General features: G+C 42.4%; 6 protein-coding genes across 6 annotated transcripts in view; 3 read left to right on the forward strand and 3 right to left on the reverse strand.

Annotated features, from left to right (window-relative positions):
• Nucleotides 1-12,065, forward strand: part of LOC149432279 (alpha-tectorin-like) — a 15,580-nt gene extending 3,515 nt beyond the window's left edge. The window contains exons 2-8 of the mRNA XM_089665279.1: nucleotides 143-197; nucleotides 3,211-3,249; nucleotides 3,360-3,490; nucleotides 5,990-6,277; nucleotides 8,914-9,054; nucleotides 10,751-10,904; nucleotides 11,388-12,065. Coding sequence (XP_089521405.1) covers nucleotides 161-197; nucleotides 3,211-3,249; nucleotides 3,360-3,490; nucleotides 5,990-6,277; nucleotides 8,914-9,054; nucleotides 10,751-10,904; nucleotides 11,388-11,560 — 963 coding nt within the window. The 5' untranslated portion in view covers nucleotides 143-160 and the 3' untranslated portion in view covers nucleotides 11,561-12,065. The remainder of the gene's footprint in view (nucleotides 1-142; nucleotides 198-3,210; nucleotides 3,250-3,359; nucleotides 3,491-5,989; nucleotides 6,278-8,913; nucleotides 9,055-10,750; nucleotides 10,905-11,387) is intronic.
• A 10,391-nt stretch (nucleotides 12,066-22,456) lies between these two features.
• Nucleotides 22,457-44,794, reverse strand: LOC149432280 (alpha-tectorin-like). The gene is made up of 11 exons (XM_089665297.1): nucleotides 44,780-44,794; nucleotides 43,123-43,165; nucleotides 42,995-43,033; nucleotides 42,013-42,054; nucleotides 40,801-40,833; nucleotides 37,898-37,939; nucleotides 35,576-35,706; nucleotides 32,186-32,467; nucleotides 26,895-27,032; nucleotides 24,353-24,512; nucleotides 22,457-22,979 (listed from the first exon to the last, which is right to left on the reverse strand). The coding sequence occupies exons 2-11, from the start codon at nucleotides 43,148-43,150 to the stop codon at nucleotides 22,777-22,779; spliced, it is 1,098 nt and encodes a 365-aa protein (XP_089521423.1). The 5' UTR covers nucleotides 43,151-43,165; nucleotides 44,780-44,794; the 3' UTR covers nucleotides 22,457-22,776.
• Nucleotides 44,795-55,164: 10,370 nt separating this feature from the next.
• On the forward strand, nucleotides 55,165-60,115 carry LOC149432281 (cationic trypsin-3-like). The gene is made up of 4 exons (XM_089665296.1): nucleotides 55,165-55,289; nucleotides 57,092-57,345; nucleotides 57,890-58,029; nucleotides 59,756-60,115. Exons 1-4 carry the CDS (start codon nucleotides 55,285-55,287, stop codon nucleotides 59,936-59,938), a joined length of 582 nt encoding a protein of 193 aa, XP_089521422.1. The 5' UTR covers nucleotides 55,165-55,284; the 3' UTR covers nucleotides 59,939-60,115.
• A 5,058-nt stretch (nucleotides 60,116-65,173) lies between these two features.
• LOC149432282 (trypsin-like) lies at nucleotides 65,174-74,694 on the forward strand. The gene is made up of 5 exons (XM_089665295.1): nucleotides 65,174-65,290; nucleotides 68,762-68,918; nucleotides 69,399-69,652; nucleotides 71,014-71,153; nucleotides 74,167-74,694. The coding sequence occupies exons 1-5, from the start codon at nucleotides 65,251-65,253 to the stop codon at nucleotides 74,329-74,331; spliced, it is 756 nt and encodes a 251-aa protein (XP_089521421.1). The 5' UTR covers nucleotides 65,174-65,250; the 3' UTR covers nucleotides 74,332-74,694.
• Nucleotides 74,695-76,415: 1,721 nt separating this feature from the next.
• On the reverse strand, nucleotides 76,416-87,308 carry LOC149432283 (sushi, nidogen and EGF-like domain-containing protein 1). The gene is made up of 7 exons (XM_089665286.1): nucleotides 87,251-87,308; nucleotides 85,317-85,352; nucleotides 85,023-85,150; nucleotides 83,068-83,358; nucleotides 81,236-81,370; nucleotides 80,171-80,361; nucleotides 76,416-76,566 (listed from the first exon to the last, which is right to left on the reverse strand). Exons 1-7 carry the CDS (start codon nucleotides 87,306-87,308, stop codon nucleotides 76,416-76,418), a joined length of 990 nt encoding a protein of 329 aa, XP_089521412.1.
• Nucleotides 87,309-104,938: 17,630 nt separating this feature from the next.
• LOC149432284 (sushi, nidogen and EGF-like domain-containing protein 1) lies at nucleotides 104,939-125,831 on the reverse strand. The gene is made up of 7 exons (XM_089665287.1): nucleotides 125,771-125,831; nucleotides 120,877-120,915; nucleotides 115,758-115,885; nucleotides 113,832-114,116; nucleotides 109,668-109,778; nucleotides 108,471-108,662; nucleotides 104,939-105,151 (listed from the first exon to the last, which is right to left on the reverse strand). Exons 1-7 carry the CDS (start codon nucleotides 125,829-125,831, stop codon nucleotides 104,939-104,941), a joined length of 1,029 nt encoding a protein of 342 aa, XP_089521413.1.
• Between the last annotated feature and the right edge of the window lie 18,348 nt (nucleotides 125,832-144,179).

Consider the following 144,179-nt stretch of genomic DNA (forward strand, 5'->3'; position numbering starts at 1 on the left):
CAAGACATTTTGGACAATTTCATGCTCCCAACTTTGTGCTTCTGTATACAGGGATGTGTCACAGTGGTTTGCCTGAAATGTTTGTCACTAAAGAAGTCCATTTTTACTTTTGTAAAGCACTAATAATACTGTCATGTCTCAGGGAGGAGAGAGAACAGTCATGAAGATGTGGATTGGATCAACACTCCTGCTCCTGGGTAGGTGAATAAGACCAACTCCTACCTTGTATGATACTATGTATACTAATGATTGCACGTTACTGCTGAGATCAGTTCAAAGTAGAACTAAAGACAAAACTTTTTTTTTTTCATTCTGGATAAATAAGGGAGAACTATAACCCCTGTCAGATTTTTTTTCACCATCTGTGTCCCATAACCAAACAGATAGTGAGAGGGAATCTCTGTAATGAGATGGTGTACATCATATGGATAAAGTGTTACTAAACCCGGACCTTGCATTCACTATATCCGCTCTCCCCGGACCCTGCATTCACTATATCCGCTCTCCCCGGACCCTGCATTCACTATATCCGCTCTCCCCGGACCCTGCATTCACTATATTCGCTCTCCCCGGACCCCGCATTCACTATATCCGCTCTCCCCGGATCCCGCATTCACTATATCCGGTCTCCCCGGACCCTGCATTCACTATATCCGCTCTCCCTGGACCCCGCATTCACTATATCCGCTCTCCCCGGACCCCGCATTCACTATATCTGCTCTCCCCGGACCCCGCATTCACTATATCCGCTCTCCCCAGACCCTGCATTCACTATATCCGCTCTCCCCGGACCCTGCATTCACTATATCCGCTCTCCCCGGACCCTGCATTCACTATATTCGCTCTCCCCGGACCCCGCATTCACTATATCCGCTCTCCCCGGATCCCGCATTCACTATATCCGGTCTCCCCGGACCCTGCATTCACTATATCCGCTCTCCCCGGACCCCGCATTCACTATATCCGCTCTCCCCGGACCCCGCATTCACTATATCTGCTCTCCCCGGACCCCGCATTCACTATATCCGCTCTCCCCAGACCCCGCATTCACTATATCCGCTCTCCCCGGACCCTGCATTCACTATATCCGCTCTCCTCGGACCCTGCATTCACTATATCCGCTCTCCCCGGACCCTGCATTCACTATATCCGCTCTCCCCGGACCCTGCATTCACTATATCCGCTCTCCCCGGACCCCGCATTCACTATATCCGCTCTCCCCGGACCCTGCATTCACTATATCCGCTATCCCCGCACCCTGCATTCACTATATCCGCTCTCCCCGGACCCTGCATTCACTATATCTGCTCTCCCCGGACCCCGCATTCACTATATCTGCTCTCCCCGGACCCCGCATTCACTATATCCGCTCTCCCCGGACCCTGCATTTAATATATCCGCTCTCCCCGGACCCTGCATTCACTATGTCTGGCCTCCCCAGACCCTGCATTCACTATATCCACTCTCCCCAAATCCTGCATTCACTATGTCTGGCCTCCCCAGACCCTGCATTCACTATATCCACTCTCCCCGAATCCTGCATTCACTATATCTGCTCTCCACGGACCCCGCATTCACTATATCTGGTCTCCCCAGACCCTGCATTCACTATATCCGGTCTCCCAGGACCCTGCATTCACTATATCCTCTCTCCCCGGACCCTGCATTCACTATATCTGCTCTCCCCGGACCCCGCATTCACTATATCCGCTCTCACCAGACCCCGCATTCACTATATCCGGTCTCCCAGGACCCTGCATTTACTATATCCACTCTCCCCGGACCCCGCATTCACTATATCCGCTCTCCCCGGACCCCGCATTCACTATATCTGGTCTCCCCGGACCCTGCATTCACTATATCCGCTCTCCCCGGACCCTGCATTCACTATATCCGCTCTCTCACAGTACAAACAACATGGAAATGCAGTTATTTTAGTATATATAAACTGCTAAAACCCTTTTCTCATCAGCAGTGTAGAGCAGTCTTGTGACTTCTATCAGTGTCCAGCAGAGTGCTGGTTACAGCTTGTAGGAGGAGTTTTCATTCTCCCCTGATTGTCCTATGAGTCTGCAAGACCCCTGACCCTCTGTGTGGACAGTGCTGACTGGCCCTGTGCTGATCACATGCACCCTCCCAAGAAAAAAAAAAAACCTCTCTAGCAATACACACTAAACTGAGCATGTACAGCTTGTCCCCAAGGCTTTGTACTATCAACAGATGGATTGGGGACAGTAGAAGAAGGGGAGGATCAGAGAAGAAAGGATCAAACAGCCTTTTTGTACACAATACAGAGAATTAACCCCTTAGGTTCCACAGTGAGTATAACAAGCATGCTTTACTGCATCTACAGACTGATTGTACTGTTGTGGGTTTAATAACACTTTACATTTTAACCTCTTCATGCCGGCTGAACGCAAATGTGTGGCCTCCCGGCGTCTGGGCCTAGACGCCGAGCGGCCGCACATTTGCATTCTATTAAAAAAAGACATATGTGCCAAGAGCGCTCCCAGCACACATGTCCGGTACTCACGGAAAGGTCCCGATCTCCTCTTTCGATCGGGACCTTTCCCGATCATGTGACCGCCATGACGGCGTGTCACAGCGATCACATGACTCTAAACCCCGCCCAACCTCCCGGCTTCTGAAACTCTTAAAGGGTTGGGAGGCGCCGGTGTGAAGCGGTCAAAAAGAAGGCCGGTCATACATGGTTTGAAAATGGACCGATTTTTCGTCCGAAAATCGAACCTAAGAATAATCGGACGATTTTCGCTCTGTTAGTGGGGTCAATGGCACCGGCCGATTTCCATGGTTCCTCCCCTTTTAGGTGATCGGGCATGTTGGAATATTCATGAAAAACGACCGATTCGATGGTCAAATCGAACGATCGTTTTTCCGAAAACAATATGCGCATGAGCCGTGACCTGGAAGGAACAGAAGTTTCACCTGTTATATGGGGTGAACTTTATGACGCGGTCGGCCGATTTTCGAAATCAATGATGGCGCCATTGGATTACCGAGCTGACGACGTATCTGACTTTCGGACAAAAAATCGTTCTGAATTCGAACCGTGTATGGCCTGCATTAGTTGCTATTTTTTATTTTTAGTAGCAGTAGGAGAAATGGTAGAAGTTGCAGGAGGAGCTCAGGAATTTATAGCATTTATTTTATGTGCAAATAAGTAATTCTTCTCCTTTTTCTCTTTATCAGCGTTGCCGTCCGTGTTCTCCTCCGTGTGTAAGAAAGAAGGTATGGACGATTTCCTCAGCTGTCACCATCTATGATGGAGCGCACCGATCTTCCCCCGAATTCGTACGCAATGTCGCGCCTTACTGACGCGTTTGATCTTCTCTCCGCAGGCACGAATCTGTTTAATTACGGCCCGGCGTTTAATGACCTCACAACTCCGGAGGAAGATGACGGCGCCACGGATGAAATTGCCTTTCTCCATTCGTTCAACTTCTTTGGGGAGACCCACCGATCTGGTTACGTAGGTTATGTCTTACTGAATCCACCACAACCAGGGGTGGACTGACAACTCATGGGGCCCCCGGGCAATAGGAAATCATGGGGCCCCCGTGTCCTTGCCCACACTCAAACCACACCCAAAAAAGCCTAGGAAAGGTACCAGGGGCATCTCATGGGGCCTCCTACTGACCCCGGGCCCTCGGGCAGTGCCCAAGTGCCTAAATGGTCAGCCGGCCCCTGACCACAACTATAAGAAATACTAAAGTGGGAACTTCAGGCAAAACTTTTTACTTTAGATCTAGATGGGGGGTAGGGTTGCATCACATCCATCGGCGGACTGACAACTCATGGGGCTCCCGGGCAATAGGAAATCATGGGGCCCCGTGTCCTTGCCCACACTTAAACCACATCCAAAAAAGCCTTTGAATGGTACCAGGGGGACCTCATGGAGCCCCCTACTGACCCAGGGCCCTCGGGCAATAGGAAATCATAGGTCCCCTGTGTCCTTGCCCAAACTCAAACCACACCCAAAAAAGCCTATGAATGGTACCAGGGGGACCTCATGGAGCCCCCTAATGACCCCGGGCACTAGGGCAATAGGAAATCATAGGTTCCCTGTGTCCTTGCCCAAACTCAAACCACACCCAAAAAAGCCTATGAAAGGTACCGGGGGCATCTCATGGGGCCCCCTACTGACTCCGGGCCCTCGGGCAGTGCCCAGGTGCTCGAATGGTCAGTCCGCCCCTGATCACATCTGTCTGTGCTGTATACTGTGTGGGACTGAAAAGTCAACGGTGATCTTGAGGAGTTCAGCTCACTTGTTGAAGCCTTTGTAGTGACTTCACGCTAGTCCAAACTTTTTGATGTGGTTGTCAAGCTCAGATGTGAAAGATGAGCAAAGCACATCCCTCTATAGCAGGGGTCTCCAAACTTTCTAAACGAAGGGCCAGTTTACTGTCCTTCATATTTTACGAGGGTCGGATTGTAGCCGGAGGGAGTAGAAAAGGTCCCAACGTCAGTGGGAAAAAAATACTGCCCCATTTGGTGTCAGTGGAAGGAGTTCTGCCCCATCGTTGATGTCATTGGACCCTATCAAATGTGTCACTGGGAGGAATTGTGCCCCATCATTGGTGTCATTGGACCCTATCAATTGTGTCCGCGGGAGGAATTTTGTTCCCCCAACGTTGATGTCATTGGACCCTATCAGTTGTGTCACTGGGAGGAATTGTGTTCCCCCAACGTTGATGTCATTGGACCCTACCGATTGTGCCACTTGAAGGAATTGTGTTCCCCCAACGTTGATGTCATTGGACCCTATCAGTTGTGTCACTGGGAAGAATTGTGTTCCCCCCACATTGATGTCATTGGACCCTACCAATTGTGTCACTGGGAGGAATTGTGTTCCCCCAATGTTGATGTCATTGGACCCTATCAATTGTGTCACTGGGAGGAATTGTGCCCCATGGTTGATGTCATTGGACTCTACCAATTGTTTCACTGGGAGGAGTTTTGCCCCATCATTGATGTCATTGGACCATATCAGTTGTGTCACTGGGAGGAATTGTGTTCCCCCCACATTGATGTCATTGGACCCTACCAATTGTGTCACTGGGAGGAATTGTGCCCCATCATTGATGTCATTGGACCCTACCAATTGTATCACTGGGGGGAGTTGTGCCCCATCATTGATGTCATTGGACCATATCAATTGTGTCACTGGGAGGAATTGTGCCCCATCGTTGGTGTCATTGGAAGGAGTTGTGCCCCCATCATTGGTGTCAGTGGGGGAAAATTATACCCAATTGTTATCAATACATGAAATAGTGCCTCAAGGGCCAGATAAAAGCAAGCAAAGGGCCGCCGAAACGCTGCAAAAAACGCAGAAGACCTCCCCCCCCCATGTCTTCTCTGAACTTCATGCAATGTACTGCAATGCAGATCGCTAGCCCGGGGGGGAGGGGGGGTGGTAAAGTAACAGGTGACCCAGAAGTGACATCATACACGTCATGTTCCAGGTCAGAGGAAGAAGGGGGGAGAACGGTCACACATCCCCCTCCACCCACCGGTACTCGCCATGTTGTCCCTGGGGCCTGCAGACGGACAGTCCTGGCAGCGAAAGGGTTAACGAATAAATTCTACCCATGAGCCCGGGTTCACATTCATGCATGTGATTGGCACAGGAACCGCCAATGGCATGCGATTTGTGTGCGGTGCGATCGGAGCTGTACATTCTGGCTCTAATCGCACCAAAAACATGCAGGACCCTTTTTTTGGGTCCGCACTAGAATCGGATCACGTGGGTATTCGCACCTATGCGATCCAATTCCGGATTTTGCGGACCGCTTTCAGGGGTGTCGTTAGCCCCGTTCATGCGGTTTGCATGAACGGGGTGCGATTGTGATGCGGTGCGGAATTCGCACTGAAAACGCTGCATCAGTGTGAATGTCAAAGTTCTACAATGTATCCAGGTGACAGTATACGGCTACAAAGTTTCTTTTGTTTCTTTCTTTGTATCCTTTAGGTAAACAACAATGGCGCCATCTCCTTCAAACAACCGGTCCCTGATTACACCCCCGATTCCTTCCCCCTGGAAAAATTCTGCATGATCTGTCCTTTTTGGGGGGACGTAGATAATGAAGACCATAAAAATGCGAGCATTTACTACAGGCAGACCACTGACGAAGGTTTCCTGGAGTGCTTAGGTCAAGAGATCGACAAGCATTTTGAAGATATGAGGAATTACAAACCCGTCTGGTCGTTTCTTGCAACCTGGGATAACGTGCCTTATCATGGAAGCGAATCGAACAGGGTAAGATACTACGTCGTCCGTAGACATGTGCGTTTAGTTGTGAATCGACTTTTGGACGAATTTTCGTTTCGTTCTTTGGATGTCTCAGAATTCCGGATGACAAAAATAACTCTGAAATCCGAAATAACGAAACGAAATTCGAATTCGAAAAAAGAAACATTCAAAAACCAATTTAAAGCGAAGCGCCACCCAAAAGGGGAAGTTCCGCTTTAAGGACTGGCCCCCCCCACTCCCCGGTAAGGATTACGAAACGAAATTCAACCAAAATTCAAACACAAAATCGAAAGAATCATTCTAAAACCAATTTAAAGCGGAGCTCCACCCAAAAGGGGAAGTTCCACTTTAAGGACTGGTCCCCTAGGTTTACGAAATTTGGAGGAAGTTCGAATTCGAACACAAAATCGAAAGAAATATTCGAAAACCAATTTAAAGGGGAAGTTCCGTGTTACGGTCTGGTCCCCCCCGCACCCCAGTAAGGATTACGAAACGAAATAAGCTGAAATTCGAACAAAAAATGGAAAGAAACATTCGAAAAACAATTGAAAGCGGAGCTCCACCCAAAAGGGGAAGTTCCGCTTTAAGGATCGGATCCCCCGCTCCCCAGTAATGTTTACGAAGTGAAATTCGGCCAAAATTCGAACACAAAATCGAAAGAAACATTTGAAAACCAATTTAAAGGGGAGCTCCACCCAAAAGGGGAAGTTACGCTTTAAGGACTGGGTCCCCCTGCTCCCCGGTAAGGATTACGAAATGCGGCCAAAATTTGAACACAAACTCGAAAGAAACATTTGAAAACCAATTTAAAGCGGAGCTCCACCAAAAAGGGGAAGTTCCACTTTAAAGACCGGTCCCCCCAGTCGGTAAGGATTACGAAATGAAATTCGGCCGAAATTCAAATACAAAATCGAAAGAAACATTCAAAACCAATTTAAAGCTAAGAGCTCCACCCAAAAGAGGAAGTTCCTCTTTAAGGACCGGCCCCCAGCTCCCCCGGTAATGTTTACGAAACAAAATTCGGCCAAAATTCAAACACAAAATCGAAAGAAACATTTGAAAACCAATTGAAAGTGGAGCTCCACCCAAAAGGGGAAGTTCCGCTTTAAGGACTGGGTCCCCCTGCTCCCCGGTAAGGATTACGAAATGCGGCTAAAATTCGAACACAAAATCGAAAGAAACATTGGAAAACCAATTTGAAGCGGAGCTCCACCCAAAAGGAGAAGTTCCACTTTAAAGACTGGGTCCCCCCACTCCTCAGTAAGGATTACGAAACGAAATTCGGCCGAAATTCAAACACAAAATCGAAAGAAACATTTGAAAACCAATTGAAAGTGGAGCTCCACCCAAAAGGGGAAGTTCCGCTTTAAGGACTGGGTCCCCCCGCTCCCCGGTAAGGATTACGAAATGTGGCCAAAATTCGAACACAAAATCGAAAGAAACATTGGAAAACCAATTTAAAGCGGAGCTCCACCCAAAAGGGGAAGTTCCGCTTTAAAGACTGGGCCCCCCCACTCCTCAGTAAGGAAGTTTGAATTCGAACACAAAATCGCAAGAAACATTTGAAAACCAATTTAAAGGGGAAGTTCCGCGTTACGGTCTGGTCCCCCCCGCTCCCCGGTAAGGATTACAAAACAAAATTCGGCCGAAATTCAAACACAAAATCGAAAGAAACATTCAAAAACCAATTTAAAGCTAAGCTCCACCCAAATGAGGAAGTTCCTCTTTAAGGCCCGGTCCCCCCTGCTCCCCCGGTAAGGATAAAGAAATGAAATTTGGCTGAAATTTGAACACAAAATCGAAAGAAACATTTAAAAACCAATTTAAAAGTGGAGCTCCACCCAAAAGGGGAAGTTCCGCTTTAAAGACCGCTCCCCCCGCTCCCCGGTAAGGTTTACGAAATGAAATTCGTCTGAAATTCGAACACAAAATCAAAAGAAACATTTGAAAACCACTTGAAACCGTAGCTCCACCCAAAAGGGGAAGTTCCGCTTTAAAGACTGGTCCCCAGCTCCCGGGTAATGATCTCAAAACGAAATTCGGACGAAATTCGAACATTTTTTTTTCTCAAATTTTCAAATCTGCACATCTATGACCAGCTTAACTCTTCGAATTCGGTCGAACGTTTTTGAATTCGGTTGGAATCTTTTCGACTTTTTTTTTTTTTTTTGAATTTTGTTGAATCTATCTCGATTTGGGTTGAACCGATTTCGAAATGCGAACGACTTTTTTTTTTTAATTTGGTGAAAATGTTTTCAAATGGAATTCAAATACGGATTACCGAAGCGAATCCTGAAAACGAACTGCACGAAATTGGTTAGATTTCGAATCGAAATGAAACAAATTCCCGGTGGGATTCTAGTTACATAGTTAGTCTGGCTGAGAAAAGACAAAAGTCCATCCAGTTCAACCATAAAAGAAAAAAATAAAAAGTTATAATCCTACATCCACAGTTGATCCAGAGGAAGGCAAAAAAAAACAGCAAAGCATGATCCAATTCGCTCCTGTAGGGGAAAAAATTCCTCCCTGATCCCCCGAGAGGCAATCGGATATTCCCTGGATCGACTTTCCCTATAAATGTTATATCCAGTTATATTCTGTGTTGAGAGGTTCCTAATCCCTGCTCTTGTTTTATGTTCCAGAGAAACACCTTCCAGTGTCTGTTGGCCTCCGACAAGTACCAGAGGTCTATTGTTGTGTTTCTGTATGAAAACATTGTGTGGACAACAGGCACGGCCAGTGGTGGACATCCTAAGACCGGTCTTGGGGGAACCCCTGCTCAGGTATGACAACCCCTGCTCAAGTATGGCAAACCCTGCTCAGATATGGCAAACCCTGCTCGTGTATGGGAACCCCTGCTCAAGTATGGCAACCCCTGCTCAGGTATGGCAACCCCTGCTCAGATATGGCAACCCCTCCCCAGTATGGCAGCCCATGCTCAGGTATGGGAACCCATGCTCAGGTATGGGAACCCATGCTCAGGTATGGCTACCCCTACTCAGGTATGGGAACCTGTGCTCAGGTATGGGAACCCCTGCTCAGGTATGGCAACTCCTGCTCAGGTATGGGAACTCCTGCTCAGGTATGGGAACCCCTGCTCAGGTATGGGAACTCCTGCTCAGGTATAGGAACCCCTTCTGAGGTTTGGCAACTCCTGCTCATGTATGGGAAACCCTGCTCAGGTATGGCATCCCCTGCTCAGGTATGGCAACTCCTGCTCAGGTATGGCAACCCATGCTCAGGTATGGGAACCCATGCTCAGGTATGGGAACCCATGCTCAGGTATGGCAACCCCTGCTCAGGTATGGGAACCCGTGCTCAGGTATCGGAACCCCTGCTCAGGTATGGCAACCCATGCTCAGGTATGGGAACTCCTGCTCAGGTATGGGAACTCCTGCTCATGTATGGCAACCCCTTCTCAGGTATAGCAACCCCTGCTCATTTATGGGAACCCCTGCTCAGGTATGGCAACCCCTGCTCAGGTTTGGCAACCTCTGCTTAGGTATGGCAACCCCTGCTCAGGTATGGTAACCCCTGCTCATGTATAACAACCACTGCTCATGTATGGCAACCCCTGCTCAGGTATGGCAACCCCTGCTCATGTATGGGGCCCCTGGGCAATAGGGGATCATGGAGCCCCTGTGTCCTCGCCCACACTCATACCACACCCAAAAAAGCCTATGAAAGGTACCAGGGGCATCTCATGGGGCCCCCTACTGACCCCGGGCCCTCGGGCAGTGCCCGAGTTCCCGAATGGTCAGTCCGCCCCTGGTGACAGGTATTTTTATGGAGAGATCTGGGATCTATGAAACCCCAAATCCCTCTTCTGCACTTGATAGCTTTCAAAACACCAAGATTGGTGTTCTTGAATGCTTGCAGATTTTTAAAAATGGCGGAAAAAGTCAACCGGAAGTGATGTCAGGTCATTTCTTGCAGTTCACTATAACAAAGAGCCGGTCAAAGCCGGCTAGTTGCTCTGCACTCCCGGTGGGACAGTAGATCCAGAGATAGCCATGGAAGGTGGCGGGAGAGTTGGGGGCGTCCCCTCCCGCTACTTGTACAAGCAATTGAGAGGCTAGTTAGCTGTTCCGATTGCTTGTACAAGACAGCTGGCTGCCAGTTCTAAAAAACGGCAACGGCAACTGTAGGCATCACTCCGGCAGCAGTCAAAGTGACCCCATAGTGCGGAAAGGACTTCTCTTCCAGAGTCCACTTCCCCGTACAGTCCTCTTGTGGAATTTAACCAAAGATATCCAATGGTGGCCAGATTAAGGAAACAAAAAAAAAAAAGAAACCAGTTTGTACCTTTGGAGACTTGGTATTGGTCTCTTCCCCCAGCTTCCCTAGGCACTAGCCCAAAGGTGTGACTATTGTAGATCCTCCCTCTTCCTAAGTATGAGAATATTGTCCTCCTATAAAAAATGATCGGGTTTTCTCATTACGATGGACACTTTCTTTACAACGATCTCTCACCTACAGGCTGGCTTCAATACAGGGAAGGAATACTTCAACATGCCGTCATCCAGAACAGAGCACATAGTGAACATCGGATCCACCAGCAACGTCGGATGTCCAGGAGTGTGGATCTTTCGTGTCGATGACTTCAGGGTGCCGGGTGGCTGCGTATACAAAGGTATGAAAGTTCTTTTTTTCGTCCTTTCAGTGAGAATTCCAGATGGCGGTTCCATGATCAATTTAAGAGCAAAATACTCTCCGATTGGTCAGCGGTTACAGAAGCGCACCACTGATTCGATTACAGCGAAGCCATGCTGGACATGTCCCGGGGACAATCAAAGCTAGGAATTTAAATGTTTCCCTACCAGGGGCGGACTGACAACTCATGGGGCCCCCGGGCAATAGGGGATCATGGGGCCCCTGTGTCCTTGCCCAAACTCAAAAAAGCCTATGAAAAAGGTACCAGGGGCATCTCATGGGGCCCCCTACTGACCCCAGGCCCGAGTTTCCAAATGGTCAGTCCGCCCCTGTTCCCTACTCTATCCAAAGCCCCCCCCCCAAAAAAAATTGTTTGATGAGCAAAATTTGGACTTTGTCAGCAGGATAGTGATTCTGATTCTTGCATTTACTCTGATTTTCATTGCGGTTGTTATGTTTTTAGACAGTTTCTTGAGTCGGGGCCAGACTGTGTGGATGGACGACGCCTGCTCAACGAAATGCTCTTGCAGGAATAATGGGAAGGTTGAGTGTGAAGAAAAAGGATGTGATGAAAGTTTCGTCTGTCTGCCCGCTGGACGCAACTTCTTATGTCAGATCAATGAAGAAGATTGTTAGGTCTCCTGGGTGTCTATAGGCAGGGACCCCTCTCAAGGCCGGAGACCTTCCTTTCCTCTCCTCTCTAATCATCTTTCTTAGACAGCATCGTAAACTTAGAAGAGAGACTCAATCATGTCACTGCACTCTAGTCCGCTATTTCATGCAAACGTTTCGATGGAATTAGGGTTTCCACTGAAGGTGATTTTCATCTTTTGGCTTCTGCTTGTCCTCCTGCAATTTTTTTACCCAAAAATTCCACATTTCTTTGGTAGTGACCTTCTCGTTTTTTCTTTGAATCGCATTTCTGCTAATCTGAGAAGTGGTTTGGCTCTGTCATTTCTGAACTTCGGGACAGATTTATGTTCTATTCCACTGCAAGGGCAATCATTATGGAGGGTAGAAAGGAAATGGCTGAGGAACACAGAAGGGTGCTAGAATGGAAATGCAATGCCTAGAATTAACGTTAGGAAAATTCATGTCATCTGAAGATCTGGGATCATCAAGTGACATCTGAAGATCTGGGTTCTTCAGGTGGCATCTGAAGATCAGGATTCTTCAGGTGACATCTGAAGATTTGGATTCTTCAGGTGACATCTGAAGATCTGGGTTCTTCAGGTGACATCTGAAGATCTGGGATCTTCAAGTGACAACTGAAGATCTGGGTTCTTCAGGTGGCATCTGAAGATCTGGGTTCTTCAGGTGACATCTGAAGATTTCGGATCTTCAGATGATATCTGAAGATCCCAGATCTTCAGGTGACATCTGAAAATCTGGGATCTTCAGGTGACATCTGAAGATATGGATTCTTCAGGTGACATCTGAAGATCTGGATTCTTCAGGTGACATCTGAAGATCTGGAATCATCAAGTGACATCTGAAGATCTGGGTTCTTCAGGTGACATCTGAAGATCTGGGGTCTTCAGGTGACATCTGAAGATTTGGGTTCTTCAGGTGACATCTGAAGATCTGGGTTCTTAAGGTGGCATCTGAAGATCTGGGTTCTTCAGGTGGCATCTGAAGATCTGGATTCTTCAGGTGACATCTGAAGATCTGGATTCATCAGGTGACATCTGAAGATCTGGGTTCTTCAGGTGACATCTGAAGATCTGGGATCTCTTTTAACTGAGGTTCTAAGACAAAGCATGTCTCTAGGAAAGTAGTCAGAAATGTTAATAAAGGGTCAAGCCTCCAAAAAGTAATATTTTATTTATAGGTGCAGCCAGGTGATTTAGTCTCTAACTCTTTATATGTCTTGGATACTCAGACTACAAAGTCTTCCTGAAGCAATTCTGGGTTCAGATCTTGGATCTTCAGGTGACATCTGAAGATGTGGGATCTTCAGATGACTTCTTAAGATCTGGGTTCTTCAGAAGACATCTGAAGATCTGGGTTCTTCAGAAGACATCTGAAGATCTGGGTTCTTCAGAAGACATCTGAAGATCTGGGTTCTTCAAATGACATCTGAAGATCTGGGTTCTTCACATGACATCTGAAGATCTGGGATCTTCAGGTGACATCTGAAGATCTGGGATCTTGCTTTGATCTTAGAACAGGTGATTTAGTCTCTGACTTGTTATATGTCTTGGATACTCAGACAACAAAATCTTCCTGAAGCAATTCCTGACTTTCCCCTGGTTCACGTATCCGCGTTCCATTTGAATGGACTCCCGTGCCCCAAGACACGCAGGGAAGAAGTCCCTGCACTTCTTCTGAAAACGCATCCCGCACAGGAACCTCAGTTCCCAGTACGGTTGGGATTTCCAGTGTGGGCGGTGTGACATTATAATTAATGGCACCCGCCCACGAGTTCAAGTTCCTCAGTGTGGGTGGTGCGGCTACACGGATTTTTGTGCAGGATAAGTGTTCTTATCCGGCTTTGTGTGGTACAGCTCCTCCTGTTAAATTATTATTATTATACAGGATTTATATCGCGCCAGCGGTTTGCTCAGCACTTTACATTATAGTGGGAGATAATACAGTAACAATACAGTTCAATACAAGAGGGATAGGAGGGCCTGATCCTGGGAGCTTACAATCTAGAAGGGAGGGGTGAGTGGTACAATAGGTAAAACTGTGGGGGATGGAGTGGTTGGAAGCGTAGAGGATACCAGTATTAGCAGAGGGCAGGATAGGCTTCCCTGAAGAGGTTTTCAATGATCACCTAAAGGTAAGTAGAGTAGATGATAGTCTGATAGAATGGGGTAGGGAGTTCCAGAGGATGGGTGACGCCCTGGAGAAGTCTTGGAGACCAGCATGGGAGGAGGAGATAAGGGAGCTAGAGAGTAGGAGGTCTTGCGAGGAGCGGAGTGTATGGTTTGGGTGATATTTGGGTAAATTCTGCAAGAACCCAACATTGGCGATGGTAGACCCAAGTAAGCACTGGAGGTATGCAGATTCGGGAACTGTGCAGACATCTTAGGTTTCCCAACGATTTCATAAAATGTCACGTTCAACACTCCAGGAATCACTAAACACAAAGTAGAACTATAGACAAAACATTTTTTTTCCCTAAGGAAGGGTTAGAACGCCCGTCAGTTTATTTTTTTGTGTCCCGTTGGGGAGATTTCCCTTCCCATAGACAAAACAGGAAATGAGAGGAAATCCCTTTCGAATGCTGTCGTCATTTCCTGTCATTTGATTGGCTGGAATCTACTGTTGTGGCCACCCTAAACCCACCAGCGCTTCCATTTTGAAGCCACTTTCCGTTCCTTGATCATTTTTCTTTCCAGCTCCTTCTTCAAATTCTGCAGTGACATTTTTTTTTTTTTGAGGATCTCTTAAAGTTCTTGTTAGAGCTACTTGTAGAAGACACAAATATAATATGTAGCAGTTTGAAGATCTTGGTAAAAAAAAAATCAATAAAGTTAAAGCATGCTAGTTACTGGTGAAGGAACCATTTCTTTTTCTTTTTTTACTCTTGTTTTGGCGGTTTTGCTACGGCGCTTATTCACTTGATTCTAAATGTCATAAGTGATTCCATCCTTTTGTCTCGACGTGAATCTAGCCGATCCTGATGCGGCTGATACCAATAAAGTTAATACCGAATGATAACAACTGTGCAAAAAAATAAAGATCTAATTTATTTACACAGAAAAGAAGCTTGCTATTCATCAAATATAACAAAATACAATGTAGCAATATTAGCAATAAAATAAAAGTAGTAATAATTACAATGCAAATACAGAATGTTACCGATGCAAAGAGATGACTACAGGAAAGAAAGTTACAGAAGAGAAACACAGAATAATACGTTACACCAGGGGCAGACTGACAACTCATGGGGCCCCCGGGCAATTGGGGATCATGGGGCCCCCGGGCAATAGGGGATCATGAGGCCCCTGTGTCCTTGCCCAAACTCAAAAAAGCCTATGAAAAAGGTACCAGGGGCATCTCATGGGGCCACCTAATGACCCCGGGCCCTCGGGCAGTGCCGAGTTTCCAAATGGTCAGTCCGCCCCTGCCCTGTAGTGATATTTAACATGAAGACCAGATAATTCCAAGGCTGGCTTATACTTAGAACCCCATCCAGGGGAGGACTGACAACTCATGGGGCCCCCAGGCAATAGGGGATCATGGGGCCCCTGTGTCCTTGCCAAATGGTCAGTCCGCCCCCTGCATTGCGCAGAAATCCTGATGACTGGGCTTCCAAAGAGAGAGGGGGGGTGCGAGTCTTGTTTTGGTGTTATTTACTCTTTGCAAAGACCACTCCTAGACCTACCCACCCAGGTAAGTTCACACCCTTCCACATATCTTAACCTCCAATGGGTGGGCTCAGTGGCATCCCGAGGTAGGTGCGGGGGATGCGCGCCGCACCGGGTGACAACTACCGCACGGGGTGACACCGGACTCGCTCCACGAAAAGGTAAGCTGTAAAACTTGGGATCGTCGGCTTGCTTTACAAATTACCTTTTCGTGGAGTGGGTCCGGTGTCACCCCGTATAGGTTGCATGCTGACGATCCCCGCAGGATGGATTGGATCTGCAGATTGGGCAGCATAATGTGGGCAGCACAGCGGCTAAATGGTTAGCACTTCTGCCTGGCAGTACTAGGGGTCGTTGGTTCGGATCCCAACCAGAGCACCACCTGCCTGGAGTTTGCATGTTCTCCCTGTGCCTGCGTGGGTTTCCTCCGGGTACTCCGGTTTCCTCCCACGCTCCAAAGACATGCTGGTAGGTGAAATCGCTCCTGTCTAATTTGGCCCTAGTATGTGTATGTATGAATGTGACTTAGGGACCTTAGATTGTACGCCCCTTGAGGGTTAGGGACTGATGTGAATGTACAATATCTATGTGACGGCGATATCTAAGTACCCGAAATAAATAAATAATGGAGCATAAAAGTGTGTGTGGGGGGGGGGTGCGCGCTGCACTGGGTGACACCTACCACAAGGGGTGACACGGACCCGCTCCACAAAAAGGTAAGCTGTAAAAACGGGGATCGTCAGCTTTCCTTACAACTTACCTTTACGGTGTCACCCCGTATAAGTTGCATGCCGACGATCCCCGCAGGATGGATCGGATCTGCGGATTGGGGAGCATAATAGATCGGAGTCCCATCCATTATGCTCAATCCGCAGATCCGATCCATTCCGCGGGGATCGTCGGAGGGGGTGTCACCAAGTGTTACCGCACCGGGTGACACCAACCCTAGGGACGCCCCTGGGTGGGCTCAGGACACTGGTCAGTTTAGTTCACCAGCTGTTAAAAAAAAGAGAGGAAGTTCTAGCTGCCTTCCATCCCCCTCACCTCAATCCAGTCTTTTGAAGTGGCGCCCCCCCACAGAGCTATTTGTCACATTCCCCTGTAGCAGGGGCGGACTGACAACTTATGGGGCCCCCGGGCAATAGGGGATCATGGGGCCCCTGTGTCCTTGCCCAAACACAAAAAAGTCTATGAAAAAGGTACCAGGGGCACCTCATGGGGCCCCCTACTGACCCCGGGCCCTTGGGCAGTGCCCGAGTTTCCCAATGGTCAGTCCGCCCCTGCCCTGTAGTGATATTTAACATGAAGGCCAGATAATTCCAAGGCTGGCTTATACTTAGACCCCCATCCAGGGGAGGACTGACAACTCATGGGGCCCCCGGGCAATAGGGGATCATGGGGCCCCTGTGTCCTTGCCAACACTCAAGAAAGCCTATAAAAAAGTAACCAGGGGCATGTCATGGGGCCCCCTACTGACCCTGGGCCCTCGTGCTCGAATGGTCAGTCCGCCCCTGCCCCCATCAAAAGTTCACAATAATGTTCATGAAGGCAAAAATTATTATAGGCACAAAATAGCCATTACTCTCTGCGTCCAACGAGAATCCTTTTGGACAACGTTTTGAAACTTAAAAGTTCGATCTCAGCTTCATGCAATATATTACTGGAACGAATTCTTGCTCCGGTAGAATGTATATGGATTCCATCCTTCATGACTGCTGCTTGGTTTAGGATAGAAGAGGTATTGTTACAACTGACACCCATTGAGAAAGTGGATCTTTTTTTTTAGTTGTAGATTAAACTGCTGTCAACAATTGCTGTATAAAGCACCCGTATGAGCATTCACTTGGTGTCACTGACAAATTTTTTTTTAATTTTTTGGTTACATAAAAAAAAAACTGTCAAGAGCATAAACTGTTGAACCATCATGGCTGCTGTCACAGGGGTGAAAGCAGACCTTAATGATTGATATATCATGGCCCCTCCCCTATTATTAAAAAAAAAAAAAAACAGCTTAAAAGTTAACCACTTCCCGTCGGGCCCATTTTTGAAATATATTGAATACAGCCAAAATTGTAGCAAATATACGTCAATACATTTGGGAAGAATATTTTTCAAATATTTTTCAAATATATATTTCTTCCATGTGGGTTTAAAGCAATAAAATCCCGAATATGGCCAAAATTGTAGCATTTCAGATATATGTCAATATATTTGGGAAGAATGTTTTAAAAATACATTTCAAATATATTTTTCTTCCATGTGGGTAGATTCATTCCTATGGTCTCAGCTCCATCTAGTGGTTGAACTACAGTATGTTTATTCTGCGGTGTTTCAGAAAAAGATACCGCATTTTGCCTGCTAGGTGGAATGAAAGATCCCAAACCCCAATGACCTTTATAGAGAGTTCATGCTGTTAGCGCCTTAATTATGTTTTTCTTTTTTTTAATAGTTCTGAGTACTTCTAAAACCTGAATCTGATTTACCTATCAGTCCACCATTATGGAACATGCTGATCAGAGGAGAGAGCAGAGTGAGAGAGAGAAGAGCCGATCAAACTGCTGCTTCTCCTTTCACTGTCCAATCACAGCCACGTGGAAGAAAAATATATTTTAAATATATTTAAAAAATATTCTTCCCAAACATATTGACATATATTTGAAATGCTACAATCTTGGCCGTATTCAATATATATATATTATGTGCTAAAAACGCGGCTTAAGTGAGCATTTTTACCGCCTCCCCAACTGTGCGTCTAAGGCTACCTTCACACTGATCACACATCCCACATGGAAGAAAAATATATTTTTAAAATATTTTTTACATTTCCTTCTGAAATATATTGACATATATTTGAAATACTACAATTTTGACCGTATTCATTATCTATCTATCTATCTATCTATCTATCTATTATCTATCTATTATCTATTATCTATCTATCTATCTATCTATCTATTATCTATCTATCTATTATCTATCTATCTATCTATTATCTATCTATCTATTATCTATCTATCTATTATCTATCTATCTATCTATCTATCTATTATCTATCTATCTATCATCTATCTATCTATTATCTATCTATCTATCTATTATCTATCTATCTATCTATCTATCTATCTATCTATTATCTATCTATCTATCTATCTATCTATTATCTATTATCTATCTATCTATCTATCTATCTATTATCTATCTATCTATCTATCTATCTATCTATTATCTATCTATCTATCTATCTATCTATCTATCTATCTATCTATCTATCTATCTATCTATCTATTATCTATCTATCTATCTATCTATCTATCTATCTATCTATCTATCTATTATCTATCTATCTATCTATCTATCTATCTATTATCTATTATCTATCTATCTACAGTTGTGGCCAAAATTATTCAACCCCCAATGCTGTAAAGGGGTTTAGGGACTATAGTGTACATTTGGAATTGTATTCAGAATCAAATCCTACAAGGACGTTGTAACTACCCAAATGCAACTAAAATGACATCAATTGTTTATGTAATACAGTAGTAAATGGTTCTTATGTGGTTTCTTCATTGCCACAATTATTCAACCCCTTAAAGACTACCACTCTGAAGAACAGAGGTTCATACAGGTGCTTTCCATCAGGTATTGAAAACACCTGTGGATGTCACCGAGCAGCAATCAAGCATAATAAGCACCAATTAGGCAGCTTTAAAATGACTGTGATACTCAGCTCCTTCTAGACATTTACTGGTGTGGTTACAAACATGGTGAAGGCAAGAGAATGGTCCAGGAAGACAAGAGAAGAGGTGATTTCTCTTCACAGGAAGGGCAATGGCTATAAGAAGATTGCAAAGATGTTAAACATACCAAGAGACACCTTAGGAAGCATCATTCGCAAATTCAAGGCAAAGGGCACTGTTGAAACGCTACCTGGTCGTGGCAGAAAGAAGATGCTGACTTCGACTGCTGTGCGCTACCTGAAGCGTAGAGTGGAGAGAAGTCCCCGTGTGACTGCTGAGGAACTGAGAAAAGATTTGTCAGATGTGGGTACAGAAGTTTCAGCCCAGACAATAAGACGCACACTGCGTAATGAAGGCCTCCGTGCCAGAACTCCCAGGCGTACCCCCTTGCTGTCTCCAAAGAATAAGAAGAGTCGACTGCAGTATGCCAAAAGCCATGTGGACAAACCACAAAAGTTGTGGGATAGTGTTCTGTGGACTGATGAAACAAAATTAGAACTGTTTGGGCCCATGGATCAACGCTATGTTTGGAGGAGGAAGAACAAGGCCTATGATGAAAAGAACACCTTGCCTACTGTGAAGCATGGTGGAGGGTCAATCATGCTTTGGGGCTGTTTTGCTTCTGCAGGTACAGGGAAGCTTCAGCGTGTGCAAGGTACCATGAATTCTCTTCAGTACCAGGAGATATTGGATGGAAACGTGATGCAGTCCGTCACACACCTGAGGCTTGGGAGACGTTGGACCTTTCAACAGGACAATGATCCCAAGCATACCTCCAAGTCCACTAGAGCATGGTTGCAGAGGAAAGGCTGGAACATTTTGGAGTGGCCATCGCAGTCACCAGACTTAAATCCGATTGAGAACCTCTGGTGGGACTTAAAGAAAGCAGTTGCAGTGCGCAAGCCTAAGAATGTGACTGAACTGGAGGCCTTTGCCCATGAAGAATGGGCGAAGATACCCGTAGATCGCTGCAAGACACTTGTGTCAAGCTATGCTTCACGTTTAAAAGCTGTTATAACTGTAAAAGGATGCTGTACTAAGTACTAAGATTGAATGTCACTTGGGGGTTGAATAAAACTGATAATGCTGTGAGCACAGAAAAGACATTTGTGGTTATTTCATTATAACTGTTATGTTATATTTGTCTGACCTACAAGTGCCTCTTTAATGTAAATGTAAGCAAGATGACTGAATGATCAAAAGCAATGTCAAACTGGCCAAAACACTCAATTTCAGTGGGGGTTGAATAATTTTGGCCACAACTGTATCTATCTATCTATCTATCTATTATCTATCTATCTATCTATCTATCTATCTATCTATCTATCTATCTATCTATTATCTATCTATTATCTATCTATCTATCTATCTATCTATCTATCTATCTATCTATCTATCTATTATCTATTATCTATCTATCTATCTATCTATCTATCTATCTATCTATTATCTATCTATCTATCTATCTATCTATTATCTATCTATCTATCTATCTATCTATCTATCTATCTATCTATCTATCTATCTATCTATCTATCTATCTATCTATCTATCTATCTATCTATCTATCTATCTATCTATCTATCTATCTATCTATCTATCTATCTATCTATCTATCTATCTATCTATCTATCTATCTATCTATCTATCTATCTATCTATCTATCTATCTATCTATCTATCTATCTATCTATCTATCTATCTATCTATCTATCTATCTATTATCTATCTATCTATCTATCTATCTATCTATCTATCTATCTATCTATCTATTATCTATCTATCTATCTATCTATCTATCTATCTATCTATCTATCTATCTATCTATTATCTATCTATCTATCTATCTATCTATCTATTATCTATCTATCTATTATCTATTATCTATCTATCTATCTATCTATCTATCTATCTATCTATCTATCTATCTATCTATCTATCTATCTATCTATCTATTATCTATCTATCTATTATCTATTATCTATCTATCTATCTATCTATTATCTATCTATCTATCTATCTATCTATCTATCTATCTATCTATTATCTATCTATCTATCTATCTATCTATCTATCTATCTATCTATCTTTCTTTCTATCCAGGGGCGGACTGACAACTCATGGGGCCCCTGGGTAATAGGGGATCATGGGGCCCCTGTGTCCTTGCCCAAACTCAAAAAAGCCTATGAAAAAGGTACCAGGGGCATCTCATGGGGCCCCCTACTGACCCCGGGCCCTTGGGCAGTGCCTGAGTTTCCAAATGGTCAGTCCGCCCCTGCTGCTGACCCCCTTTTATTTATTTATTTCAGGTACTTCTATAGCGCCGTCAATTTACCCAGCACTTTACATACATATATCGTACATTCACATCAGTCCCCGCCCCCGAGGTGTGTACAATCTAAAGTCCCTAACTCACATTCATACGTACACATACTAGGGACAATTTACACAGAATCCAATTAACCTCCTAGCATGTCTTTGGAGTGTGGGAGCAACCCGGTGTACCCAAAGGAAACCCACGCAGTCACAGGGAGAACATGCAAACTCCAGGCAGGTGGTGCCGTGGTTGGGATTCGCACCAGCGACCCGATTACTTTAGAACCCTAAATGTTTTATCTGATAAAGGATTTGGATTATTGTCCATTCAGTCCTGGGATTTACACAGCTGTTTGACAGCACGGTCCTGTCTTTCAGAGCAGGAGACCTGATTTTAGTCTGCTGCAGTACAGTAACACTTACAGGTCTTCTCCTTTACTCAGCCTGCCCACATGGAAAAGAAATATATATCCAATATATTTAGAAAGAAAATGATATATGTGACATATATTTTAACATGTATTCTAAAAAAAATTAAAATTTTAAATATATTTTCTAAAGACATATATTTAAAAATATACTTTTTTAAATATATTCTTCAGAGTTTTTTTAACATATAAAAAAGTCATTTTAACATATATTTTTACGAACATTTGTAAATGCATTCCAAAAATGTAGATTTAGTCCAGGTTCACTCTGATGTGGTATAGAATTTTAGAGTTGTTAGTCCGCCCCTGGTCAGCAGTAATCCCCGTAATGTGTCTAATATGCGTTTTCGCCAGGGGCGGACTGACCATTTGGAAACTCGAGCACTGCTCGAGGGCCCGGGGTCAGTAGGGGGCCTTTTTCATAGGCTTTTTTTGAGTTTGGGCAAGGACACAGGGACCCCATGATCCCCTATTACCCGGGGGCCCCATGAGTTGTCAGTTCGCCCCTGATTTTCGCTATGATCTCCGGATCCATCTAGTGGCACGTTGCGGCACTTTCCTGAACCCACAGAATTACGGCCACTAGATGGAGCTGACGATCGTACGAAAAACACATTTTCAGTTTGAAGTGATTTAAAACATCTTATTCAATAAATTTCAGTGAGACCCGTTTCTTTATTTCACTTCTCCTAAGCCTGGCCGTGTGAAGAACGAATGACATCTCAACAGTTGATCTCAATTTATCGATTTATTGCATTTAATGAAAGCAAAGCAAGAAATTCTGATCAAATTATTCAGAGACAATGACAATTTTTTGATAGAATCGGTCGCAAGGCAGGAGAAGGCTCAGGTGGAAGCTCCACCACAGGGACTTGGGATCCCGCAGCTTGGATCAGAGGCTTCTCCTAAAAAAGCGCGGCGCTTTGTGACTGGTCGCCTTCAGGTTGGGCGTTTCCTTTTTCCAGAAGCTCGATTTAGGACCTTCTGTATTGCGCAAGTGATGATTGGATCAAGTTGAGATTTTAGGCCGAGATCCAGGAGACACGGGTTTTCTCAGACGCAGGTCTTCTCCGGTTCTGGTTCTGGTTCTGGTTCCTTTACTTGGATTTTGCAGGTGTAGAAGGATCCCAACAACTCGCAGGTGCTGGGTGGAGGGCAGACCTGGGCCACACAGGTCACTTTGTTGTCCTGGCAGAGACACTTGCTGCTGCAGGTGGAGTCTTTCCAGAACGGCACTCCTTCGCTGGCAAACTTTGCTGCAAAAATGAATAAAACAGACATGTTGATGGAGAGCAATGTGTACTGTGTGTAATCTGAAATCATTCAGGTCTATACAGGCTATGTAGGCAATTCACAGCATAGTACTAAATGAGGTTCCAGAAATCCTAAATCCTTTCCTTACTGTAAGTGGTGTAATCTGAAATCCCCCTATTCAGGTCTATACAGGCTATGTTGGCAATTCACAGCATAGTACTAAATGAGGTTCCAGAAATCCTAAATCCTTGCCTTACTGCAAGTGGTCTAATCTGAAATATGTTTCATGTAATTTAATGAAAAGGAAAACAAATCTGACTGAAGCAAAACAAGTTTGTATTAATGGGTGGCATCCATCATATCCCATTTGCAGAACAATGTTGGGTTTTTCCCGTTACCACGGAGGGTAGTGAGTACCTGCTCTGAGTCATTCATCTGTAAGTGTGTAATCTGATATCCTGCTATTATGGTCTATTCATGCTAGAGGTTGTTTAGGCTATTCACAGCATAGTACTGGAGAGGTCCAAGGAACCTGGAGGAGTAGCCTTACATTCCCAACTTATTAACTGCAAACGGTCAGTTTGAAATGTAATTTTACTAAGGAATAAAAAATAATCTAACTGAAATAAAATCAACATTTGTTAGCCCCGAACAAATAATAATATATAAAAAAAAAATAAATAAACACAATTAAATGAAATCAATCAAAATGATCCATCATGCCCCAAATTACCACATGGTCAGTTATGCCGGCCATAGACGGGTCGAAAATCGGCCGATTTTTCGGCCCAAAAAAAAAAAATCGGTCGATTTTCGCACTGTTAATGGGTTAATTGGTCGGCCATTTTTCAGGGTTTTGGCACTTTTTTTTATTGGTGAAGTTGGAAAAAAATCGGCTGATTTTGCCGATCAGACGATTTTCCTGGCAATGATGGGCAAATCGGCCGATTTTTTTACTGATAAAAAATCTGCGCATGAGCCGTGACCTGCAAGAAGAAGAAGAAGAAAAAGAAGAAGAAGAAAAAGAAGAATTTCATTCCGCCATTATATTTGACATGAAAAAGTCTTGCGGTTGCAACAATGTATCTATTTGTATCCGAATAAAAACATCTGTTTCCAAAATGGATACAAATGGATACATTGTTGCAACCGCAAGACTTTTTCATGTCAAATATAATAGCGGAGCTCTCTGCAGGGACAGAAGTAATTAAATGCCGGCCGTAGACGGGACGAAAATCGGCCGATTTTTTTTACCGTTGGTGGTAACGTCGACCTATTGAACGACCGTTTTTTTTTTTTTTTTTTATAAAACGGACAGTTTTCGACCCGTCTATGGCCTGCATTATTCTCTATTTTGCTACATTTCCCAAAATACCTTGAAAGATGCAGCCTCCTGGAGCCTTAAATTCATCTACTTGGAATACCCAGCGTCCACGGCGGTTGACATTGGACGTGGAAGCGATTTTCAGCACCTCGTTGGTTCTGGATCCAGGAATGTTGAAGTAGTTGGTGTTATCGCCGCTGTTAAATCCAGCCTGGGAAACGACATGCGGTAATGAACTGTCATTGGCTCTCGGGACACATTTACATTGAGATGCAACCAAGTTAAAGAGTAATTAAAATGACTTCAAATTCGTTTCATCGAATGTTTTTAAAGGAATGTTCCACATGTGTGCGCACACATGTATACAGTATATATATATATATATATATATATATAGTGACAGTATGAGGTTCTGTCACGGCGTAAGTGGTCAGCAAAAGGACACAGGGTTTGCAGAACTAGAGAACTAGGGATGTTCTGAATGGAGAAGACTTCTTTTGCAGCTTTCTCCAGGTTTTGGTAGTCTTGGATGGGGCTCCCTAGTCTGGAGATTCCATAGGTCAAGGGTGTCAAATTGGCGGCCCTCCAGCTGTTGCGAAATGAAGTCCCATCATGCCTCTGCCTTTGGGAGTCACGCTTGTAACTGTCAATCTTGCAATGTCTTGTGGGACTTGTAGTTTGGCAACAGCTGGAGGGCCGCCAGTTTGAGACCTGTGCCATAGTGTCTTGGACTCCCTAGGGGCTCTCTAGTCTGGAGATTCCATAGGTCAGGGGTGTCAAACTGGTGGCCCTCCAGCTGTTGCGAAATGAAGTCCCATCATGCCTCTGCCTTTGGGAGTCATGCTTGTAACTGTCAATCTTGCAATGCCTCATGGGACTTGTAGTTTGGCAACAGCTGGAGGGCCGCCTGTTTGAGACCTGTGCCATAGTGTCTTGGACTCCCTAGGGTCTCCCTAGTCTGGAGATTCCATAGGTCAGGGGTCTCAAACTGGCGGCCCTCCAGCTGTTGCAAAATGAAGTCCCATCATGCCTCTGCCTTTGGAAGTCATGCTTGTAACTGTCAATCTTGCAATGCCTCATGGGACTTGTAGTTTGGCAACAGCTGGAGGGCCGCCAGTTTGAGATCTGTGCCATAGTGTCTTGGACTCCCTAGGAGCTCTCTAGTCTGGAGATTCCATAGGTCAAGGGTGTCAAACTGATGGCCCTCCAGCTGTTGCGAAATTAAGTCCCATCATGCCTCCGCCTTTGGGAGTCATGCTTGTAACTGTCAATCTTGCAATGCCTCGTGGGACTTGTAGTTTGGCAACAGCTGGAGGGCCGCCAGTTTGAGACCTGTGCCATAGTGTCTTGGATTCTCTAGTGGCTCTCTAGTCTGGAGATTCCATAGGTCAAGGATGTCAAACTGGTGGCCCACCAGCTGTTGCGAAATTAAGCCCCATCATGCCTCTGCCTTTGGGAGTCATGCTTGTAACTGTCAATCTTGCAATGCCTCGTGGGACTTGTAGTTTGGCAACAGCTGGAGGACCGCCAGTTTGACACCTGTGCCATAGTGTCTTGGATGAAATCTCCAACCCAGGGGCAGACTGACCATTTGGAAACTCGGTCAGTAGGGGGCCCCATGAGATGCCCCTGGTACTTTTTTCATAGGCTTTTTTGAGTTTGGGCAAGGACACAGGGGCCCCATGATCCCCTATTGCCTGGGGAGCCCCATGAGATGTCAGTCCGCCCCTGCTCCAACCCAGGTTTTGTAGTTTGTAGTCAACCAGCAGGGTGTGGGCCCAGGTGCTCACATCCCTTATAATGATGGTCTGCGGAGAGTCGCAGGGGGAAGTGGAGTGCAGTTGGAGCTATGGCTGCCATTATGAGTCTCTGTGTCAGACAGACACTGTGGGCATCAGAAGGGCTAAAAGCTGTGTGCGTTCTGTTTAACCCCCGGTTCACATGTATGAGGCCGTATGGACCAGGTTTTGCACGGGCATGAGAGCTCATTCATTTGAATGGTCTTCCATGCCCCGTGACATGCAGGGAAGAAGTCCCTGCACTTCTTCCGAAAATGCAGCCCGCACGGGAACCTCGTTTCCCAGTACGGTTGCGTTTTCCAGTGCGGGCGGCGTGCCATTAGAATTAATGGCACCCAACCTTGGGTCCGCATTCCTCTGTGCAGGTGGTGCGGCTGCATGGATTTTCGTGCACCACCCGTACAGATGTGAACCTAGCCTAAAAGAGTCCAACGCTGTGTGCTGGGAATAGCCAATGGTCTGGGAGACCCATACCGGCAGAGGTACAGCTGACCCGCAGTGCTAATGAGAAGTAGCCAGGAGGCTTGGTATTTTTCATTTGGCTTTACAACTGGAGAAGAACCCCCACGTGGGAGAGCTGATGTTGGACTTTTGTTTTTGTCTTTTGCCTTTCCTTTTAATAAAAGTGGGCTACCAAGCCCTGAAATATATTTCCTGACTGGCATGAACTCACTTGAAACTGCATCTACCACAGAGCTAAACATCTTCAAATATTACTATATATAAATATTTGAAAATTCTGTCTTGAATTTTTTTTTTAATTTGTACTGATATAGTAACTGAATAAGTGGTACCTGAGCTGGGGTGCCACCCAAACCGGTGTTAGGGTCTCCTTCACTGGCCGTTCCGGTTGTCCACTGGATTTTTTGGTAATTCAGGATGACAAAAAACTGGAATCCATCGCTGGTAAGGGCAGCCTGGAATGTGTTTCTCTGGATGACAAGAACAACAACATATACTGTATATAGATGATATAATTCTATTCTACAGCCTTTAAACCTTCTTACCACAGAGGATCCCTAAAAATAATTCAAGGATCCCCTACTAAAAATTATGATATCTACAGCTCATGGTACATGACAATAATTAGTAAGCTATAGATAAAATATAATAGTATATTTGACACCTAGTATGGATAGGATTATAGCCAAACAATTATCAGTAATAAATAATATAAATATCGAAAATGAAAAAGTAGCAACTGCGAAGTCCTGGTGAAGGCACCTGAAACGTGTCAACTTTTGTTTTCTTCGAATGCAACTCAATGAAGTTCTTCTATCTTACTAACAGTTATTTTCACACCGACTGACCTTGGTTTTCTGACACCTAGGAGAGTTTATCATGAACCCTCTTCCATTTTTATGCAATAAGCTCATGAACAAACCCTGTTAGCATGTTGACCAGTAGGATCCCTGGAGGTATTTACTCTCCACACCTGTTCAGTATTGTAGCAGACCTTCTCGGGCAAACTCATTCTGGATATAGTTTTATCGGGGGTGGTTATTTGCACAAAAACCTATATCAGCCTGTTTTGCCATCTTCAGAAATTAAAAGCCAAATGCCAGGGGTGACAGACAGTGATGAGCTTGACATGCCCTGTTAGAGAAGTCCTCAGTAATCTCACAAGCATGGACACAATTTGCTGGGACCCACCAAATGGGAATCTTCCAAGATTCAACAGAAGGTTCTAGTGTATGTTTGTATGTGGCCTCATGCATACCAGACATTTAGCCCCCATACAAAAACTTATATCAGCCTGTTTTGCTATCTTCAGAAATTAAAGGCCACATGCCAGGGGTGAAGGACAGTGATGAGCTTGGCATGCCCTGTTAGAGAAGTCCTCAGAAATCCCACAAGCATGGTGCAATTTGCTGGGACCCACCAAATGCAATAAGCTCATGAACAAACCCTGTTAGCATGTTGACCAGTAGGATCCCCGGAGGTATTTACTCTCCACACCTGTTCAGTATTGTAGCAGACCTTCTTGGGCAAACTCATTCTGGATATAGTTTTATCTGGGGTGGTTATTTGCACAAAAACCTATATCAGCCTGTTTTGCCATCTTCAGAAATTAAAGGCCACATGCCAGGGGTGAAGGACAATGATGAGCTTGACATGCCCTGTTAGAGAAGTCCTCAGTAATCTCACAAGCATGGACACAATTTGCAGGGACCCACCAAATGGGAATCTTCCAAGATTCAACAGAAGGTTCTAGTGTATGTTTGTATGTGGCCTCATGCATACCAGACGTTTAGCCCCCATACAAAAACCTATATCAGCCTGTTTTGCTATCTTCAGAAATTAAAGGCCACATGCCAGGGGTGAAGGACAGTGATGAGCTTGGCATGCCCTGTTAGAGAAGTCCTCAGAAATCCCACAAGCATGGTGCAATTTGCTGGGACCCACCAAATGCAATAAGCTCATGAACAAACCCTGTTAGCATGTTGACCAGTAGGATCCCTGGAGGTATTTACTCTCCACACCTGTTCAATATTGTAGCAGACCTTCTCGGGCAAACTCATTCTGGATATAGTTTTTTCTGGGGTGGTTATTTGCACAAAACCTATATCAGCCTGTTTTGCCATCTTCATAAATTAAAAGCCAAATGCCAGGGGTGAAGGACAGTGATGAGCTTGGCATGCCCTGTTAGAGAAGTCCTCAGAAATCCCCAAAACATGGATGCAATTTGCTGGGACCCACCAAATGGGAATGTTCCTAGTTTCAGCAGAAGGTTCTGGTATTTGTTTGTAGATGGCCTCATGCATACCAGATGTTTAGCCCCCATACAAAAACCTATATCAGCCTGTTTTGCTATCTTCAGAAATTAAAGGCCACATGCCAGGGGTGAAGGACAGTGATGAGCTTGGCATGCCCTGTTAGAGAAGTCCTCAGTAATCCCACAAGAATGGATGCAATTTACTGGGACCCACCAAATGGGAATGTTCCAAGATTCAACAGAAGGTTCTAGTGTATGTTTGTATGTGGCCTCATGCATACCAGATGTTTAGCCCACGTAAAAAAACCTATATCAGCCTGTTTTGCTATCTTCATAAATTAAAAGCCAAATGCCAGGGGTGACAGACAGTGATGAGCTTGACATGCCCTGTTAGAGAAGTCCTCAGTAATCTCACAAGCATGGACACAATTTGCTGGGACCCACCAAATGGGAATGTTCCTAGTTTCAACAGGAGGTTCTGGTGTTTGTTTGTAGATGGCCTCATGCATACCAGACGTTTAGCCCACGTACAAAAACCTATATCAGCTTGTTTTGCTATCTTCAGAAATTAAAGGCCACATGCCAGGGGTGAAGGACAGTGATGAGCTTGTCATGCCCTGTTAGAGAATGTTTCAGAAATCCCACAAGCATGGATGCAATTTGCTGGGACCCACCAAATGCAATAAGCTCATGAACAAACCCTGTTAGCATGTTGACCAGTAGGATCCCTGGAGGTGTTTACTCTCCACACCTGTTCAGTATTGTAGCAGACCTTCTCGGGCAAACTCATTCTGGATATACTTTTATCTGGGGTGGTTATTTGCACAAAAACCTATTTCAGCCTGTTTTGCCATCTTCATGAATTAAAAGCCAAATGCCAGGGGTGACAGACAGGGATGAGCTTGGCATGCCCTGTTAGAGAAGTCCTCAGTAATCTCACAAGCATGGACACAATTTGCTGGGACCCACCAAATGGGAATCTTCCAAGATTCAACAGAAGGTTCTAGTGTATGTTTGTATGTGGCCTCATGCATACCAGACGTTTAGCCCCCATACAAAAACCTATATCAGCCTGTTTTGCTATCTTCAGAAATTAAAGGCCACATGCCAGGGGTGAAGTACAGTGATGAGCTTGGCATGCCCTGTTAGAGAAGTCCTCAGAAATCCCACAAGCATGGTGCAATTTGCTGGGACCCACCAAATGCAATAAGCTCATGAACAAACCCTGTTAGCATGTTGACCAGTAGGATCCCTGGAGGTATTTACTCTCCACACCTGTTCAGTATTGTAGCAGACCTTCTTGGGCAAACTCATTCTGGATATAGTTTTATCTGGGGTGGTTATTTGCACAAAAACCTATATCAGCCTGTTTTGCCATCTTCAGAAATTAAAAGCCAAATGCCAGGGGTGAAGGACAATGATGAGCTTAGCATGCCCTGTTAGAGAAGTCCTCAGAAATCCCACAAACATGGATGCAATTTGTAGGGACCCACCAAATGGGAATGTTCCAAGATTCAACAGAAGGTTCTAGTGTATGTTTGTATGTGGCCTCATGCATACCACATGTTTAGCCCACGTATTAAAACCTATATCAGCCTGTTTTGCCATCTTCAGAGACTAAAGGCCACATGCCAGGGGTGAAGGACAGTGATGAGCTTGGCATGCCCTGTTAGAGAAGACCTCAGAAATCCCACAAGCATGAGTGCAATTTGCTGGGACCCACCAAATGCAATAAGCTCATGAACAAACCCTGTTAGCATGTTAACCAGTAGGATCCCCGGAGGTATTTACTCTCCACACCTGTTCAGTATTGTAGCAGACCTTCTCGGGCAAACTCATTCTGGATATAGTTTTATCTGGGGTGGTTATTTGCACAAAAACCTATATCAGCCTGTTTTGCCATCTTCAGAAATTAAAAGCCAAATGCCAGGGGTGAAGGACAATGATGAGCTTGGCATGCCCTGTTAGAGAAGTCCTCAGTAATCTCACAAGCATGGACACAATTTGCTGGGACCCACCAAACGGGAATGTTCCTAGTTTCAACAGAAGGTTCTGGTGTTTGTTTGTAGATGGCCTCAAGCATACCAGACGTTTAGCCCCCATACAAAAACCTATATCAGCCTGTTTTGCCACCTTCAGAAATTAAAGGCCACATGCCAGGGGCAAAGGACAATGATGAGCTTGACATGCACTGTTAGAGAAGTCCTCAGTAATCTCACAAGCATTGACACAATTTGCTGGGACCCACCAAACGGGAATGTTCCTAGTTTCAACAGAAGGTTCTGGTGTATGTTTGTAGATGGCCTCATGCATACCAGACGTTTAGCCCCCATACAAAAACCTATATCAGCCTGTTTTGCCATCTTCAGAAATTAAAGGCCACATGCCAGGGGTGAAGGACAGTGATGAGCTTGGCATGCCCTGTTAGAGAAGTCCTCAGAAATCCCACAAGCATGGACGCAATTTACTGGGACCCACCAAATGGGAATGTTCCTAGATTCAACAGAATGTTCTGGTATTTGTTTGTAAATGGCCTCATGCATACCAGATGTTTATCCCCCGTACAGAAACCTACAGTATATCAGCCTGTTTTGCCACCTTCAGAGATTAAAGGCCACATGCCAGGGGCGAAGGACAGTGATGAGCTTGACATGCCCTGTTAGAGAAGTCCTCAGTAATCCCACAAGCATGGACGCAATTTACTGGGACCCACCAAATGGGAATGTTCCTAGATTCAACAGAATGTTCTGGTATTTGTTTGTAGATGGCCTCATGCATACCAGATGTTTAGCCCCCTGTGCATTAGGCTCCAGTGCCTATAAAACTCTATAAGAGGTCCAAGGAGGAATGCTCAGAACACAGTCTGCTTGCATTCTAGGCACTTGTTGATGGGCACATACTGCTCTAAAAATTTGTACCATGAGGCGCACCATCCAACCCTGTCCAGCTGCCAGCAGTGTGCCTTCTGCTTGCACCTAAATGCCAGAGCCTCATGCACAGGGGCTATACGCCCAATGAGAATGATGGTGTGATAGCATGGAGAAGACCACCTTGCTAATCTCGCCTGCTACCCTACCATATCCCCATTTTAATTTCCCAATTATAAGTTGGACCATACAGTCTGTATACCCCTATTTGATTTGTAATTTGATTCTATGGCTATCCATTTGTAAATGAGCCTAACCCAACCCAAGTCAACCTTCATTTTAAGATCCAGTTGTCCGTCTTTAGAATCAAGGCATCCCAAAGAGATCACATTGTGTACAAGTCGACGTTGAAACATTTAATAGACAAGGTTAAGATATAGTTTTAGGACCTCTCTCTTCCACTGATGGCAGCCCTTCAGTGCCCCATTAGGGGACCACTTACCTTTTTAACAGCTGCCCCGTAAAAGACCACGTCATGCCAGGTGACGATGTAGGCCCATTTTGCTGCATAATGAAGGTGTGGGAGATGTATGGCCATATCAGATGTGATCTTTTGCAGAGTGCGGGGGTCTTTGGTCTCTCTGTAGTACACCGTTCCTCCCAACTCATTGTCTACGTCCCCCCAGAGTGGTGTGATAAAGGCCTGCCCATCTGTCAAGGGGAATGCATCGGGTGTGTATTGTGACACTGCGCTATTGAAGGAGATCACACCATTGTTGCACACCTGTAAAGAAAAAGATAATCAATTAAATGTGCTCCAGGGAGGAACGTGCATAGATAGAGAATGCTTGTCATGGCAGAATTCCAGCATGGAGGTAGGCCTAGACCAGCTTGCTGAGTGTGACCACCTACCTTGAGGGACTGCCAGGTAACTCCAAAGGAAAAGGAATATGTCAAAAGCTGAACTGAACTCAGCTAAACAGCTTAATATACAGATGAAATACATATAAAAAATTATATTTTATCTGCCAATGGATTTGCATTTCTGTCCAACCAGCCATGAAATTCACCAGCACATGGCACAACCGGGGCAATTATACCACTCCCCTGATACAGATAAGTGGAACTAAAGGCAGAAATGCTCATCTATTCCCCAATGGTCCATTGCCTGCAAGGTGCTTCACTGGTATCTTCTCCCCAGCTTCTTCCGTGCGCTAGTCTTCAGCTGTCTTGATTCACTTGTGTGGGATGACGTCACTCTTGTGCATGTGCAGAAGTCATCCATCCTTGTGCTCTGACACTAGATGGAGCAGGGCATGTGCTGCTACATGTACTTTCCTCAGAGGCAGTGGAACTAAAGGCAGAAATCCTCATCTATTCCCCAATGGTCCATTGCCTGCGAGGTGCTTCACTGGTATCTTCTCCCCAGCTTCTTCCATGTGCCAGTCTTCAGCTGTCTTGATTCCCCGGTGCGGGATGACATCACTCTTGCACATGTGCAGAAGTCATCCATTCTTGTGCTCTGGCACTAGATGGAGCAGGGCATGTGCAGCTCCATGTACTTTCCTCAGAGGCAGTGGAACGAAAGGCAGAAATACTCATCTATTCCCCAATGGTCCATTGCCTCCGAGTTGCCTCACTGGTATCTTCTCCCCAGCTTCTTCCATGCGCTAGTCTTCAGCTGTCTTGATTCACCTGTGCGGGATGACGTCACTCTTGCACATGTGCAGAAGTCATCCATCCTTGTGCTCTGGCACTAGATGGAGCAGGGCATGTGCAGCTCCATGTACGTTCCTCAGAGGCAGTGCTGGTGCTACCACTAGGCAAATCAAGCGGCCACAGCTGCTGGTTTCCCTACTAGCCTGGCTGGGGAACACAAGGGGTTGAAGGCCACCACCCTACATAAGGGTGGGGTGCTGACTAACTCTCTGCTGGCCAATCTGGAGAAAGCAGCAGCTGCGAAGGAGGTCAGCAGCAGTTCCCGTGTGAGGAGTGTGACCCTGAGCCGGGAGTCTGAGGAAAGGAGGAGAAGACATGCACCATGTCCCCTCCCAGGTACACAGCTCCCGCTCATTTACCGAGAATGCAATTCCCTACATCTGTACATATTTGAAATATATTTTAAAAATATTCTTCCCCAATATATTGACATATATTTGAAATACTACAATTTTGCCCGTATTCAATATTGTTCAAAATATATTTCAATATACAGTTGCAAGAAAAAGTATGTGAACCCCTTGGGATTACGTGGAGTTTTGCATGAATTGGGCATAAAATGTGCTCTGAATGTCATCTAAGTCACAACAATAGAAGAACACAGTCTGCTGAACATAATACTACACAAACATTAGATGTTGCCATGGTTTAATTGCACATACCATGTAAACATTCACAGTGCAGGGAGGAAAAAGTATGTAAACCTTTGGACTTAATAACTGGTTGATCCTCCTTTGGCAGCAATAACCTCAACCAAACGTTTCCTGTAGTTGCAGATCAGACCTGCACAACAATCTGGAGCCATTTTGGACCACTCCTCTTCACAAAACTGTTTCAGTGTAGCAATATTCTTGGGATGTCTGGTGTGAATCGCTCTCTTAAGGTCATGCCACAGCATTTCAATCGGGTTGAGGTCAGGACTCTGACTGGGCCACTCCAGAAGGCGTATTCTGTGCTGTTGCAGCCATTGTTTTGTTGAATGACTTGTATGCTTTGGGTCATTGTCCTGTTGCATCATCCATCCTCTGCGGACCTTCAGTTGGCGGACAGATGGTCGTACGTTTTCCTGCAAAATGTCTTAATAAACTCTGGAATTCATTTTCCCATCAATGACAACAATCCGTCCAGCCCTGAGGCAGCCAAGCAGCCCCAAACCATGATGCTCCCTCCGCCATGTTTTACAGTGGGGATGAGGTTTTGATGTTGGTGTGCTGTGCCTTTTTTTCTCCACACATAGTGTTGTGTGTTCTTCCCAAACAACTCAATCTTGGTTTCATCTGTCCACAGTATATTTTGCCAGTAGTGCTGTGGAACATCCAGGTGCTCTTTTGCAAACTTCAAACGTGCTGCAATATTATTTTTGGACAGCAATGGCTTCCTCCTTGGTGTCCTCCCATGTACTCCATTGTTGTTTAATGTTTTCCTTATTATAGACGTGTCAACAAAAATGTTAGCATGTGCCAGAGATTTCTGTAGGTCTTTAGCTGACACTCTGGGATTCTTCTTTACCTCATGCAGCATTCTGCGCTGTGCTCTTGCAGTCATTTTTACAGGACGACCTCGCCTAGGGAGAGTAGCAACAGTGCTAAACTTTCTCCATTTGTAGACAGTCTGTCTTACCGTGGACACATGAACATCAAGGCTTTTGGAGATACTTTTGTAACCCTTTCCAGCTTCATGCAAGTCAACAATTCTTGATCGTAGGTCTTCTGAGAGCTCTTTTCTGCGAGGCATGGTTCACATCAGACAGTGCTTCTTGAAACCAGTAAACCCAAAACAGGTGTGTGTTATTTAAGGGCAGGACAGCTGTCAGCAACACATCCAATATCATCACACTGATTGGAGTCAAGGATGGCTCACTCCTGGCTCCAATTAGCTCTGGGAGAAGTCATTAAGCTCGGGCCTCACATACTTTTTCCTCCCTGCACTGTGAATGTTTACATGTTATGTGCAATTAAACCATGGCAACATCTAATGTTTGTGTAGTATTATATTCAGCAGACTGTGTTCTTCTATTGTTGTGACTTAGATGACGTTCAGAGCACATTTTATGCCCAATTCATGCAAAACTCCACGTAATCCCAAGGGGTTCACATACTTTTTCTTGCAACTGTATATCTGCCTGGAAATCAGTCTTACGAAAGAGTTCCACCTTAAATAAAGTTGTACTTACATACAGACACTTGTAAGATTTCCCAAAGAATTTATACTCTTCTTGGAGATGTTCTTGTTCGGAGCAGCCATCATCTCCTACCGGGGTTATCTTGTCACCTTGTTCTTCCCCAAATGCATAAAGAATATCGTCTGGGGAAAAAAAAAACACAAAAAGGACAAAAAAACAAATCAGTCAGTATTAATAAAATTCTTGATATTGCATCCATTCAGCCATAAAGCTGAACATGGAAAAGTATTTGAATCGTGATTATGTTGCTTATAAGAAAAAAAATGAAATTGAGAGTTTTAATTTCCTTGAAACTTCATTAAAAAAGTTAGAATTTTTGCCAAAATTTTGGCATCTCAGAGAATGCATTGTAGTCAATAGGAAAACACGAGTGGTTGGAGCAATGGATTTAAATAACTCCTGAGCAGGGGCGGACTGACCATTTGGAAACTCGGGCACTGCCTAAGGGCCTGGGGTCAGTAGGGGGCCCCATGAGATGCCCCTGGTACCTTTTTCATAGGCTTTTTTGAGTGTGGGCAAGGACACAGGGGCCCCATGATCCCCTATTGCCCGGGGGCCCCATGAGTTGTCAGTCCGCCCCTGGTCCTGAGAGCTACAGAGGCTCTATTAAACCAAACCAATTCTTGTGTCTAAATCCCATTCCTCATTAGCTCCATTATTTCACAGAAAAAAAAGAAAAAAAAAAAATTAAAAAAATTTTTTTTTCCAAATTATAGCACACAAGTAACAATTAAATACCCCCCAAAAAAAGAAACAAAATATTATTTATTTGCACTGATTATTTTGTGCACATATGGTATTTGGTGGTTTTATTTTCGTATAAACAAGCGGTAAAAAAGCGCTGCACAGAAAATTTTAAAATAAATTGATATTTTACAGTAGTAACACCAGAGATTGTTGATACAGGAAATATCCATTTGCCTTCTGGGGTATCAGGAAATAATTTATTTTTCCCTCACTGGTTCAAATTAGACCATGCTTTGTAGGTTTTTCTTTTGTCTTCCTCTGAATCAACTGTGTGTATAGGATACTGTATATGAAGGTTTTATATGGTATTTGTTTTTTATTTATTTACTTTCTATTGGTTGAACCTCTATGTAAAAAACAAAAGTTTGGGATTTAAATGTACTTTCAAATAATGATATTTTTTTCTTTGCTACAAAGATGTATAATTCAACTCAAGAAAATAAGAACATTTCAAGACCCATTTAGTATTTTGCTTTAATAGCAAAAAAAACCCCTAAAAAAACTCAGTAATTAAAGTCTAACAGCCATTACTGAAAAAGAACAAAAAAAAAAACCCCACTAACATAACATACTTAGATATGTGATCATTTTCCACTTACCTTAATTTTTCTAATAAATTCCAATGTACAAAAATAACTAAAAAAATATACTTAATATATCAATATTTATTTATTTTTCACCTACCATCATTTTCATATGAAATCTGCTGGTCCATTTGGGAGGATCATTTCCCACTTACCTTCATTTTTAAAATAAATTCCAATGTACCAAAAAAAACCTCTAAAAATATACTTATTATTATGTATCAATACTTATTAATTTTTCACCTACCAGCATTTTCATATAAAATCTGCTGGTCCTTTTGGGAGAATCATTTCCCACTTACTTTAATTTTGAAAATAAATTCCAATGTACAAAAAACTCCCCTTAAAAAAATATACTTATTATTATGTATCAATACTTATGAATTTTTCACATACCATCATTTTCATATGAAATCTGCTGGTCCTTTTGGGAGAATCATTTCCCATTTACTTTAATTTTTAAAATAAATTCCAATGTACCAAATAAAACCCCTAAAAATATACTTATTATTATGTATCAATACTTATTTATTTTTCTCGTACCATAATTTTCATATGAAATCTGCTGGTCCTTTTTGGAGGATCGTTTTTCATTTACCTTAATTTTTAAAATAAATTCCAATGTACCAAAAAAACTCCCTAAAAAATATACTTATTATTATGTATCAATACTTATTTATTTTTCACGTACCATAATTTTCATATGAAATCTGCTGGTCCTTTTTGGAGGATCGTTTTTCACTTACCTTAATTTTTAAAATAAATTCCAATGTACAAAAATAACTAAAAAAAAAATATACTTAATATATATCAATAATTATTTATTTTTCACCTACCATCATTTTCATATGGAATCTGCTGGTCCCTTTGGGAGGATAATTTTCCACTTACCTTAATTTTGAAAAAAAATTCCAATGTACAAAAAAACCCCTAAAAAATATACTTATTATTATGTATCAATACTTATTAATTTTGCACGTACCATCATTTTCATATGAAATCTGCTCTTCCTGTTGGGAGGATTCTACAAAAAAAAAAGAAATTCATCAGTTTGGTACGACAGTAATTAGAATTTCACATGATACACAATACATACTATGAAATGGTTGGGATATCTGTTAATAATGATTAAATATTATTCACAAAATAAAATAATCAGAGGACACCTAACATTCCTATACATATAACAGGGTGTATAAATTTTGCAGCCTTTCATTATTTACCTACATACTACGTTTAATTTGTTTCCCACTACCAAGGACCTCTCAGTAGCAAAAAAAAAAGTACCTGCCACCCAAGACTCTGTGTTGACCAGGGGCGGACTGACCATTTGGAAACTCGGGCACTGCCCGAGGGCCCGGGGTCAGTAGGGGGCCCCATGAGATGCCCCTGGTACCTTTTTTCATAGGCTTTTTTGAGTTTGGGCAAGGACACAGGGGCCCCATGATCCCCTATTGCCCGGGGGCCCCATGAGTTGTCAGTCCGCCCCCGGTGTTGATTTGATTAATATTGATGAAAAAATTGTCTATCGTATACTTATTCGTAATTATAAAAGGTTCCCCAACCCCATCATAATCCTTCTGTACATCAAGTCAAGTGGGCATTTATTTTACAAACCAAGACCTTTGACCTTAGGAATTCATGATCCCTTGACATAGGTTGGCCCATGGATGTCTGAATAGGTTAGCATCCTAGTGGAGGAGATCTCTCTACTCTTCCCGTTCTGTCTGACAACTTCCCCCTGGACAGGAGGCAAGGGGAAATCTCTTTCATGGTAATTAAAACTGTCTATCGCATGTTTATTCATAATCGTCAAAGGTCCCCCATCATAATTCTGTAGATCAAGCCAAGTGTTTATTAGAATTATATTAGTGTATATTAGAATTACTATTATTAATAATAATATTATATTAGCCGTAGTATATATTATAGTGTATATTATAATTATTATTAATAATAATGATAATAACAATAATTATAATAATATTGTATTAGTAGTAGTATATATTATAGTGTATATTATAATTAACATTATTAATAATAATAATAATAATAATAATAATTATAATATACACTATAATATATACTACGGCTAATATAATATTATTATTATTGTTATTATTATTATTATTATTATTAATAATGTTAATTATAACATACACTATAATATATACTACTACTAATACAATATTATTATTATTATCATTATTATTAATAATAATTATAATATACACTATAATATATACTATGTCTAATATAATATTATTATTAATAATAATAATGATAATAACTGAGCTGAGTCTTGTATTTGCAGCGCCATACTTTTTTTTTTCTTTAGTAGCTTTATGTATTGATACCTGCGATACTGCGCTGGCTACTTTTTTTTGTAATTTTTAATGACATTTAAACCTATATAGCGCGGAAGTGTCAAATTATTAATCCTATGATAGAGGGACCTTAGATTGTACGTTCCTCGTGGGCATGAACTGATGCGAATGTCTAGTATGTAAAGCACTGTAGAAATACCAACAATAATATTAATAATTATAATATACACTATAATATATACTACGGCTAATATAATATTATTATTATTATTATTATTATTATTATTATTATTATTATTAATAATAATGATAATAACAATAATAATAATAATAATATTATATTAGCCGTAGTATATATTATAGTGTATATTATAATTATTATTACTAATAATAATGATAATAACAATAATAATAATATTATATTAGTAGTAGTATATATTATAGTGTATATTATATTTAACATTATTAATAATAATAATAATAATAATAATAATAATAATAATAATAATAATATTATATTACATTATTGGACATTATCATTTGTTATTTTCATTTATTATATATATATATTTTTTTGTTTAGTTGAGTCTTGTATTTGCAGCGCCGTACTTTTTTTTCTTTAGTAGCTTTATGTACTGATAACTGCGATACTGCGCTGGCTGCTTTTTTTTGTAATTTTTAATGACATTTAAACCTATATAGCGCAAAAGTGTTGAATTAATAATCTTATGATAGAGGGACCTTAGATTGTACGTTCCTCGAGGGCATGAACTGATGCGAATGTCTAGTCTGTAAAGCACTGTAGAAATACCGACAATAAATAATTAAATCTGAACCCTAGCCTAAAAGGGAAACCAACAAACCTATATGGTAGATAGGCAAATAAAGGGGTCCACCTCGCTAGTACCGGGTTGGACCCCCTCTTCCCTTCAGAACCGCCTTAATTCTTTGTGGCATAGATTCAACAAGGTGTTGGAAACATTCCTCAGAGGCATGGGCGGACTGTCCATTTGGGTATTTGGGCACTGCATGAGGGCCCGGGGTCAGTAGGGGGCCCCATGAGATGTCCCTGGTACCTTTAATAGGCTTTTTTGGGTGTGGTTTGTATGTGGGCGAGGACACAGGGTCCCCATGATCCCCTATTGCCCAGGGGCCCCATGAATTGTCAGTCTGCCCCTGCTCAGAGGTCTGCCCATTTTTCTCTGACATCAACAAGGCATTTTCCTCCACACAACTGCCACTCACTGGATATTTTCTCTTTTTCGGCCCATTCTCTGTAAACCCTAGAGATGGTCAGTAGATCAGCAGGTTTTGAAATCCTCAGACCAGCCCGCCTGAAACCAACAACCATGTCAGGTTCAAAGTCACTTAAATCCCTTTTCTTCCCCATTCTGGTGCTCGGTTTGAACTTCAGCAAGTTGTCTTCACCACGTCTAGATGCCTAAATGCATTGAGTTGCTGCCATGTGATTGGCTGATTAGCAACAATATTGAACAGGTGGACCTACTATAGTGGCCGGTGAGCGTACATGTTCTATATATAATTATTTTTTACTTACCGTATGAATTCTGTTGTTGCTCTTGGGCCGAATCTACAGGAAAAGTGGAAGAGATCCGTCTTGTAATTTTTTTTGCCACATATTTGCACTTTATTTGGTGGCAGTTTTATTTTAATTTATTTATTATTTATTGTTTATATTTTTTAATAATTTTTTATATATGTCATTTATATTTACTTATATACCTAGATATTGATTTTATTAATTTTGGTATATTAGAAGGTCGAGAGCGCTGTTTGCGGGATTTTCTATTTCACTTTTTTTTATATACATTTTAAAAGCTTGACAAAACCATAGGTAGATGGTGCTGGACCTCCAGGTAAAGTCTAACTCTGTGGGATAGATTACGGTTGGAAGCTAGGAGTGCATTAATACTGGACAGGCGGGCCTAGAAGGGCCTAGAAGGGTCTTCAGCAGCTTTTCTCAACCTTTTTACTCAGAGAAACCCCTGAAATATTTTTCAAGTCTCGGGGAACCATTACTAAAACCAATTCATCATTGATGGTCAGAAGGAAGAATACAACCCTCACGGTGATCTCCAGAATGCCACATTTAAAGACAGTTAAACAAAATCATTGGTGCCATACTGTTGGCTTTGCCAAGGTCATTGGTTCTGGATTTAAGCAGGCACCACCAGATGGGAGGTCAATCAACCGCAGCTCAAAGAACTCCTAGCAACCTCTGGAGGAACCCGTAGGGTTCCACTGAAATCTGTTGGAGGATTGCTGGTCTACAGAATATTTCAGAATGAACCAATAGACAAGTAGGAACACCATACTCAAATGTTACGTTTGTTCCATTAGGATGAACCAAAAAAAAGTGCAGCCAATGTGCAGCTAATAACTGTAGCCAATACGTGTCAGGGGTTCAAGGAGGATACCTTGAAGTATTACTAGAGGCCAAAAGGTGGATCTGCTGAGGAGCATTCCGGACAGCAATACGTTCCTTTCTGATGATCCCCCAAACCCCGAAGTCCAACGTTTTGAATTCTACTAATATTTGAATCCTTGATGAAGGGGGGTATCCTTGATGAAGGGGGGTATCCTTGAACCCCCCAAAATACATTGAATCCACTTATAATGGATGATTTTAGATTATTCTAATGGATAAAACATATTTTTAGACTGTAAAATGTAGGCGTGGCAATCTGGCTTCATCTTTTAGGTTGTCACTCTCAAACTCTATATTCTGTATTTACAGTATGTCACCTACCATCAAATCTATTAGGAACCTGCTGGTCCGGGAAGAAGGGAACTACAGAAAAAGACAAAGAGAGAGAGTTCAGTTTGATAGCACATTTACATTTTATGCAAATCCTGTAAAAAAAATGTCTTTTGATCCTGAGCGAAATCCAGTGTCCTTGATATTCTGACTAATGTGATCATCTTCTGTGAACTACAAAACACCTCCTTCTTTATGTAATGTAAATGAGATTTTTTTTTTATTAGCATCATTCAACCAATTCTTATCATATTAATATTCATAAAATAACATTAATACAATGCTACTACAACTAATAATAATAATAATATAAATATCTTAACTAATCTGGCAACTACTACTGATTTATTATTATTATTATTATTTATTATTAATAATAATAATAATAATAATAATAATATTATATTAGTAGTAGTATATTTTATAGTGTATATTATAATTAATAATAATAATAATAATAACAATAATAATAATATTATATTAGTAGTAGTATATTTTATAGTGTATATTATAATTATTAATAATAATAATAATAATAATAATAATAATAATAATAATAATAATAATAATAATAATAATATTATATTAGTAGTATATATTAAAGTGTACATTATAATTATTATTATTAATAATAATAATAATATTAATAATAATAATAATAATATATTAGTAGTAGTATATATTATAGCATATATTATTATTATTAATAATAATAACAACAATAGTAAATCAGTAGTAGTTAACAGACATGCAATAGTTGTCAGGCAATAATTATTTGATGTTGCTAGATATATAAATATATATCTATAGATGGATATCTTTTCTTAGAGTTTCCCCCACAGCTTCTACAGAAAGACTACTCAACAGGCTCACCAAACAATTATATGTTATACAATAATAAATGTTATATAAATATTATATATTTTCTATAATATTTATTTCTTACAGGTATTTATATGCTCTTGTATGTTACCTGAAAATGTAGATCCTTTGCCAAATATGGCAAATAAAACTGAAAAAAAAAAAAGAAAACAGAGGAATTTGTTCAGGTCTTCCAGCCTCATTTATTTTGTGACATGTAAGAAACTGTACAGAACTCACCAGCTAGCAGCAAAGGAATTGTCTTCATGTTGTCACCGGAACTCTGAGAAACAATTGAAATATGTATTCGGTTATTGCTCACATGTGACTCATGGAACTTTCTAAGCAATGGGCCAGTTTACTGTCCTTCAGGCTTTAGGCGGGGCTGGACTGTAGCCAATGGGAGTACATAATGCCCGGGCATTAGTGCCCCATCACTGGTTCTAATGGGAGGAATAGTGCCCCATTGTTGCTATCAATGAGAAGAATAGTGGCCCATTGATGGTGTCAGTAGAGGCAATGGTGCCCAATCATTGGTGTCAGTTGGTGAATTAGTGCCCCAAGGGCCAGATAAAGGTAAACAAAGGGCCAAGCCCCAGTTTGGGACCACTGGGATAGATAAAGGGCAGTTGGTGGAGCTCAGCCATGAAGTCAAAGAAAATAAGGCTGGTAGGGTTGGGGATCACAGAAGCAGTTTAATAGCCAGCCAGATTGGGCAATGTCTAATGTCTGGTAGGATATCCAACACAGGGGCGGACTGACCATTCGAGCACTGCCTGAGGGCCCGGGGTCAGTAGGGGGCTTCATAAAATGCCCCTGGTACCTTTTATAGGCTTTTTTGGCTGTACTTTGAGTGTGGGCAAGGACACAGGGGCCCCATGATCCAATATTGCCCGGGGGCCCCATGAGTTGTCAGTCCGCCCCTGATCCAACAGTTTAAAATCGAGTACATGTTCATTTTTAGGAACTTGTACCAATGTGAGGAAACTAGATAGGCCCAATGTAGCAGAGTAGATAGTCCACTCAGGCACTGAATCCATACTAGCCCTGGGGGGGGGGGGGCAGGTTCCTATAGTCATCGACTACTATCACAGTCTGTGGAAGGTTCCAAAAGAAGACGGGGGGACCACTCACCATCTAAAAGGCTCAGAAAGTTTAGTGAGTCCTCCAACACAGACTAATCCATCCGATATACAGACCCTCATAAAACTCATGAGTGAAATGCGTTTGATGGTCTGTATATCGGAAGGATCGGTCTGTGTGTTGGAGGACTCAATAAACCTTCTGAGGCTTTTATATGGTGGGTGGTCTCCTTGACCTTTTTTTTTGGAGTCTTCCATAGAGTCTTCCATAGATGGCTCCAATGTCTTGTTCCCAGAGAGAAATCTCTGGTCTGGAGATAGAAGCGTCGCACCATCAAGGCATATTCAGAAAGAAGTTTATCGGCTGAGTGTAGCGGCCAACACGCTTCAGGGGACAAATCACCGCCTTCATCAGGGCTTAAAATGTGTAGGGTTGACAATCTGGAAATCCCGGGGAATCTGGTCATTTAGATGCTCTTCAACTGCTGCTTGGAGGCCTGATGAAGGGTGCAATTTCAGCCCCTAAAATGCATTGACTACTAAACCCAATCAGTAAGCTTCCTATCGAATATAACTTTTTTGGTGTGTTGCTTCAATCTCCGAATGAAAGTTTATCTACGCAACCCAGGGTGACCATGGTGAACCCCCAGTTGGCAGAAGAGGCCTCCCTACCAATCAGAGGCTCCATGGTGACCATGGTGGGAACAATCTGAACATGGGACTATCATCTACCTCTTTCTCCATCTTCCCATCTACTTCATTTCCAGAGCATATTCCCAGATTCCCAGACAGGATCAATGTAATCTTTGACTTACCTCTTTGTAGTCTGATGCTCCTCAGATGTACTTCAGCATGGACCAGCGGAATTTTATACTCTTCATGAAAGGGGCGGGGCCTCTCTCTGTTTAAACAGATCTTAAATTTCATTGAATGTTTATCCTTGTGTTAAGTGCTGGGAAAAACGTCGATGGCTTATAAAAATATTTATGTACGGCTTGTGTATTAAAATGCTTTATTTGGCCTCGAACACTTAAAGGTGCACCTTTATTAAACATTTATTCATGATATTTTTGCAGCCATGATGGCACCACTTACATCTTTGTAACTGATCTTGCTTAATCTTCATTTAAATTTGATCTTCAGCCAGATTTAAAAAAAAACCCCCATAATTTGAACCACATTACTGTCCCTCCTTCCCACGTGGAAGAAAAATATATTTGAAATATATTTTAAAAATATTCTTCCCAAATATATTGACATATAATTGAAATGCTACAATTTTGGCCATATATATATATATATATATATATATATATATATATATATATATATATATGTGTGTGTGTGTATTGAAATATATTTTAAAATATATAGAATATGGCCAAAATTGTAGCATTTCTTATAGATGTCAATATATTTGGGAAGAATATATATATATATATATATATATATCTGTGTGTGTGTGTGTATTGAAATATATTTTAAAATATATAGAATATGGCCAAAATTGTAGCATTTTAAATATATGTCAGTATATTTGGGAAGAATGTATATATATATATATGTGTATTGAAATATATTTTAAAATATATAGAATATGGCCAAAATTGTAGCATTTTAAATATATGTCAATATATTTGGGAAGAATATATATATATATATATATATATATATATATATATATATATATATATATATGTGTGTATTGAAATATATTTTAAAATATATTGAATATGGCCAAAATTGTAGCATTTCAAATATTTGGGAAGAATATTTTTAAAATGCATTTCAAATATATTTTTCTTCCATATGAGAATATATATATATAATATAAAATATACTGTATGTCTTTAAAAATACAAATCTACATTTTTGGAATGTATTTACAAATATATGTAACAATATATGTTGAAATGACTTTTTTATATGTTAAAAAAATCTGAAGAATGTATTTAAAAAATATATAATTTAAAAAAAATATATATATATATTTTTAAATATATTCTTCCGATTTTTTTTAACATATAACAAAGTCAGGAAGTGGATGCAGTTCCAGTTGTCTAACCATACAGAGATTATTTCAGGCATCATCTAGAGCTGTCCATTCCACTTCAATCCCATAATCATTATTTGGACAGCTAACATCTAAAATTACTGTTTACCTACTTCTGGGTATAACAACAAAGCTTAATAAAATATTTGAGAACAGTGATGGGATTTGGTTGTTTGAATATCAATGTCTGTATAGCTTAATTCTTTTTTTTTTTTTTTCGGCTACAGCAATTTGAGGAAGTAAATTAATTTAAAAAAATATCTTCCCAGGGTCATACATTTAAAGTATCTCTAAACAAAATAGCAACAATGTAATATATTGCAGTTTACCTTTCGTTAGATGTGGTGGCTGCATTCGTTTTCTTTTTAAAATGTATTTTTAACCAGATTTCCTGCTACTAAGACACTTCATGAGGTATAGTATACATCAAGAAAAAGGCAAATAAGTAATAAACAGTATTATAAAACAAAATCATAGAAAAATAAAGTTCAAGTACGTGAATGAGGTAGGCAGTAAGATAGGCAGAACAACCACACAACCAATAAAGATTTAATACCAATCAATCTATAATAGTCCATCAGTCGAACATTGTTTTTTTTTTGTTTTTTTTTTAAAAGCGGTTAAAAATATTGTATAATTATTATTATGAATTTATACTTGTTATCCTTCGCTGCTGTCCCTGGAGTGCGGCATGCCTTTTAAGCAGTAAAACCAAAAAAAATATTGTATAATTATTATTATTATTATACAGGATTTATTTGGCACCAACAGTTTACGCAGCGCTTTACACCATATGGGCAGACAGTACAATTAAAATACAAATGAATACAGAAGAAATCAGAGGGCCCTCATTAGAGCTTACAATCTAAGACAAATAAATAAAAATATAATTAATAAAAAATTTTTTATTATAGGCTTTTATACTTGTCATCCTTTACTGCTGTCCCTGGAGGGCAGCGTACCTTTTATGCAGTAAAACCAAAAAAAAAAAAATATTGTATAATTATTATTATTATTATTATGCATGATTTATATGGCACCAACAGTTTACGCAGCGCTGTACACCATAAGGGCAGACAGTAGAATTAAAATATAAATGAATACAGGAGGAATCAGAGGGCTTACAATCTAAGACAAATAAATAAAAATATAATTAATAAAAATTGTTATTATAGGCTTTTATATGTGTCATCCTTCACTGCTGTCCCTGGAGGGCAGCGTACCTTTTAAGCAGTAAAAAAAAAAAAAAAAAAAATATTGTATAATTATTATTATTATTATTATTATGCATGATTTATATGGCACCAACAGTTTACGCAGCACTGTACAACATAAGGGTAGACAGTAGAATTAAAATATAAATTAATACAGGAGGAATCAGAGAGCTTACAATCTAAGACAAATAAATACAAATATAATTAATAAAAATTGTTATTATATTCTTTTATACTTGTCATCCTTCACTGCTGTCCCTGGAGGGCGGCGTGCCTTTTAAGCAGTAAAAAAAAAATATTGTATAATTATTATTATTATACAGGATTTATTTGGCACCAACAGTTTACGCAGCGCTTTACACCATATGGGCAGACAGTACAATTAAAATACAAATTAATACAGGAGGAATCAGAGGACCCTCGTTAGAGCTTATAATCTAAGACAAATAAATAAAAATATAATTTAAATTTTTTTTTATTATAGGCTTTTATACTTGTCATCCTTCACTGCTGTCCCTGGAGGGCAGCGTACCTTTTAAGCAGTAAAAAAAAAAAAAAAAAAAAAATTGTATAATTATTATTATTATTATGCATGATTTATATGGCACCAACAGTTTACACAGCGCTGTACAACATAAGGGTAGAAAGTAGAATTAGAATACAAATTAATACAGAAGAAACCAGAGGACCCTGTTTAGAGCTTACAATCTAAGACAAATAAATAAAAATATAATTAATACATTTTTTTTTATTATAGGCTTTTATACTTGTCATCCTTCGCTGCTGTCCCTGGAGGGCAGCGTACCTTTTATGCAGCAAAACAAAACAAAAAAAATATTGTATAATTATTATTATTATTATGCATGATTTATATGGAACCAACAGTTGACGCAGCGCTGTACACCATAAGGGCAGACAGTAGAATTAAAATACAAATTAATACAGGAGGAATCAGAGGACCCTCGTTAGAGCTTACAATCTAAGACAAATAAATAAAAATATAATCAATAAAAATGATTATAGGCTTTTATACTTGTCATCCTTCGCTGCTGTCCCTGGAGGGCGGCGTGCCTTTTAAGCAGTAAAACAAATAAAAACAAAAAAAAATTGTATAATTATTATTATTATTATGCAGGATTTATATGGCACCAACAGTTTACTCAGCTCTTTACAACATAAGGGTAGACAGTAGAATTAAAATATAAATGAATACAAGAGGAATCAGAGGGCTTACAATCTAAGACAAATAAATACAAATATAATTAATAAAAATTGTTATTATATTCTTTTATACTTGTCATCCTTCACTGCTGTCCCTGGAGGGCGGCGTGCCTTTTAAGCAGTAAAAAAAAAAAAAAAAAAAAAAATATTGTATAATTATTATTATTATTATGCAGGATTTATATGGCACCAACAGTTACGCAGCTCTTTACACCATAAGGGTAGACAGTATAATTAAAATATTAATGAATACAGGAGGAATCAGAGGGCTTACAATCTAAGACAAATAAATAAAAATATAATTAATAAAAATTGTTATTATAGGCTTTTATATTTGTCATCCTTCACTGCTGTCCCTGGAGGGCGGCGTACCTTTTAAGCAGTAAAACAAAAAAAAAAAATATTGTATAATTATTATTATGAAGGATTTATATGGCACCAACGGTTTACGCAGCTCTTTGCAACATAAGGGTAGACAGTAGAATTAAAATATAAATGAATACAGGAGGAATCAGAGGACCCTCATTAGAGTTTACAAACTAAGACAAATAAATAAAAATATAATTAATAAACATTTTTTTTTTAATAGGCTTTTATACTTGTCATCCTTCACAGTTGTCCCTGGAGGGCAGCGTACCTTTTAAGCAGTAAAACAAAAAACCCCCCAAAATATTGTATAATTATTATTATTATTATTATGCAGGATTTATATGGCACCAACAGTTTACGCAGCACTGTACACCATAAGGGTAGACAGTAGAATTAAAATACAAATTAATACAGGAGGAATCAGAGGGCTTACAATCTAAGACAAATAAATAAAAGTATAATTAAAAATGTTTTTTATTTTAGGCTTTTATACTTGTTATCCTTCGCTGCTGTCCCTTTTAAGCAGTAAAACAAAAAAAAAATTGTATAATTATTATTATTATTATTATGCAGGATTTATATGGCACCAACAGTTTACGCAGCGGTGTACACCATAAGGGCAGAAAGTACAATTAAAATACAAATTACTACAGGAGGAATCAGAGGGCCCTCGTTAGAGCTTACAATCTAACACAAATAAATAAAAATATAATTACATTTTTTTTTTATTATAGGATTTTATACTTGTCATCCTTCGCTGCTATCCCTGGAGGGCGATGTGCCTTTTAAGCAGTAAAAAAAAATAAAATAAATTAAATAAAAAAAAAATAAAAATTTAACTACCCAAGGCCAGATCTGTAGGAAGCAAGATCAGCACCGGACAGCTCAGTAAATACTGCCGCTTATTTTTCATTTGAAGTCTGGAGTAAACTCGGATGCAGTAAAGGCGCTGCTTTCATTTATCTCTCTGTACTGCATGCAATTTCCTTATTATGTTTTTATATAGCGTGCGATGCACACAGATAAATATAAAAAGGGATAACGCATCGTAAAATTACCCTTTCGTAAATCAAGACTTTTAAAAGCTGTTAAAATACAATATACAATAAAAAATAAATTTGTTCTTTTTTTTTTTTTTTTACCAATGAATTAATTTTTTTATTTTTATTTTTTTTTTTACAATGAATTAAATTGTTTTTTTTTTTTATTAATCAAGTTGCAATCCAAGTTTCTTTCTTGGTTCACACCAAACTGCTGATCCAAGGTTAGGAAACTCTAAAAAATATTTATTGTCTCTTTAATGGTGCCTGTGTTGTGTACGCAAGCACCGCGATGTTGGCGGGAGTTCCTATTTATCCAAATATCGTACTTATCCTTTAATTCCATGGTGTTTGACTTTCTTCTTTCCTCACTGAGAACTTTGACAGATCGGCGTGTTACATTCAGAGTCGCATTGATACACAAGAGCTTACGGAATCCGTTATAGACTTAGTAATGAGTCAGATCTATTTCACGGTATAAATAAATATTCTCCTGTCCTTAGCTGAGTAAACACGATACATCCAACTCTCAAGTGGCTGGTGTGAATCAGAACAATTGTGTCCGGGTCCTACACAAAATAAAGAGAAAAAAATTCCATTTTCATTTTGTTTTTCTCAGAGGCTCCTGCAGCTACAGATGGAATACTTTTTTTTTTTAATTTTTTTAAAATTTTTAATCTTTTTCTTGGGGCCTATTAAGGGACACAGGATTGTAAAATAGTCTGCCTAACACACTTGTTATAAAGTATTTTACAATTCTGTGCCCCTCTATAGGCTCCAAGAAAATTATTTTACGGCGGGTATGACATTTTTTTTTTTTTTTACTTTCAATATATTTATTATCATTTAAATAAAAAAAGGTAGCAGCAATGCAGTATGTGATCCATCTAGATCAGCGGTCTCCAGACTCCAAACTGGGGAAACTCTGTGTACCTCTATAGGCTCCAAGAAAATGATTTTTGTGGCTGGTATGAATTTTGATTTTTTTTACTTTCAATATATTTATTCTCATTTAAATAAAAAAGGTAGCAGCAATGCAATATGTGATCCATCTAGATCAGCGGTCTCCAGACTCCAAACTGGGGCAATTCTGTGCCTCTCTATAGGCTCCAAGAAAATTATTTTACGGCGGGTATGACTTTTTTTTTTTTTTTTTTACTTTCAATATTTTTATTATCATTTAAATAAAAAAAGGTAGCAACAACGCAGTATGTGATCCATCTAGATCAGCGGTCTCCAGACTCCAAACTGGGGCAATTCTGTGCTCCTCTATAGGCTCCAAGAAAATGATTTTACGGTGAGTATGAAAGCCATCCCTTCTCCCTCCTTTGAGGTAAGACAGGGCACCCCTACACCCCCCATGAAGGGCAGACCAGGCACCACTCCTCGGAGGTCAAACAGGGCACCCTTCCTCCCTCCCCAGAGGTTGGAGAAGCCATCCCTTCTCCCTCCTTGGAGGTTGGACAGGGCACCCCTCCTCCCTTCTCAGAGTTTGAACAGGGAACTCCTCCTCCCTGCATGAAAGTCAGACCAGGCACCCCTCCTCACTCTTTGGAGGTCAGACAGGTAGCCTTCCTCCCTCCTATGAGGTTGGATAGGATATCACTCCTCCTACCTTGGAGGTCAGACAGGGTCCCCCTCCTCGGAAGTTGGACAGGGTCCCCTCCTTCCTGTACAAAGATTAGAAAGAACACCCTTCCTCCCTCCTTGAAGGTAGGTTGGACAGGGCACCCCTCCTCCCTGAATGAAGGTCAGTTAGGGCACCCCTCTCCCTCCCCTGAGGTCAGACAGGGTGCCCTTCCTCCCTCCTTGCAGGTTGGGCAGGGCACCACTCCTCCCTGCATAAAGATCAGAAAGGACACTCCTCTTCCCTCCTTGAAGACTGGACAGCACACAGCTCCTCCCTCCTAGCATGTTAAACAGGGAACCCCTCCTCCCTGCATGAAGGTCAGTTAGGGCACCCCTCTCCCTCCCCTGAGGTGAGACAGGGTTCCCTTCCTCCTTCCTTGGAGGTCAGACAGGGTACCACTCCTCCTTCCTTAGAGGTCAGACAGGGTCCCCCTCCTCAGAAGTTGGACACGGCACTCCTCCTCCCTGCATGAAGGTCAGTTAGGGCACCCCTCTCCCTCCCCTGAGGTCTGACAAGGTGCTCTTCCTCCCTCCTTGGAGGTTGGACAGGGCACCACTCATACTTCCTTGAAGGTCAGACAGGGCACCCCTCCTCCCTGCACGAAGATCAGAAAGGACACTCCTCTTCCCTCCTCGAAGGCTGGACAGCGCACCCCTCCTCCCTCCTAGCATGTTAAACAGGGAACCCCTTCTCCCTGCATGAAGGCCAGTTAGGGCACCCCTCTCCCTCCCCTGAGGTCAGACAGGGTGCCCTTGCTCCCTTCTTGAGGGTTGGATAGGGTACCACTCCTCCTTCCTTGGAGGTCAGACAGGGTCCCCCTCCACGGAAGTTGGGCAGGGCCCTCCTCCTCCCTGCATGAAGGTCAGATAGGGCTCCCCTCTCCCTCCCCTGAGGTCAGACAGGGCACCCCTCCTCCCTGCATGAAGGTCAGAAACGACACTCCTCTTCCCTCCTCAAAGACTGGACAGCGCATCCCTTCTCCCTCCTAGCATGTTAAACAGGGAACCCCTTCTCCCTGCATGAAGGTCAGTTAGGGCACCCCTCTCCCTCCCCTGAGGTCAGACAGGGTGCCCTTCCTCCCTCTTTGGAGGTTGGACAGGGTACCACTCCTCCTTCCTTGAAGGTCAGACAGGGCACCCCTCCTCCCTGCACGAAGGTCAGAAAGGACACTCCTCTTCCCTCCTCGAAGGCTGGACAGCGCACCCCTCTTCCCTTCTAGCATGTTCAACAGGGAACACCTTCTCCCAGCATGAAGATCGAACTTTATCCTTGTGAGCAAACCTATTGGAGTGATACAGGTTCCTGTATGTTGTGCCATGGCAGGAACGTCTTCATGAAGACTTGTAAAGTGAATGGTAGGGCCACTTAATGACAGCGTTGTGATAGGTGGACTGTTGACGTGTATGAAGTGCTGTTTGCTTGAGCAATTGTTTCCTGTTAAGAGGAAGAAGTCCCAGATTATGTAATGTGGGAGGTTGAGGAATTGAGTGTTTATTTCATGGATCTCGTGTACATTATATCACTGACACCCTCTTCCATCCCACCTGTATATATCTCGGCTGGGTTCTGTGTACACTGAGCCTTATTCTTGTGCCAACTCTCTATCCTGGGACCTTGAACGTGGTCACACTCGTGTTTAACAGACCCTGGGAAAGCAGCAGGTGGGAAAACCTGTCCGGCTGAGCCAGTAATTCCCCAGGTGTGTGTTCAAGACTTAGTGATAGAGTGAGAGGTGCAGTCTCTAGATTTGTGGTTTGCAGAAATTAAAAGGCAACTCCACCTGAAAACTGTATTTTATCTAGGTGTGTATACTGGTGGCAGGTCAAAGGCCAACTTCTTGTATTGCTCAGGGACTCTAGATTGCATAACTCCCCTCACATTTTATGATGTAGATTTGTCTTAGGGACTGATGGGTTTTGGCACATTCCCGCTTCCAGTGCATGCATCCAAAGCTCAAGTTCTATCATGTTAATAATTCATGGAGTAATCAAAGCTCTGGTTAAGTAGCATGGTCTGTGCAGAATTGCTGTAAACATCTGGAGAGAGAGAGATGATCATGCTTCTGGTGGCTGCATTGCTGGGGATGGCAGGTGAGGAGGGATGAGATGTGCAGGAGTCAGACTAAAGGGCTTCCAACCTGACCGATGAAGGTGCCCTCTATAGGTAGATCGGGTATACTAACTGACACATGACTGCTAAGATGGAGGGAAGAAAATAAAGGCATGAAAGAGAAGAAGGGAGGAAAGGAAAGGAAAGGAAAAGAAAGGAAAGGTGGATGAAAGTAAGAGGACTGAAAAGGAAGGGGAAAGGAAGGGGAAGGGGAAGGAAAACTTGACCGAGGAAGGTGCCCTTTATAGGTAGACCAGGTATACTAACTGACACATGACTGCTAAGATGGAAGGAAGAAAAGAAAAGAATAAAAGAGAAGAAGAGAAGGGAAAGGAAAGAAAGGAAAGGAAAGGGAGGAAAGAAGGAAGAAATGAAGGAGGAAGGAAGGAAGAAAAGAAAGGTGAGTGGTAAAGGAAAGTAGGAAGAAAGGAAAGATGGATGAAAGTAAGAGACCTGAAAAGGAAGGGAGGGAGGGAAAGGGGAAGGAAAAGGAAATGAAAGGAGAAAGAAAGGAAGAAGATGGGAAAAAAGATGACTGAAAAGCAAGAAAGCAAGGAAGGAAGGTAGGAAGGAAGGAAGGAAGGAAGGAAGGAAGGAAGGAAGGAAGGAAGGAAGGAAGGAAGGAAAGAAAGGTAATGAAAAGGAAAGAAAAGAAAAAAAATGAGGAGGAAGAATGAGGAATGAAAAAAAGGAAGGAAGGGAAAGAAGAGAAGGAGGAATAAAGGAAGGAAGGGAAGGAAAGGAAAAGGAAAAGGGACAGGGAAAGGGAAAAGGAAAGGAAAAAGGAAAGGAAAAAGGAAAGGAAAGCATGCTTCTGGTGGCTGCATTGCTGGGGTGGCAGGTGAGGAGGGATGAGATGTACAGGAGTCAGAGTAACTGGCTTCCAACCTGACCAATGAAGGTGCCATCTATAGGTAGACCAGGTATACTAATGGACACATGACTGCTAATATGGAAGGAAGAAAAGAAAAGAATAAAAGAGAAGAAAGGATAAAGGAAAGGAAAGGAAAGGAAAGGAAAGGAAGGAAGGAAGGAAGGAAGGAAGGAAGGAAGGAAGGAAGGAAGGAAGGAAGGAAGGAAAGAAAGAAAGAAAGAAAGAAAGAAAGAAAGAAAGAAAGAAAGGTGGGTGGTAAAGGAGGAAGAAAGGAAAGATGGATGATAGTAAGAAGAGTGAAAAGTAAGGAAGGTAGGAAGGGAAGGGTGAAGGAGAAGGGAAAGAAAGAAAAAAGAAAGGAAGAGGATGCAAAAAAAAGATGACTGAAAAGGAAGAAAGGAAGAAGGAAAGGTAATGAAAAGGAAAGAAAAGAACATGAGGAGGAAGAATGAGGAATGAAATAAAAGGAAGGACGGGAAAGAAGAGAAGGAAGAATAAGGAAGGAAAGGAAAAGAAAGGAAAGGAGAGGAGAAAGTGGGGAGGAAGGAGGAGGAATGAAAGTCATAGAATTCTTGGGCCCCTTTAGTTGCGGTAAATTCCCAATTAGTTGTCCAGCATTGTTTTGAGCTTTTCCCTTTTATAGTTCTATTTCCGCCAGTTGAATCCTCCTCCATTGGACGGATCATAGGGGGAGAAGAATGTATCCTGTATTCCCAGCCATGGCAGGTGGCTCTGTATTACTTTGACAAGTTTATCTGTGGTGGGATCCTTATAAATGAGAGTTGGGTACTGACGGCGGCTCACTGCAAAATGTCGTAAGTATTCAATGCCCTTCTCTTTGTATAAAATGTAAATTAGTAATCAGCTCAAACAATTTTCTAGTTTTAAATAGAGTGGAGAAGGATTAGAACCTCTTCTAGGTTTTTATTTTTGCCTGAGTCTTTGGGTGAAATGCAGGAAGAGGTGGTGTCAGGTAGGGCATCATGTTTTTCTAGACCAGCCAATCACTGAATGGTGGACTGCAGTCCAGATCTGGACAGGGTGATTGTCCTATATGAACTGCCAGCCAGCCAGCCAGCCAGCCAGTTCCCCCATTGTCTGCAGTCATTTATTGCTAGAACCAGTGGCATCCTAACAACCAATGACATGATGTACAGCATGAGGGCACTCTGTTAGGGACACCTAATTTAAGGAGACACTTCAATGGGGAGACCTGATGTAAGAGGGAATTATGATGGGGACACATGATGTAAGAGGGCATCATTGTGGGGCTCCTGATGTAAGGTGGCATGATGATGGAGACACCTGATATAAGGGGATTTCTGATGGGAATACCTAATGTAAGAGGGCATCATGATGAGGATACCTGATGTAAGGGGGCATCATAGTGGGACACCTGATGTAAGGTGGCATCATGGTGGAGTACCTGATGTAAGGGGATCTCTGATGGGGACACTTAGTGTAAGAGGGCATCATTGTAGGGACACCTGATGTAAAGGGGACCTCTGACTGGGACACCTAATGTAAGGGGTCTCTGATTGGGATACCTAATGTAAGAGGGCATCATGATGGGGCACCTTATGTAAGGGGGCACTGTGATTGGGACCCATGATTTAAGGGGGAACTCTGATAGGAACTCCTGTTGTAAGGAGGAACTCTAATTGGGACACCTGATGTAAGGAGCACTCTGATGGGGAGACCGTGTGTAAATGGGCACTCTAATGGGGATATCTAGTGTAGGGGGACATTTTGATGGGGGCACCTAACTTAAATAGGCACTCTGATGGGGACATCTGGTGTAGGTGGGGGGGGGGTTCACTCTGATGGGGTCACCTAATCTAAGGGGACACTGTGATGGGGACCCATGATTTAAGGGGGAACTCTGATAGGGACACCTGTTGTAAGGAGGAACTCTATTTGGGACACCTGATGTAAGGGGCCACTCTGATGGGGAGACCGTGTGTAAATGGGCACTCTGATGGGGATACCTATTGTAGGGGGACATTCTGATGGCGGCACCTAAAGTAAAGAGGCACTCTGATGGGGACATCTGGTGTAGGTAGGGCACTCTGATGGGGTCACCTAATCTACTGTGATGGGGGTCCATTTTTGGCATAAATATACAATTACTACATATATGAGTTACAGCAAAAACATGAGATTCTGATCTCTTCTGGAAGAAAATTTAACTGACCAGACCTCTTGAAATGTAATTCACACCCCTTGTCTAGACTAATAAAGCTTTTCACCATGAATTTCAACCAGCAGTTGCCACTGGCACTTTTGTTTAGCCTTGAAATTTGAGGCATAGGGTGAGTCCTTGCTTGGCATCAGCACCCAGCCCTCAGGAGAGGGGACCTAGGAGTAAGGACTTGGGAGCAGCGTATATCTGTTTGTCACAGAATCAACATTTTTCGGAGATGGCAGATTGAGGAAAATAGGAAAAGTACAAAATTTTAGTGAAAATAATGAACTTTCCAGTAACAAAAGAAAGGTGGGTCTATCATACTACGCTTCTAAGTCTATAGATGGAAAACGTCTACTTATTACTCAGAGTCAATACTTTCTAACATGATTTCAGACATGACTTGACTCACATATGACTTCGGCTTTTTAGGAATATTCAAATAATTCTGGGAGATCATGATCGCCAGGTCTATGAAGGAACCGAACAGTACCGACATGCCGTTAAGATGTGTTCCCACTCCAGCTATGACCCCAGCACGTATGACAATGATATCATGCTCCTGAAACTGAACTCCCCAGCCGAGGTTAATGACTACGTGAAAACTATCACCTTACCCACCGAGGCAGTGGCAGATAACTCCAGTTGTATCATTTCAGGATGGGGGACCACCATTTCTCCAGGAGGTAATCTGTTTAATAGAGTGAAAAGTTACTCCATCTAAATGGGATCTGTTGGGTGTGGGCCTTCTATTGTCCCTAGGAAGTAAAATAAGTTCCCCTCGCCATATGGTCTGCTCCAGCTGACCTTGGGATTTTTCGTAAAGTGAGACTTTAAAATAAAGTAGATAATATTGGTTACATAATTGTAGATACTGAGGTCAGATATTTCCGAATCCATTTTTTTAATTTTGCTTCAAGGATTCCTTCATTGTCATCAAGTAATTCTGGCCAATCCCTTGTATTCAGGTTGAGTCATTGTTACTTATTGCAATAATCTCTTATAGACAAAGGTAGGAAAGGGGGGTACAGTGATTCCGGGGCCAAACCACTGAAGGGTCCAATTATTTGGACTAAGATGATGAATGGTAGTTCCATATTCAGTTGGTCAAGAAGCAGACCTAGAAGTATCCCTGTGACTTTTTCCGTGCAACTTAGTCAAGAATATGTCCATGGCCTTGGCCCTGAGCCTAAAAGTACTCTACAAATACATGAATTCTATGTTTCTCAGAGACATATTCGGATGTCCTTATGTGCCTGAACGTCACCACAGTGCTTGCAAGTGACTGCAAAGGATTTTATGACAATGATTCACTGACGGACAACATGCTGTGTGCCGGAAACCTTGAAGGCGGAGAAGACTCTTGCCAGGTTTTTACATTTAAAGAGTGTGGCCCATCTCCTAAAGATACAAGCTCAGCACACCAGGAATATGGGTTACATGGTATCTGAGCCAGGGGTGTATTTACCACAAGGCAAAAATGGCATTTGCCTAGGGCATTATTTTTCAGGGGGGGGGGGGGGCGGGCAGCACTAACCCTCAGAAGAAGGGATGGAAGAAGGGACACACACGACATGGGAACCTGGTGGGTTCCAAGCAGGGGTGGACTGACAACTCATGAGGCCCCCGGGCAATAGGGGATCATGGGGCCCCTGTGTCCTTGCCAAAACTCAAAAAGCCTATGAAAAAGGTACCAGGGGCATCTCATGGGGCCTCCTACTGACCCCGGGCCCTCGGGCAGTGCCCGAGTTTCCAAATGGTCAGTCCGCCCCTGGTTCCAAGAGAGGTTGCGGGTTTCATGACGGTGCATGCACAGCCCAACTCTCGTTCCCGGGGATGTCCGGAGCTGTGAAGGTGTCTTTCTCTCTCTTGCCATGGGGGATGGTGGCTGGTGTATGGGAGGCAGTGGTAGTGGAAGGCTGTCTCGGGTGGGAGTCAAGGGTGTTGTTGGTCAATGTCAAGCTCTCTCTGCAGGGGGCGCTGATTTTTGTGTTGCCTAGGGCAGCACAAAACCTATATACACCACTGATCTGAGCCATAAGATGGCCATGAGTCAACTGCTTCTCTGCCGTGTTTTTTTTAGCCCAGGAGTTCTTTAGCCTTGGGTGGAGGCCAAATGATGGTCACAAAAAGGGCTCACTTGGAAAACCTAAGACTACCACTAATGCCACTAATGTCACTAATGCCACAAATTTTATCTGTACTTGGGAATATTGGGATTTATATGCAACTAGTTGCAAAAAGTTGTTACTGCAGTCATGTGCATTGCTAAAGGTGTTTATTAAATTGATTGAGGGCATCATTGTGAGAGAAGGTCTCCACGACTGTTGCTCTCATGCTATGGGAATATCAGCATCACTCCTGGTGTGCAGAACTTGCCTCTTTCTAGGGTTGGGGCACCTGTTTTTTAATTAAAAAAAATATGAAAAAAATGTTCTAAACCGTGAAAAAGAAGTGTCTGAAGAAAAATCTGAAGAATATATTTAAAAAAATACATTTAAAAAAAAAATATATATTTTTTTAAAATATATTCTTCAGATTTTTTTAACATATGAAAAAGTGATTTTAACATATATTTTTTTACATATATTTGTAAATGCATTCCAAAAATGTATTGTATTTTTAAAGACATACAGTATATTTGAAATGTATTTTTAAAAATATTTTTCATATATTTTGCAATTAAAAAGCATTTCAAAATGCAATATATATACATACATATATATATATATATATATATATATATATATATATATGTATACATACATATGTATACATAAGTATGTATACATATATATATATATATGTATACATATGTATGTATACGTATATATATGTATACATACACATATATATATATATATATATGTATATATATATGTGTGTGTGTGTATATATATATATATATATATATTTATTGAATATGGCCAAAATTGTAGCATTTCAAATATGTGGCAATATATTTGGGAAGAATATTTTTTAAATATATTTCAGATATAGTTTTCTTCCATATGGGAAAGAGATTCCATATTATCTCAGAAGATCCTTTATCATCTAATTTTGCTGTTGTTCCTCATGTGCTCTATTTCTTTGTAGGGTGACTCCGGAGGCCCCCTGATATGTGACTTATTCCTACAAGGAATCACATCTTGGGGAGACCCTGTATGTGGACAGCCAAACAAGCCAGGAGTCTACACCAAAGTGTCTATTTACATCGACTGGATTATTGATATAATCAAGAACGAGCCCCCGCAGATCTGCCTGAAAGTCGCTCGCTAGCATGGAAGGCCATTGACGGGAGTTTGCTGATAATAGATTGCAAAGTCTAATGGGAAAGAAAAACCTCATTAAACATCTTATGTTCTCTATTTGGTCCTCGTCTGGTGAACTACCAAATGTAAATCGCTAAAAAGAGATGATGGTATAAATAAAGAAAGTAAATATAAAAACAAAAAACGAGTGGGTGCCCCAATGTTGTGTGACCTGCACTTCCTCCTTAACATCATCAATGCCACTAACCAGGTTAAACTTAAAGCTGAACTCCAGGAAAAAAATAATTTATATGTTATATATGTATTTATTTCAGGTACTTATATAGTGTTGTCAGTTTATGCAGCACTTTACATATATATTGTACATTCACATCAGTCCCTAACCCTCAAGGGGTGTACAATCTAAGGTCCCTAACCCTCAAGGGGCGTACAATCTAAGGTCCCTAACTCACATTCATACATACACATACTAGGGCCACTTACAATCACACACATTCATACATACACATACTAGGGCCACTTACAATCACACACGTGCATACATACACATACTAGGGCCACTTACAATCACACACGTGCATACATACACATACTAGGGCCACTTACAATCACACACTTTCATACCAACATACACATACTAGGGCCACTTACAATCACACACTTTCATACATACACATACTAGGGCCACTTACAATCACACACATTCTCACATACGCATACTAGGGCCACTTCCAATCACACACATTCATACATACACATACTAGGGCCACTTCCAATCACACACATTCATACATACGCATACTAGGGCCACTTCCAATCACACACATTCATACATACACATACTAGGGCCACTTACAATCACACACATTCATACATACACATACTAGGGCCACTTACAATCTAAGGTCCCTTACTCACATTCATACGTACACATACTAGGGCCACTTTAGAAAGGAGCCAATTCACCTACCAGCATATCTATGGAGGAATCCCACGTAGGCACAGGGAGAACATGCAAACTCCAGGCAGGTGGTGCTGTGGTTGGGGTTCAAATCAACAACTCTAGTACGGCCAGGTGGAAGTGCTAACCGCTAACCCACTGTTCTGCCCATTTGTATAAAATAAAAATAATATATCAAATATGAGAACACTTTTCATTGACTGAAAAAATTGTTTCCTCAACGGCACCCATGAGGCCGTGGCACATTGGTCCAGTGGAGGAATTGGCAGAGAGGGGTGGAAGACACTGAGTGGAGGCCAGTGGAGGGATTGGTAGAGAGGGGTGGAGGATACTGAGTGGAGACCAGTGGAGGGATTGGCAGAGAGGGGTGGAGGACATTGAGTGGAGACCAGTGGAGGGATTGGCAGAGAGGGGTAGCAGACACTGAACGGTTGGTAAGGTGGATAACCCTGGCAGCAGTATTCATGATGGACTGGAGGGGGGATCGCCTATGTAAAGGTAAGCCAATGAGGAGGGAGTTACAGTAGTCGAGCCGAGAGATTACCAGGGAGTGAATTAAAAGCTTTATGGTGTCATTGGTTAAAAAGAGGCGTATTCTGGAGATGTTGGGGAGGTTGAGGCTCAATGATCTGTACTTATGCCCCTAGTTGGGTAACAAGGATTTTGGGAAGTCAGTAAGGGCAGCCTGCAAAGTGTCTCAGTACAGAATTGAAAAAAAAAAATTCTAGGTATAGGTCACGGGTAGTGTATCGTTGTGGAAAATTCTGCGAATCCATGAGTATGATGTCCTGAGAAAACAACAGGTGTACAGACCAATGGAACTATGCCACCTTCTTTCCAAAATCTGGCTGTTAGCCTTCAAGATAAAAATGCCAACACGGGAAGTCCAGATTTTTACTAGTGGAAATTTGAAAGTCACAAAGCCTACCAGCATACCATTTGAAGTATATGTAAACCCTAACACAGAACGTCTCTCATTTGCTACGTTTTGGTCTGTTAAGCAGGCCTTTCTTTTGCAGAGAATGGGTCCAGGAACTCCTCCCTTCTGAATCACTTCTTGTCTCTGCCCCCTACCCACCCTCAAGCGCAGCCCCTTGGTTCCACCTCTACCCACCTTCCAGTCCTGCTCCTTATAGAGAATACACAGCCAAGTATCATTTTGTGGTGCTAAGTAATTTGTATGGGTTTGTAATGATAAGAAAATCAGTCAAATAGATTCCCTGAAGCCAACAGCAATAGACCCCTCCAAGCAGCAAAATACCACCCCAGCAACATTAGACCCCAGCAGCAACAATAGATCTTCCAGCAGGCAGTATCAATATACTGTCGGGCAGCCAGCAACAATAGACCCCTCCTTCAACATATATCTTCCAGCAACAATAGACCTCCCCAGCAACAATAGACCACCATGCAAAAAAGATTACCTCCAGTGACAATAGATCTCCCAGCAGCCAGCATCAATAGACCTACTAGTACAGCCCAGCACCTTATTGCCATTACAAAGTCCTGGGTTCCACCCTCCCGAAGAGTCAGTGTGTGTGCAAGGAAGCAGCCAGAGGGGTGCATGTCTACACTGGAGTAGATAGAGATCCAAGCCTGAGGGCCAGAGCAGCAAGGGGCTGCGAGCTAGGTAGACAGTGTTGGTCAGAAAATGGTCGGTAGGAGACAGATGAGGGCCTGAAGTGGAATGAATGCTGTATTTGTAAGCCAGGAGACCGAATGTTTATTTCTTTGCTAAAGAGAGCCGGGAGGCTGGATATTTAATTTTGTGCTAATGGTACCCCCCCCCCCCCCTTGCAAGGGAACCCCACTGATTTTGTTTTGTGGAACTTTGAACTTTCTTTTAAATAAAAGTGGTCCAACAAGTTATTAAATGACCATATCTGGCGTGGACTGTACTCTCTGGTGAACACCACACTTGAGCTAGACAACCCAGAACTTTACACATGCATGCACTTACATACTTCTTAACATTATGGATCCTTGCATCTGGGGAACTGTTAACGCCTACACATGGTCTACATTTTATCTTTCCAAGTGGACATACCCAAATTACACTCATGTATGGGTTGGTCCTGCCCAGAACCCATCTCTATTATCCATCAAACCCATATTAAGGGTTGGTTCTGCCCAGAACCCATCTCTATTACCCATAAAACCCACTTTAGGGGTTAGTCCTGTCTAGACCTGCCTCTAAATATACTTCCTTGACCCCATGACTAATACTTTTTCGAGTTAGGGTCATGTGCAGTAACTCATAAGCTTGAACCTATGATCCCGGGACATGACCCTGGACACAACTTTGGCAAAACTGATGGCCAAGATGGGAGACTGTCTCGGAAAATCAGTGATAGCTGGCATCTATGCTTCTAATTTGATCCTGGCACCAGGGGAACTGTTAACCCCTACACATGGTCTACATTTTATCTGCCCACTTTACAAGTGGACACACCCAAATTACACTCACGTATGGGTTGGTCCTGCTCAGAACCCATCTCTATTATCCATCAAGCCTATTATAGGGGTTGGTTCTGCCCACAACCCATCTCTACTCTTTAAAAGTTAGTCCTATCCAGACCTTTCTCTAAATATACTTTCTTGACCCCATAACTAATACTTTTTCGAGTTGGGGTCATGTGCAGTAACTCATAAGCTTGAACCTATGATCCTGGGATAAGACCCAGGACAGAACCTTGGCAAAAACTGATGGCCAAGATGCGGGACTGTCTCAGAAAATCAGTGATAGCTGATAACTTGATCCTGGTACCATGGGAACTGTTAACCCCTACACCTGGACTACATTTTATCTGCCCACTTTACAAGTAGACATACCAAATTACACTCACGTATGGGTTGATCCTGCCCAGAACCCATCTCTATTATCCATCAAGCCCATTTTAAGGGTTGGTTCTGCCCACAACCCATCTCTATTCTTTAAGGGTTAGTCCTGTCCAGACCTTCCTCTAAATATACTTCCTTGACTCCATAACTAATACTTTTAGGGTCATGTGCAGTAACTCATATAATCTTGAACCTATGATCCCGGGACATGACCCAGGACACAACCTTGGCAAAACTGATGGCCAAGATGCCGGACTGTCTCGAAAAATCAGTGATAGCTAATAACTTGATCCTGGTACCATGGGAACTGTTAGCCCCTACACCTGGACTACATTTTATCTGCCCACTTTACAAATAGACATACCAAATTACACTCACGTATGGGTTGGTCCTGCCCAGAACCCATCTCTATTATCCATCAAGCCCATTTTACGGGTTGGTTCTGCCCACAACACATCTCTATTCTTTAAGGGTTAGACCTGTCCAGACCTTCCACTAAATATGCTTCCTTGACCCCATAACTAATCTATGCACTTAACTTGATCCTGGTACCATGGGAACTGTTAACCCCTACACATAGTCTACATTTTATCTGGCCACTTTACAAGCAGACATACCAAATTACACTCACGTATGGGTTAGTCCTGCCCATCTCTATTATCCATCAAGCCCATTTTACAGGTTGGTTCTGCCCACAACCCATCTCTATTCTTTAAGGGTTAGTCCTGTCCAGACCTTCCTCTAAATATACTTCCTTGACTCCATAACTAATACTTTTAGGGTCATGTGCAGTAACTCATATAATCTTGAACCTATGATCCCGGGACATGACTCAGGACACAACCTTGGCAAAACTGATGGCCAAGATGGGGGACTATCTCGGCAAATCAGTGAGAGCCAACATCTATGCACCTAACTTGAAATATACTGTATATCTGATGGCAGGTCAATTTTATGAAGCCACAAACAGATCAAGATGGTTGGTATGCAGGCATGTAATGGTAGATTACCTACTTATAACGCATCGGCAAAACCTCAGGAGACTTACATGGAATTTATTGTTTGATGTTTTATCAATCTTAGCTGATAAAGCAGAGATAATAGTGTTTATGTTAGCACATTCTGTTACTACTTCAACAGTAGCAATAAAGAGTTGCCCAATAGACCCAGGGGAACAGAGGGTCACCTAGACATTATGGCTCATTTTGGTACGTCACCTAAGTGTATGCGTAGGAAAAAAATCATAAACATGACAAGGAAATTCTAATATTCTGTAGTACATTTTTCTGGGAGGTCAATCTTCGGGTCCCAGTGAGTTGTGACATACACTGATTACGTGTTACTCTCCATGCGCTGTACAAGCAGCAGTTGCTGCGCACACAACTTAGATTTGCCAACTTTCTCCATAATCTACAGTCTTCTGAAGCTCAGGTTGATCAGGTTAATAATTGACTTCCTAATCTAGTCTAGGAAGAAGGAGCTGGTTTTGGGAAGTTTTGAATACTCCAAACGTCAGCATGTTCCTCCTGCTTCTTGCAGCGCTGCTGGTAACAGCAGGTAAGTGAATTTACTATAACTAGAAGTTAAACAATTAAGGTTTTGATGGTCAAAAGAAATTAAACAAGACGTTTTTTTAAATTTAGGGTGCGGTTGTTTGTAATATTCTGCTGATTGCAAAGTTCCTCCTCTATACCACATTCTGTTCCCACACCTCCAGCCAGATGGATGAGGAAAGTGTGAAAAGTGCTTTGGATACAAGATAGAAAGGCTAGAGCAGAACATAATAATGCTATGAAGAATATAACAAGATCAATAAAAGATCCTGTATTGTTGAAGTTTTCTGTAGGATCAGTTTTCTGTGTCCCATCAATTCTACTCAACTACAGTGTTTCTGACTACTTTAGTGTTTCTGACTACTTTATTAAACAGTTGCCAAATTGTTCCTTGTTTTTTTTAGATTTTGGTTCAACTATTTATATCACATTTTCCAAAAATAGTTTTCACGTGTCTCCTTGGGGCAAACTCAGCCTTAGTCGTCAAATGTTTTACAAAAAATACTGTCTATACCACCCTTTCTTAACCAAGGTTTCATAAAGGGATAATCAGAGCTGCTGTTAGATACCATGGGGCCCCATACAGCCAACCTGAGACCCCCACCCGACAAAAAAACACAGTTTCCTATGCTTTAGTTTTGAATGAAGACAGTGATTGGTACCAATCACTCCTTGTGTTCATTCAGGAAAGGAAGGATCTGGTAAATGTGACATACTTACCTGACCCTTCCTCAACTCTCCATCCTGAAGGATCCTATTGTGTGCTTGCAGCTGCTGGTTGGAGGCTGGCAGCACTGTGGGGGCACACAGGAGGGCCTGGGCAGCAGAGGGAAATGTATGATGCACAGGGTGTGGCAGGGGGGCAATTACTGGAACTGATCCCCTGTATGGCTCTCTCTGCAGCAGTTGAAAGCCAGCAGGAGGGAGAGGAGAAGAAACCGGCTTTCAGCTGCTACAGAGAGAGGCATACAGGGGATCGGTCCTGGTAATTTCTCCCCTGCCGTGCTGATCACCTTCCCTTTCCGCATCCAATTCACCCAGCTGCCTGAGCCCCCCTGCTGACCTGGGACCTGTACAGCAGGACTGGTGGTACCCCCTTATCCACAGCCCTGGGAATAATCCACAGGTTGCTAGGATAAGAAGCAGTGGCCAACTGGTCTCTCACCTACATTGACCACCAATGTTAGAGGGTGATCCTAAAGATCCATATCTAGTGAAAATTTTTTTTATTATGTTTAATAGGTTTTTATAAAAAAAAAAAAAATCCAACATTGATACATGTAAATGCAAAGAGAACCAAAGGAACATAAAGGGGTAGATTTACCAAAACTGGAGCACTCAGAATCTAGTGCAGCTGTGCATGGTAGCCAATCAGCTTTTAACTTCATCTTGTTCAATTAAGCTTTGGCAATAAAACCTGGCAGCTGATTGGTTTCTTTGCAGAGCTTCAACAGAATTTGCACTCTCCAGGTTTAGCAAATAAACCCTAAAGTTCTGTGCGGCATGCAAAGAAGATCTAAACGAAGGAAGGGACAACACGGTATAATTACAATTAAGAACCTCAATAGCTGGAATCCTTCCTCTTCACCTGGGGTTAGAAAAGAGAGAAAAGTAGTATCATTCAAGAAAAGATAAGAACCAGAGAAGAAACAACCAGATCCTACCCTAGCCATTTTGAATATAAAGATACATACATATCCAACCCATTATCGACTCTTAGGCTGGCCATACATTAAACAATTTTCTTTATAAAATTGGTTTAGATTGAACAAAAACCATATAATAGGAGGTCAAACCTAACAATACTTTCAATTGTATCCAATTAAGCAGGCCCTTGTACTACAAAGTTGAAGGTAAATCTAAAGGAAATTGGGCAAAAATTGGACAGAAAATTGTACAGTGTATGGCTAGCCTTAGGCTGGCCATACATTATACTATTTTCTTGAGATTTTTGGTTTAGATTTACTAAAAACCATATAATATGAGGTCAAACCTAAACAACACTTTCAATTGTATCCAATTAGGCAGGCCTTTGCAGTAGTTGAAGGTAAACCTCAAGGAAATTGAGCAGAAATTGGACAGAAAATTGTGAGGGGAATGGTGGAGGCAAAAGGAAAGGTGCAGGTATGGGAAAGGAACGGAAGGAGAGGGGAATGGTGGAGGCAAAGGGAAGGGTGCAGGTTTGGGAAAGGAACGAAAGGAGAGGGGAATGGTGGAGGCAAAGGGAAGGGTGCAGGTATGGGAAAAGAACGTAAGGAGATGGGAATGGTGGAGGCAAAGGGAAGGGTGCAGGTATTGGAAAGGAATGGAAGGAGAGGGGAATGGTGGAGGCAAAGGGAAGGGTGCAGGTATTGGAAAGGAATGGAAGGAGAGGGGAATGGTGGAGGCAAAGGGAAGGGTGCAGGTATGGGAAAAGAACGTAAGGAGATGGGAATAGTGGAGGCAAAGGGAAGGGTGCAGGTATGGGAATGGAACGGAAGAAGAGGGGAATGGTGGAGGCAAAGGGAAGGGTGCAGGTGTGGGAAAGGAACGGAAAGAGAGGGGAATGGTGGAGGCAAAGGGAAGGGTGCAGGTGTGTGAAAGGAACAGAAGGAGAGGGGAATGATGGAGGCAAAAGGAAGGGTGCAGGTATGGGAACAGAAGGAGAGGGGAATGGTGGAGACAAAGGGAAGGGTGCAGGTATGGGAACGGAAGGAGAGGGGAATGGTGGAGGCAAAGGGAAGGGTGCAGGTATGGGAACGGAAGGAGAGGGGAATGGTGAAGGCAAAGGGAAGGGTGCAGGTGTGTGAAAGGAACAGAAGGAGAGGGGAATGATGGAGGCAAAAGGAAGGGTGCAGGTATGGGAACAGAAGGAGAGGGGAATGGTGGAGACAAAGGGAAGGGTGCAGGTATGGGAACGGAAGGAGAGGGGAATGGTGGAGGCAAAGGGAAGGGTGCAGGTATGGGAAAGGAATGGAAGGAGAGGGGAATGGTGGAGGCAAAGGGAAGGGTGCAGGTGTGGGAATGGAAGGAGAGGGGAATGGTGGAGGCAAATGGAAGAGTGCAGGTATTGGAAAGGAACAGAAGGAGAGGGGAATTGTGGAGTGAAAGGAAAGGGTGCAGGTATGGGAAAGGAAGGAGAAAGACGAGTCATAGAGCCACCACATTCAAAACCATCTCCACTAAACTAAGTGGATGTTAGATGGTCCATAAAGAATAAAAAAAGTCAACTTTTAACTTTTTTTTTTTTAGCAATTATTTATGATGTTGAGAAACCTGTAACAAGGCTAATTATGAGGCACTATACAGGTTCCGGCGTGGAAATCAAAAAGATCTTGATGACCTTTAGCATGTAGAAATATTTACCTAAAGCCACCAACCAGCCAGCTTCCTTCATTACAACATGAACATTTTTTTATGTTTAGTTCATAGGTTGAAATGTAATGAGCCTAATATTTCTAAGTGACCTTCTGTACATTTGTTTTTTTTCCTACAGTAAATAGTTATATTTCTCACAGAATCATCGGTGGATATGAGTGCAAAGCCAACTCTGTTCCTTGGCAAGCTACCCTTCAGTACTTTGATGACCATGCATGCGGTGGAGCCCTAATAGATAAGCAATGGGTCTTAACAGCAGCACATTGTAAACTGCCGTAAGTGTAAATGCAATTAAAGTCCAATAGGTGCTGGGAAACAATTGCTTAATAAGTGTCAATTAAAAGTTTATTTGACTTCCAAGTGATAAACTGACCCAAAAGAGAACAGATTTTGACCGTTTTCTTGTTATTAGAACTAGGATGAACTCCTTTCTCCTTCAAGGCGTGTGCATTTCGTCACTGCATTAAGGGGTGTTGGTGGACAGTTTTATTGTGTTGTTTTACTAAAGGCAAATAGGCTGTTCACTTTGCAAAGGAATTTGCACTTTTTATGGGAATTTCCCACATGGAAGAAAAATATATTTTAAATATATTTAAAAAATATTCTTCCCAAATATATTGACATATATTTGAAATACTACAATTTCATATAAATAATGGGATAGATAGATAGATAGATAGATAGATAGATAGATAGATAAATAGATGAACCACATTTGATATGTGTATTTACATTCTTTTCATTGTGTGATATAGAAGCATCCAGATCCATCTTGGGGATCATAACATAAATAATTACGAAGGAAGAGAGCAGTTCTCCTATGCTGATAAGATATGTCCTCACCCAGACTTTGATGCAACAACATATGATAATGACATCATGTTGCTTAAATTGCCGGAGCCAGTCACATTGAATGCTTATGTTCAGACTATTCCCATTGGTTGCTCCGCCTTGTCTGATGGAACCAGCTGCCTCGTGTCTGGATGGGGGACCACCACCAGCCCAGAAGGTAATAAGCAAAAGAATATAAACTGCAAATTTACTCATATTATGTAGCTCTCAACCTTTTTTTTTCCCCGTGACTCCCAGTGTCAGTATGTCATTGTCCTGCATTACCAATATGTCTGTAGGCCATTGCCTTGGGACCCAAAGTCTCTGTATTCTGTGACCCCACATTCAGTGATATAGTTTTCCAGGGCCCAATTTCATTATACAGTTCCCCTGGATCCTGAGGTTTCAGTTTATTAGTGGTCTAGAACCCCAAGTGTTCTCAGTGTGTTGATCACCTGGATCCAAATGTCAAGGTGCACTTCTGAATCCGAGTATATCAGAGTTTTCAGGAAACAAGGTGCCAGTGAATAAATGTTTCAGGATGAGCATAAGTGTAATTTTGTTCTGAGTTGCAATGCTGACCATGCATCACTTTTCGGACAATTTCGATCACTCGTAAACCAACTTTCAATCTCAAAAACTCTCAGTGTGGTGGTAATCTGAGACCTCTGTTATGAGTGCATCATTGTTCTGAGGATGGCCGGTGTTCAATTTTTCCGAGACCCTCAGCTCTCAGTGTGGTGGTAATCTGAGACCTCTGTTATGAGTGCATCATTGTTTTGAGGATGGCCGGTGTTCAATTTTTCCGAGACCCTCAACTCTCAGTGTGGTGGTAATCTGAGACCTCTGTTATGAGTGCATCATTGTTCTGAGGATGGCCGGTGTTCAATTTTTCCGAGACCATCAGCTCTCAGTGTGGTGGTAATCTGAGACCTCTGCTATGAGTGCGTCATTGTTCTGAAACTTCAGTTGTCATTGTTCCAATTTTCCATGACTTAGTGCAAGGGTGTCAAACTGGTGGCCCTCAAGCTGTTGCGAAACTACAAGTCCCATCATGCCTTTGGGAGTCATGCTTGTAACTGTTAATCTTGAAATGCCTCATGGGACTTGTAGTTTGGCAACAGCTGGAGGGCCGCCAGTTTGACACCCCGTGACTTAGTGAGTCCAAGTGTCACTCTTTCTAGACTTCCGGCTTTCCATTGGTTGTAGTTTTGGTTTTATTACCTCAGGTGGTGCAGTGCCAGTTTTCAGAGCCTGTTATACAAGTGACCTCCACAATAGTTGGTTGTTTTGGATTCTATCACATTTTTAGTCTTTGTGGTCCATCGTCTGCCATTCTCTACTGTTCACCATAGCCCCTTCCCATTTCCGCTATTGCAAACCTTTACCATTCTTTATTTTTTGTGAATAAAATATTTGCACCCTGCCCTCACTTAATGATGGAATGTACTCTTATGCTGGATATTCCTCTGCATTATGTTTTATCTTCCATCAGTCTTGTATCCCATAGATGTTTAACAAATTTTTTTATATCTGCAGAAAACTACCCCTCTACTCTGCAATGTGTGGGGGTGGAGACGGTTTCTGCCTCTGCTTGCAAGGAAGCATATCCAGACGATGTGATAACAGACAACATGCTGTGTGCTGGAATTCAGGAAGGAGGCAAGGACACCTGTCAGGTAATAGTTACCATCGCACTGAAATAAAAATATAATGAAAGCTTTCTATGTAAAGAGAAGACTAAACATTAATGCCAACATATATTTTCCACAAATATTGACCCATCTTGCTTTAATGAATATGAATGTCTATACCAGTGTTTCTCAACCTTTTTTCAGTCAAGGCACCCTTGAAAATTATGGACAGTTCCGAGGCACCCTTTAAAATTATGGACAGTCTTGAGGCACCCTTTAAAATTATGGACAGTCTTGAGGCACCCTTGAAAATTATGGACAGTCCCGAGGCACCCTTGAAAATTATGGACAGTCCCGAGGCACCCATGAAAATTATGGACAGTCTTGAGGCACCCTTGAAAATTATGGACAGTCCCGAGGCACCCTTGAAAATTATGGACAGTCCCGAGGCACCCATGAAAATTATGGACAGTCTTGAGGCACCCTTGAAAATTATGGACAGTCCCGAGGCACCCTTTAAAATTATGGACAGTCCCGAGGCACCCTTGAAAATTATGGACAGTCTTGAGGTACCCTTGAAAATAATGGACAGTCTTGAGGCACCCTTTAAAATTATGGATAGTCCCGAGGCACCCTTGAAAATTATGGACAGTCTTGAGGTACCCTTGAAAATAATGGACAGTCTTGAGGCACCCTTTAAAATTATGGACAGTCCTGAGGCACCCTTGAAAATTATGGACAGTCTTGAGGTACCCTTGAAAATAATGGACAGTCTTGAGGCACCTTTTAAAATTATGGACAGTCTTGAGGCACCCTTTATAATTATGGATAGTCCTGAAGCACCCTTTAAAATTATGGACAGTCTTGAGGCACCCTTGAAAATGATGGGCAGTCTTGAGGCACCCTTTAAAATTATGGACAGTCTTGAGGCACCCTTGAAAATGATGGGCAGTCTTGAGGCACCCTTTAAAATTATGGACAGTCCCGAGGCACCCTTTAAAATTATGGACAGTCTTGAGGCACCCCATTCTAAAATGTGAAAAACTATTCTAATAGCTTTATATAACACAGCAACATCCACATATGTAGGACACCAAACATTAGAGGTGATTTATTCTTCCAGAACAAATACGCTTTTGCACACTGGTACTGACTAGTATTCCCATATTTCTCTTCTCCCTCAGTTTTTCTCCATCACTGAGCTAATGTGGCCCAGCACTGATGGAGAGGGGCGGGGGAGGGTCAAACTAGGATTCTGTTCAGGCAGCTGACATCCTCCTTATCAACTGATGATGTCATTGGTTGCCAGGATGCCGGCGGCTAGAAGGTCGTAACGGTGCACAATGCAAGCCTGTGGCTTTGTGTAACTAAAAGGCAGACTTGTCCACCCACTGGCTTGTATACACATTTTGAGCAATATTCAGAGATTTTGCCAAGGCACCCCTGGAGAAACCTCAATGCACCCCAGGGTGCCTGGGCACCCTGGATGAGAAAGGCTGGTCTATACCCATCCATTTCAATGTCATAGAGTTCATAGAAGCATCATTTTATTTGTCATGGACGGAGTTTATAAAATATGTCACTCATAATGGACTACAGCAAAATGGCGCCTGTCCACACTTTGCCTCGGCATGCACCTAAGTTCTCCTAGTGCAAAAGTGGCATCTGCTTGGACCTACCCATGAGAGGACACCCTCTAACATGCTTTGCCCAGTAGGTGCTTAATTGCAGAGGTCTCTACGATTGAACCCCTACTGGGCGAACAGATTAATTGGTTTTCAATGCATTTAAAATAAATTTTGAATCATGTCCCTGTACATTATTTGTGCATTTAAAGTGCACTTTATAAAGAGTTTTGAACAGATAAGACTTTTTTTTTTTTTTACTTTTTTCTGACCTCCGGAATGGATTAATTGGTTTTCAATGCATTCCTATGGGAAACCACATTTCAGTTTACAAATTTTTTGCGATACGAAACGTCACGCTTTAAATTCATAAACCAAGGTACGACTGTATATTACTATAATCTCACTGAACAAAAGTGTAAAAATGGGTAATAAAAAGCAGTCTGTCGCTAGCATTAACACAGTGGGAGGGACTACGACTGACAGACTGCAACCTAAGCATGTTCTAAGTCAGATTAGAAGCCCTAATGTAAAGAAATGTTCTGTAGGAGGTGACCCTAGCAAAGGGGTGTTGCTTAAGATACCAAAGGCTGTGCGCCTACAGGTTCTTGTGACCGAAACCCAGCCCTGGTTGTCAGGGGCGTATTTACCACAAGGTAAACAAGGCATTTGCCTAGGGCGGCATTTTTCAGGGGTGCAGCAACATTTTTCTGGGGGGAAGTGCCGCCCCCTGGAAGAAGGGATGGAAGAAGGGATACGTGCAGCATGGAGACCAGGTGGGGTCCAAGAGAGGCTGCTAGATGGTGTATGCAGAACCCGACTCTTGTTCCCGGGGATGTCTGGAGCTGTGAAGGTGAGTGTCTTGTCTCTGTTGCCGGGGTGGCAAGTGTATGGGGGGCAGTGGTAGTGGAAGGCTCTTTCGGGTGGGGTGCTGTTGGTCAATGTCAGGCCCTCTTCGTGGGGAAGGGGGGTGTTGGTCGGTGTCAGGGTCTCTCCGTGTGTTGCCTAGGGCAGCATGAAACCTAAATACACCACTGCTGGTTGTCCTCCCAGACAGGTCAGTGTTATGAGTGGTGTACAGGGGCGGACTAACCATTTGGAAACTCGGGCTCTGCCCGAGGGCCCGGGGTCAGTAGGGGGACCCATGAGATGCCCCTGGTACCTTTTTCATAGGCTTTTTTGAGTTTGGGCAAGGACACAGGGGCCCTATGATCCCTTATTGCCCGGGGGCCCCATGAGTTGTCAGTCCGCCCCTGGTGGTGTAAATCTCAGGACAGAACATACATAAATATAAATGCTTTGGCAGTTCCGTATACGTAATGTATTTCATGTGTGTCACTAGCTCTTTGCCTGTTCAGCTTTCATATTTTTAGTCCTTGTGTTCCCAATCCAGAAGATCCCTTTCAGTAAACGTTCGATCTTTGTTCTTGCAGGGTGACTCTGGTGGGCCCTTGGTGTGTAATTCTCAACTCTATGGTGTCACATCTTGGGGACACATTCCATGTGGGGAACCCAATTACCCAGGAATATACACCAAGGTGTGCAATTACCTAAACTGGATTCAGAAGACCATAGCTAATGGTGATTGCCTTCCATAAACAACGTTCCTTCAATCACTGCAGGGCTTTTCAATTTAATGGCGATCTTCTGTTCAAACTCAGCCCATGGGAAGACCACCCAAGATAACTTGACCATTCATTAAATTCATGCTTTCTAGGCCTAAATCACTCAACAAAGAAAGAACACAGCCTCCAATGGCTTTGCGATAACAACCTTTAGGCCCAACTCACACCTTTGTTTTGGAGAACCTTTCAGGAAATGGAAGGTCAATACACAAAGAGACGACACTAAGGACTATTGGTTGATCCAGCCCTGTGGACCCCTGGAAGTTAGAAACCCAATGCACTTTCCTGCTTCAAAAGAGAAAAAAAAAGCAATAAAATTATTGAGCAAATATATAATTTTTTGGGTCATTTTTTTTATAAATGTGTTATATTTGTTATACACTTATTTTTTTTAATATAAATTTTATTTATTTTCAACATAAGCAAACAAAATATCACAGAATGGACACTGAACTGATTGGTCAAAGAGGGCTAATGCTAACTCATAATTTGGTTGGAGATATTGATGACTGCATGGGCATCTCATTTTTTATTTGTAGATTTAAAGTTTCCAGGCTTGCATACCTACTTTTACCCATAATGAGGAATTCCTATACTCCCTGTAGGACTTTCATTAGGACTATTGGTTTATCCAGCCCTGTTGACCCCTGGAAGTTAGAAACCCAATGCACTTTCCTGTTTCAAAAAAGTAAAAAAAAAAAACAATAAAATCATTGAGCAAATATATAATTTTTTTTGGTCATTTTTTATAAATTTGTTATACACTTATTTTTTTTTATTTTTATTTTTTAATATAATTTTTATTTATTTTCAGCATAAGTAAACAAAATATCACAGAATGGACATTGAACCAATTGGTCGAAGAGGGCTAATGCTAACTCATAATTTGGTTGGAGATATTGATGACTGCATGGGCATCTCATTTTTTTATTTGTAGATTTTAAATATATATATATATTGAAATATATTTAGAAATATATTGAATATGGCCAAAATTGTAGCATTTCAAATATATGTTATGTCAATGAGAAGAATATTTTTAGAATATATTTCAAATATATTTTTCTTCCATGTGGGTATGCAAGGGTGGAGGAAGCGTTAGCACAATCTGTATACGACACAGCAGTCTTAGAAACAATGTTGTCCTGAAACCTTGTAACATACTGAAAGTGAGTTCAAGCAGGACTAAGGCCGGCCATACATGGGTCAAAATTCGACTAATTTTTCATCCAAAAATTGGACCTAAGAATAATCGTCCGATTTTCTCTCTGTTAGTGGGTCAATAGCACCGGACGATTTTCTTGGTTCTTCCCCTTTTCGGTGATTCGGCATGTTGGAAAATTCGTGAAAAACGACCGATTTTCGACTCAATGATGGTCAAATCGTACAATCGTTTTTCTGAAAAGAATATGCGCATGAGCCGTGACCTGGAAGGAACAGAAGTTTCGCCTGTAATATGGGGTGAACTTTATGACTCGGTCGGCCGATTTTCGAAAATCACTGATGTCACCATCGGATTACCGATTTTCTTGGTTCCTCCCCTTTTCGGTGATTCGGCATGTTGTAAAATTCTTGAAAAACTACCAATTTTCGACTCAATGATGGTCAAATCGTACGGTCATTTTTCCAAAAAGAATATGCACATGAGCCGTGACCTGGAAGGAACAGAAGCTTCCCCTGTTATAGGGGGTGAACTTTATGACTCTGTCGGCCAATTTTCAAAATCATTGATGGCGCCATCGGACGTTTTAGATTTTCTGATGAAAAATCATTTGGAAGTCGAACCATGTATGACCTGCATTAAACTTTTTTCTAGTTTTGTATAGATTGAGGGGGGGGGGAGCATAATAAGCCCTGTCTGGTGTTTACTGTAGTCCAGGGGCGGACTGACGATTTGGAAACTCGGGCACTGCCCAAGGGCCCGGGGTCAGTAGGGGGCCCCATGAGATGCCCCTGGTACCTTTTTCATAGGCTTTTTTGAGCAAGGACACAGGGGCCCCATGATCCCCTATTGCCTGGGGGCCCCATGAGTTGTCAGTCCGCCCCTGCTGTAGTCTCTACTTCCATTGGAAGTCCATTGAATCCAGTTGGAGCTCTAGGGGGAACGTCTTCCAATTGAAAAACTTTTCTGAGGACGGCTCTAAAAGTTCGAAATTTGGGAGATTCCTCATTTCCTGTTTAGAGGCACAACAGGAAGTGAGGCGAAATCTTACAAATAGAAACATAGACAGCAATAAAAGAAACTTGACAGGGGTTCTAAACCTCAAAGAAAGTTTTAGCCGAGAACTTTTCCATTTCATCTGCAGTGAAGTTCACAGATTGTGAGCAACAGAACCACGGCAAGGTCCTTCCTACGTCTGTTGAAAAATATGGGTGGAGCTCTGCGCTGCTCCGCCTCCCTTCTGCGGGAAGTGCTTTAAACATAGATAAAAGACATTTTGTGAAAGCTACTTTGTATAGCATACTTACTGTGGAGAGTAGGAATAACTTTTCTTTTTTTTTCTTCTTGTTTCCTTGTCGTAAAAACCACTTCGGAAGGACGTCTGATTGGCCAATCGGTGATCACATGAAGAGTAGTAAGCAAGATGTCACTTCCTAACATCATTGCTTACTACTAGTGAAATCTCTGTGTGAGGTCCCGATCATGTGATCACTGATTGGCCAACCAGTGATCACATGAATAGGTGTAATCAAGATGTCACTTCTGACATCATTGCTTACTACGAGTGAAATCTGTGAATGATCACAGAGGTCACATGGTACAGGGCTATTCACAACAGCCTTGTACCATGTGACAAGCTGTGACCAATCACAGCTCTCACGGTATTTCTCAACGGCTGCAAGAATGCAGCCAGAGAGAATGAGAAATGATTGCTTTTACAACCTTTATGCGTGTAAAAGCAATCAGTGTAAAAAAAATAAATAAATCTTCATCACCCCCTACAAGTAGTACGGTGTCACTATGGTATCACTATACTGCTAGGGTGACAGTATGTTAAAACAAAAAAAATAAATAATAATATAAAAAAATAAAATAAAAATGTAAAAAACATTTTTGAAAAATTTAAATTTTTGATTCTAAACTAATTTGGGTTTTTTTTTTACTAAAAAAAACCCCACGTTCCACGTTGTAACAAAAAATTAAAACAATAACCTAAAACAAACACTAACCCTTCCACATTCAGTGGATCCAGCAATCAGTGTAAAAAAAATAAAAATCTTCATCACCCTCACAAGTAGTACAGTGTCACTAAAACAAGTAAATACAATATACTTTCCTATCTATTTACTAATGCCAGCAGCACAAAAATGTAAAATATTTATTGTTGCTTGAGAGAGTTTAATTCCTTTGTAATGTTTCATAATTAGCAAAAAAAAACAAAAAATAAGCAAACCTAAAGATGAGATATTTAATGAAATTATTGAAATCAGCAATACTTTCAATCATAAATACTAAAGTTATCAATATTTTATATTTAAAACATTCACTTTTTTATTAGTTTTTGAAAAATTTTATATTTGTGATCTTTTTCCTTTTTAATGTAATTTACTAGAAATGCAAACTGAATAGCAGGAACTATGAGGAAATAACAATTTTTTTTTTATGTTAAAGTGTTTGTGAATTTATATTTACAATGTATCTTTTTGAAAAAAAAAGATGTTGAAGAATATGCAGACGTTTTCGTATCTGTTGTGTTGTGTATATGATGAAAACGTGTTTTTCCTGATTCTGAAATGTTCTGGAAAGGCTTCAGTTTTGCACTGACTACTCATCTGAGCAGGTATGATGCAAATTGATGAAAGGGTGCAACGGAACGGACAATGTATGGTGAAAATGGTGCCAGACTGGAAAAATCTCTAACAATTAAATTTTTTGAAAATTAGCCTTGAACATGATATATATATATATATATATATATATATATATATATATATATATTTAAAAAAAAATATATATATATATATATAAAAATAAATAAATATATATTAAAATAAATAAATAAATATATATATATTTAAAAATAAAAATATATATATATATAAAAAAAATATATATATATATGTATATATATATATATATATATATATATATATATACATCTTTTGAAATATTGCACTTAATATTAAAATAGGTTCTGAGGAGCCACTATTAGGAGCAAGGTACTGATTTAAAATCGCAGCAGAAGTAATTAAAAAAAGAACGTCAAATATTGGTCAGGGAACAGATAATGTATACTTAAAAGGGCTTACTATGGAAAGCAGAGAAACAAATATCAGAAGAAGAAGAAGAGGTTAAAACATATAAAAGGCCATAGACCCCCCAGATGGTCACATCCAGGAACTGACTGTAAACTTCTCCAAAGGACAGTATTTGCAAGTCTCCTTGCTCCTCCCAGTTATATTCGAACAGTTCCTTTAATTTTTGACCTAAGGACATATTCAATCTACAATACGAACGCTCATGACGCAAAAGGTTTTTCCCTTTTGTTCCTCAGGGGTGGAGCTTAAAACAATTGTTCAGGTTAGGAAAACAAAGTATGTCGTTTAAATGTAGTGTTGGGTGTTTTTTTTTTTTGTAAATTATTTAATTTTCTGCTAATATGTGTGAGTCCTGTTGATGTGGGTGAGTTTAACTCAATCTTTATGTTGAGACAAACAAAACAAACAAACAAACAAAAAAACAAATAAACAAACAAACAAAGAAATAAACCTGTAGAAACGTTTTTAAAATCTTTCTAGGAACTTTCTAGTTCCACATGCACACGCCTCATATTTTTTTAGGCAAGGGATATATATTTACATATATATATATTCTTTATATTAGGGTAATAAAATTTTATTATATTATATTTGACAAAAAACAAACAAATAAACAAACAAACAAAGAAAACTTAAGAATAAACCTGTAGGAATGTTTTTAAAATCTTTCTAGCAACGTTCTAGTTCCACATGCACACACCACATATTTTATAGGCAAAGGATATATATTGACATATATATTCTTTATATTAGGGTAATAAAATTATATGATATTATATTTGACAAAAAACAAACAAATAAACAAATAAAACTAAAAAAAAACCCTTAGAAGCGTTTTTTAAAATCTTTCTAGCCACATTCTAGTTCCACATGCACACACCTCATATTTTTTTAGGCAAGGGATATATATTGACATATATATTCTTTATATTAGGGTAATAAAATTATATGATATTATATTTGACAAACAAACAAACAAACAAATAAAGAAAACTTAAAAATACACCTGTAGAAACATTTTTAAAATCTTTCTAGCCACATTCTGGTTCCACATGCACACACCTCATATTTTTTTTAGGCAAGGGATATATATTGACATATATATATTCTTTATATTAGGGTAATAAAATTATATTATATTATGTTAATAAAACACCAGCCAAAAGAATATTAAACATTTCTTGCTTGTTATTTCTAATGCAGAATTGCTTTACAGAATGATTTTTGGTGCAACAAGATATAAAATATAATACACAGCAGAAAAAATAAAATAAGATATACTAAGCTGAACCATAACAGAGCTGATGACGTTATTGAATAAATAATACTTACAGATTTTTTTTTGTCATTTTCTTTTTTTTTTACCTATAATCCCGCTGGGATCCTCAGCAAAAGAATATTAAACATTTCTTGTCTGTTATTTCTAATACAGAATTATTTTACAAAATGATTTTTTTGGCAACAAGACATAAAATACAACACATAAAAGGAAAAAAATATATATATTAAGCTGAAATATAACAGAGCTGATGACATTATTGAATAATAATACTTACAGATATTTTGTATGCATTTTTTTTTACCTATAATCCCGCTGGGATCCTGAACATACAATTTGTCCACTCTGAAGACCCACCGGCCGGGGACATTGACATTACTTGTGGATGTTGTGTTGATCATCGCAGAAGTCAGGGAACTGGCTATTTGATAGTACCCGGATTTATAGCCACTGTTGACCCCAGCCTGCAAAATAAATGTTGATATAATATCTATTTTATTTAAAAAAAAATTTTTTTTCCAGAATAAAGGCTCCACCCCCCAAAAAAATGATATATGATATAGAATCTATTTTTTTTTTTAGTATTTTTCTAAAATGAAGCCCCCACCCGTTTCAAAAAAAGAATAAAAAACAGAATATACATTACATACATAATATAGCATATTTATAGAAGTCAATTCCACCTTTTCAATTTCTTATTACAAAACTGGGATGGATTATATTGTTTACGAAGGCAGACCCTCCCACCAATGGTCTTCCTCAGTACCAAACAAGACAGAAAGAGGTAAGAATCAGAAGGTTACTAAAATCCTTAAAACATACATAATTGGTCAAGAGTTTTTTTGCCTGGTTTCCTACTGTGGAGTTTCATTAAAAAAACCCAAAAAAACAAAAACTTTGTTTATGCGTATAGACTTGCTCAGCCTTCTGAAAGATAACCATTGGTGACCATTGCTGACCATTGCTGACCATTGCTGAACATTGCTGACCATTGCTGACAATTGCTGACCATTGCTGACCATTGCTGAACATTGGTGACCATTGCTGACAATTGCTGACCATTGCTGACCATTGCTGAACATTGGTGACCATTGCTGACAATTGGTGACCATTGGTGACCATTGCTGACTATTGGTGACCATTGGTGACCATTGCTGACCATCGGTGACCATCGCTGACCATTGCTGACCATCGGTGACCATCGCTGACCATTGCTGAACATTGTTGACCATTGTTGACCATTGTTGACCATTGCTGACCATTGCTGACCATTGTTGACCATTGCTGACCATTGCTGACCATTGGTGACCATTGTTGACCATTGCTGACCATTCTCACCAGGGCTGGGGTTCCTCCAGTTCCTTTGCTGTCGCCTCCACTGTTTGTCCCCGTCGTCCATTGAATACTGGCATAGTTGAACATTACAAAGGTGAGGCTTCCATTTGTGATGAGGACAGCCTGAAATGTGTTAACCTGTGGATTCAGAAAAGGAAAAAAAAAAGCTTTTTTGAGTCTCAGTTAAAATTGGCATCATGCCAAGGCTGCCGTTTTGGCAAAATGCATGCTCCAGCCCATGGGGAAGGTAATGAATGAAACAAACCATGAAACAATTCACATTTTTTGCTCTACTACAGGGGTCTCCAAACTTTCTAAACAAAGGGCCAGTTTACTGTCCTACAATGGGGGCTGGACTGTGGCCAGCGGGAGTAGAAAAAGTCCTGGTGTCAGTGGCAGTAAAAAAAAATGCCCCATGACTGGTGGAGGAATAGTATTACACTGTTGGTATCAGTGGGAGGAATAGTATTACACTGTTGGTATCAGTGGGAGGAATAGAGCCCCATCATTGGTGTCAGTAGTAGGAATAGTGTCCCATCATTGGTGTCAGTGGGAGGAATAGTGCCCCATCATTGGTATCAATGGGAGCAATAGAGCTCCATCATTGGTGTCAATGGGAGGAATAGTGCTTCATCATTGGTATCACTGGAATCAATAGTGCCCCATCATTGGTGTCAGTAGGAGGAATAGTGCCCATCATTGGTGTTAGTGGGAGGAATAGTGCCCCATCATTGGTATCAGTGGGAGGAATAGTGCTCCATCATTGGTATCAGTGGGAGGAATAGTGCCCCATCATTGGTGTCAGCAGTAGGAATAGTGCCCCATCATTGGTGTCAGTGGGAGGAATAGTGCCTCATCATTGGTTTCAATGGGAGGAATAGTGCCCCATCATTGGTATCAATGGGAGCAATAGAGCTCCATCATTGGTGTCAGTGGGAGGAATAGTGCTTCATCGTTGGTATCACTGGAATCAATAGTGCCCCATCATTGGTGTCAGTGGGAGGAATAGTGCCCCATCATTGGTGTCAGTAGGAGGAATAGTGCCCATCATTGGTGTTAGTGGGAGGAATACTGCCCCATCATTGGTGTCAGTGAGAGGAATGGTGCCCCATCATTGGTAACAGTGGGAGGAATAGTGCCCCATCATTGGTGTCAGTGGGAGGAATAGTGCGCCATCATTGGTGTCAGTGGGAGGAATAGTGCCCCATCATTGGTGTCAGTGGGGGGAATAGTGCCCCATCATTGGTATCAGTGGGAGGAATAGTGTCCCATCATTGGTGTCAGTGGGAGGAATAGTGCTCCATCATTGGTATCAGTGGGAGGAATAGTGCCCCATCATTGGCATCAGTGGGAGGAATAGTGCCCCATCATTGGTATCAGTGGGAGGAATAGTGCCCCATCATTGGTGTCAGTGGGAGAAATAGTGCCCTATCATTGGTGTCAGTGGGAGGAATAGTGCGCCATCATTGGTGTCAGTGGGAGGAATAGTGCCCCATCATTGGTGTCAGTGGGGGGAATAGTGCCCCATCATTGGTATCAGTGGGAGGAATAGTGTCCCATCATTGGTGTCAGTGGGAGGAATAGTGCCCCATCATTAGTATCAGTGGGAGGAATAGTGCCCCATTGTTGGTGTCAGTGGCAGGAACTATGCCCCACTGTTGCTGACAGTGAGGAAATAATGCCCCAAGGGCCGGATAAGATGAAGCAAAGGGCCACAGTTTGGAGACTACCGCTCTACTAAGTTTGGTGAATATCTGCAGTCCAAGAGAAATTTCTTTCTCATGGTGTCATGCTGCACTTGTTGAATGAATCAGCATACTTATAGATAGAATTACCGTGCTAGATGAGGCTGTAGATCCATAATAGGCCACGTTACTCCACGTGGCCACAAATGCCCAAGTCGCGGAAAACGCGGGAAGACTGAAGTAAGAACCGATATCACTGGTTGCGCGGCTCAGGAGGTCGGTGTCATTGCTCTGTCGGTAGTAGATGTCCCCTGCTATGGCATTATTCACATCTGCCCAGAACGGAGCCACGAAGGGATTGGTGCCATTAACTACCGGGAGTTTTTGGGGTGTGAATGCCGTGATGGATGCATTAAACGATAATAAACCGTTGTTATCGACCTAAAAACAAAGGAAATACCATTGTGAAATAAAACAGTAAAATGAAAATCAATTCCATAAAATGAGCAGGTTAACAATTAAAAAACTGAAAGCCTAAAACTGCCGCTAAAGCATGGTGAAGGCCAGTAGGGCAGCTGCTAATTCATTCTCAAATTTGGGGAAAAACCCCATTCTTGCTTCATCAAAAAAAAATCAGTACAGCCGGGCGCGCAGACAGCTGAAGTAATGGGCAGATCTCGACTTTTCCTGTAAAAAATGAACTTGAATCCATCTTCTAAGCCTCCGTCGGTCTTTTGAATTGTACTTCTAAGCCTCCCCTTGTGCTGGAGGCTACTGTCTTATTTGAAGTCTTCTGTCCTCTTCCCCCCTATACCCCCAAAGTGGTAATCTTCTTGTAGCACCCTCCTAGTTAGCTAGGGGGAGCTCTAGCTTTATATAGGCTGAGTGGCAGCCTGGGTGTAATAGCCAGGTGGGTCAAATTTAGGTCAGAGCTGAGAGGCTCTGCAGACCAGCTCTCTGGGACTTCCCCCTGCTCTAGAACTTTGGAAAAAGATGTAGAAACAGTCGGTGGAGATGAGGAGCGGCTGGTCTGTACTCCTAGATGATCCTGGCCAATCCCCAACAGGGGACATGGCAAGGGTCCAGGACGGCCTTTAAGAATTTTTGGGCCTGCTCGGCAGCAGGAGAGTTGGAGGAGAGTTTTGGTGGAAGATGAGGACGTGAGGCTGGAGAGTACTTCTAGATGATCCTGGCCAATCCCCAACAGGAGACATGGCAAGGGGCCAGGACGGCCTTTAAGAATGTTTGGGCCTGCTCGGCAGCAGGAGAGTTGGAGGAGAGTTCTGGTGGAAGATGAGGACGTGAGGCTGGAGAGTACTCCTAGATGATCCTTGACAATCCTAAACAAGAGACATGGCAAGGGGCCAGGACAGCCTTTAAGAATGTTTGGGCCTGCTCGGCAGCAGGAGAGTTGGAGGAGAGTTCTGGTGGAAGATGAGGACGTGAGGCTGGAGAGTACTCCTAGATGATCCTTGCCAATCCTAAACAGGAGACATGGCAAGGGGCCAGGACAGCCTTTAAGAATGTTTGGGCCTGCTCGGCAGCAGGAGAGTTGGAGGAGAGTTCTGGTGGAAGATGAGGACGTGAGGCTTCAGAGCAGGAATCTGGGAGAGGGCTTAGATGGGAAAGAGGCTCACAACCTCTGTGTGATCCCATTAAAGTGATGGTGGACTCTTTGAACAATAGAGAGGCTCGGGAAGTTGCAAAGAGGCCAAGCCGAAAGAAATGTACGTATAACCAGGGGTGTGTGTACCACAAGGCACTTGCCTAGGGTGGCATTTTTCAGGGGGGCAGCACCTTTCCCCAGAAGAAGGGATGAAAGAAGGGACCCATGGGAACCAGGTGGGAACCCAGAGAGGCTGTGGGCTGCTTGATGGTGTATTTAGAGCCTGACTCTTGTTCCCGGGGATGTCTGGAGCTGTGAAGATGAGTGAGATGAGTCGAAAGCACTCCTGAGTGTGGGGCAGGGGTGCTGTTGGTCAAAGTCAGGCTGGGAGGGGGTGGTGTTGGTCAGTGTCCATTGGGTCAGATGAGTTTTATGTTGCCTAGGGCAGTACAAACCCTAAATACATCACTCCATATAACAGTGAACAGGGAGCACTCACATAGACAACAGTCGGTGCATTCCCAAAGAGAGGTAACTTGGTAGAAAGTGTTATTGGGCCATTTGCGCCATCATCCAATTTTGCAGCAATGGCGTCATATGATGAATTCCCATACGGGTACAAAAGACCTGCAAATCAGACAGACAACAAATGTCATTCGTATACACATAACTATCAATAAAAAGAATATTTTTCATAATAAGAAATCCTTTGTTCTACAAAAATGTTCATCTTTACGAAATCTAAAAACACTTCTCCTATAAAGATCTCAAATGCAAAATTTATGGTTCTTACTTAAAGACGTTGAAGTTGTGTATTTGGTAAAGTCCCCTGTAAAAAAAACAAAAAACAAATACATAAACAAATAATAATAAAAATCAATAAAAAAAATGCGTATGTGTCCAAAGTTGGGGGAAGTCCCCTCTTATTCAGGCCATACATGGGTTGAATTACGAACGATTTTTCGGTAATCCGATGGCGCCATCAATGATTTTGAAAATCGTCCGACCGCGTCATAAAGTTCACCCCATATAACAGGCGAAACTTCTGTGGCTTCCAGGTCACGGCTCATGCGCATATTCTTTTCGCAAAAATGATCGTACGATTTGACCATCATTGAGTCGAAAATTGGTCATTTGTCTCGAATTTTCCAACATGCTCGATCACCGAAATGGGGAGGAACCATGAAAATCGGCTTGTGCCGTTGACCCACTAACAGAGCGAAAATTGGCCGATTATTCTTAAGTCCGATTTGTGACCGAAAAATCGATCGAATTTCGACCCATGTATGGCCGGCATTAGTCAGTGGCTTTCGGGACAGGTATCCCTGGGGTATTAGAATCACTAGAGAAAAACAGTCAAAACTGCTTTGTACATCCGGGTGGATTATACCGCGTTTTTTTTCAGGAAAAATTGGGCTTTCATTTGGTGGTAAATGGTAATGGATATCTCCTGATTTTTTTTTATTATCAAAGGAAAACTGGCCCAAAATAGTAAAAAAAATATATTGTTTGTAAATTTAGCTGTGTGTTTCTTGTTACTACCATAACCTACCACCAAAGAACAACCCAAAATAAATTCTCCAGCTCTTGGCGATCGCAGCGACACCATCTATGTGTGTGTTATTTGTTGTTTGTACCCGGAGTACAGCCCAGAAACAATAGTGCGCATTTTGTTTTTTTTTTTGTTTTATTTATTTATTTATTTTACCTAAAACACACTGACACTAACTGACACGGATACCATTTTTTTAAAATCCTGACCTTTGACCCTGACCTTGACCCAAACACTTACCCTGGCACTGAACTAGATCAAACCTTGATCTAGGTATTTTTTCTTTATTTTTGATTTAATTTGTTTTTTTTTTTTTTTTTTACCTAAAACACACTGACACTAACTGACACGGATACCATTTTTTTAAAAATCCTGACCTTTGACCCTGACCTTTTGACCCTGACCTTGACCCAAACACTTACCCTGGCACTGAACTAGATCAAACCTTGATCTAGGTATTTTTTCTTCATATTTTATTTTATTTTTTAATATTTATTTATCTTTTTTTTTTTTTTTTACAAACATTTCCCCCCCCCTCTATGCAGTATCTCTCTCCTCCATTCATAGAGAGAAAAAAACCCAAAGAGGGCCAGGCTGTACAGTGACTGATCACTGTGATAGCCAATTAGGGGCTTTCACAGCGATCATGTGACCCGGAATTGCGGAGATAATTTTGGGGAAAATGGAAAAATGTATATGAGAAATATTTGTGTTTTTGTACTGGAAAATCAAATAAAAGTTTAAATAATAATAAAAAAAAATATGTACCTAACTATGGCGAGGGTGCAAATATCCTGCTTTTACTCTTGTGTGGTGTGTATTTCTTCTCTATCTGGAACGAAAAGGTTCCAGGGAGGGAAGATCCAGCTAAATCCTGTGTTGGTATTTACAAATACCGGCACAGCTCTGCTTTTCCATTTGTTGCAGGAGATCAACAGAGTCCTGACCATTTAAAAATCCAAAATCATTTGCCGAGACCTGCTGACAAACATATCCTGCAGGGACTGATGGTGGCGGCCGGGTGGGGTGGTGCAAATGCGTGCTCCAAATCCGGGTACGTCGCTGATCTTGTAGCTGCCACCTGCCTGCAGTACATTGTAGGTGGGTGGTCTTTGAGTGGTCAGTCCAGAGAAGTGTTATCACCAGAGGTGTTGTGGGAAAAAATTTGGATTTACCTAGTAAAAGGAGGATAACAGCGAAGAAGCCTTTAGAAAAAACGTCGGAGTCTTCCATTGTCAAACGTTGAACACGAGCCCCGGATGTTCCTCACCTAGTCAAAAGACGACCACATCAGGTTAGGACACAATGTAAACAAAAATTATCCTTCTACCAAACTTCCTTTAAAGTGGTTCTAGAGGCTGAAGGTTTTTTTTTTTTCTACCTACATACATTCTATGGATGTTAAAAAAAAATCTGAAGAATATATTTAAAAAATATATATATTTTAAAATATATATTTTTTAAAATATATTCTTCAGATTTTTTTTTTAACATATAATAAAGTAATTTTAACATATATTTTTACATATATTTGTAAATGCATTCCAAAAATGTAGATTTGTATTTTTAAAGAGATACAGTATATTTGAAATGTGTTTTTAAAAATATTTTTCATATATTTTGTAATAAAAACGCATTTCAACATACAGTATATATATATATATTTATTGAAATATATTGAATATGATCAAAATTGTAGCATTTCAAACATATGTCAATATATTTGGGAAGAATATATTTGGGACCCGGTGATTGACATCCATGGCCGCGAATGCCGGCGCCGGTAGGGCGCGCGCGTGTGGATCCCCTACACGGAAATGCGAAATATTTATCATATATTTTGTAATAAAAACATGCAGTATATATATATATTTTTTTTTTATTTATTTATTGAAATATATTTTGAAATATATTGAATATGGGCAAAATTGTATTTCAAATATACGTCAATATATTTGGGAAGAATATTTTTTAAAATATATTTCAAATATATTTTTCTTCCATGTGGGTTGGCTCCCACTGCTGTCAATCACAGCCAGTGAGCCAAGGAGAAGAGAGCCAAGAAGGGAGCAGTGGGTGCTGCTTGCTATGGGGGCACCCAACAGGAGGGAGGGGCCAGGAACAGCAGAGGGGGACCCAAGAAGAGGAGGATCCGGGCTGCTCTGTGCAAAACCACTGCACACAGCAGGTATGTATTGGCATGTTTGTAATTTTTCTTTATAAAAAAAAGCCTTTAGAATCACTTTACATTTTTAGGAAAAAAATTAATAAATCAGCTGACAGTTGAAATTCAACTTTTCTTTCTTTTTTAAATTGTGCCCCAGGACATATCTGAAGGCAGGATGCTCTGATCCCTCCTGTATTGAGCTGTCATTGTACCGTCTTCCTCCATTTTTGTAGATAACTGTGAATACTGTTGGCGCTATATAAATCCTGTATGAAAATATTAATACCAAAAATTATTATAATATGAAATTTAAAAAAAAGAAGCTTTGGCTGCAATACACACCTTTTAGCAGTGGCTGTCCCTCCGCAGTAATACCTTTCCACTGCTAAATGTCTTTGGTCAATAAAGTCGAACTCCAGACTAGTAAAAAAAAATATAATTGCAGTTAAGTCAATAGATGCGTGTTTAAACCCACATGGAAGAAAAATATATTTTAAATATATTTAAAAAATATTCCTCCCAAATATGTTGACATATATTTGAAATACTACAATTTATTAAATATATTTCAATAAATATATATATATATATATATATATATACTGTATGTTGAAATGAATGTTTATTACAAAATATATGAAAAATATTCTTAAAAATAAATATTCTTCCCAAATATGTTGACATATATTTGAAATACTACAATTTATTAAATATATTTCAATATATATATATATATATATATATATATATATATATATATATATATATATATATATATACTGTATGTTGAAATGAATGTTTATTACAAAATATATAAAAAATATTCTTAAAAATAAATATTCTTCCCAAATATGTTGACATATATTTGAAATACTACAATTTATTAAATATATTTCAATAAATATATATATATATATATATATATATATATATATATATATACTGTATGTTGAAATGAATGTTTATTACAAAATATATGAAAAATATTCTTAAAAATAAATATTCTTCCCAAATATGTTGACATATATTTGAAATACTACAATTTATTAAATATATTTCAATAAATATATATATATATATATATATATATACTGTATGTTGAAATGAATGTTTATTACAAAATATATAAAAAATATTCTTAAAAATAAATATTCTTCCCAAATATGTTGACATATATTTGAAATACTACAATTTATTAAATATATTTCAATAAATATATATATATATATATATATATATATATACTGTATGTTGAAATGAATTTTTATTACAAAATATATAAAAAATATTCTTAAAAATAAATATTCTTCCCAAATATGTTGACATATATTTGAAATACTACAATTTATTAAATATATTTCAATAAATATATATATATATATATATATATATATATATATATATACTGTATGTTGAAATGAATGTTTATTACAAAATATACAGTCATGGCCGAAATTGTTGGCACCCTTGATATTTCTCCAGGAAATCATGTATTTCTCACGAAACGTATTGCATTAACACATGTTTTGCTATACACATGTTTATTCCCTTTGTGTGTATTGGGACAAAACAAAAAAAGGGAGGAAAGAAAGCAAATTCGACATAATGTCACACAAACCTCCAAAAATGGGCTGGACAAAAGTATTGGCACCCTTTCACAACTGCGGATAAATAAGAATGTTACAAGCATGTGATGCTCCTGTAAACTCACCTGGGGCAAGTAACAGGTGTGGGCAATATAGAAATCACACCTGAAAGCAGATAAAAAGGAGAGACGTTCACTTAACCTTTGCATTGTGTGTCTGTCTGTGCCACACTAAGCATGGACAACAGAAAGAGGAGACGAGAACTGTCTGAGGACCTGAGAACCAAAATTGTGGCAAAATATCAACAATCTCAAGGTTACAAGTCCATCTCCAGAGAACTAGATTTGCCTTTGTCCACAGTGCGCAACATTATCAAGAAGTTTGCAACCCATGGCACTGTAGCTAATCTCCCTGGTCGTGGACGGATGAGGAAAATTGATGAAAGATTGCAACGCAGAATAGTCCGGATGGTGGATAAGCAGCCCCAAACATGTTCCAAAGACATTCAAGCTGTCCTGCAGGCTCAGGGAGCATCAGTGTCAGCGCGAACTATCCGTCGACATTTAAATGAAATGAAACGCTATGGCAGGAGACCCAGGAGGACCCCACTGCTGACACAGAGACATAAAAAAGCAAGACTACAGTTTGCCAAAATGTACTTGAGTAAGCCAAAAGCCTTCTGGGAAAACGTCTTGTGGACAGATGAGACCAAGATAGAGCTTTTCGGTAAAGCACATCATTCTACTGTTTACCGAAAACGGAATGAGGCCTACAAAGAACAAAACACAGTACCTACGGTAAAATATGGTGGAGGTTCAATGATGTTTTGGGGTTGTTTTGCTGCCTCTGGCACTGGGTGCCTTGACTGTGTGCAAGGCATCATGAAATCTGAGGATTACCAAAGGATTTTGGGTCGCACTGTAGGGCCCAGTGTCAGAAAGCTGGGTTTGCGTCCAAGATCCTGGGTCTTCCAGCAGGACAATGACCCCAAACATACGTCAAAAAGCACTCAGAAATGGATGGCAAAGAAGCGCTGGAGAGTTCTGAAGTGGCCAGCAATGAGCCCAGATCTAAATCCCATTGAACACCTGTGGAGAGATCTTAAAATTGCTGTTGGGAAAAGGTGTCCTTCCAATAAGAGAGACCTGGAGCTGTTTGCAAAGGAAGAGTGGTCCAAAATTCCGGGTGAGAGGTGTCAGAAGCTTATTGATGGTTATAGGAAGCGACTGATTTCAGTTATGTTTTCCAAAGGGTGTGCAACCAAATATTAAGTTAAGGGTGCCAATACTTTTGTCCAGCCCATTTTTGGGGTTTTGTGTGACATTATGTCATATTTGCTTTTCTGCCTCTGTTTTATATTTGTTCCAATACATACAAAGGGAATAAACATGTGTATAGCAAAACATGTGTTAATGCAATACCTTTTTTGTGTGAAATACTTGATTTTCAGGAAAAATATCAAGGGTGCCAACAATTTCGGCCATGACTGTATGAAAAATATTCTTAAAAATAAATTTTCAAATATACTGTATGTCTTTAAAAATACATTTAAATACAGTTTTGGAATGCACTTACAAATATACAAATATATGTAAAAATATATGTTAAAATGAACGTTTTATATGTTAAAAAATCTGAAGAATATATTTGAAAAAAGTGTATTTTTAAAAATATTTTTCATATATTTTGTAATATATAAAAAACGCATTTCAACATACAGTATATATATATGTGTATTGAAATATATTGAATACGGTCACAATTATAGTATTTCAAATATATGTCAAAATATATGGGAAGAATATTTTTAAAGTGTATTTCAAATATATATTTCTTACATGTGGGAAGTCAACTATTAAAAGTAACCAAATGTGTCAGTTTATTTTCCTCTTACAATACTTGGATTGGGATAAGGAGGAGCAGAACTAGGAGCCAATCAGGTGTGCCCACAGGGAGTGAACTGACAGGAGGTGAGAGGAAATAGATGACCCCGTTGATCTTCCGCTGCTCCTTCATTGTCCAATCACAGATTAGGGGCAGGGAGGTGACCAAGCTCTATAGCCTAACTGTACCAGAAAAAAGTCAAGTCAGCAACATGGCTTTGGAGTCTGACAAGGCATGGGAAATCTCAAGCCCAGACGTGCAGAATTACAAAGCACTTGGCAGGTGAAGCAGCTTCCATATGTGTGTTTCATCCCTATATACTGTATATATATTTATGTATGTACACTCACCGACCACTATATTAGGTCCACCTCGCTAGTGCCAAGAGAATCTCCCCCACATTTGACACCACCAACATGAACCGTTGATACAAGGCAGGATGGATCCACCACAGCATGACACCACCAACCTGAACCATGGTATGGGGAGATCGGATATAGTGAATGCCGGATCCGGGGGGACTGGATACAGTGAATGCAGGGTCCAGGGAGACCGGATATAGTGAATGCAGGGCCCAGGGAGACCGGAAATAATGAATGCGGGGTCCAGGGAGACCAGATATAGTGAATGTAGGGTCGGGGAGAGAGCATATAGTGAATGCAGGGTCCGTTGAGACCAGATAAAGTAAATGCAGGGTCCGGGGAGACCAGATATAGTGAATGCAGGGTCCGGGGAGACCAGATATAGTGAATGCAGGGTCTGGGGAGACCAGATATAGTGAATGCAGGGTCTGGGGAGACCAGATATAGTGAATGCGGGGTCCGGGGAGAGCGGATATAGTGAATGCAGGGTCCGGGGAGAGCGGATATAGTGAATGCAGGGTCGGGGAGAGGGGATATAGTGAATGCAGGGTCCTGGGTTTAGCAACACTTTAAATCTCCTTTCTTCCCCATTCTGATGCTCGGTTTGAACTTCAGCAAGTCTTCTTCACAACATCTAGATGCTTAAATACATTGAGTTGCTGCCATGTGATTGGCTGATTAGCAATTTGTATTACCAAGCGATTGAACAGGTGGGCCCAATAAAGCGTCCGGTGAGTGTATGGTAATAGTGACACTGCACAAAGCACAATAATTTACCGTCTGCCGTCAGTGAATCGAGCTGACAAAACACAATTCTATTCATAGCATGTTAGTTTTGCTAAGCATTCTTTATGTCTGTCTGCATTCTTTGCTCTCAGCATTCCCAGTCTGTGTAGACAACAGGGGCAATAGGGGCATCAATGGATTCTGAGCAGACAACAGGGGCAATAGGGGCATCAATGGATTCTGCGCAGACAACAGGGGCAATAGGGGCATCAGTGGATTCTGTGCAGACAACAGGGACAATAGGGGCATCTGTGGATTCTGCGCAGACAACAGGGGCAATAAGGGCATCAGTGGATTCTCTGCAGAAAACAGGGGCAATAGGGGCATCAATGGATTCTGCGCAGACAACAGGGGCAATAGGGGCATCAGTGGATTCTGTGCAGACAACAGGGGCAATAGGGGCATCAGTGGATTTTGCGCAGACAACAGGGGCAATAGGGGCATCAGTGGATTCTGCGCAGACAACAGGGGCAATAGGGGCATCAGTGGATTCTGTGCAGACAACAGGGGTAATAGGGGCATCAGTGGATTCTGTGCAGACAACAGGGGCAATAGGGGCATCAGTGGATTCTGTGCAGACAACAGGGGCAATAGGGGCATCAGTGGATTCTGAGCAGACAACAGGGGCAATAGGGGCATCAGTGGATTCTGTGCAGACAACAGGGGCAATAGGGGCATCAGTGGATTCTGTGCAGACAACAGGGGCAATAGGGGCATCAGTGGATTCTGTGCAGACAACAGGGGCAATAGGGGCATCGGTGGATTCTGAGCAGACAACAGGGGCAATAGGGGCATCGGTGGATTCTGCGCAGACAACAGGGGCAATAGGGGCATCAGTGGATTCTGCGCAGACAACAGGGGCAATAGGGGCATCGGTGGATTCTGCGCAGACAACAGGGGCAATAGGGGCATCAGTGGATTCTGCGCACAGAACAGGGGCAATAGGGGCATAGGTGGATTCTGCGCAGACAACAGGGGCAATAGGGGCATCAGTGGATTCTGTGCAGACAACAGGGGCAATAGGGGCATCTGTGGATTCTGCGCAGACAACAGGGGCAATAGGGGCATCTGTGGATTCTGCGCAGACAACAGGGGCAATATGGGCATCAGTGGATTCTGCGCAGACAACAGGGGCAATAGGGGCATTGGTGGATTCTGCGCAGACAACAGGGGCAATAGGGGCATCAGTGGATTCTGCGCAGACAACAGGGGCAATAGGGACATCAGTGGATTCTGCGCAGACAACAGGGGCAATAGGGACATCAGTGGATTCTGCGCAGACAACAGGGGCAATAGGAGCATCAGTGGATTCTACGCAGACAACAGGGGCAATATGGGCATCAGTCGTTTCTGTGCAGACAACAGGGGCAATAGGGGCATCTGTGGATTCTGCGCAGACAACAGGGGCAATAGGGGCATCTGTGGATTCTGCGCAGACAACAGGGGCAATATGGGCATCAGTGGATTCTGCGCAGACAACAGGGGCAATAGGGGCATCGGTGGATTCTGCGCAGACAACAGGGGCAATAGGGGCATCAGCGGATTCTGCGCAGACAACAGGGGCAATAGGGACATCAGTGGATTCTGCGCAGACAACAGGGGCATCGGTGGATTCTGCGCAGACAACAGGGGCAATAGGGGCATTTGTGGATTCTGCGCAGACAACAGGGGCAATATGGGCATCAGTGGATTCTGCGCAGACAACAGGGGCAATAGGGGCATCGGTGGATTCTGAGCAGACAACAGGGGCAATAGGGGCATCAGTGGATTCTGCGCAGACAACAGGGGCAATAGGGACATCAGTGGATTCTGCGCAGACAACAGGGGCAATAGGAGCATCAGTGGATTCTGCGCAGACAACAGGGGCAATAGGGGCATCAGTGGATTCTGTGCAGACAACAGGGGCATCAATGGATTCTGAGCAGACAACAGGGGCAATAGGGGCATCAATGGATTCTGAGCACACAACAGGGGCAATAGGGGCATCAGTGGATTCTGTGCAGACAACAGGGGCAATAGGGGCATCAGTGGATTCTGTGCAGACAACAGGGGAAATAGGGGCATCAATGGATTCTGAGCAGACAACAGGGGCAATAGGGGCATCAGTGGATTCTGTGCAGACAACAGGGGCAATAGGGGCATCAGTGGATTCTGTGCAGACAACAGGGGCAATAGGGGCATCAGTGGATTCTGTGCATTGCTCTACATCAGAAGCTCCAACATATACAGGAATGCCGTACTTGTGGAAAACAATAGACCAAAGAGGCCAAAGGTTTCCCAAGTACGGTTTTGGTACTCTCCAATACGGACAGGGGAGCAGAAAGGGGCGGGTCCTCTGACAATATATTTTTTCAATATCTAAGAAATTGTGAATAAAAAAAAAGAATTCTGAAAAATTCAAACCATGCCGTTCATACAAAAATGTTTCACATGTGAAACATCTATCATCTGTCTGGAGTCTAGGTATTTTCTCAGATGTGATTGTAAAAGGCGATAAACACGATTACCCAACACAACAAAGACTTAACAATTCAGAAATGAAAATGTCATTTTCTGACAGAACAGTCGAATATTTTTTTTTAAATGTCATTGCTTTTAGGAAATGTAAAAACAACTTTATAAAACACTCTGTGTTAAATTTCTAGGTTTGAATAGGGCTAGGAAAAGTTTGAGCATCAGACAACTTTTTTATTGCAATCTATCTTTTGGATGATTTCTCTTCACTTCCTGTTTTTCTGAAAATTGTCAGGCAGAACATGAAATAAAGGTAAATTCCCACAATGGGGACACTAATAAAAGGAACTTTTCTAATACACGGCTCAAATAAATGAAAGGAAGACTTTGTAATCAGAGTATAGCATCAAGTCCATGAAAATCCTGGGATATGGATCTGATCAGGTAAGTAGCAGAGGGGGTTGTTTATCAGTTTCAGTTGCTTAGGTGTTCATGAAATTAACAGTAGGTGCACTAGATGGGCAACAATGAGATGAACCCCAAAACAGGAATGGTTTTACAGGTGACATTTTTTTCCCTCCTCATCTTTTCTGACTGGTTTTTACTAGTTTTGCGTTTGGCTAGGGTCAGTGTTACTACCGGTAGCATGAGGCCATGCCTGGACTCTACAGAGGTTGCACAGGCAGTCCAACTCCTCCAGGATGGCCCATCAATACGTGCCATTGCCAGAAGGTTTGCTGTGTCTCCCAGCACAGTCTCAAGAGCATGGAGGAGATTCCAGGAGACAGGAAGTTCCTCTGGGAGAGCTGGACAGGGCCGTAGACGGTCCTTAACCCATCAGCAGGACCGGCATCTGCTCCTTTGTGCAAGGAGGAACAGGATGAGCACTGCCAGAGCCCTACAAAATGACCTCCAGCAGGCCACTGGTGTGAATGTCTCTGACCAAATAATCAGCAGCAGACTTCATGAGGGTGGCCTGAGGGCCCGACATCCTCTAGCGGGCCCTGTGCTCCCTGCCTGGCACCGTAGAGCTAGATTGGCATTTTCCATTGAACACCAGAATTGGCAGGTCCACGTGTTGTGCAGTCAGAGATGGAATTCTGCAAACCTCGGGTGTAACCAGTGGTTATTTGAGTTACTGTTGCCTTTCTATCATCTCCAACCAGTCTGCCCATTCTCTGACCTCTGACATCAACAAGTCAGTTTCCTCCACAAAACGTGCACTCACTGGATATTTTCTCTTTTTCGGACCATTCTCTGTAAACCCTAGAGATGGCTGTGCGTGAAAATCCCAGTAGATCAGCAGTTTTAGAAATACTCAGACCAGCCCGTCTGGCACCAACAACCATGCCACGTTCAAAGTCAATTAAATCCCTTTTCTTCCCCATTTTGATCCTCGGTTTGTCTAGATGCCTAAATGTCTAGATGCCTAAATGCATTGAGTTGCTGCCATGTGATTGGCTGATTAGCAATTTGTGTTACCAAGCATTTGAACAGGTGGACCTAATAAAGCAGCCTGTGAGTGTACACCACCATGGTGGAATCAGCGAAAGCCAACATTTAATTAAAAATTGCCTGGATGCTTCCTTTTTTAAGTCATAAGTCATTATTTCTAAAGTTCCAACAATAAATTCAGAAATATTTTTCTCCAAACATTTAAATCAAAGAAGAACAAGCTGTTCCTCGGCAAACCACTGAAATGTTTACGCCTTGCTAGGGCCAAGAAAATCTCCCCCACACCATGACACTGCCAGCCTGAACCGTTGATACAAGGCAGGATGGATCCACCACACCATGACACCACCATCAGCCTGAACCATTGACACAAGGCAGGATGGATCCACCACACCATGACACCACCAGCCTGAACCATTGACACAAGGCAGGATGGATTCCCCACACCATGACACCACCAGCCTGAACCATTGACACAAGGCAGGATGGATTCCCCACACCATGACACCACCAGCATGAACCATTGACACAAGGTAGGATGGATCCACCACACCATGACACCACCACCACCAGCCTGAACCATTGACACAAAGCAGGATGGATCCAGCACACCATGACACTACCACCACCATCCTGAACCATTGATACAAGGCAGGGTGGAGCCACCACACCATGACACCAGCACCAGCCTGAACCATTGACACAAGGCAGGATGGATCCACCACATCATGACACTACCACCAGCCTGAACCATTGACACAAGGCAGGATGGATCCACCACACCATGACACCACCACCACAAGCCTGAACCATTGATACAAGGCAGGATGGAGCCACCACACCATGACACTACCACCAGCTTGAGCCATTGACACAAGGCAGGATGGAGCCACCACACCATGACACCAGCACCAGCCTGAACCATTGACACAAGGCAGGATGGATCCACCACACCATGACACTACCACCAGCCTGAGCCATTGACACAAGGCAGGATGGATCCACTACACCATGACACCACCATCACCAGCCTGAACCATTGACACAAGGCAGGATGGATCCACCACACCATGACACCACCGGCCTGAACCACTGATACAAGGCAGGATGGATCCACCACACCATGACACTACCACCAGCCTGAACCATTGACATAAGGCAGGATGGATCCACCACACCATGACACCACCACCACCAGCCTGAACCATTGATACAAGGCAGGATGTATCCACCACACCATGACCCCACCACCACCAGTCTGAACCACTGATACAAGGCAGGATGGATCCACCACACCCTGACACCACCACCACCAGCCTGAACCATTGATACAAGGCAGGATGGATCCACCACACCCTGACACCACCACCACCAGCCTGAACCAATGATACAAGGCTGGATGGATCCACCACACCCTGACACCACCACCGCCAGCCTGAACCAATGATACAAGGCAGGATGGATCCACCACACCCTGACACCACCACTACCAGCCTGAACCATTGATACAAGGCAGGATGAATCCATGCTTTCATGTTGTTTAGGCCAAATTCTGACCCTACTGTTGCCTTTCTATCATCTCTCATCATATCATTTTTCTCCAAACATTTAAATCAATAAAGAACAAGCTGTTCCTCGGCAAAACACTGAAATTTTTAAAACATTGAACATCCTACCTGAGCTTCATGACCTGTACATCCGAAGATGATTGCAACACGTAATTAAAAATTGCCCGGATGCTTCCTTTTTAAGTCATTATTTCGAAAGTTCCAATAATAAATTAAGAAATATTTTTCTCCAAACATTTAAATCAAAGAAGAACAAGCTGAAATTTTTAAGAAGTTGAACATCCTACCTGAGCTTCATGACCTGTACATCCGAAGATGATTGCAGTACGGCTGTCTCAGCAGCCTCTATTATACATTTATATATATAGGCACCATGCTATTCCTGTTTCTCTTCATTCCTTTCCACGATTCTCATTGGTCCGTTCCAAGCAATATGGCGGGCAATGACATGGTCAGATGCCATCTCCCTCCGCCGTGCTCTTCTAAGGGTGGAAATGTCAAAGAGCTTTTATTATGGTTTTGCACGCTAAGTATTTAGAAACAGGAAAGGAATCGGTAATGTTTTCTATGCCCCTATTGTTAGCGATGTCTGTTTGTATAGCGCATTGTCATGTACAGCTTTGTGAGCTCAGCACGACCTGCATCGATCTTTCAAAACAATTCCCCCGAAGATGAGAAATAGCAATTCCTATTATTTTTGGAGAGGTGTTTTTTTTCTGCGTAGAGTGTCTTCGAGAGTATAATAAACCAAAGCAAAAAAAAAACTAAATGTATTAGAGGACAACAATAATTATATTTTTATTATATTGTTATAATTTTAAATTTTTTGGTATTTGAACCTCTTCACGCCGGCTGCATGCAAATGTGCGGCCTCCCGGCGTCTGGGCCTTGCACATTTGCGTGTAATTAACAAAAACATACGTGCTTAGAGCAGGGCTTGAAAATTCCACTCGCCCGCTCGCCAAATGCGAGGGGAAATTCCTTTCTGGCGAGTAATGCCCTGCACATTTATTGATGGAGCTGTTGGCTTGCAATGCGATCCCCAGGCCCCGGGGATCGATTCGCATTCCACTTGGCCAATCAGTGATCACATGCAGAGTAGTAAGCAAGATGTCACCTCTGACATCATTGCTTACTACCTGTGAAATCTGTGAATGATCACAGAGGTCACATGGTACAGGGCTATTCACAACAGCCTTGTACCATGTGACAAGCTGTGACCAATCACAGATCTCACAGTAGTTCTCAATGGCTGCAAGAATGCAGGCAGAGAGAAGGAGAAATGATTTCTTTTACAGCCTTTATGGGTGTAAAAGCAATCAGTGTAAAAAAAAAAATAAAAAAATCCTCATCACCCCCACAAGTAGTACAGTGTCACCATGGTGACACTGTACTGCTAGGGTGACAGTATGTTGAAAAAAACCCCATAAATAAAAATATAAAAAAAAATGTAAACTTTTTTTTAAAAAATTATAATTTTTGGTTATAAACTAATTTGGGTTATTTTTTTTTCCTAAAAAGATAACGGAATAAATTTTGGCCAAGATTTATGATGAAATATTATTTATTTGCAAAATTGTATAAGAAAAACACTTTTTTTCCAAATGTTTGGACATTTTCATTTATATAGCAAAAAAAATAAAAATCCCAGTGGTGAAAAAATACCACCAAAATAAAGTTTTATCTGTCTCAAAAAATGCAAAAAAATCATATGGGTACAGTGTCGCATGACCGCGCAATTGTCATTCAAAGGTGTGATAGCACTGAAAGCTGAAAATTGGCCTGGACAGGAAGGGGGTGAAAGTGTCCAGACTGGAAGGGGTGAAAGTGTCCGGACTGGAAGGGGGGAAAGTGTCCGGACTGGAAAGGGGGAAAGTGTCCGGACTGGAAGGGGGGGAAAGTGTCCGGACTGGAAGGGGGGAAAAGTGTCCGGACTGGAAGGGGGGGGGAAGTGTCCGGACTGGAAGGGGGGGAAAGTGTCCGGACTGGAAGGGGGGGGAAAGTGTCCGGACTGGAAGGGGGGGGGGAAGTGTCCGGACTGGAAGGGGGGGAAAGTGTCCGGACTGGAAGGGGGGGAAAGTGTCCGGACTGGAAGGGGGGTGAAAGTGTCTGGACTGGAAGGGGGTGAAAGTGTCCGGACTTGAAGGGGGTGAAAGTGTCCGGACTGGAAGGGGGTGAAAGTGTCCGGACTGGAAGGGGGGTGAAAATGTCCGGACTGGAGGGGGGGGAAAGTGTCCGGACTGGAAGGGGGGAAAGTGTCCGGACCGGAAGGGGGGAAAGTGTCCGGACTGGAAGGGGGGTGAAAGTGTCCGGACTGGAGGGGGGGGGGGAAGTGTCCGGACTGGAAGGAGGTGAAACTGTCCGGACTGGAAGGGGGGGAAAGTGCCCGGACTGGAAGGGGGGTGAAAGTGTACGGACTGGAAGGGGGTGAAAGTGTCCAGACTGGAAGGGGGGGAAAGTGTCTGGACTGGAAGGGGGGTGAAAGTGTCCGGACTGGAAGGGGGTGAAAGTGTCCGGACTTGAAGGGGGTGAAAGTGTCCGGACTGGAAGGGAGTGAAAGTGTCCGGACTGGAAGGGGGGTGAAAGTGTCCGGACTGGAAGGGGGGTGAAAGTGTCCGGACTGGAGGGGGGGGAAAGTGTCCGGACTGGAAGGGGGGAAAGTGTCCGGACCGGAAGGGGGGAAAGTGTCCGGACTGGAAGGGGGGTGAAAGTGTCCGGACTGGAGGGGGGGGAAGTGTCCGGACTGGAAGGAGGTGAAAGTGTCCGGACTGGAAGGGGGGGAAAGTGCCCGGACTGGAAGGGGGGTGAAAGTGTACGGACTGGAAGGGGGTGAAAGTGTCCAGACTGGAAGGGGGGGAAAGTGTCCGGACTGGAAGGGGGTGAAAGTGTCCGGGCAGGAAGGGGGGGAAAGTGTCCAGACTGGAAGGGGGGGAATGTGTCCGGACTGGAAGGGGGGGAAGTGTTTGGACTGGAAGGGGGTGAAAGTGTCCGGACTGGAAGGGGGTGAAAGTGTTTGGACTGGAAGGGGGTGAAAGTGTCCGGACTGGAAGTGGTTAATAGTTGACGTCTCACATTTTTTTTGTATAGATTTGTATGTCTGTTATTATTTTAACACATTTTCTAATGCCATCGTCACCATGAAAAAAAAAAAAGTCCTCAATGATTATTTTTACAGAGGCGTGTGTTTTGTCTCAGCATACCAAAAAATAGACAAAGCTATTGTTACGCATTCATTCTAGACATTCTTGAAATAACCTCACAGTTGTCCTTTTGTCATTCCTCAGGGCTTAGAGCAGTGGCCTCCAAACTTTCTAGGCAAAGGGCCAGTTTACAGTCTTCCAGGCCAGGGGCAGACTGACAACTCATGGGGCACCCGGGCAATAGGGGATCATTGGGCTCCTGTGTCCTTGCCCACACTCAAATCACACCCAAAAAAGCTTATGAAAGGTACCAGGGGCATCTCATGGGGCCCCCTACTGACCCCGGGCCCTCGGGCAGTGCTCGAGTTCCCCAATGGTCAGTCCGCCCCTGCTCCAGGCTTTAGTAGGGGCCAAATTGTGGCCAGTGGGATTAGAAAATGCCCGGCATCAGTGGACATAAACACCCCATCATTGGTTCTAAAGGGAGGAATAGTGCACAATTCTTGGTATCAGTGGGAGGAATAGTGCCCCAAGGGCCAGATAAAGGCAAGCAAAGGGCCACATCTGGCCTCCAAGCCACAGTTTGGAGACCACTGGCTTAGAGGAAAGCCAGATTGGCTCTGGTAATCCGCAATTGGTGATGTTTTCTGATCTGCTTCTGGTCTAATAATAATTAAGTTGCTGGGGTATCTCCTTAGCCCAGCAGTGCTCAACCTGCGGCCCGTGGGCCACTCGTGGCCCTCAGTGCCCTCTGATGTGGCCCTCCACCTCAAACTGCAGGAGTTTTGGTGCACTTTCAAGTGCATCACTCTTGCAAGATATAATAGAAATCTATGGCAAAGAGCAGCTAACCCGCAGGAAAGCTACTGGTGTACTGCGCTCAGGGGCGGACTGACCATTCTGTTACTTGTTCACTAACCGAGGGCCCGGGGTCAGTAGGGGGCCCCATGAGATGCCCCTGGTACCTTTCATAGGCTTTTCTGGGTGTTGTTTGAGTGTGGGCGAAGACACAGTGGCCCCATGATCCCCTATTGCCTGGGGGCCCCATAAGTTGTCAGTCTTCCCCTGATTGCGCTGCACCTGTGGTGCAGGTAAACTGCGGGCCACCTGTGCGAAAGCAGCCTCATAGGGAGCTCAGAATGGTAAGGGCTCATTTACATTTGAGGTTTGGGGGTCATTAAAGAAGTGTTTTTTACTACACAAACCCCCAACCACTAGTGTAGCATCAGGGGTCAGAATGGTGTCCCTGTCCCACGCTCCAGGGGGGCCCGTGTGGCCTGTGTGGCCTCCTTGTCACATTCTCCTTTATAATTGGACAGGAGGGGTGATATATACAGAAACCGATACTCTCCTTTTTCCTCTGGGTCCCGGTCGGCCGTTACTAGTAAAAAAAAAAAAAATCCAGTATATATAACACCATTTGTAAATGCCATAACCAGGGGCAGACTGACCATTCGAGCACTCGGGCACTGCCTGAGGGCCCGGGGCCAGTAGGGGGCCCCATGAAATGCCCCTGTTACCTTTTTATAAGTTTTTTTGGGTGTGCTTTGAGTGTGGGCAAGGACACGGGGCCCAATGATCCCCTATTGCCCGGTGGCCGCATGAGTTGTCAGTCCGCCCCTGGTCATAACTATTATGTAAACCAATTATTTTACATGCATTGGGATATATGGTGAAGAAGAACTTACATTGTAAAAATAAACAAGGCCTTCAGAATCTAAAACCAGGAATGCCGCAGTGCTGAACAAGGTGCGTTCAAAGAAAGTGGAAGTAACATAACTGGAAGTCCCACCCTACGCGTTTCGTCATATACGTAAATGTCTTCAGGGACTGCTGGCTTCACCTCCGCCATATATACATATAATAGCCCACCCAGACCTATTGATTACGCTTAATAAGCTTCTCAGTCTCAATAACAAATAATAGTGTATGCCTTAAAATAATAACGGAAAAAAAAAACTGCTCCAGATGAAAATACTTACTAAAAAGGGGGAATTATATAATTTTAGGCCCCTTTCACACATGTGGACTGTACATTTCATCAGTTCAGTCACGTTTTTTCAAAGCAAAAACAGATGAAGTTTATATCAATTTTTCATTTGTTTATTTCAATTTTTCATTTGTTTATATCAATTTTTCATTTGTTTATTTCAAATTTAATTTGTTTATATCAATTTTTTATTTGTTTATATAAATTTTTCTCATACGTTTCTCATCTATTTTTACATCACTTTTTTACACCCACCACCAATGCAGAAATGGATACTGTTTTTCGTCCATCGTCCTTTTGTTTTTCTTTTTTTCGTCATTTCCATTTTTTTTTTTAAAACAGACCAAAAATAGGGCTTTGATCTGTTTTGATGTCTGTTTTTCATCCATCAATGGATGGATGAAAAACAGATAAGCTGCTCACACGTGTGAAAGGGGCCTTATGTACAATAACTTTCTTTCATACTAATATATTAATGGAAAACAGAGCTATCTGGTGCCATCTTGTGGGTTAACAGAAAAAGGTCACAAAGATGCAAAAAAAAAGTATATATAAAAAATAAAATATTATTGTTATACACTGATTAGAACCCTAAAATACAATAAAATATAAAAGAAATATACCTAAAATGGTGGAACATTTTGTAATTGGATAAAAAACAGTTGAGATCTATGTATCAAAATTCAACCCACCCAGTACATATCTCGTTAATCCAATGAGTTTCATTCCGAGAGACCATGTTTTCATATTCATGCCTCTCTGTTTTGCGCATTCCCCAAAATGACAACAAACTGGGGTCCCTGTTATGACACAATCGGAAGTGGTTAGACATACTATGCTTATAATCAGGGGCGGACTGACCATTTGGAAACCCGGGCACTGACCGACGGCCCGGGGTCAGTAGGGGGCCCCATGAGATGCCCCTGGTACCTTTTTCATAGGCTTTTTTGAGTTTGGGCAAGGACACAGGGGCCCCATGATCCCCTATTGCCCGGGGGCCCCATGAGTTGTCAGTCCGCCTCTGCTTATAATAACCTTTTTATGATGTTACTGATATTTTCTCCCACCCTAGTGCCTACCTTTTTAGTGGTGCTGCCAACATATTGGAATCCGCAAGGGCATTCTAGGAGGTAAGTCATGTGTGCTTTGGCAGGTAATTAGCTTGTCAATGGAATATTGTTGTTTAGTAACATATCATACTTATACAGCGCCGTCAATTTACGCAGCGCTTTACATATACATATATATATTGTACATTCACATCAGTCATATCAGTAATTTGATCTTGGGGTGTTTTATAGGGTGTGGTATTAAGGGATGTTTAGCTCGGTGGTAGATGTGTTTTTACAGTGAGTTCATAGCAGTCGGCACTTTGGTTTAAGGGCATGGCAGCCCATTTTTATTAAAAGTAGGAATTCTTCTTCAGAAAAAAAAAAACAATGAAAAAAAAAAAGCCACCTGACTCTTGGGCTCACTCAGCTTCACTTGCAGTATCTTGCTGCACTGGCCCACTCCTGGCCTCTAAATATGGTTCTCCAGTCCCTCCTGGGTTTGCTCTCTCTCTATGAGACTTCCGAACTTCATCCAGCTTCCCTGGACTCGCTACCTGCTTTAGCTTTCCCAGCCTCCCGGACCCTCTCTTGGTCACCCAGGCCCACTTAGCCATCCTGACCGTCCCAGTCCCCTCCTCACCAGGGATGGTTTAAGGGCATAACAGCCCAATTTTATTAAACATAGGGGTTCTTCTTCAGAAAACACAACCGATGAAAACTACTGAGCCACCTGGCTCTTAGGCTCACTCAGCCTCGATTTTGGTATCTTGCTGCACTGGCCCACTCCTGGCCTCCAAATATAGTTCTCCAGCCCCCGCTTGGGTTTCCTTACTCTCGATGAGACTTCTGGATTTTATCCAGCCTCCTTGGCTTTCCCAGCCTCCCATATCCCCATATCCTCTCTTGGTCTCCCAGACCCACTTAGCCGTCCTGACCTTCTCAGTCCCCCCCTCACCAGGGAAGGTTTAAGGGCATGGCAACCCATTTTTATTAAAAGTAGAGGTTCTTCATCAGAAAACACAACTAATGAAAAATACTGAGCTACCTGGATCTTGGAGTCAGTCAGCCTCGATTTCGGTATCTTGCTGCACTGGCCCACTCCTGGCCTCCAAATATGGTTCTCCAGCCTCCCCTGGGTTTGCTCACTTTCGATGAAACTTTTGGTCTTCTTCCAGCCTCCATGGACTTGCTACCTACCTTGGCTTTCTCAGCCTCCCAAACCCTCTCTTGGTCTCCCAGGCCTGTTTAGCTGTCTTGACCTTCCCAGTCCCCACCCAATACTCTTTAGGATCTTTGATGTGCAATGACCAAATCCAGCAAAAACTTAAGACACAGTTTTTTCTGCTCACCAAACACCTGCTGGTGCTTCTCAAACCAACTCTTTGTCTTTTTCAAACCCATTTATACAGTGGTGGGGACTCTCACTGTCATCAGGGGTACACCTTTTTTTTTTTGATAGGCTTACCATCGGGATATCAAATCCTGTAAGAAAGCGAGCAGAAATCTTCTCACTGGGGACTCTGAAAGCAGTAAAAATTCAGTGGCGCTGGTGAGAGCACTGAGATACAACATTTTTGAAATGGTGGAGGAAGCGTTAGCACAATCTGTGTAGGACACAGCAGTCTCATGGCCTTAGAAAAAATATTGTCCTGAAGGCTTACAAGTGAGTTTAAGAAGAACCTTTTTCTAGTTTTGTATAGACTGGGGGGAAGGGTTACAAATGCCAAAGAAAATGAGGGCGCCAGGTAAGAAGGAGTAAATTCAGTGGAAAACTGTAAACACCTCCTGATCTGGCGCTCTCCTTTTCTTCTGCTTATCTTCGAGGGATTCCATCACTCCTCTGCCTTTTGGCTAAGATCAAGTGTAGTATCTTTGAGGGATTCCCCACATCATTGATGAGGAGCTGCCGGTCCCTTCCCAGGCGCTTGCCTTCTGGTCCATCCCTCCTTCCACCATCAGCCTCAGGACACATTGCCACCACTTCGGTCACATAGGATCTTCACCATCTCTGATGAGGTTTGGTGGCTCCTATCCAGGTGCCCTGGTTCCTTGGTCTGCCTTCTCCTCCTATTGCCTATCCTATGGACCATTCCACCCAGTGAATCTTCTCCATTATATTCTGTGTTCAGTCAGTTCCCATTTTTACTTCCACCATGTCCAATGTCACCATCCCATTCTATATTGTGTGAGTGCTGAATTTTTGTTCATTATTTGATGATCATTACATGTACCACGGAAGGGTCACAAACCCCTGTCTGGTTTCACTGTTGTCTCCACTTCCATTGGAGAGGTCTTCAAATGTACAGTTGACACCAGGGGCGGACTGACAACTCATGGGGCTCCTGTGCAATAGGGGATCATGGGGCCCTTGTGTCCTTGCCCAAACTCAAAAAAGCCTATGAAAAAGGTACCAGGGGCATCTCATGGGGCCCCCTACTGACCTTGGGCCCTCGGGCAGTGCCCGAGTTTCCAAATGGTCAATCCGCCCCTAGTTGACACTATAACTGGAGCCGTAGGGGGGAAGTCTTCCAATGGAAGGTTTTCTGATGACGGCTCTAAAAGTTAGAAATTCAGGAGATTCCGCCTCATTTCCCGTCTAGAGGCACAACAGGATGTGAGGAGGAATCTCCCAAATGGAAACTCTGGCAGTATTAAAAAAAAAAATCTTGACAAGGGTTCAACTTGTTCTTAAACAAGGCAGAAAATGTTTTGGCCAAGGTTCAATCAAGAACTCTTCCGTTTCATCTGCTGTGAAGTTCACAGATTGTGAGCAACAGAACCGCGGCAAGGTCCTTCCTACGTCTGTTGAAAAATATGGGTGGAGCTCTGCGCTGCTCCGCGTCCCGTTTGTGGGACATGTTTAAACATAGATTAAGCACATTTCCCGAATGGGAAAACAAATTTGTATAGAATACTTACTGTGAAAACTAGGCATAATGATTTTTTTTCCAATATCCGTGTTGTAAAATCCACTATCGATGGACATTTTTTAACTTGATGTCACAAATAAAAATCTGCAGTAAAGTGTTGTTATGAATATCGCAAAATATTACAAGGTTCAAGAGGTTAAAATGTACTTACCCAAGACAAATGTTTTTTTTTTACTGTATGTTGTTAAAACAGAATTTACCTGAGTGTCACAAACTGAAAACACTATTCCATTCATTTTTAATATTCAAAAATGGAATTATTAAAATACACATTATTAAACAGTAAAGTCATTAATATTTTAGTGGATATAATATAAATTTTTTTGTTTCTTAAAAAATATGTATTTGTGATTTTCTTCTTTTCAATGTAACTAGAAATACAAACTGAATAGCAGGAACTATGAGGAAATAACTGTCTTTATATTAAAGTGTTTGTGAATTTATATTTACAATGTATCTTTTTGAAGAAAAAAATGTTGAAGAATATTAAACATTAAATCTGTTGTGTTGTGTATATGATAAAAACATTTTTTTTTTCTGCTTCTGAAATACTCCGGAAAGGCTTCAGTTTTACATTTACTAAGGAACTTCTCATGTGAGCAGATACGACGCAAGCTATCGATACGTTTTTGATGCTCCAGACGCACTGGGCTGCATGTGGTGTGAATTGGCCCTTTATGTTGAAAACAAACAAAAACAACTCAAGAATAGACCTGTAGAACGTTTTTTTTAAAAAATATCTAGCAACACTCCAGCCCCACAGGCACACGCATTATATTTTATACAGCAACAGATATAATATATATTTATATATATTATTTATATTAAGGTAATACAATTATATTATATTAGGTTAATAAAACACCAGCCAAAAGAATATTAAACATTTCTTGTCTGCTACTCCTAATATAGAATTATTTTACAAAATTATTTTTTTGGAAACAAGACATAAAATATGATAACACATAAAAGGAAAAAAAAATATATTAAGGTGAAATATATTTTGAATAATAATACTTACAGATATTTTGTATGATTTTTTTTTTTTTTTACCTAAAATCCCGCTGGGATCCTCAACAAACAATTTGTCCACTCTGAAGACCCATCGGCCGGGGACATTGACATTACTTGTAGATGATATGTTGATGATTTCATCAGTCATAGAACTGGGTATTTGATAGTATCCGGATTTATAGCCACTGTTGACCCCAGCCTGAAAAATATACATTGATATAATATCTATTTCATTTAAAAAAACTATTTTTACAGAGTGAAGGCCCCACCCCAAAATAAATAAATAAATTATTAAATAAAAAAACTGAATATACATATGCTGATTTTACTAAGGGAAGTGATGGATCTGCTTTGCAGGGACACAGGATCCATCACTTCCCCCCCTGTCAGAACGGAGTTCTGCCTTGATTATATAGGCAGAGCTCTATTCTGTACCTCCGCCTGATGATCGGCAGGTGCCAGCAGACATCCATTCACCGACACTCACAGATCGAATTTTACTAAGGGAAGTGATGGATCTTGTTCCCTGCTTCGCAGGGACACAGGATCCATTACTCCCCTCCCCCCTGTCAGAATGGATCTTTGCCTTGCGTACATAGGCAGAGCTCTGTTCTGTGCCTCTGCCTGGTGATCGGCAGGTGCCAGCGGACATCCATTCACCGACACTCACAGATCGAATTTTACTAAGGGAAGTGATGGATCTTGTTCCCTGCTTCGCAGGGACACAGGATCCATTACTCCCCTCCCCCCTGTCAGAATGGATCTTTGCCTTGCGTACATAGGCAGAGCTCTGTTCTGTGCCTCTGCCTGGTGATCGGCAGGTGCCAGCGGACATCCATTCACCGACACTCACAGATCGAATTTTACTAAGGGAAGTGATGGATCTTGTTCTCTGCTTCGCAGGGACACAGGATCCATTACTCCCCTCCCCCCTGTCAGAATGGATCTTTGCCTTGCGTACATAGGCAGAGCTCTGTTCTGTGCCTCTGCCTCGTGATCGGCAGGTGCCAGAGGACATCCGTTCGCCGATGCTCGCAGATCGGATTATACTAAGGGAACTAATGGATCTTGTTCCCTGCTTTGTAAGGAATCAGAAGTTTTCTAAAATCCTTAAAACATAATTGGTCAAAAGATTTTTTTTTGTTTTCCCACAGAACTTAAAAAACAAACCCTCTGAAAGATGATCATTGCTCTGCATTCTCACCAGGGCTGGGGTTCCTGTCACGATGTTTGTCGTCCACAGAATTTTGGCATAGTTGAGCATCACAAAAGTGAGGCTTCCATTTGTGATGAGGACAGCCTGAAATGTGTTGACCTGTGGATTCAGAAAAGGAAAAAATAGAGCCTTTTTGAGTTTCAGTAAAAAAATTGGCATCATGCCAAGGCTGCCATTTTGGCAAAATGCAGAGGAGCCCACGGAGAATGTAAAAATTGGATTTGGGTCTAATCTAATCGAATTATATGAAAATATAATTAACCACCCTTGTGTCAGGAGCATAGAATAGAGCATAGAATGCATGAAGGTAAAAGCCTTTAGAACCACTTTAACCCCTTGATGCCGATGTCACACAAATATGCGGCCTCACAGAACTGGGCTTTTTCCTGTGGGGCCGCATATTTGCGTACCTGTCTTTCTGCTGGGAGTGCGCCGTACAGCCCCACTCACTGAGAGCCCCGGGTCACGTTCTAATGATTGGGACCCAGGACGCCCGATTCCGGGTCACATGATCGCTGTGATAGCCTCTGATTGGCTATCACAGTGATCGGTCACTGTACGGCCCGACCCCCTTGGGTTTTTTTCTCTCTCTATGAATGGAGGAGAGAGATACATTGTTTCTCTCTAACTCCTGGCACAGAGGGGAACAAAAATGTTTGTAAAAAAAAAAAAAGAAAAGATAAATATATATTAAAAAAAAAAAATAAAAAAATAAAGATAAAATATCTAGATCAAGGTTTGATCTAGTTCAGTGCCAGGGTAAGTGTTTTTCGGTCAAGGTCAAAGGTCAGGATTTAAAAAAAAATTGGTGTCAGTGTGTTTTAGGTAAAAAAAAACCCAAAAAATGAGCACCGTTATCTCTGGACTGTGCTACGGGTACAAACAACAAATAACATACACATATAGTATCGCTGCGATCGTCAAGAGCTGGAAAATTTATTTTGGGTTGTTCTTTGGTGGTAGGTTATGGTAGTAACAAGAAACATACAGCTAAATTTAAAAAAAAATTTTTTTTTTTTACTATTTTGGGCCAGTTTTCCTTTGATAATAATTAAAAAAAAAAATCAGGAGATGTCCATTACCATTTACCACCTAATGAAAGCCCAATTTGTCCTGAAATAAACGCGGTATAATCCACCCGGATGTACAAAGTAGTTGTGATGATACGGACGGTTTTACTAACACGTGTCAACGTTGCAAAATTGTGCTTAGGCATTTAGATTTGTTTTACCCTCAGGCGTGAAGGGGTTAATTTATTTTAACCGCATGCCGCCCAGCCACTGTACATATACGGCGGCAGGGCGGCACTCACAGGCAAAACCACGTTTTAAGACGTGTGTTTTGTAAACAAATAGGGGGCGCGCGCGAGGCGCGTCACCGCCCTATTTGTCCCGTGGTTCTCTGCCGCAGATGTCAGTCTCCGGGTCACAGCCGCTCGTTAGCGGCTATGTCTCGGCGATCGGCGGCAAACAGTGACAGAGAGCACAGCTGCAGTAGCTGTGCTGTCTGTCACTTCCTTCTCAGCTCGAGGATGAGCTGATCGAGAAAGAACGGTTTCTCTTTCTTGATCAGCCTTGTCCCGCCCAGCACACACCCCCGCCCGCTAGTAAAACACTCCCCTCACTCCTATAACCCTTCCCTGCAAAATAAAGTTAACCCCTTCCTCCCCAGTGCCATTAGTACAGTGTAAGTGTTTTTTTTTTTGCACTGATCACTGTATTAGTGTTTTTGGGGATGTCAGTGACCCCAAGTCAGTACCCCCCAATGTCAAAATGTCTGCCGCAGTCCCGCAGTCCCGCCATAAGTCGCTGGTCGCTGCCATAATTCGCTGATCGCCGCCATTATTAGTATAAAAAAAACCCTAAAAATCCCAGTATCTTTCCCGCCATTTGTAAACGCTATAACTTTCACGTAAACCAATTAATTTACACGTATTGGTTTTTTTTATAGCAAAGACATGTCGCAGAATGCATTTTGGCAGAAATTTATGACTAAATTTGATTTTTGCATTTTTTTTTACTGGACATGTTTTATAGCAAAAAGTCCAAAATATTGTTTTTTTTTCCTCAAAATTGTCAGCCTTTTTTTTTTTTATAGCGCAAAAAAAAAAAACCACACAGGCAATCAAATACCACCAAAAGAAAGCTCAATTTGTGGGGAAAAAAAAGATGTAAATTTCACTTATGTACCGTATTGCATGACCGCGCAATTGTCCGTTAACCGTTTCAATACCGGGCAATTTTACACCTTCCTGCCCAGGCCAGTTTTCAGGTTTCAGCGCTCTCACACTTTGAATGACAATTGCGCAGTCATACAACATTGTACCCAAACTAAAATTTGATCATTTTCTTCACACAACTAGAGCTTTCTTTTGGTGGTATTTAATCACCGCTGGGGTTTTTATTTTTTGCTAAATTAACAAAAAAAGACCAAAAATTTTGAAAAAAAACCACATTTTTCTTTGTTTCTGTTATAAAAGTTTACAAATAAATAATTGTTCTTCATAAATTTAGGCCGAGATGTATTCTGCTACATGTCTTTGGTGAAAATAACCCAAATTAGGATGTATTTTTTAGTTTGTAGGAAAGTTATAGAGTTCACAAACTATGGTATAGATCTGAATATTGATCAATCCTGAAGTACTGACGGCCAATCTAATATCTTGAGGTCCAAGAATGTCAGAATAGTACAGATATCCCCAAATGACCCCTTTTTGCAGAGTAGACAGTCCGATGTACTTCATAAGAGGCATGGCGAGTTTTTTGAAGTTGTATTTTTTTGTCATAATTTTTCGGAAAATGAAAAAATTAAAAAAATTATTTTCACTATTTTTTTTTTTACATACTGTCACCAGTGCAGTACAGCGTCATCATATAACTGGCATGGCAGTGAACAGGGACACTGACTGGTGACAGTATGAAAAAAAAAAAAAATATTTTTTTTTTAAATTTTTTTTTATTTTTTTATTATATTTAATTTTTTATTACATTTTTTTTTTATTTTTTTTAAGATTTTTTTTCATATTTTACTATGACCAAAATAGTACAATGTTACCATAGTAACACTGTACTACTTTGGGGAAGTGATCAGTATTTTTTTTTTTTTTTTTTTTTTACACAATTTGCTTATAGCAAAGAATTACTTTGCTATAAGCAAGCATTTACTTGAATGAAATCGATTCATTCAGCTTTTTTTTTTTTTTTTTTTTGTGCTTAGCTGTGATTTGGTCACAGCTAATCACATGACATGTGCATGTGATTAGCTGTGACCATTCACAGCTAGGCACTAGTATACAATGGATGGCATCATGAATGAAGCCATCCATTGTATACAACTGTCATGTGACCTGCTGTGATTGGTCACAGCAGGTCACATGGTACCAGCAACGGGAGCCGGTACTCGGATCTGTCATCGGCCGTGTCCGAGATGCACGGGCGGTGACAGATCGCACTGCTGCGTCGCTCTGCAACCGCGCAAACCGCGCATGTGCGGGAGCACGCCAAATGGCGTGCACCCGGAAAGCTGCAGCGCTTTTCAAGCCGCCAAACGGCCATTGGCCGGGCGGCTAATGGTTAAACTAGCGCTGCGCTGTATAGCAGAAAAATGGCTTAAATTGCAGTATCTATACCATAGTTTGTAGACGCTATAACTGTCACACAAATCAATCAATATACACTTATTGGGACTTTTTTTTACCAAAAACATGGAACAGAATACATTTTGGCCTAAATTTATAACCAACTTTGAGTTTACTATATATTTTTTATAGCTGAAAATAAAAAATATTGTTTTTCTTCAAAATTATTGGCCTTTTTTTGTTTATAGCGTGAAAAATAAAAAGCGCACAGATGATCAAATACCACCGAAAGAAAGCTCTATTTGTGTGAAAAAAAGGACGTAAATTTTGTTTGGGTGCAGCATTGCATGACCGCGCAATTATCAGTTGAATTAGTGCAGCGCCGAGTAGCAAAAAGAGGCGTGGTCATTAAGGGGGGTAAATCCTCAGGAGGGCGAGTGGTTAATGAATGAAACAAATATTCTTTGCTCTGTTTCGTAGGGCGATTATCTGCAGTCCAAGGGAAATTTGCTTTTCTTTCTCAAGGTGCCATGCTGCACTTGTTGAATAATTCAGCATACTTTCAATAGATTTACCGTGCTAGATGAGGGTGAAGATCCACAATATGCCACATCAATCCATGAGGCCACGAATGCCCATGTCGCTGAAAATGTGGAAAGATTGAAGTAAGATTTGATATCGCTCGTGGCACGGTTTAGGAGGCTGGTGTCATTGGTCTGTCGGTAATATATGTCCCCTGCTGTGTCGATATCCACATCTGCCCAGAACACAGAAACGAAGGGGGTGCCAGTAACTGGGAGTTTTTGGGCGGTGTCAATATTGATGTATGTGTTAAATGTTAGCATTCCATTGTTAACGACCTAAAAACAGATGAAATACCTTCTTGAAATAACAAATAAAATAAGACTTATTCCATAAAATCAACTGGTTAAAATTTAAAAAGCATTCTAAAACTGCTGCTTGCCTTTCCACACGCATGACCTTTATTGGCCCCCCAGTCTTAGTCCGTAGGGTTCAATACTGAGTTGGCCCGGCCCTTTGCAGCTATAACAGCTTCAACTCTTCTGGGAAGGCCGTCCACAAGGTTTAGGAGGGTGTCTATGGGAAGGTTGGACCATTCTTCCAGAAGCACATTTGTCAGGTCAGGCACTGATGTCGGGGGAGGAGGCCTGGCTCACAGTCTCTGCTCTAATTCATCCCAAAGGTGTTCTATGGGGTTGAGGTCAGGACTCTGTGCAGGACAGTCAAGTTCCTCCACCCCAAACTGGCTCCTCCATGTCTTTATGGACCTTGCTTTGTGCACTGGTGCGCAGTCAAGTTGGAACAGGAAGGGGCCATCCCCAAACTCTTCCCACAAAGTTGGGAGCATGAAATTGTCCAAAATGTCTTGGTATGCTGACGCCTTAAGACTTCCCTTCACGGGAACTAAAGGGCCAAGCCTACCCTTGAAAAACAACCCCACACAATAATCCCCCCTCCACCAAACTTTACACTTGGCACAATGCAGTCAGGTAATTACTGTTCTCCTGGCCAAACCCAGACACATCCATCGGATTGCCGGACAGAGAAGCATGATTGGTCACTCCAGAGAACACATCTCCTCTGCTCTAGAGTCCAGTGGCGGCGTGCTTTACGCCACGGCATCTGACGCTTTGCATTGCACTTGGTGATGTAAGGCTTGGATGCAGCTGCTCGGCCATGGAAACCCATTTCATGAAGCTCTCTACGCACTGTTGTTGGGCTCATCTGAAGGCCACACCAAGTGTGGAGGTCTTTAGCTATTGACTCTGCAGACAGTTGGTGACTTCTGCGCACTGTGCGCTTCAGCATGCGTGACCCCGCCCTGTCATGTGACGTGGCCTTTAATATACCTTAACTTATTATTATCTTTATTATAAGCTTACCTGTAGGTAAAATTCAAGCGATACTAAAGGTTTTTTTTTTTTTTTTTGTAAAATAACAAACATGTCCATACATACCTGCTGTGTGCAGTGGTTTTGTACAGTGCAGACTGGATCCTTCTCTTTTCGGGTCCCTCACTGGCTCTCCTGGCTCCTCCTTTCTGTCGGGTGCCCCCATAGCAAGCAGCTACCGATGGATTGTGATAGGGCTCAGGTAAGTATTGAGGGGGCTGGGGGCACTGCTGTACACAGAAGGTTTTTTAACTTCATGCATAGAATGTATAAAGGTAAAAAACCTCGAGCCTTTACAACCGCTTTACTACCACATTCAGTTTGAGCATTGAATTCTATAAGCAACAGGCTTTTTACATCAAAGAAGCAAAGTGATAGCCTGGAAAGTGGGAAAAGGACCCTAAAGCTTTAGCTGCTGGCTCAACAGGAAAATGTAATATATTAATTTCTAATTTGATTAAATGAGTCCTAATTAAAATATAGAAAGAATTTATGTACAAAACCTCTTGACCTTTGAACAGTAGATAGACTCAGGAAGTTGCAGGGAAGAGGCCAAGCCAAATGAATTTACATACAGGGAGTACTCACATAGATACTGGTAGATACGTTTCCAAAGAAAATGAACTTGCTAGAAAGATTTATTGGGCCATTGAGTCCCTCATCCAATTTTGGAGCAGTGGTATCATTTGAAGAAGCTCCATACGGGTACAAAAGACCTGCAGATCAGACAGATAACAAAATGTTATTTTCATAATTACAACTACCAAATACAAATATGTTTTGCACAAATCCCTTGATGTAGAAGGATGTTCATCTTTATGTAATCTTAAAAAGCTTCTCCATGAAAGTTTTCAAATAGGACTTTGGTAATTTTTATTGTTTATTTTTTTTTGGATAGAGTGTGAAAGAGTACTTTTAGATTATTATTTTTATTTTTGGATAGAACGTGGAAGGGTTAGTGCTTGTTCTAGGTTATTATTTTCATTTTTCGATAGAGCGTGGAAGGGTTAGAGACTGCTTTAAGTTATTTTCAAATTTTTGGATAGAACGTGGAAGGGTTAGAATCTGTTTTAGGTTATTATTTTCATTTTTCGATAGAACGTGGACGGGTTAGTGTTTGTTTTAGGTTATTATTTTCATTTTTTGATAGAACGTGGAAGGGTTAGTGTTTGTTTTAGGTGATTATGTTCATTTTTCGATAGAACGTGGAAGGGTTAGTGTTTGTTCTAGGTTATTATTTTCATTTTTCGATAGAACGTGGAAGGGTTAGTGTTTCTTTTAGGCTATTATTTTCATTTTTGGATAGAACGTGGAAGGGTTAGTGTTTGCTTTAGGTTATTATTTTCATTTTTGGATAGAACGTGGACGGGTTAGTGTTTGTTTTAGGTTATTATTTTCATTTTTGGATAGAACGTGGAAGGGTTAGAATCTGTTTTAGGTTATTATTTTCATTTTTCGATAGAACGTGGACGGGTTAGTGTTTGTTTTAGGTTATTATTTTCATTTTTGGATAGAATGTGGAAGGGTTAGTGTTTGTTCTAGGTTATTATTTTCTAATTTTTGGATAGATCGTAGAAGGGTTAGTGTTTGCTTTAGGTTATTATTTTCATTTTTCGATAGAACGTGGACGGGTTAGTGTTTGTTTTAGGTGATTATTTTCATTTTTTTGATAGAATGTAGAAGGGTTAGAATCTGTTTTAGGTTATTAATTTCATTTTTCGATAGAACGTGGAAGGGTTAGTGTTTCTTTTAGGCTATTATTTTCATTTTTGGATAGAACGTGGAAGGGTTAGTGTTTGTTTTAGGTTATTATTTTCATTTTTTGATAGAACGTGGAAGGGTTAGAATCTGTTCTAGGTTATTATTTTAATTTTTTGATAGAACATGGAAGGGTTAGTGTTTGTTCTAGGTTATTATTTTCTAATTTTTGGATAGAACATGGAAGGGTTAGTGTTTGCTTTAGGTTATTACTTTCATTTTTCGATAGAACGTGGAAGGGTTAGTGTTTGTTCTAGGCCAGCAATGGGCAAACTACGGCCCGCGGGCCGTATACGGCCCGGCGGACCTTTTAATCCGGCCCGCGGAGCTAGGCTCCCGCAAGGCCAGTGGTCGGCAAGCCCCGGCTCTTTACAAACTTAGATGGGGCTCTCCTGTGTGCCGGGCGCCCGCTCCCCTCCCTCCTCTCCTCCTCTCCCCTCCCCTCCGATGGCCGCCCCCCCCTCCTCTCGGGCGTCAGGACTCTGCAGCTGTCAGGATGTAGGCGGGGCAGCCAGGATGTAGGCGGGGCAGCGTGACGAACTCTTCTCCTCTCACAGTCCTCCCTGAAGACCAGAACGGCGCGGGAATACGAGAGGAACGCGCGGAGCAAAGGTAAGTGAATTGACACAGGGGGGACTTACTATATGGGGAATGAATTACTGTATGGGGGACTTACTATATGGGGAATGAATTACTATATGGAGGACTTACTATATGGGGAATGAATTACTATATGGAGGACTTACTATATGGGGAATGAATTACTATATGGAGGACTTACTATATGGGGGATGAATTACTATAGGGGGGACTTACTATATGGGGAATGAATTACTATATGGAGGACTTACTATATGGGGGATGAATTACTATAGGGGGGACTTACTATATGGGGAATGAATTACTATATGGGGGACTTACTATATGGGGAATGAATTACTATATGGGGGACTTACTATATGGGGGACTTACTATATGGGGAATGAATTACTATATGGGGGACTTACTATATGGGGGATGAATTACTATATGGGGGATGAATTAATATGGGGGATGAATTACTATATGGGGGATGAATTAATATGGGGGATGAATTACTATATGGGGGATGAATTAATATGGGGGATGAATTACTATGTGGGGGATGAATTACTATGTGGGGGATGAATTACTATGGGGGATGAATTACTATATGAGGGATGAATTACTATATGGGGGATGAATTGCTATATGGGGGATGAATTGCTATATGGGGGATGAATTACTATGGGGGACGAATTACTATATGGGGGACGAATTACTATATGGGGGACGAATTACTATATGGGGGATGAATTACTATGGGGGATGAATTACTATATGGGGGATGAATTACTATGGGGGATGAATTACTATATGGGGGATTAATTACTATGCTTACTATGGGGGAATATTACTATACTTACTATGGATGACACATACACATCATTCATCTACTCTTGGTCCGGCCCCCGGGTCCAATATATGAACCCATTGCAGCCCTCAAGTCAAAAAGTTTGCCCACCCCTGTTCTAGGCTATTATTTTCATTTTTCGATAGAACTCGGAAGGGTTAGTGTTTGTTTTAGGTGATTATTTTCATTTTTTTGATAGAACATAGAAGGGTTAGAATCTGTTTAGGTTATTATTTTCATTTTTGGATAGAACGTGGAAGGGTTAGTGTTTCTTTTAGGCTATTATTTTCATTTTTGGATAGAACGTGGAAGGGTAGTGTTTGCTTTAGGTTATTATTTTCATTTTGCGATAGAACGTAGAAGGGTTAGAATCTGTTTTAGGTTATTATTTTCTAATTTTTGGATAGAACGTGGAAGGGTTAGTGTTTGTTTTAGGCTATTATTTTCATTTTTGGATAGAACGTAGAAGGGTTAGTGTTTCTTTTAGGCTATTATTTTCATTTTTGGATAGAACGTGGAAGGGTTAGAATCTGTTTTAGGTTATTATTTTCATTTTTTGATAGAATGTGGAAGGGTTAGTGTTTGTTCTAGGTTATTATTTTCTAATTTTTGGATAGATCGTAGAAGGGTTAGTGTTTGCTTTAGGTTATTATTTTCATTTTTGGATAGAACGTGGACGGGTTAGTGTTTGTTTTAGGTGATTATTTTCATTTTTTTGATAGAATGTAGAAGGGTTAGAATCTGTTTTAGGTTATTAATTTCATTTTTGGATAGAACGTGGAAGGGTTAGTGTTTCTTCTAGGCTATTATTTTCATTTTTGGATAGAACTCGGAAGGGTTAGTGTTTGTTTTAGGTGATTATTTTCATTTTTTTGATAGAATGTAGAAGGGTTAGAATCTGTATTAGGTGATTATTTTCATTTTTTGATAGAACGTGGAAGGGTTAGTGTTTCTTTTAGGCTATTATTTTCATTTTTGGATAGAATGTGGAAGGGTTAGTGTTTGTTCTAGGTTATTATTTTCTAATTTTTGGATAGATCGTAGAAGGGTTAGTGTTTGCTTTAGGTTATTATTTTCATTTTTCGATAGAACGTGGACGGGTTAGTGTTTGTTTTAGGTGATTATTTTCATTTTTTTGATAGAATGTAGAAGGGTTAGAATCTGTTTTAGGTTATTATTTTCTAATTTTTGGATAGAACGTGGAAGGGTTAGTGTTTCTTTTAGGCTATTATTTTCATTTTTGGATAGAACTCGGAATTGTTAGTGTTTGTTCTAGGTTATTATTTTCTAATTTTTGGATAGAACGTGGAAGGGTTAGTGTTTGTTTTAGGTGATTATTTTCATTTTTCAATAGAATGTAGAAGAGTTAGAATCTGTTTTAGGTTATTATTTTAATTTTTGGATAGAATGTGGAAGGGTTAGAGTCTATTCTAGGTTATTATTTTTATTTTTGGATACAAGAGGAGATAAAAGTGAACGCTCTCTGGGTAGCAGCTGTAGCACTAAAGGTAACCAATAAAAAACCTCAGTAGCAACACAAAGACAAGAGTAGTGCAGGAGTGGGTTGCCGTTTATAAACGTCCTCCCGCATCCATTGTCTGTGCGCGCTCCCGTTTATAAACGTCCTCCCGCATCCATTGTCTGTGCGCGCTCCCTTGGTGCCCGATGTGTCCGGAAAACATCCACTCTGTATCCAAAAATACAAATAAAAAGTGCAGCGCTAAAAACAATGTATCATAGTCCACATACAATATCAGCTAAAACGGTATACGTCCATATGTGACAATCTTCTACACCCACCCACCTCTGGCTGATTGGATCCTTTACCACCTGGGAACTTCTGAGGCACCACCATCATCCAGAGGGAGGATTATCCTTGACCTGGCACATACCCGATCTCTAAAGGGAACCTCCACTGATTGATTTATTGCATATTTACATTACGCATCTGGTGAGTGTGTATTCTTACCCCACTATTCTGGAGCACCAACACTGAAGTTTTTTGCTGCTATCTCACCTATACATGCACAGAATGTCACATATGGACGTATGCCGTTTTAGCTGATATTGTATGTGGGCTATGATACATTGTTTTTAGTGCTGCACTTTTTATTTGTATTTTTGGATACAGAGTGGATGTCTTCTGGACACAGCGGGCACCAAGGGAGCGAACACAGACAATGGATACGGGAGGACGTTTATAAATGGCAACCCACTCCTGCACTGCTCTCGTCTGGCCGTTTATGTACATGGGCCGGACGGGAAAAGTTAAAGTATTAAGGAGTGAGCATAAAAGCCAGGCAATGGTGATTTTCAGGAGACAACAATTGTGACAATCTCCATGTTTTTCTCAATCCAGATGTCCTTTAAACAATAAACTTTATAAAACATCTCACATTGTGTACAGTCTACCTTCTTAAAAAAACATTTTTTTTTTACTCTAAATATAGATGACAATGGTATCACTTATGTAGCAATAGAAATTTTGCACTGAAAGAGCAGATTAATGTTTCTTACTTGAAGATGTTGAAGATATCGTGCGTGTGGTAAAGTCCGCTGCAAAGAAAAAATTCCAAAAAATTAAACAAATAATATTGAAAATAAATACAAAATACGCATATGTCTCCAATGTTTGGGGGAAGTCCCCTCTTAGTCAGTTTATTTTTGAACTAGTGTCCCTGGGGCATTAGAATCTCTAGAGCAGGGGTAGGTAACCTTTTGAGCATAGTCTGCTGAAAAATGTTTTCGAAGAAATTGAGAGTGTCAGTTATAGAAAAATAAAGTCAACTTTACACACTCAATCAGGAAAAGGAATTTTTATACAGTAAATGCTGTAAACCTTTTGAATAATAGTAAGAAAATATTGAGCTATCAAGGATGGTAAATGGTAACTTACCCTTTTTCCAGAACACATGTGCAGAACACGTGCTGTGGGGCAAGTATGGTAAGGCTGAAATTAATATGTCAACCGAGGACTTCTGCGAAATATACAGTTGGAAATGAAGTGTGAGGTGATAATAGTCACCCTAATAAAGTTCTCTCAGATCAAACCCAATCTATGCACCTTCAGACCCTAAATCAGCCCTCATTCCTGCATCTTCAAACTTCAGATCACCAAATTCCTGCATCTTCACACCTCAGAGCACCCCAATTCCTGCAGTTTTGCACCCCAGATCAGGCCCAATTCATGTTTCTTCAGGCCTCAGATCAGCTCCAGTCTCTGCACTTTCACACTCCAGATCAGTCCTAATTCCTGCACCTTCACAACTCAGATTAGCTCCAGTTCCTGCACTTTCACACCTCAGATCACCCAGCTTCCTGTACCTCCAGACCCCAGATTCCTGCATCTCCAGGCCTCAGATCAGCTCAAATTCCTGCACCTTCACATCTCAGCTCATACCAATGCCTGCACCTTCACCCGTCGGATCACCCCAATGTCTGTACTTTTACACCCCAGATCACCCCATTTCTTGTACTTTCACACACCAGATAAGCCCCAATTCCAGAACCTTCACACCTGAATTCAACCCAATTCTTGCACATTCACACCTTAGATCACACCAATTCCTGCACCTTCACCCTTCAGATCACCCCAGTTTCTGCACCTTCACACCTCAGGTCACCCCAGTCCCCAGCGACAATTTCTGTGCCTTCAGGCCTCAGCTAAGCCCCAATTCCTGAAGCCCTTGAACTCTGATCACACTTTCTGCACCTTCACACCTCAGATCACCCCAACCCCTGCACCTCCAGATCTCAGATAATCTCCAAACCTCAGATCAGCCCCAATTTGTACACCGTCACACCTCAGATCACCCCAATTACTGCACCTTCACATCTCAGATCAGTCCTAAGTTATTTACCTTCATGCCTCAGGTCAGTCCCAATATCTGCACCATGACATCTCAAGTTACAACCAATTCATGCACCTTCGGACCTCAGTTCACCCCAATTCCTTTATTTGTACAACCCAGATCAACCCCAATTCCTGTTCCTTCAGGCCTCAGACTATCCCAATTTCAACATTTTTACACCTCGATCAAGCAAATACCTGCATCTTTACACCTCTGATCACCTCTAATTCCCGCACCCTTACATCTCACATCACCCCAATTCCTGCATCTGTATCTTCACACTTCAGTTCACCTTGGGATTCGGATTCTGCATCTTCACACCTCAGATCAGCCCCAGTCACTGCATCTCCAAGCCTCAAATCAGCCCCAATTTCTGCACCTTCACACCTCAGCTCACCCAAATCCTGCAACATCACACCCCATTCTCCAGGGACAATTCCTGTGCCTTAAGGCTTTAGATCAGCCCAAATCTTGCTCCTTCAGGCCTCAGATAAGCCCCAATTCTTGAACCCTCCGAACTGTGATTACAATTCCTGCACCTTCACACCTCAGATCAGCCCCAGTTCCTACACCTTTAAACCTGAGATCAGCCCCAATTCCTGCACCTCCAAGCCTCAGATCAGCTCCAATTTCTGCACTTTCATACCTCAGATCTCTCCTAATTTCTGAACCTTCACACCTCAGGTCATGCCCAATTTCTGCACCTCCAGACCTCGGTTCACCCCAATTCCTTCACCTTTACACCTCTGATCATCTCCAATTCCTGCTCCCTTACAGGTCGTATCACCCCAATTACTGCACCATCACACTTCAGATCAACCCAAATCATACACTTCACACCTCAGATCACCTCAGCCATGTGAAGATAAACTTCTCTGGCTGTATGGGTGTAGGATTATAACTTTTTTTTTAAATGGTTGAACTGGATGGACTTTTGTCTTTTTTCAGGCAGACTAACTATGTAACTATGTAACTATATCCCCTCCAAGCTGAACCAGGCTAATGGATGCTGAGGGAGAGAAATAATCGGAGGGAGCGCAGGGACACCGATAGTAAAAGCCTGGCCATGAGCCGACTCAAGCTAAAAGAGTGCTGTACCATAGAGGATGAAAAATACTGAATATAATTATCCTTTCAAAGTGATAACAAGCAGCCTGGGGAATCTGACTCCACACTGCTTCAGTGTGGACAGAGCAATGCAGGAACCGACACCAGCGGAAATAGAGGTGGGTAGGCACCAGCCGTGCTGCTTCTTCTGCGTGCAGCCATTGACCAGCTTTTTTGTTTGGAAGGTGGGTCTCCCAGGGCTCCCCTTGGGTGCCATCCTTGATGCTGTCGTGTGCCATCTCTGGCACTAGTCCTGGGGGTTGCCTACCCCTGCTCTAGAGAAGCAGAAAGAACAGTCGACAACACACCATAATAAAAAAAAAGGAGCAGAGGGGAGATCTGGTGTCAACCAAGGATTCCTTCACTTTATAGGGATTTCCTCTCACTCTCTGTTTTGGCTATGTAACAGAAAGTGAAGAAAAATCTTCCCAATGGGACACAGCTGGCAAAAAAAGAGCTGAAGGAAGTATAACCTGCCTAATGCAGGCCATAGATGGGTCGAAAATTGGCCGATTTTTCGGCCGAAAATAAAATCGGATGATTTTTGGATCGTTAGTGGGTTAATTGGTCGGCTGTTTTTCGGTATTTGGCAGATTTTTTTTATCGGTAAAGTTGGAAAAGGATCGGCCGATTTTCACGGCAATTATGGGCAAATCGGCCGATCTTTTTACCGGTAAAAAAACCCTGCGCATGAGCAGTGACCTGCAAAAGAAAAACAAAAAGAAGAAGAAAAAGAAGAAGAAGATGATGAAGAAGATGAAGAAGAAGAAGAGGAAGAAGAAGCAGAAGAAGAAGAAGAGGAAGAAGAAGAGGAAGAAGAGGATGAAGAAGAGGATGAAGAAGAAGAGGAGGAAGAAGAGGATGAAGCAGAAGAAGAGGATGAAGAAGAAGAAGAGGAAAAAGAAGAGGATGAAGAAGAAGAAGAGGATGAGGAAGAAGAGGATGAAGAAGAGGATGAAGAAGAAGAGGAAGAAGAAGAGGAAGAAGAGGATGAAGAAGAAGAAGAGGATGAAGAGGAAGAAGAAGAAGAGGATGAAGAAGAAGAGGATGAAGAGGAAGAAGAAGAAGAGGATGGAGAAGAAGAAGAAGAGGATGAAGACGAGGAAGAAGAAGAAGAAGAAGAAGAAGAAGAATTCCAGTCCGGCAAAAAGTGTCCCTCTGCAGAGAGCTCCGCTATTTCTTTGACAGTTCTTTGACATTTATAGCGGCTGCAACATTGTATCTATTCGTTTCCGAATAAAAACATCTGTATCCGAAATGGATACAAATAGATACAATGTTGCAGCCGCTATAAATGTCAAAGAAATAGCGGAGCTCTCTGCAGAGACACTTTTTGCCAGCTGTAGACGGGATGAAAATCGGCCGTTTTTTTTTACCGTTCCTGGTAACGTCGGCCGATTGAACGACCGATTTTTTAAAGAAAAATCGGCCGGATTTCTCCCCATCTATGGCCTGCATAACTCTATCCAAAATGAAAAAAAAAATTGCCCTTCGTTCTACTGTAAGGGAGCTTTTTCTTGTGGGTTACAATCTCTGTTGGGTTTTTTTTTGCTTTTTGTGTTGGTGACCATTGACCACTAGGACAATAAGTGATGGGACACCCAAAATGTTACACTGTTCACTAGAAAAGGAAGTAAGAGGAAATCATTCAATGGTGACACCCGTTCTATTGACAGCTGCCTAAGGCTGAATTTTACCTTCCTCTCGATCAGTGGTTCTCAACCTTTCTAATGCCGCGACCCTTTAATACAGTTCCTCATGTTGTGGGGACCCCCAACCATAAAATTATTTTTGTTGCTACTTCATAACTGTAATTTTGCTACTATTATGAATCGTAATGTAAATATCTGATATGCAGGATGTTTTTTTTTGCAGTAGTTGATGATTTTACAGTACGTGATTTTACATTTACCCAGTAATTATAATTCATGAAGTGTCGTTTTACCTCCAATACTGCTGCTTTCAACACAGCAGCTGCTTTCAACACAGTAGCTGCTCTTTACACATGTGTGACTGGTCCACATAAGTACATTATGGCGCCAACCCTGTGACATACACCTGTATTTGTAGGGGGTGTATGTGATGGGGTTGGCGCGATGATGTCATCACACCAGGTACTCGTATGTGGGCGTATCTGCATGTGGACGGACCCGCCTGGAGATGGATAGAGGAGTGGTGTCTCGGTTCCTAAGACCATCGGAAATATGTGTTTTCCGATGGTCTTAGGCGTCCCCTGTGAAAGGGTCATTTGTGCCCCAAAGGGGTCACGACCCACAAGTTGAGAACCGCTGCTCTACAGAGATTCTACTTCCTGTTGGAAAAAAAGGTAAATTGCCCAAATGGGACAAAGATGGCAAAAAACACCAAAAACAACAGGTAAGGATGGATTAATAACAGGTCAATCCAGAAAAAGTGACATCATCAAAAGAATCGCAGGATAAATTTGGACTTACCTAGCACAAGTAGAAGGATAATAGTGTAGAAGCCCTTAGAAAAAACGTTGGGTTTTTCCATTGTCAATAGTTTTACGCAAGAACCCGGATGTTTCTCACCTAGTCAAAAGAAGGCCACATCAGGTTTTAATTCAACAACAGGCTCTCTTGCACGACCCTTTTTGTAAGGCAATAATAATCGTTAAAATTGTAAACACTCCACAGCGCAAATAAATTATATGTGAAAATTAAAAATATGATAAAGTCCCAAAAAAATCTAAAGTCCACACAAAAAATATATATAAATTGTGCTCAATCCCAAAAAGAAACGTGCTCCAAAAATTCTTCAAACAAATGTGCTCACACCATCCGTGATAAATGCTCTATCCCCACTCACCAGATGGAGTGGACTCTTCAGCAAAGAGTCAGCAAAGTTTTGTCTTCAGTTATATATTAAATTTGTTAACAACGAACTTTAACCGTTTCAATACCGGGCAATTTTACACCTTCCTGCCCAGGCCATTTTTCAGGTTTCAGCGCTCTCACACTTTGAATGACAATTGCGCGGTCATACAACACTGTACCCAAACTAAAATTTTATCATTTTCTTCACACAACTAGAGCTTTCTTTTGGTGGTATTTGGTTTTTATTTTTTGCTAAATTAACAAAAAAAGACCAAAAATTTTGAAAAAAAAACACATTTTTCTTTGTTTCTGTTATAAAAGTTTACAAATAAATAATTGTTCTTCATAAATTTAGGCCGAGATGTATTCTGCTACATGTCTTTGGTGAAAATAACCCAAATTAGGATGTATTTTTTAGTTTGTAGGAAAGTTATAGAGTTCACAAACTATGGTATAGATCTGAATATTGATCGATCCTGAAGTACTGACAGCCAATCTAATTTCTTGAGGTCCAAGAATGTCAGAATAGTACAGATATCCCCAAATGACCCCTTTTTGCAGAGTAGACAGTCCGACGTACTTCATAAGAGGCATGGTGAGTTTTTTGAAGTTGTATTTTTTTGTCATAATTTTTCCGAAAATGAAAAAATGAAAAATATTATTTTCACTATTTTTTTTTTTACATACTGTCACCAGTGCAGTACAGCGTCATCATATACCTGGCATGGCGGTGAACAGGGACACTGACTGGTGACAGTATGAAAAAAAAAAAAAATTATATTTTTTTTAAATTTTTTTTATTTTTTTATTATATTTAATTTTTTATTACATTTTTTTTTATTTTTTTTAAGATTTTTTTTCATATTTTACTATGACCAAAATAGTACAATGTTACCATAGTAACATTGTACTACTTTGGGGAAGTGATCAGTATTTTTTTTTTTTTTTTTACACAATTTGCTTATAGCAAAGAATTACTTTGCTATAAGCAAGCATTTAGCTGAATGAAATCGATTCATTCAGCTTTTTTTTTTTTTTTTTTTTTTTTGTGCTTAGCTGTGATTTGGTCACAGCTAATCACATGACATGTGCATGTGATTAGCTGTGACCATTCACAGCTAGGCACTAGTATACAATGGATGGCATCATGAATGAAGCCATCCATTGTATACAACTGTCATGTGACCTGCTGTGATTGGTCGCGGCAGGTCACATGGTACCGGCAAAGGGAGCCGGTACTCGGATCTGTCATCGGCCGTGTCCGAGGTGCACGGGCGGTGACAGATCCCGCTGCTGCGCCGCTCTGCAATAGCGCAAACGGCGCATGTGCGGGAGCACGCCAAATGGCATGCACCCGGAAAGCTGCAGCGCTTTTCAAGCCGCCAAACGGCCATTGGCCGGGCGGCTAATGGTTAAATCCTGTCTGAAACCTCTCCAAAAGACAGGAATTAAAGATAGATCTCCCAAATGTACATACAGGAAACAGCAAAAAAACACATCAGCGGTACTACCTTTTGCTCATACTGTCCAATGATAAAAAAGGTTTTGGCTGGATTTAAGTTTAAAGTGTTACTAAGTCTCGGACCCTGCATTCACTATATCTGGTCTCCCCGGACCCTGCATTCACTATATCTGCTCTCCCCGGACCCTGCATTCACTATATCTGGTCTCCCCGGACCCTGCATTCACTATATCTGCTCTCCCCGGACCCTGCATTCACTATATCTGGTCTCCCCGCACCCTGCATTCACTATATCTGCTCTCCCCGGACCCTGCATTCACTATATCTGCTCTCCCCGGACCCTGCATTCACTATATCTGGTCTCCCCGGACCCTGCATTCACTATATCTGGTCTCCCCGGACCCTACATTCACTATATCTGGTCTCCCCGGACCCAGCATTCACTATATCCGGTCTCCCCGGACCCTGCATTCACTATATCCGCTCTCCCCGGACCCTGCATTCACTATATCTGGTCTTCCAGGACCCCGCATTCACTATATCTGGTCTTCCAGGACCCCGCATTCACTATATCTGGTCTCCCCGGACCCCGCATTCACTATATCTGGTCTTCCAGGACCCCGCATTCACTATATCTGGTCTTCCAGGACCCCGCATTCACTATATCTGGTCTCCCCGGACCCTGCATTCACTATATCTGGTCTCCCCGGACCCTGCATTCACTATATCTGGTCTCCCCGGACCCTACATTCACTATATCTGGTCTCCCCGGACCCAGCACTCACTATATCTGGTCTCCCCAGACCCTACATTCACTATATCTGGTCTCCCTGGACCCTGCATTCACTATATCCGCTCTCCCCGGACCCTGCATTCACTATATCCGCTCTCCCTGGACCCTGCATTCACTATATCTGGTCTTCCAGGACCCCGCATTCACTATATCTGGTCTCCCCGGACCCTGCATTCCCTATATCTGGTCTCCCCGGACCCTGCATTCACTATATCTGGTCTTCCAGGACCCCGCATTCCCTATATCTGGTGTTCCCGGACCCTGCATTCCCTATATCTGGTCTCCCCAGACCCTGCATTCCCTATATCTGGTCTCCCCAGACCCAGAATTCACTATATCTGGTCTCCCCGGACCCTGCATTCACTATATCCGCTCTCCCTGGACCCTAGATTCACTATATCTGGTCTCCCCGGACCCTGCATTCACTATATCCAGTCTCCCCGGACCCAGCATTCACTATATCTGGTCTCCCCGGACCCTGCATTCACTATATCTGGTCTCCCCGGACCCAGCATTCACTATATCTGGTCTCCCCGGACCCTGCATTCACTATATCCGGTCTCCCCGGACCCAGCATTCACTATATCTGGTCTCCCCGGACCCTGCATTCACTATATCCGCTCTCCCCGGACCCTGCATTCACTATATCCGCTCTCACTGGACCCCGCATTCACTATATCTGGTCTCCCCGTACCCTACATTCATTATATCCGGTCTCCCCGGATCCTGCATTCACTATATCTGGTCTCCCCGGACCCCGCATTCACTATATCCGGTCTCCCCAGACTCCGCATTCACTATATCTGGTCTCCCCGGACCCTGCATTCACTATATCCAGTTCTCAGGACCCTGCATTCACTATATCCGGTCTCCCCAGACTCTGTATTCACTATATCCGCTCTCCCCGGACCCCGCATTCACTATATCTGGTCTCCCCGTACCCTACATTCATTATATCCCGTCTCCCTGGACCCTGCATTCACTATATCTGGTCTCCCCAGACCCTGCATTCACTATATCCGCTCTCCCCGGACCCTGAATTCACTATATCTGGTCTTTCCAGACCCTGCATTCACTATATCCGCTCTCCCCGGACCCTGCATTCACTATATCCGCTCTCCCCGGACCCCGCATTCACTATATCCGCTCTCCCCGGACCCTGCATTCACTATATCCGGTCTCCCCAGACCCTGCATTCACTATATCCTGTTTCCTCGGACCCTGCATTCACTATATCCACTCTCCCCGGACCCTGCATTCACTATATGCGCTCTCCCCGGACCCCCATTCACTATATCCGCTCTCCCCGGACCCCGCATTCACTATATCCGGTCTCCCCGGACCCCACATTCACTATATCTGCTCTCCCCGGACCCCACATTTACTATATCCGCTCTCCCCGGACCCTGCATTCACTATATCCGCTCTCCCCGGAGCCCGCATTCACTACATCCGCTCTCCCCGGACCCCGCATTTACTATATCCAGTCTCCCTGGACCCCACATTCACTATATCTGCTCTCCCCGGACCCTGCATTCACTATATCCGCTCTCCCCGGGCTCTGCATTCACTATATCCGGTCTCCCTGGACCCTGCTTTCACTATATCTGCTCTCCCCAGACCCCGCATTCACTATATCTGCTCTCCCCGGACCCCGCATTCACTATATCTGCTCTCCCCGTACACTGCATTCACTATATCCGGTCTCCCTGGACCCTGCTTTCACTATATCTGCTCTCCCCAGACCCTGCATTCACTATATCCGGTCTCCCTGGACCCTGCATTCACTATATCCGGTCTCCCTGGACCCTGCATTCACTATATCCGGTCTCCCTGGACCCTGCATTCACTATATCTAGTCTCCCCGGACCCTGCATTCACTATATCTGGTCTCCCCGGACCCTACATTCACTATATCTGGTCTCCCCGGACCCCGCATTCACTATATCTGGTCTCCCCGGACCCTGCATTCCCTATATCCGCTCTCCCCGGACCCCGCATTCACTATATCCGGTCTCCCCGGACCCTGCATTCACTATATCTGGTCTCCCCGGACCCCGCATTCACTATATCTGGTCTCCCCGGACCCTGCATTCATTATATCCGCTCTCCCTGGACCCTGCATTCACTCTATGTGGCCTCCCCGGACCCTGCATTGATTATATCCAGTCTCCCACAGTACACAGAACAAGGAAATGCAATTATTTTAGTAAATATAAACTGCTAAAATCCTTTTCTCATCAGTCTTGTGACTTCTATCAGTGTCCAGCCAAGCATTAGCTAAAGCTTGTAGAAGGAATTTTCATTCTGCTCTAGAAGGATGCAGAACCCCTGACCCTCTGTCTGGACAGTGCTGATTGGCCCTGTGCTAATCACATTTACTCTCCCAAGAAAAAAAAAACAACCTCTCTAGCAATACACACTAAACTGAGCATGTGCAGAATGGCTACCGATTCAGTCTGTCTTATCAGGAGATAAGAGGTGGACATTTGAAGAAGAAGAGGTGCAGAGAAGACAGGATCAAACAGCCTTTTTACACAATGCGGAGGATTAACCCCTTAGGTTCCACAGTGAGTATAACAAGCACGCTTTACTGCATCTACAGACTGATTACACTGTTGAGGGTTTAGTAATACTTTAAGCCAGTGGTTCTCAACCTTCCTAATGCCGTGACCCTTTAATACAGTTCCTCATGTTGTGGTGACCCCCAACCATAAAATTATTTATCCAGTAATTATAATTCATGAAGTGTCGTTTTACTTCCAATACTGCTGCTTTCAACACAGTAGCTGCTTTTAACAGAGTAGCTGCTTTCAACACAGCAGCTGCTTTCTACACAGTAGCTGCTCTTTACACTTCGGAAATATGTGTTTTCTGATGGTCTTAGGGGACTCCTGTGAAAGGGTCGTTCGACCCCCAAAGGGGTCGCGACCCACAGGTTGAGAACCACTGCTTTAAGCTATCTTTTTTCAAGCTGCATGATCTGTACTTACCTACTTGGGTTCCAACTTACAGTCGAGGATGGGATCCCTCACCCTACGGTTATTGCTCGACCTGATGATGGCGAAGTGTTGTGCCATGAAATTTGGTGGAATTAGCAAGGAGTAAACACATCATTAAGAACCGACCGAATGTTTCCCTTTTAACAAATGTCATGCAAAGTCTTTATTCCAATAATAAATTTAGAAATATTTTTCTCCAAACATTTACATTAAACAAGGATAAGCTTTTCCTCCGCAATCCACTGAAATCTGTAAGAAGTTGAACACCCTACCTGAGCATCATGTCCTGTCCATCCGGAGATAACTGCTCTACAGCTGTCTCAGCAGCCTCCAATATATATACTGTAGGTAGCATGCTGCTCCTGTTTCTCTTCATTCCTTTTCACGATATTCTCATTGGACTGCTTCAAATAAGCAGAAGAGATAGGATCGTGGTCAACGTAAATGTCAAAGAGCTTTGATTTGATTTTGCACGCTAACTGTCAGTAATGATTTGCATACTGACAAATTCTTTGTTTGTATAGCGCCTTGTCACGTATAGCTTTGTGGGCTGAGCAAAACCTATCTAGATCTTTCAAAACGATTTCCTCGGAAAGAAAAGAAATAGCAGTTCATATTATGTTTGGGACCTTTATGGAGTGTCTTTTTTTTACTGCAAATAGTGTCTTAGAATGGTAGTTACAAAGCAAAAAATGACTAAAGGTATTCAAGGGAAACTATAATGACATGTATTCATTTCTATATTTTGTAAAACTGTTATTTTATAATCTTTTGTATAATTTTTGTTTTACAAATAACCTTTAATATGTGGCAAAGGATTCCCAGAGTTCTATGGGTTACCTAAAGAGACAGTACAGCACACGCCGATTGCTTTACAGCTCCCTTTTCATTTAACGGAAACTTTATACTGCTCCATGTCAGGGGGTGTATTTGCTGAGAGGCAAACAAGGCATTTGCCTTGGGCGGCATCTTTCAGGGGGACGGCGGAAGAAAGGCTGCTGGTTCTACTTATCACCAGGGCTGAGCGGCTGAGCGAAGTGAAGGGAGCGCCGCCCCTCAGGAAGAATGGCTGCTGGTTCTCCTGGTTAGCAAAGTGGAGTGTAGGGAATGCCGACCCCCAGAAAAATGGCTGCTGGTTCTGCTGGGTAGCAGAGTGGAGTGAAGGGAGCGCCACCCCCCCAGATGAACGGCCGCTGGTTCTCTTGGGTAGCAGAGTGGAGTGAAGGGAATGCTGCCCCCCAGAAGAATGGCTGCTGGTTCTGCTGGGTTGCAGAGCAGAGTGAAGGGAGCGCGGCCCACCAGAAGAATGGCCACTGGTTCTCCTGGGTAGCAGAGTAGAGTGAAGGGAGTGCCTTCCCCCCAGAAGAATGGCCGCTGGTTCTCCTGGGTAGCAGAGTGGAGTGAAGGGAGCGCTGCCCCCTGGAGGAACAGTCGCTGGTTTTCCTGGGCAGCAGAGCGGAGTGAAGGGCGCACCGTTCGGTAGGTGTCACCCTGCCTTGGGACACCACTGCATCATGCTTACCTGCTGTGTGCAGTGGTTTTGCACAGAAAAGCCTGGATCCTCCTTTTCTCGGGTTCCCCTCCAGTGCTACTGGCCCCTCTCTCCTGTTGGGTGCCCCCACAGCAAACAGCTGGCTGTGGGGGCACCCGCTGCTCCATGTGTCCATTCACACACGGAGCCAGTGGTGTATTTAGGTTTTGTGCTGCCCTAGGCAACACAAAATTCCCCTCGGGAGAGAGCCTGACAGCAACCAACACCACCCCCGTTGAGAGAGCCTGACATTGACCAACAACACCCCGCCTCCTTACCCCCACCCGAGAAAGTCTTCCACTACCACTCACCTTCACAGCTCTGGACATCCCTGGGAATGAGAATCAAGCAGCCCACAGCCTCTCCCAGATCCCACCTGGTCCCCATCCCTTCTTCCATCCCTCCTTCATCGGGGACAATGCTGCCCCCCTGAAAAATGCCACCCTAGGCAAATGCCTTGTTTGCCCTGTGGTAAATACGCCACTGCACGGAGCCTCAGCTTGGACCCTCCGCACTACATCCTGTTCCTCTCTGACTCCTGGTGATCGGTTTGAGCTGCGTTCACCCTCATCTATACTGTTGAGTGTCTGGAGTTACTTAGGATGCAGCTCCCATCTTCATTTCTCTGCCAGCGGGGTGATTTTTGTCTGCTGTCAGCCTCGAATGGCGCCAGAAGCATACCCATGGTTTTTGCTAATAACTACTTACCTAAGTCCTTTACACTTACCACCAAAGAGTTTGCCAGTGGATTCAAACAAGAGGATGTTAGAGACAGTATGGTGCAAACTTGTAAGTCTTGAACTTGAAGTTAATTGGCTACACTATAAGGTCTCCCTCTTTGTTCCTTTCCCTTGGAAACTCTGAGTTTTACCAATGTCCCCTCAGGGCACCGAGGATAGGAACTTCCGAGGAAAAGAGAGGGACCACACTGACCCTGCATGGAGGCAGGTTTTCTCCACCTGTGCACTAGGAAGACCGTGTGTTCCCCCCTTGTTTGGTGACCACAACAGTTGTAAGTCCATTTTGACCATTTTTCCTTTTATTGTGGAAGCATTTTATCCTTTTTTCGGAACTAATTGGCTACACTATAAGGTCTCCCTCTTTGTTTCTTTCCCTTGGAAACTATGAGTTTTACCAATGTCCCCTCAGAGCACCGAGGATAGGAACGTCCGAGGAATAGAGAAGGGACCACACTGGCCCTGCATGGAGGCAGGTTTTCTCCACCTGTGCACTAGGAAGACCATGTGTTCCCCCTTGTTTGGTGACCACAACAGTGGTAAGTCCATTTTGACCATTTTTCCTTTTATTGTGGAAGCATTTTATCCCTGTTTTGGAACTAATTGGCTACACTATAAGGTCTCTCCCTCCTCCCTCTTTATTTCTTTCCAGTGGAAACTATGAGTTTTACCAATGTCCCCCCAGGGCACCAAGGATAGGAACTTCCAAGAAATAGAGAGGGACCACACCAGCGGCGGACTGACAACTCATGGGGCCCCCAGGCAATAGGGGATCATGGGGCCCCTGTGTCCTTGCCCAAACTCAAAAAAGCCTATGCAAAAGGTACCAGGGGCATCTCATGGGGCCCCCTACTGACCCCGGGCCCTCGGGCAGTGCCCAGGTTTCCAAATGGTCAGTCTGCCCCTGGACCACACTGACCCTGCATGGAGGCAGGTTTTCTCCACCTGTGCACTAGAAAGACCGTGTGTTCCCCCCTTGTTGGGTGACCACAACCACAACAGTTGTAAGTCCATTTTGACCATTTTTCCTTTTATTGTGGAAGCATTTTATCCTTTTTTCTTAACTAATTGACTACACTATAAGGTTTCTCCCACCTCCCTCTTTTTTCCTTTCTAGTGGAAACTCTGAGCTTTAACAATGTCCCCTCAGGGCACTGAGGATAGGAACTTCTGAGGAATAGAGAAGGGACCACACTGGCCCTGCATGGAGGCAGGTTTTCTCCACCTGTGCACTAGGAAGGCCGTGTGTTCCCCCCTTGTTTGGTGACCACAACCACAACAGTTGTAAGTCCATTTTGACCATTTTTCCTTTTATTGTGGAAGCATTTTATCCTTTTTTCTCTCCCTCCTCCCTCTTTATTTCTTTCCAGTGGAAACTATAAGCTTTACCAATGTCCCCTCAGAGCACCGCGGATAGGAACTTCCAAGAAATAGAGAGGGACCACACCAGGGGTGGACTGACAACTCATGGGGCCCCCGGGCAATAGGGGATCATGGGGCACCTGTGTCCTTGCCCAAACTCAAAAAAGCCTATGAAAAAGGTACCAGGGGCATCTCATGGGACCCCCTACTGACCCGGGCCCTCGGGCAGTGCCCAAGTTTCCAAATGGTCAGTCCGCCCCTGGACCACACTGACCCTGCATGGAGGCAGGTTTTCTCCACCTGCGCACTAGGAAGACCGTGTGTTCCCCCCTTGTTGGGTGACCACAACCACAACAGTTGTAAGTCCATTTTGACCATTTTTCCTTTTATTGCGTAAGCATTTTATCTTTTTTTCTTAACTAATTGACTACACTATAAGGTCTCTCCCACCTCCCTCTTTTTTCCTTTCCAGTGGCAACTCTGAGCTTTACCAATGACCTCTGGTCAGCTCCTCAGGATCCCTCAGTCTGCGATCTATCACCACACCCTTCACCGTATTTATTTCCCAATTCCTCTCTGTTGTTTGTGTGTGGAGGTACTTTCACTATCATGGCAGAATTGTGGTTATTTCTTGCTACAGCCACAATAACTGCTGCTTGCTAGAAGAAGAAACCGAAGAAGAGGCAGAGAGCAGGAAGCTAAAGTATTGGGTGCATCCAGTGATTGCCAACAAGGAACAGAGAAGCCAGTTCTGGGCCATTTCCAACGACCTCCAAGCACATGAGGGAAAGTTTCTTAGGTATACACCTTTTCTGTGAAAATATGCAGTTATCTTAAAAATCAACACTGTCGCCCTTCATGTCTTGTGGAAAAATATTTTCTGCATACTTTTTGGTTTTGTCTCACAGTTTTGATGAGTTGTTGGGTTTACTCTCCAGCAAACTGCAGAGACAGAACACGTTCTTCAGGAAAAGTATTCCACCCGTTGAAAGGCTAATAATCACAACCAAAACCGTAGTAGGAACATCTCAATCAATAGGACTCCAGTGAATGTGTAACCAAAAATATACTTTATTGGTTTTTATGTTTTTTTATTTTAGTTTTAGTTTTGCAATGGTTTTACCTACACGCACTGGCCACTTTATTCGGCACACCTGTTTACTTGCTTGGTAACACAAATCAGCCAATCACATGCCGTGGTGAAGACGACTTGCTGAAGTTCAAGCCGAGCATCAGAATGGAGAAGAAAGGGGATTTAATTGACTTTGAACATTTATTATTATTATTATTATTATACAGTATTTATAAAGCGCCAATAGTTCGCTCAGCGCTGTACATTACAATGGGAGACAGTACATGAGACAGTACAGTAACAATACAGTGCGATACACGAGGGGTTCGAGGGCCCTGCTCATTGGAGCTTACAATCTAGGAGGGAGGGGATAGTGGTACAGGAGAAGGGAGGAGATAGTGTACAGGAGGAGGGAGGGGATAGTGGTACAGGAGGAGGGAGGGGATAGTGGTACAGGAGGAGGGAGGGGATAGTGGTACAGGAGGAGGGAGGGGATAGTGGTACAGGAGAAGGGAGGGGATAGTGGTACAGGAGGAGGGAGGGGATAGTGTACAGGAGGAGGGAGGGGATAGTGTACAGGAGGAGGGAGGGGATAGTGGTACAGGAGGAGGGAGGGGATAGTGGTACAGGAGAAGGGAGGGGATAGTGGTACAGGAGGAGGGAGGGGATAGTGGTACAGGAGGAGGGAGGGGATAGTGGTACAGGAGAAGGGAGGGGATAGTGGTACAGGAGGAGGGAGGGGATAGTGTACAGGAGGAGGGAGGGGATAGTGGTACAGGAGGAGGGAGGGGATAGTGGTACAGGAGGAGGGAGGGGATAGGGTACAGGAGGAGGGAGGGGATAGTGTACAGGAGAAGGGAGGGGATAGTGGTACAGGAGGAGGGAGGGGATAGTGTACAGGAGGAGGGAGGGGATAGTGGTACAGGAGGAAAAACTGTGGGGGATGGAGTGGTAGGAAGAGTGGAGGAGATCAGGAATTAGCAGGGGGCGGGGTAGGCTTCCCTGAAGAGGTGGGTTTTCAGGGTGCGCCTAAAGGAGAGGAGAGTAGGTGATAGAACATGGCATGGTTGTTGGTGCCAGGTGGGCTGGTCTCAGTATTTCAATAACTGCTGATGTACTAGGATTTTCACGCACAACCATCTCTAGGGTTTACAGAGAATGGCCTGAAACAGAGAAAATATCCAGTGAGCGGCAGTTGTGTGGAGGAAAATGCCTTGTTGAGGTCAGAGGAGAATGGGCAGACTGGTTCAAGATGATAGAAAGGCAACAGTAACTCATGTCAATATGGACCAAAAATCTCTGAGGAATGTTTCCAACATCTTGTTGAATCTATGCCACCAAGAATAAAGGCGGTTGTGAAGTCAAAAGGGGGTCCAACCCAGTACTAGCAAGGTGGACCTAATAAAGTGGCCGGTGAGTGTATATTCTCAATGTTTTAATAGCTATCATTTTTGAGAATTTTTTTTTTCACAAATCAGTCAAAAGCAACTTTTTCTTTATTGAAACAAGAAACAAATCCTCCTACTTCACTTATACAGTTGTATCTGCCAGCCTCTGTCCTCCACAGATAATTGTAAAGGTGGGTAAAAAGGGGCATCCAATATCCAGCAATTGCAAGTTGGATGGTGAATTTGTAATAGTTTATTGAGAGCAACGACAAGTGATTAATCCAATGCGTTTCAGGGGAACAAGAACTCCCCCTTCCTCTGGGCTGTTGCTGCATACTAATAATAATTGGGGAAGGATTCCAAACAGATGTGTCTGTAACACCAAGATCAGAAAGATCGATGTTGGCTGTGTTCATAGAGGAAGCATTGACCTCAAACCTTCTTGATCCTTCCCCAATTATTATTAGTACGCAGCAACAGCCATGTTGTCCCAGTACAACACAGAGTACTTCTGGGAATAAGGGAGTACGTGACCCTCTGCTCTTCCTCCCATGACCTTAAAGTCCGGTTACCATGACTGATCCTGTCACGTACCTGGTCAAGGCTAAGCGGATGAGATGGCTTTCCCAAACATCTCCTGTCCTGTTTCTCCTGAAGGTGGTGACAGGATATAACAGGGCAAAAGGTGGCATGGGTGCCTTACAGGAGATCCTGGGTGCAGGGGCGGACTGACAACTCATGGGGCCCCTGGGCAATAGGGGATCATGGGGCCCCTGTGTCCTTGCCCAAACTCAAAAAAGCCTATGAAAAAGGTACCAGGGGCATCTCATGGGGCTCCCTACTGGCAGTGCCCGAGTTTCCAAATGGTCAGTCCGCCCCTGCCTGGGTGGAAAAACCTTGCATCAGGTGTTGAGCAGCAAATGGACTGATGAGCTGGCCAATGAGAAGACACAGCAGCAAGAGCAGACAGCAAGCAGGCAGATGTAGAATACTTTGGCAGATGCGGAGGCACTGTAGCAGGTACTGAACAACAGGGAGCAAGCAGGCAGATGCAAGATCTTGGGTGGTCAAGCAGGCAGGGGTCAGTATCAGCCGGGCAGCAGAACTAAAACAGAACTAAAACAGAGTCCGTATTGGGCGAGCAGAGAAGGTACCAAAGCATCAGGCAAAAGGCAGGGTCAAGTCTGCGAATGGATCGGATCTGTGGATTGGGGAGCATAATGGATCGGAGGGGACCATCCACCTCTGGAGAGGTGACACCACGTGATACCACGTGTTACCACACTGGGTGACAACAACCCTAGGGACCAGTGGTGTATTTAGGTTTTGTGCTGCCCTAGGCAACACAAAATCCCCCCCCCCCGGGAGAGAGCCTGATAGCAACCAACACCACCTCTCTGCCCCATGGAGAGAGTCTGACATTGACCAACAACACCCCTGCCCCCCCCCCCCTTACCCGAGAGAGCCTTCCACTACCATTTCCCCCCCCCATACAATGGCCACTCCCCTCCCGGCGAGACACTCACCTTCCCAGCTCAGAACATCCCCCGGAACAGGGGCGGACTGACAACTCATGGGGCCCCTGGGTAATAGGGGATCATGGGGCCCCTGTGTCCTTGCCCACACTCAAAAAAGCCTATAAAAAAGGTACCAGGGGCATTTCATGGGGCCCCCTACTGAGCCCGGGCCCTCGAGCAGTGCCTGAGTGCTCGAAATGGTCAGTCCGCCCCTGCCCGGGAACGAGAGTCAAGCAGCCCACAGCCTCTCTCAGATCCCACCTGGTCCCCATGCTACATGTGTCCCTTCTTCCATCCCTTCTTCCAAGAGGGCGGTGCTGCCCCCCTGATAAAATGCCGCCCTAGGCAAATGCCTTGTGGTAAATACACCCCTGCTGGGGACGCCCCTGCTGCTACGCTATAAAAAAAGTTGCTGTAATATGATGTAATTTAACCAGCGCACACATTTTTTTTATTACTATTTATTCCGATTAAAAAAAAAATAAAAACAAATGTATCTAAATTTGCTACCAAATAAATGTCCCGTCTGCCCCCTGTATAATGCATTAGATATGTTACCTTGGCTACAAACTCAAAAATGTATATAGTGTGGAATTGGAGCATTGGCAACAATTTAAAAAATAACACTGTTCAACAAATTTTTATTTTTTGCCAGTTTTGGAAACAAAAGGATCCATTTCTTAATGAATTTCACATTCTGAATTCAAATTTAACAATGAAATTTGTCAATTGGCTCTAGTTTTTCTGTAAACGGAAAGTTTTCTACTATAGGCGTAATGACTACATAATGCACAATAATTATATAGATAGATGTCTTTCCACAAATATAAAGCAAGTGATATTGACTACATAACAAAGCCTAAATGGCATAATATATTGCATAGGATTACCAAGAAAAATTATAGCCATAAGCTAAGTTGAATCATTTTAATACTTAGGATTCTCACTAGTTTTGTCTTCAGTTTGTGTCGGTTTTGATTCTCTTGGCTTTTCTCTTGTATTGGAGGAAAGGGCTATCTCTTACAACTGTCCAGCAATAGTCAGCAAGCATTGATGGGCTCCATTTACCTTGATATCTTCTTTCCATAGCTGCAATGTCTTGATGGAAGCGCTCTCCGTGTTCATCACTCACTGCTCCACAGTTTGGTGGGGAAAAATCCAGATGCGAATGTAGAAAATGAATTTTTAGAGACATGTTGCAACCCAGATTTCTGTAAGTCTGGATGAGTTTTTCTACCACTTTCTTGTAGTCTGGTGTTTTATTGTTTCCAAGAAAATTTGATGTCACTGATACAAATGCTGTCCAGGCAGCCTTTTCCTTTCCACGCAACAGAGAAAGAAACTCATCATCATGAATAAGTTTACGAATCTGTGGCCCAACAAAGACTCCTTCATTTATTTTTGCAGCACTAAGTGCTGGAAATTTGCTAATCAGGTACTTGAAACCTGCTTTATTCTTGTCCATTGCCTTAACAAAGTTTTTCATTAATCCCAACTTGATGTGTAATGGAGGTAATAAGATCTTATTGCTGTCTACAAGTGCTGGATAGTTAACATTTTTTTCTCCAGGCTGCAATGACTGGCGTAATGGCCAGTCTCTTTTGGCATAGTGCATTTCTCTCGCACGACTGTCCCACTCACAGAGGAAGCAGCAGTACTTAGTATATCCACCTTGAAGTCCAAGTAGGATAGCAATCACCTTCAGGTCACCACAAATCGACCATTGATGTTCATCATAGTTGATGCACCTTAAAAGCTCTTTCAAGTTTCACCGCAGATATAGCAGAAATTATCTGCTTTATTCACACAAGTTCGAGGCATTACTGAGTAGCCTATATAAGCATAAAACGTAATGTAAAGACGAACTACAATCAGCTACAGATACTGCAGCTTTTATGCAGTGAAGTGATGCAATTAAAGGCTAATATTGCATCATCTCAGTATACATGCAATTTTCTATTGGTCACCAGTATCAATTGCGCAATATGCAGCTGAAGTTGCATCATAATTTTGAATGGCTTACGTCATTAGATGGGTGAATATATCATGGAAACTAGAGCCAATCAACATTTTTTAGGGTCATTTTCGTTTTCAGCACCCCAAAATTATGTAAGATTAGCTAATTTTATGCCCAAAACTTTTTACCTGTTGAACAGTGTAATCTAGGGAGAAAAAAATGGGATATAAAAATAATGAATCTCGAACACACACACAAATAAACATATTTTTTAGTTGTTATGTAGGCTGACTCCTGTTGTGTAATACCCATAGAAAATGCACCATACTATATCTTCATTGACCTTTACATGCAATCTTCACAATCACCGTAACGTAAGCTGCTGGTAGGGAAAGTAACAACTTTTTTCTGTTTGTTCAAGAGATTTTCTTTCACTTTACTAAAAAAACACTATAACTGCGACACTGAGTGGCACGTATTTCGAGTGGCAAAACAGACAGGAATATAAAGATAAATACGGTGCAGCAAAAGATGAACACCATACTCCAATCCAGAGGAGCCAAGCCTTATGTAGAATAAAATAGTCAAAAGATTCTTATTAAACATTTTTGATTGAATTTTCTGTAGATGTCGGCTGCCTCCAATCCTTCGGTCTCTTCAAGTAATCCCAGACAGACTCCATGATGTTGAGATCAGGGCTCTGTGGGGGCGAACCATCACTTTCAGGACTCCTTGTTCTTCTTTACAGATAGTTCTTAATGCCATTGGTTGTATGTTTGGGGTGGTTGTCCTGCTGCAGAATAAATTTGGGGCCAATCACACGCCTCCCTGAGGGTATGGTGTGATGGAGAAGTATCTAGCTGTATTTCTCAGCATTGAGAACACCATTAATCCTGACCAGAGGCATAGCAAGGGGGGGGGGGGGCAGGGGGGTACATATGTACCCGGGCACCAAGGTACAGGGGCGCCAACATGAGGCTTACAACCAGGGACGTATTTGCTGCGAGGTAAACAAGGCGTTTGCCTAGGGCGCCATTTTTTAGGGGTGCTGCCGCCCTCCCCCTTGCAATGGAAAGGACACTAAGGACAGGGGCGGGTAGCGGGCTGCTGCGTCCTACCTGGCTCCGTGTCCCAGTTCCATGATGATCCAGTCCAGGAGGCGCTGCTGGAGGAGGGGTAGAGAGGTCCTCAGGTTTGGTGTCTTCTTTTCCCTGAATGCGATGTGTGGGCGGAATGACATGCCACCCCTGTCATCTGGCGACACCCTCAGGATCACTGGACAGCCTATGGCAGCTTGTACCTCCCTCTGCAAGCTCCGCTTCCTCACCGGTGATTGGGTGCCAGAACTATAGCTCAGGAAAGGCACACAGGTGGCCAATCATCTGCGAGGAGGTGGAGCTTAGAGAGGAGGAGCCGAGCGGCAGCACGAAGATCGAGTGAGGGAGCGGCCAGAGCAAGTGAAAAAGACAGCTGACCGGTAAGTGTGCCGTGCAGATGGTGCTGCTGCAACCAGGTATGCTGGCTGTGGATGGGAGAGGGAAGGAGCCTAGGCTGGAGCAGAGGTCAGCAAGGTAAGTGTCATTGGTGTCAGTGGGAGGAATAGTGCCCCATCATTGGTGTCATTGATGTGATTAAACAGGGAGGGGGGCTGGGGCGCCAATTTTATAGTTCATCCCCAGGCGCAAAATATCCTAGCTACGCCTCTGATCCTGACCAAATCTCCCACTCCATTTGCAGAAATGCAGCCCAAAACTTTCAAGGAACCTCCACCATGCTTCACTGTTGCCTGCAGACACTCATTATTGTACCGCTGTCCAGTCCTTTGGCAAACAAACTGCATCCTGCTACAGCCAAATAGTTCAAATTTTATGTTCTTGTAGTGGGACTTTGAGGGGCCTTTTGGTCCTACCCACATACTGCAGACTGCATGGGCACTGCAAAACATAAACCACCCCTTCTGTGTTGCAGGTAATGAAATTTTTGATTGAAAACTAACAAACTGTGTAGAGGGACAAACTGCCTACTGCTACAGCCAAATATTTCAAATTTTGACTCATCAGTCCAGAGCACCTGCTGCCATTTTTCTACCCCCAGTCCCACAATGCAGTGCGCCCTGACAATGCGTTGTCATTAGTCAAAGCAATGCACCTGACCACAGGTCAGGTGCAATGCTTTGACCAATCACAGCATGTGATGACGTCACAAGGGGCGGGATGAACCCCACCCCTTGTGACTTCCTGACAATATATAAGAACTGTCATCGCGGGCGCAGCTGCCAGATGGCTGGAGCGAGACGAGCGGTTTTTAAATTTATTTATTTTTTCGGGTAGCGGCGGTGGTGGGCATCGTGATTGACATTGGATCTACTTTGGGGACTTGTTAAATTTCTATTTTTAATAAGGGACTTGTCAAAGATTGTCTCCTATCTTTTTTTACACTACACTTTTTTTGTGAATGGGTAGCGGTACCATGTACCACATACTCATTCACATGGGGGGGGGCAGGATCTGGGGACCCTCTTGTTAAAGGGGGCTTCCAGATTCTGATAAGCCCCCTACCCGCAGACCCCCATAACCACAGGCCATGGTTGTAGGGAAGAGGCCCTTGTCTCCATCAACATGGGGACAAGGTGGTTTGGGGAGGGCAAAGCACCCCACATGTTGAGGGCATGTGGCCTAGTATGGTTCAGAAGGGACCACTCACTAGTCTCCCCCTTTCCTGACCTTCCTGGTTGCATGCTTGGATAAGGGTCTGGTATGGATTCTAAGGGGGACCCCCATGCCATTTTTTTAAAAATACTGGCATCGGGGTTCCTCTCAAAATCCATACCAGACCCAAAGTGCTTGGTATGGTTGGGAGGGGGGACCTCCATGCCATTTTTTAAAAAAATATTGGTGCTGGGGTTCCTCTCAAAATCCATACCAGACCCGAAGGGCTTGGTATGGTTGGGAGGGAGGACCCCACGCCATTTTTTTAAAAATATTGGTGTCGGGGTTCCTCTCAAAATCCATACCAGACCCGAAGGGCTTGGTATGGTTGGGAGGGGGGACCCCACGCAATTTTTTAAAAAATATTGGTGTCGGGTTCCTTTCAAAATCCATACCAGACACGAAGGGCTTGGTATGGTTGGGAGGGGGGACCCCACGCCATTTTTTAAAAAATATTGGTGTCGGGTTCCTTTCAAAATCCATACCAGACACGAAG

The sequence above is a fragment of the Staurois parvus genome, unplaced genomic scaffold (assembly GCF_062004578.1).
Source record: "Staurois parvus isolate SC_StPar_1 unplaced genomic scaffold, SC_StPar_1.0 ptg002174l, whole genome shotgun sequence".
NCBI classification, from domain to species: Eukaryota; Metazoa; Chordata; class Amphibia; order Anura; family Ranidae; genus Staurois; species Staurois parvus.

Excerpts from the sequence above, each read along its gene's own strand:
- LOC149432280 (XM_089665297.1), bottom strand. The coding sequence starts at position 43,150 with ATGAAGACAATTCCTTTGCTGCTAGCTG. Across the intron at positions 40,834-42,012 it reads GGTTCCTAATAGATTTGATG|ATTCGGCCCAAGAGCAACAA; the intron begins GTAGGTGACATA and ends CTTTTCCTGTAG. Across the intron at positions 35,707-37,897 it reads GATTTCATATGAAAATGATG|ACGATATTCTTTATGCATTT; the intron begins GTACGTGCAAAA and ends TTTTTTCCCCAG.
- LOC149432281 (XM_089665296.1), top strand. Across the intron at positions 57,346-57,889 it reads GACCACCATTTCTCCAGGAG|AGACATATTCGGATGTCCTT; the intron begins GTAATCTGTTTA and ends TATGTTTCTCAG. Across the intron at positions 58,030-59,755 it reads GCGGAGAAGACTCTTGCCAG|GGTGACTCCGGAGGCCCCCT; the intron begins GTTTTTACATTT and ends ATTTCTTTGTAG.
- LOC149432282 (XM_089665295.1), top strand. The coding sequence starts at position 65,251 with ATGTTCCTCCTGCTTCTTGCAGCGCTGCTGGTAACAGCAG. Across the intron at positions 65,291-68,761 it reads AGCGCTGCTGGTAACAGCAG|TAAATAGTTATATTTCTCAC; the intron begins GTAAGTGAATTT and ends TTTTTCCTACAG. Across the intron at positions 71,154-74,166 it reads GAGGCAAGGACACCTGTCAG|GGTGACTCTGGTGGGCCCTT; the intron begins GTAATAGTTACC and ends TTGTTCTTGCAG.
- LOC149432283 (XM_089665286.1), bottom strand. The coding sequence starts at position 87,308 with ATGGAAGACTCCGACGTTTTTTCTAAAGGCTTCTTCGCTGTTATCCTC. Across the intron at positions 85,151-85,316 it reads CACAACTTCAACGTCTTTAA|GTCTTTTGTACCCGTATGGG; the intron begins GTAAGAACCATA and ends TCTGATTTGCAG. Across the intron at positions 76,567-80,170 it reads TGCATACAAAATATCTGTAA|ATTTCGCCTCACTTCCTGTT; the intron begins GTATTATTATTC and ends TCTATTTGTAAG.
- LOC149432284 (XM_089665287.1), bottom strand. The coding sequence starts at position 125,831 with ATGGAAAAACCCAACGTTTTTTCTAAGGGCTTCTACACTATTATCCTT. Across the intron at positions 120,916-125,770 it reads TATCCTTCTACTTGTGCTAG|CGGACTTTACCACACGCACG; the intron begins GTAAGTCCAAAT and ends TTTTCTTTGCAG. Across the intron at positions 105,152-108,470 it reads AAAAATCATACAAAATATCT|GGGACTGGGACGGTCAGGAT; the intron begins GTAAGTATTATT and ends CCTGGTGAGGAG.